Source organism: Vulpes vulpes, chromosome 7, assembly GCF_048418805.1.
Source record: "Vulpes vulpes isolate BD-2025 chromosome 7, VulVul3, whole genome shotgun sequence".
Classification (NCBI taxonomy): Eukaryota; Metazoa; Chordata; class Mammalia; order Carnivora; family Canidae; genus Vulpes; species Vulpes vulpes.
The window spans coordinates 66,109,672-66,226,574 of NC_132786.1; the positions used below are offsets into that span (position 1 = coordinate 66,109,672).

Consider the following 116,903-nt stretch of genomic DNA (forward strand, 5'->3'; position numbering starts at 1 on the left):
TAGCCCCTCGTCGGGAGGAGCCCCGCCTCCATCCAGGAGCCCCATCCCCGCACCACCAGGTAGGAGCCCCCGCCCCCATCCGGGGAGCAGCCCGCCCGCATCCAAGAGCTCCGCCCCCGCCCTATCCGGGAGGAGCCCCCGCCCTCATCCAGGGAGGAGCCTGCATCCATCCGGAGCCCCGCCCCTGACCCATCAGGGAGGAGCCTCCGCCCCCCGTCCAGTGAGAAGCCCCGTCCAGTGAGGAGCCCCGCCCCCATCCAGGAACCCCGCCCCCGCCCCATCAGGGAGGAGCCCCGCCCCCATCCAGGAGCCCCGCCCCACCTAATCAAGGGAGGAGCCCGGCCCCCAGCCCAGCCGCCCGCCGGCGGGGTCGCGCTACTTGCAGGTGTGCACGTCGTAGACGCGCGCGCACTCCTGGCAGCTCACGTAGCAGCACCAGTGGAAGACGCAGTGGCACTTCTCTCGGCGCTGCTCGGTGCGCGCGTTGTGGCCGCGGCCACAGCACAGCAGGTCGCAGCCGTCGATGCCATGCGAGCTCACGTTGCACGTGCGGTCGCGGGTGCCGAACGAGCCGGTCTCGGGGTTGGGCTCGCAGAAGTTGGGCGAGGCCTCGTAGTACACAAGGTCGCGCTCCGTGGGCACCTTGAAGTAGCTGTAGCGGGGCCGCAGCGTCTCCACCCAGCCGCGCGACTCGCGGTGCTTCTCCACCACCATCTCGGAGGCGCTGTCGTACTTGTCCTTGAGGAAGTCTCCGATGGAGCGGAAGTCGGGCTGTGACCACCAGCAGGTCTTCACCTCGCAACTGCCCGACAGCCCGTGGCACTTGCACTTGAGATGCATGTGGCTGGCGATGGCCTGCAGGAACGCACCCCGGGGCGTCAGGGCTGGCCCTCGGCACCCCCTGCCCGGGTTGGCTCGCCTGTGCGGTCCGTCTTCCCCGGGGTGAGGTCCTGGCCGGCGGCTCCCCTCCTCCTGTTGTGCTGGCTGACCCAGTAAGACCTGTCCCTTCTCACGGGGGTCACCGGCGCCGCCTCTTCCGTGCACTGCAGGGGGCATCCTGGCTGACCCAAGGTCCACGGAGGGCAGGGCCTGGGAGGAGAGAGGTCTCCTCGGCTGGGGTCAGGTCTATTTCTACATCCTCTAGGACCAAGCGAAGGAAGGGAAGGGACTGTGAGGTGATGATGCGTTTCGGGCATGCAGGAGGGAGGATGTGGGCTGGAACAGTAGCCCAGAGGATCTGTGCATGGTGGCGAGGTGATGGGGGTGGCTGCACCCCCCCCCCGGAAGCTGGCTTCAGAGGTATGTAAGGGAATTGGAAGAGGTGTGCAGCACCAGGCTGGGGGACTCTGGGTCCTGAGGGTCAACAGCCACAGGGCCTGACTGAGGAATGCATTTCTTCCTTTCTCTCTTTGAGGGAAGGGACAGGGTTGGGGGCTAAGGGGTGTCTGACTCAATCAGGTTAATGTTGCATTGACCGCTGGGGTGCACACCTGCCACCCATGAGCCCTAGAGATGGGGCTGGTCCAGGGGGCCATGGGCTGTCTGCTGGCTGGCGCAGACCCCCCCCAGACCTCACGCAAGAGGAGGACTATAACATTTCATTCGCTGTTTTACTATTGTGACTGTCATTGCAATGATAACACATTGGTTGATATATCGGCCACAATAAAATTCAACATTAAAATGAATGCCAGCTGCTTCCTTTTTAAAATGCAGTTACAAGAATATCTGCAGCTGCATATGCGAGTCTCATTATTCCCCTACTGGTCAGTGTGAGGTGGGCTGTGCATCCAGACACAGCCCCAAGTGCATCCCCACCCTGTCCCCTCCCTGCTGTGTCTTCCACACTTCTCTCCTACTGGCTATTGGCTCTTTCCCAGGGCATCTGCAATGACTGCACCCCACCCCACAGTTAATTTCTGTCTTATGTCTGTCCTCTTCTCTTTTCCAGAGGAGACCTTTTCAATGTCTTTAGGTTTACTTTTATAAAAGTTATATATGCATGTACTTTAAGGAGTCCAAGAGTACCTGAGACTTGCTCCCACACCCAGGCCCACACGGCACCTCCTGACCAGCCAGAGCAACACATGGCCCTCTTGCATCTCAATAGAATGTTTGACTTGCTGCATCTTGAGTGTTGAGGGGCCCAGCAATGTCTCCCCTGTCCCCATGGAGGGCAGGAATTCAGCTCTTTTATCATCACCCCGCCACTCCAAATGCACACCTGCCCAGCCCCCTCCACCCTAAAAACTGAAGCATACTCCAGTTAGATCAATAGTGAGTGCTGGCAGTATTGGCATTGTGTTAGATGCCATACCCAGCTGAGCCCCATGATCACTCCTTTTCTTTTCCTACAAAACTTTGTGGTTGCTGTTTTTAATGTACCTATTATGGATTCAGGCTCAGGCTTTGCCCGAATTGTCTTTGAGATGTTTAAACACACCACATATTTTAAGATTTCAGCTTCTCGGGGACATCTTTTTCAGAAGCTGTCTGGCAGATTTGGGGAAATATGCATGTCCCAAAACGCAGCTTTTCTACCTAAAAAGTTGGAGATGGTTTAGCTGGGTATAAAAGTCTTGGCTTAGAAACTCATTTCCCTTTAGCACAGCTCCATTTTTCTTCCAGCTTCCATTGTTGTTCTTGGGAACCATTTGGATCCCAGATCCTCTGCATGAAACCCACAGAGTGGACGGCTTCCCTGTGTTGTAGGCTGTGAATTTCAGGGTGATGGGTCTTGACGTGGGTCTCCTCTCTCATGCGCCAGTGCATACGGTCTGTTCGGTCTGAACCTTGTGATTCTGGGTACCTTCCTGCCTTCTTAGCTGACTTCCTCTACATCATATCTGTCATTGTCTCTTGGACAGATCCTTTGTATTCTCCATTCTTTTCCTCTTTTCCATCTCTGCCTTGTCTCAGACAACCTTTGTGCTGGGAATTTGGTTTCTTCTATTCTACCTTTATTTTCTAGCAGTTTCTCCCACCTTCCCTGAAAGTTCTTTTGATTCAACATCCTATCCCACTTTTTGGAGAGAGTATTTTCTCTCTCTGGGTATTGTGGCAGGGTTTTTTTTCTTTAACTTTTTTCAATCTTTTTTTTTTAAATTAAAAAAGTAATCTCAATGTCCAATGTGGGACTCAAACTCATGACCCTGAGCTCAGGAGTCATACACTCTACCAATAGAGCCAGCCAGGTGCCTGGAAGACTGGTGGAGTTTGAAGTTTTCACCTCTCTTTACAATGTTTTATTCCTGTTTGTTTTTATCTTTACCTCTGTGGTTGTGAGAGGCCTTCCTCAGATGTCCTGTGATCCCGGGCTGTCTGCTGATACTTAAAAGGAGGACCTGACCTGTCATGTTGGAAGCTCAGCTCCTTGGTGGGGGCTAATCTGCATGGGCCCCTCATTGTAGAGTGACCTGGCTCCATTATTTCTTGGGGAACCCCAGGTCAGTATCTTTGAGTTTCCTCTTGGGTTGGTTCCATCCCCCTTCCTGGAGGGTCATCATGGTCAGTGTGGAATACCGACAATAGGAAGGTAAATGTGTGTGTAGATGGGGATTTCACTCAGGGAAACCTCACCTTCACCCAGGCTGTGCTTGCTGTCCTTCTGTCTGGACACACAGTGCTTTGTCTTTCCTGGGGAACACACCTGCAGATTTCTGCCTTGGTAAAGGGTGGGGGCATTTGCCTGGGTACAAGCTATTGGACAAAGGCCTGGTGGGTTCTAAAGTACTCTTACTGTAAATTATCAATCTATCTTCCCATTTTTAAGCTGCACTTTTCAAGACACCTGATACTAGTACGTCCCGAGTTGGTTCTCAGAGTTCTCTACTCATTTAGGATTCTACTTGCTTCTAAGACCGGAGTATTCATGCATCTGCTTCTTAGTTTACAAACTTTTGCTGCCATGCTCAGCTCCTGGCTTCCATGTTGTCGGGAGCATCCCTGTGTTGATGTGTTGTAAGATTCATTCACTGTCATTTTAGTGGGGTTCTGAGGGGCTGCAGACGGAAATGCTTGTATTCACTGTGATTCCTCACAGGTCTTTCCACTCTACAGTTGCTATGGGATTCTTTCCAAAGGATATTATATGATCTGTATAGTTTCCAGTTCCCCGCTGAGACATTCAGACTCGCATTTTGGCTTTGTAAACCTAAGTAAGCATATTTCTTTTCCACAGTCTGTGTCTCATAATTCCAGTATCAGAGTCCCTGTGGACTTGTTTCTGCGAGTTTTGCTGACAATCACTCATTGTGTCACCAGCTCATGTGACAGGTTATCCTTTGATTCTGTGCTGGATGCTGTGTTTGGAAAATTATTTGTAGAAACATTTTTTGACCTTGAATATGGTTATCACCCTTCAAAGGGGGATTTGCCTGCCTTTTCCAGGTATGTGGGAAAACGAGCAATTGGGATCACCATAATCTGTTCCCAGATCTTGAGATTTTTCTAGCCTGCACTTGTATACAAGAGCTGGTCTCCTTCTGGTTTTCCTTTACTCCTCAGAGCTCCGGCCTAAACCAGGGGGAGGTTTCCTGGAGATGGCGAGGCTGCCGGAAGTGTATGCACTGTGGCCCAGTTCAGGATGAAAGCTGATTCAGCTCCTGGGCTCAGAGTTCTGCCTTCTCCTGGCCCTTGGGCCACTAATTTCTCACTATTCAAGGTTACATATTTGACACCTAAAATAACTTCATAGGAGCATAATATACATACAAAAGTATATATGTCATAAATGCAAAACCTGACAAAATTTCACAAATTGCCAGCCACTGGACATCAGCTCCCCAGAAACTCCTGTCATGTTCCCTTCCAGTTGTCTCTTTGGCCTCTTTTAATATGTCCACGTTATTACAGTTTTCTTTCATTGCAAGTGCTTTTATCAGTCTGTTTACAAAATCTCTGCCTACTCCAAGGTCATAGAAACATTCCATGTTTTCTGCCTAACATTTCTGTTCATTTGTTTTACCTTTTCCATTTGGGTTTGGCATTAACTGTATATATGGCGTGAGGTAGGGGTCAGCGTCTTTTCCCCACCATGTCATTGTCTGATTGACTAGGCACCATTCATTGAAGGGACCATTTCTTGTCTGTGCTGCCCTGTTGTCCTGTGGTAGGTAGGGTGACTGTACACAGGTGGGCTTCCTCTGTGTCTAATGGGGCCCCTTTCCCATTTCGTCCTGCATTTGTATTTGTCTTGGACAGGAAGATGAGTCGGTTTCTTTGTTCTCTTTTGATGGCAGCCCAACGCTTCAGGCCTCTGCGATGCCCTGGTTCCCAGGCCAGCACCATCCTGGTGTTGCTGAAACTACTAGAGCATCACCTCCCATGACTGACCGGTCCCCTGTGGGCTCTCCACGACCATCAGACCCAGTCCACTCCAACATATATAGCCCTTCACAGCATGGTCCTGATTGTCCTCTTCCTCTGCTTTCTACATGCTGTCTTCCAGACAGCCTCACTCCTGGTCACAGGCTTTGGGTGGCCCCAGGGCTCTCCTGGCTTTCCTCTACCTAGATAGCTGTTAGCTATTTTGCATGCACTGCTCCCAGTACCAGCAGAAAGCATTTGTTTTAAGATGCCAGCCCGGGGTGTGGCCCCTGCGAGGTGCCCGGGTCACCCTGTGTGTGCATTTCTTTATCACACAATGTCCCAAACTGTGCTGCAGGGGCTTCACTTTTTCCTCCCTGGACTGCAGGCAGGCCAACAAGGCAGCCCTGTATCCCACCTGCCACCCTGTGGGAATGCCCTCAGCCCTTGTGCAGTGAATGGACTGGCTGTTTCAGAGAGCCCCAGGCAGTAGGTGAGCAGATTTCTAGCCTGGCCACCAAGGATGGCCCATCCACCCAGCCACACCCTCCAGGGAACTGAGGCACATGTCCTGCTCAGAAATCTTCCATGGAGGCGGGGCTGGATGGCAGAAGAGTAGGGTCCCCAAGTAACCTGTCCCCACCTGTCCCCCTAATTAGGTGGGGGGGTTATGATTTGATAACCTTCAAATCATCCTGAAAACCTATGAATTCGGCTTGAGATTTAAAGAGAGAACAGCTGGAATGCTACAGTGAGAAGAATTAATGCCTCTATCAAGTACGACTTGCTTTTGGCCACTCCGCACTGAGCAAAATGACTAGAAGGAAAAACCTCAAAGGAAAGAATCAGAAACTGTCCTATCTCCCACAGAGTTACAAAATTTGGATTACAATTCAATGTCAGAAAGCCAATTCAGAAGCCCATTTATAAAGCTACTGGTGGCTCTAGAAAAAAGCATGAAGGAGTCAAGAGACTACATGACTGCAGAATTTAAATCTATCAGGCAGAAATTAAAAATCAATTAAATGAGATGCAATCCAAACTAGAGGTCCTAACGACGAGGGTTAACAAGGTAGAACCAGTGAGTGACAGAGAAGACAAGTTGATGGCAAAGAGGGAAACTGAGGAAAAAAGAGACAAACAATTAAAAGATCATGAGGATAGATTAAGGGAAATAAATGACAGCCTGAGGAAGAAAAATCTGCGTTTAATTGGGGTACCTGAGGGTGCTGAAAGGTACAGAGGTCCAGAATATGTATTTGAACAAGTCATAGCTGAAAACTTTCCTAATCTGGGAAGGGAAACAGGGATTCAGATACAGGAAATAGAGAGATTCCCGCCCCCCCCCCAAAATCAATAAAAACCGCTCAACACCTCGACATTTAATAGTGAAGCTTGCAAATTCCAAAGATAAAGAGAAGATCCTTAAAGCAGCAAGAGACAAGAAATCGCTAAGTTTTATGCGGAGAAATATTAGGGTGACAGCAGACCTCTCCACAGAGACCTGGCAGGCCAGAAAAGGCTGGCAGGATATATTCAGGGTCCTAAATGAGAAGAACATACAGCGAAGAATACTGTATCCAGCAAGGCTCTCATTCAGAATAGGAGAGATAAAGACTTCCAAGATAGGCAGGAACTGAAAGAATATGTGACCACCAAACTAGCTCTGCAAGAAATTTTAAGGGGGACTCTTAAAATTCCTCTTTAAGAGGAAGTCCAATGGAACAATCCACAAAAACAGGGACTGAATAGGTATCATGGTGACACTAAACTCATATCTTTCAATAGTAACTCTGAACGTGAACGGGCTTAATGACCCCATCAAAAGGCGCAGGGTTTCAGACTGGATAAAAAAGCAGGACCCATCTATTTGCTGTCTACAGGAGACTCATTTTAGACAGAAGGACACCTACAGCCTGAAAATAAAAGGTTGGAGAACCATGTACCATTCAAATGGTCCTCAAAAGAAAGCAGGGGTAGCCATCCTTATATCAGATAAACTAAAGTTTATCCCGAAGCCTGTAGTAACAGATTAAGAGGGACACTATATCATACTTAAAGGATCTATCTATACTGATGATAGGACACAATCACTAATATTTATGCCCTGAATGTGGGAGCTGCCAAATATATCAATCAATTAATAACCAAAGTTAATACATACTTAGATAATAATACACTTATACTTGGTGACTTCAATCTAGCACTTTCTACACTCAATAGGTCTTCTAAGCACAACATCCCCAAAGAAAGAAGAGCTTTAAATGATACAGTGGACCGATGGATTTCACAGATATATATATAGAACTTTACATACAAATGCAACTGAATACACATTCTTCTCAAGTGCACATGGAACTTTCTCCAGAATAGACCACATACTGGGTCACAAATCAGGTCTTGACCAATACCAAAAGATTGGGATCGTCCCCTGCGTATTCTCAGACCATAATGCTTTGAAATTAGAACTAAATCACAACAAGAAGTTTGGAAGGATTTCAAACACATGGAGATTAAGGACCATCCTGCTAAAAGATGAAAGGGTCAACAAGGAAATGAGGGAAGTATTAAAAAGATTCATGGAAACTAATGAGAATGAAGATACAACCATTCAAAATCTTTGGGATACAGCAAAAGCAGTCCTGAGGGGGGAAATACATCGCAATACAAGCAGCCATCCAAATACTGGAAAGAACTCAAATACAAAAGCTAACCTTACACCTAAAGGAGCTAGAGAAAAAACAGCAAATAGATCCTACACCCAGCAGAAGAAGAGAGTCGAGCAGAACTCAATGAAATCAAGACCAGAAGAACTGTGGAACAGATCAACAAAGCCAGGAGTTGGTTCTTTGAAAGAATTAATAAGATAGATAAACCATTAGCCAGCCTTATTAAAAAGAAGAGAGAGAAGACTCAAACTAATAAAATCATGAATGAGAAAGGAGAGATCACTACCAACACCAAGGAAATACAAACGATTTTAAAAACATATTATGAACAGCTATACGCCAATAAATTAGGCAATCTAGAAGAAATGGACGCATTTCTGGAAAACTACAAACTACCAAAACTGGAACAGGAAGAAATAGAAAACCTGAACAGGCCAATAACCAGGGAGGAAATGGAAGCAGTTATCAAAAACCTCCCAAGACACAAAAGTCTAGGGCCAGATGGCTTCCCAGGGGAATTCTATCAAACGTTTAAAGAAGAAATCATACCTATTCTACTAAAGCTGTTCGGAAAGATAGAAAGAGATGGAGTACTTCCAAACTCCTTCTATGAGGCCAGAATCACCTTAATTCCAAAACCAGACAAAGACCCCACAAAAAAGGAGAATTATAGACCAATATCCCTGATGAACATGGATGCAAAAAATTCTCAGTAAGATACTAGCCAATAGGATCCAACAATACATTAAAAAGATTATTCACCATGACCAAGTAGGATTTATCCCCGGGATGCAAGCTTGTTCAACACTCATAAAACAATCAATGTGATTCATCATATCAGCAAGAGAAAAACCAAGAACCATAGGATCCTCTCAATAGATGCAGAGAAAGCGTTGGACAAAATACAGCATCCATTCCTGATCAAAACTCTTCAGAGTATAGGGATAGAGGGAACATTCCTCAACATCTTAAAAGCCATCTACGAAAAGCCCACAGCAAATATAATTCTCAATGGGGAAGCACTGGGAGCCTTTCCCCTAAGATCAGGAACAAGACAGGGATGTCCACTCTCACCACTGCTATTCAACATAGTACTGGAAGTCCTAGCCTCAGCAATCAGACAACAAAAAGACATTAAAGGGCATTCAAATTGGCAAAGAAGAAGTCAAACTCTCCCCCTTCGCAGATTACATGATACTCTACATAGACTCCACCCCAAGATTGCTAGAATTCATACAGCAATTTGTCAGTGTGGCAGGATACAAAATCAATGCCCAGAAGTCAGTGGCATTTCTAGACACTAACATTGAGACTGAAGAAAGAAAAATTAAGGAGTCGATCCCATTTACCATTGCATCCAAAAGCATAAGATACCTAGGAATAAACCTAAGCAAGGAGGTAAAGGATCTGTACCCTAAAAAACTACAGAACACTTCTGAAAGAAATTGAGGAAGGCACAAAGAGATGGAAAAATATTCCATGCTCATGGATTGGCAGAATTAATATTGTGAAAATGTCAACGTTACCCAGGGCAATTTACACGTTTAATGCAATCCCTATCAAAATACCATGGACTTTCTTCAGAGAGTTTGAACAAATTATTTTAAGATTTGTGTGGAATCAGAAAAGACCCCAAATAGCCAGGGGAATCTTAAAAAAGAAAACCATATCTGGGGGCATCACAATGCCAGATTTCAGGTTGTACTACAAAGCTGTGGTCAGCAAAACAGTGTGGTACTGGCACAAAAACAGACACATAGATCAATGGAACAGGATAGAGAATCCAGAAATGGACCCTCAACTTTATGGTCAACTAATATTCAGCAAAGCAGGAAAGACTATCCACGGGATAAAAGACAGTTTCTTCAATAAATGGTGCTGCGAAAATTGGACATCTACGTGCAGAAGAATGAAACTAGACCACTCTCTTGCACCATACACAAAGATAAAGTCAAAATGGATGAAAGATCTAAATGTGAGACAAGATTCCATCAAAATCCTAGAGGAGAACACAGGCAACAGCCTTTTTGAACTTGGCCACAGTAACTTCTTGCAAAATACATTCATGAAGACAAGAGAAACAAAAGCAAAAACGAACTATTGGGACTTCATCAAGATAAGAAGCTTTTGCAGAGCAAAAGATACCATCAAGATAACTCAAAGACAACCTACAGAATGGGAGAAGATATTTGCAAATGACGTATCAGATAAAGGGCTAGTATCTGAGATCTATAAACAACTTATGAAACTCAACAGCAAAGAAACAAACAATCCAATCATGAAATGGGCAAAAGACATGAACAGAAATTTCACAGAGGAAGACATGGACATGGCCAACATGCACATGAGGAAATGCTCCACATCACTGGCCATCAGGGAAATACAAATCAAAACCACAATGAGATACCATCTCACACCAGTGAGAATGGGGAAAATTAACAAGGCAGGAAACCACAAATGTTGGAGAGGATGCGGAGAAAAGGGAACCCTCTTACACTGTTGGTGGGAATGTGAACTGGTGCAGCCACTCTGGAAAACTGTGTGGAGGTTCCTCAAAGAGTTAAAAATAGACCTGCCCTACGACCCAGCAATTGCACTGTTGGGGATTTACCCCAAAGACTCAGATGCAATGAAACGCTGGGACACCTGCACCCCGATGTTTCTAGCAGCAATGTCCACAATAGCCAAACTGTGGAAGGAGCCTCGGTGTCCATCGAAAGATGATGGATAAAGAAGATGTGGTCTATGTATACAATGGAATATTCCTCAGCCATTAGAAACGACAAATACCCACCATTTGCTTCAACATGGATGGAACTGGAGGGTATTATGCTGAGTGAAGTCAATTGGAGAAGGACAAACATTATATGTTCTCATTCATTTGGGGAATATAAATAATAGTGAAAGGGAATATAAGGGAATGGAGAAGAAATGTGTGGGAAATATCAGAAAGGGAGACAGAACATAAAGACTCCTAACTCTGGGAAATGAACTAGGGGTGATGGAAGGGGAGGAGGGCGGGGGGTGGGGGCGAATGGGTGACGGGCCCTGAGGGGGGCACTTGACGGGATGAGCACTGGGTGTTATTCTATATGTTGGCAAATCGAACACCAATAAAAAATAAATTTATATGTAAAAAAAAAATCTTCCATGTCTCCAGGACCCTCAAGAATGTGGTCAGAGAGTGCATCCCCCAGCCCCCACAAGGCCGTACAATGGCCCCCTTCCCAACCCCCTGGGGGCACACGGCCTGGATGGACAACTCCCCGTGCACCTCCAGGACCAGCCAAGGGCCGACAACATACCTGGCGTCCGGCCTCATTGTTGTGGCGGTTCATGGCGGAGCGGGCGTCTGGCCGGTTCTCCCGTGCGTCAGCGAATTCCCGGGACACCATGCCACCAAACTCGATGTCCTCGCTGCAGCCTCCCCACTTCCAGCCCTCACCTGGTGAGCCCTGGTGGCGGCTGCTGCAGCCACAGATGGCAGCGGAGCCCTCCGCACATGAGCGTGTCACAGCGAAGGCCACGCCGGCCGAGGCGATGGCGTGCACAAAGGCAGACTCCCGGGTGGCTGCGGAGAGAGGCAACCCAGTTGGCAGGACCCAGCAGGGCTGCGGGGGTGGCACCTGGCCCCAGGGTATCTTGGCCCCTTGCTGGGCTGGGCCTGGGTCCCTGGGGTGGTTGTGGGTGCTGGACTTACAGTCTCCCCAGTGGCCAGGCAGGGCCAACGAGCCCCAGGAGGGGGACTGGGTATCAGTCTCTATGAGGAAACACAGGGACCCCTGCAATCCAAGGGTCAGATCAGAGCCAGCACTGGCCAGGACGTGCAAAACCTGAACCCCCTACACTGCTGGGGGCAAGGAAATTGGTGCTGCCCCTTGGAAAGCAGTTTGACAGCTTCTTGAAGCCAGACCCCTACCATGTGACTGGCCATTCAGCTAGGTATTCACCCCCGAGGAAGCTCAGGTGCTTCAGGGGCCAGGAAGCAGAGGGCTTGGCTGGGGGCTCCCAAATGTACATCAGCAGGTGAACGGATAAAAATCTGTGGCATGAAATCAGTCAGCTCTGCCGATGTGATGCAGAAGCTCCCACTGCGAGAAAAATTATTGTAAGCACATGGTGGGAGGGGTACTAACCCGACTTACTGTAGTGGTCATCCTGCAATATGTGCGTGTATCGAATCAGTATGTGGTACGCCTGAAACTGAATGTTCTGTGTCAGTTTTACCTCAGTTAAACCAGTAAAGTGGTATTCTGTCTAATTGGGGACAAAATGAGGGGCATGGATGAATCTCAAAATCATCCACTGAGAAAAGGCAGATTTAAAGACCCCTTCCTCTTGGGCCCAAACAACCCGTGGTAGAAACCCCCAACCCAGACGTCCAGGATGAAAGTGTCCAGCAGCCTGGTGGCCTGCTTGGGGGCAGCTCCTGGCCCGCACACTGCCCACTTGTGCCTCTCATTCTGCCCGCACACTTTCCCATCTTCCACCCCTAATTCCAGGGACCTGCATGGTCCAGCTGAAGGGCCACTTTTTCTGGAACCTCCTCGAGGTCAGTGCTTCCACTGGACCCTTTGCCTCATGCTAGTTCCATGCTCCTGGACCTGGAGATTCTGAGAGCTGTAGCATCCAGGCTGCTGCTGACCCTGGGGGCTGGTCTGGAGGCTGCTGGGGCCCCCAGATGCAGCCTCCTCCCTCCACATGAGGGGAAACTGAGTGTGGGGACATGGTTTTGCCGAAGGGCCATGCAGGAGGGGTGGGGCTTGGGAAGCAGGAGCTGGTGAGGCTGACCAGGAGCAGACAGAGTCCACTGGGGAGGCTGTGAGGGCTCTGCAGAGGCTACGTCTGCAGCTGGGCTTCCCCTGACTACACGAGTGCACGTGCGTCCTGGGTCTGCGTGAGCCTTCCAGCAAGGGGACCCAGCAATGACCCCCTCTGGGGGGAAGGTGAGGATGGGGCTACCCTGCGTGAGTGGATGGGCCTCCCTCACTCCTTCATATGCACATATGGAGCCTGCTCTTTGCCAAGTTCTGCAGAGGGGAACATGGAAGCCTCAGGGAGCTTACCTGCTGGCGAGCAGGAATTTAAAAATCTAGATAAAAAGCCACGGGCTCTGGAGTTCAGCAGGCCTGGGGCTGAACCTGGGCTTGGTGTCCGGTGTCCGGTGCACCTGTGGGCATCTCTGCTGCTGTCCTGATGGGGACCTGCATCCCACCTCTCCTGCGCCAGCAGGAGGGAGAAGGGAGCAGGACAGGTGTGAGGATGGGCCCCTCCAGGCCTTCCATGCTGGGCATGGGCTGGGTGCCCTGCTGTGTCCCCACGTCCCTCCTGGGCAGCAGGTCTGGATGGTGCTGGGGCCCCCAGTGGCTCCCATTGTGGGGTGCCGCTGTGTCCCTGCCCACATCAGTGCCTGGTGGCTTTGGTCTTGGCTGGGGGATGGGCAGGTGGGCTTCATCTTGGGGAGTGAGCAGAGACTGCCAGCAGAGGCTGTGGGCTATTCCCCTGGCTTCCTCAAGCTCGCTCACCCCCGACACCAGGCAGGTAGAGGCAGAGGAATGGCGAGACAGTTCCAGCCAGCAGCACACACACTCAGACTCATCCAAGAGCCGCCATACCTGTCACTGAAAAACGCACAAGTACTGTCCCCTCCCTCCTCCCCTCCCCTGCCCTTGAGTCCAGCCCTCAGCGTCTGTCACCTGTACCATCACAGGCTCCTGGATGTGACCTGCACACCTGCCTCCAGCTTTCCCCCATGCACATGTGTGTGTCATGCGTCTCAAACACACGGGCACAGTGCGTGCACAAGCATGCACGCACACACAAACACATGGGCACACATGCACACAACACACGTTTGCACACATGCAATGCACACATGCATACACACACGTGGACACATGCAAACACACAGACATGCAAACACATGTAACACGTGCACACAAACATGTATATGCAGAACACATGCACAAACACGCATGCGTGCAAGCACGCATGCACAGACCTATGCACACACGCAAGCACACGTGCACATACACATCACACAAGGCTGAGGGCACAGCCCTTTGCTTCATGCCCAGTGCATCTTGCCTGGTCCCTCTGAGCTCCTGGGGCTGTGTCCTTGCCTGACCTACGCATAGCGCCCCCCCAACCTGCTGCCCCCCCAGCTCTGGCAGCTGCTCCCTGGCCTCCAGCCACAGTCAGCCTTTGTCACTCCCCTAGGGAGACTTCCAGTTGCTCCTCTGGTCATGTGCACCTGCCGTTTCCTCCGTGTGCTCTTCAGCCGGGGTCTGGCCATGCTGTCCAAGTGTGGTCACTGACTAGCCGGGGAAGCTCTCACCTGCGCCCTCTCCTGATTCGTCCCCTCCTTGGCCTGGAAGCTCCCTGAGGTGGGGACTGTGTCTTGTTCATTCTGCGTTTCCAGGAGCCCTGGGTTGGGACAGAGAGGCCCAGCAGGATCTGAGCCTGTGGGGCTGGCTCTCCACCCCTCCCCACTCAGCAACCTTCACTGTCCCTTCCCCGAAGGCCAGCAGACAGCTGCTCCCCCAGATGTTGGATGCCCTGCCTTACTCTCCTCTGTAGCACAGCCCATCAGTTCTCAGGCCCGGAACTGCCTTCTGCAGGTCTGAGGTCTCTGTGCATAAATGCCAGCGTGGCCTGGACCCAGGCACCTTGTCCTGCTGTCCCTCCCCTCCAGCAGAGCCACACCTTTATTTTGTCTTCCTCCTTGGAGCCAGACTGGGCTCCCTGCTGGCACTGGCCTGGGGTCTCTCCTGCAGCCGGTGTTCTAGGCACTCGGGGAGCCCAGTGCACACAGCCCAGCGCTGCTTCAAGCTGCCTGAGGCCCCTGGTGGCCAGAAACACTCCTCTTGGGGGAAGACTGCCTCGGCCTCTGCCCACCACACTCCTGTGACGTTGGGGGAGAGCCAGCGAGCCTGGGGCCTTGCCCCTTACCCGAACAAGGGCTTGCTGCTTATCAGGCTCAGGCAGACAGGCCAGGCCACCAGACACACTCGAGGGGAAGGGCGTGATTGCGGCGGTGGGGGAGGCCTTCAACTTGGGAGGAAGAACTCAGTCCAGCCCTGCTCACAGCTTGCCCCAGTTGGCTCCCCTGTGGGCCCCAATCTCCCCTCCTGCCCTGAGCAGAAGGGGCTCATCACACACCAGGTCCGAAGGCTGAGGACACCGTGTAGCCTTCAACTTGCTCTGAAGGAAAAGAAGCGTCTGAGGAAACGCCACAAGGCCTGTGGCCAGAAAAGTGTGAGATGGGTTGTGCTGGCAAAGAAAGTCCACGTGGAAGTGGAAGATACGGCCTCCACGCAGTTTGGGAAGCTGAGACCTGGCATAGCAGATGCCCTGCCTGGCCCACCTAGCCGGCGGGCCCCACAGTGGGCAGGCGGCAGGTGCCTCTAGCAGGTGTTCCAGGGACACCCATGGAGGCCTTCCCAGCAGAGTCAAGGAATGTCAGGCAAACCCCAAAGGCCTGACGCATCTCCTCCTGGTCTCGAGGGCACAAGGGGCAAGGGCCAGGCAGACACACCTAGAGGGGACCCTGAACAGGTGGAAAATAGGTGAAATCGGGGTGAAGTCTGGAATTAACACCCAGGGATCTCTGCTTCAATGGATGCAGCTGGATCTGTGGGTTCTTAGCCTTGCGGGAGGTCTGGGAGGGGAAACGGAGTCAGCATCACTCCTGCAGTGCCTCTGTATGTCCACGGTTCTTTCCAGAGAAAAAGTAAAAGTGCATGCTGAGGTCGTGCAGGAGGAAGACCCCCTGCATGCCCGGGTGACACCTGCAGGACTGGGGCTTTCCATCCAGGGATCTTGGGGTAGCGTCACTCCAAGCAGGAATCACAGGCCATGTCAGAAAGCTTGTGAGTGGGGGGTTGTGTTGTTTTTGGATAGAGAACCTGTTGCTTTTATCAGATTTCCACCGGTGTTGGAAAGAAGAAGGTCATTATCTGACCGGCTAGAGTAGCCTCAGGCTTTGGGGGAGGTAGGATGGGGCTCCCCTGAGGCAGTGGGCGGGGAGGGCACAGCAAGGATCAGACTGGGGTCTGGAGCCCTGGCAGCCGCCCCAGTCACAGCAAAGTTCTTAGCCACCGACAGCAGCTTTGTCAGGTTTCTGCTTCTGTTTACACAACAGAGGCAGCTAGGGAACCAGAGGGGATCCATCCCACCGTGGGAAGGGAACCGTGTCTTGGGAATGAGATTGGAAACACCTTTGTCACTGTCACTGGCCATGGGCTACAGCAGGTCAGGAGAGGAGGAGGGGACACAGGTCTGGGATGGTGGCCAAAGGGCCTGTGCTGCCAGTGTGCCAAGTCCCTGGCACACCACCTGCCTGAGCCCTTGGAGCTGCTCAGACTGCCCTGCTGGCCCCAGGACTCTCCTCCACACCCGTGAGATGGGCTTTGCCTCCCGGGGTCTCAGAGCTCTGGAACAGGACCGATCTTGTTTCCAGACTTGGATTTCATGGGCTTGTCAAGTACCAGGGATCATTTGAGGACTGAATTAGGACTGCCAGGTGTTCTCACTTTCCTGTGAGAGGATAAGGCAAATGGAAAATGTCACAGTTTCAGAACTGAGGTCGGGGCTGGGAAAAGGAAGGAGAAAGGAAATTTGGTGACAAAGTCGTTCTGTGAGTTAAGCCTTCTCCACGGGGAAAGCCATCTTTGCCAGGAACTTGACATTGTTTCATTACCAATTATTTATTGAGTTCCTGTGAAATGTCAATGATCTATCCTTCTTGCCATTCATCTACCATCTATTCATTTATTCATCTATCCATCTACCCATCCACCATCCATTTATCCATCCACCATCCATCCATCCGGGATCTAAGAGTCTGTAAAGAGCTATATACTAGGCTCAAAACTAGGAATATGAGGTGGGTAAGATGTAAGGTGCCCATTCTCAAGAACCAAGCTAATAAATCTGCAAGAAAGGGGATTGCTGCTCTATCTGATGAAATTTCTAACAACCCAGGCTTTCAAAAGGTGAAGGAACTACCCACCCAATTGTTAATTAAGGAGAACCTAGATGATCCACTCTTAGGTGGAAAGAATCCTTGCATGGAGGGATGCCTAGGTGGCTCAGTGGTTTGGCTCAGGTCATGACCCTGGGGTCCTGGGATCGAGTCCCACATCAGGCTCCCCACAGGGAGCCTGCTTCTTCCTCTGCTTATGTCTCTGTCTCTCTGTGTCTCTCATGAATAAATAAATACATCTTAAAAAAAAAAAAAAAGAATTCCTGCACTGGAAAGAAAGAGGGTGAACCAGGGGAATCCTGTCTTTAGTAAGAGGCTCCGCTGTTGTGGATCAAGTTCGTGGCTTTGGGCTGTGCTAAGTCACCTGCCTTACAGTTCATGAGAGATAGAGTAGGAGAAATAGTAACATATAATGAAGCTTGGCAATGTGAACTCTGGGGCAGGATTGGGATGGATGGATGAGTAGATGAATGAGTGGGTGAGTGGCTGCTGGATGAATGAGTAGGTGGGTGGATGGGTGGGTAGATGGTTGGATGTATGGATGGGGGGATAGATGAGTGGATGGATGGATGTGTGGATAAGTGGATACATTGGATGGATGGATGGATGGATGGATGGATGGATGGATGGATGATAGATGAATGTGTAGGTGGATTGATGGATGAGTGGGTGGATGGGTGGGTGGGGATATATGATGGATGGATGGATGGATGGATGGATGGATGGACTTATGGATGGATGGATAGATGGTAGATGGGTGGATGAGTAAAGTCTGGAGCAGCTGAGGGAGTCCCGTGTGGTGAGAGCTGGGTGTATGGCAGAAGGCAGGGAGAGCACCCCACAGTGCTCCATCACAGTTAGGCTAGTGGAGCCTTAGGTGTCACCCATGAGATGGGCTTCCGCAGTAACTTTGCCTCCTTGGGTTTCAAAAACATTTGAGGGATCTTAACAAATTCTTGTTTCCAGATTTGAATTCCACAGACTTGTCAAGTAGGAGAGATCATTTGAAGACTGAATTAGGATCACCACTTGTTGTTACTTTTACTTTTTTGTGGGAGGATGACATTAAAAATAGCATAATTTTAGAGAAAAAACTTTTTACATGCAAAAAGAATGTTTTGAAGAAAGTTCACCTTCTCACATTTCACCATGAAGTTGGCGATCAGCAACTGCTAATTGAGCACTGACCGTGTTCTTAGTGGACAAGAAGCCTGCAGCCTCTGCTCTGGAGCTGACCTTCTTGCAGGGAGGCCATCCAGGAGGCTGTTGCAGCAGAGACCGAGAGGACACACTGCCTTGAGTCTGGGGAATTCTTTTAATGCTGCTGAGAGAACCGGCCCAGGAAGGAGAAGGGCACTCCTCTCTCTCTCCCATTGCCATGGGTCCTGTAGGCCCCCTCACCCCAGCATGCACTGGCCCACAGCAGTAATGCTGAGCCCAGACAGGGCCCAGGGAGAGGCTCCTACACGCCCAGCAAAGGGTCCTGAGATTCCACCAAGCTGGTTTTGGTGGCTGCAGCCTTGAGGTGGCTGGGCCCCATCTTCTCCTGGGGGAAGACTGTGAGGGCCAACACTGAATGAGAAGGATAGGGACATTTACATAAGCTCCTGGGATGAGACTATCTGTCTAGGGGGCTGCTGCAGTGGCCTTTCCGAGAAACACAGTGACCTCTGGCAGGAGAAGTTCCTGGAAGGGGCTGTGGTTCAGATGTGAGCACTGATTGATGTGATGGAATTCCTGTCTGCCCAGGTGGGCCCCTCAGGAAGCTGTGCGGGGAAGAAGGCCTAGGGGCTGCCCCAGCAGCAGACACCCCGGGCAGCATGTCACATCAGACACATGTTGGGCCCACGGCCATAGTTCTTGGAAGGATACCTATTTCTCTAAAGGGTCTCCAGGTGATTCTGATGCAACCCTGGACTGAACCCCCAGGCTCTACCATAGCCCAGAGCACCATGACTCACAGGCCCATCCCCCTCCTCAATAGTGGCCAGATCCAGGAGGCCTGTAGAAGGAGGCCACAAATGATACCCACTCAGGAGAGGGGGAGGGGGTTTCTGATACCACCTCTTTAAGAGGGATGTGAGGGGTGACTACGGGATCTAACACGGGGGGCTCTGACACCTGCCCAATCAGAGGAACATGGGGGGCTAACACGGGAGGTACTGACAGCCGCTTCCATCAGAAGGACATGGGGGCTAACATGGGGGCTCTGACACCTGCCCCATCAGAGAGACATGGGGGCTAACATGGGGGGCTCTGACACCCGCTCCACCAGAGGGACATGGGGGCTAACATGAGGCATACTGACACCCGCTCCACCAGAGGGACATGGGGGGCTAACACAGGGCCTCTGACACCCGCTCCATCAGAGGGACATGGGGGGCTAATATGGTGGGCTCTGACACCTCCTCTGTCAGAGGAATGTAGTGGGCACAGAGGAATGGGGGGGTTTCTGACCTCTCCTCATCAGGAACATCAGGGGGCTAGTATGAGGGCTGACACCTTCCCCATCAGAAGCACGTGGGAGGGCTAATATGGGGGACTTTGACACCTCCTTCATCAGAGTACTTGGGGGAGCTAATATGGGGGGCTCAGTTTCCTCTCCCTATCAGAAGGAGGTGGTGGGGGCTAACATGCGGGCTCTGATCTTTGCACATCAGAAGGCCTTTGCACATCTGATGGGGAACCATCTTGGGGGGTCTCTGACATCTCCTCCCTCCTGCCATGGGTTGTAGACCTTTCGTCTGGCCCCTATATGAAGCCTGGGCCCTGGCCACCTGCCTTTAGGACTCAGGGGCCTGTCTCCTGTCAGCTGGTGGCAGGCAGGGACTTAGACCAAGACAGGGTAGGGTGTGAGCTCTCCTGGGAGCCACAGGTCCTGCCTATCGGAACCTTTCCTTGGCTGACCAGTGGCAGAGGACCTGCTCTCCCTCAGCTGAGGCACCTTGGGACCCCAGGCTGTCTGTCCTCTGGACAGTGCTGACCTTGGGGAATGATCTGGCGCTGAGGTGGGTGCGCCTACATGTCTGCAGAGGGGGTGCTGTGTGGGGGCATGCTGTCCTGCCTCTGTGGAGCCCCCCTGGCAGGGGTTCCTGGTGTGCAGCCCATCACCGCAGTACCTAGTGAGGATGCTGGCTGAGAGGGCAAGCTGCGGCTCTGTCAGGCTTCTCTCTGCCTCCCCTGGCCCTCCTGTTCCCAGAGCATCGCTGGTGGCCCTAGGAGAGAACTGAGGTGCTCTCACCATGTGGCGCCCCCAGTACACAGCAGGCCCAGCCGACAACCAAGGTGGTGCCTCCCTGTCTGGACTCCCGGGGGCTCTACCCACCTGGCAGGTGAGGGGTGGAGTGGGGGGCTGTCCCTCTGCTGGAGCAGATGCACCCCTCTCCCTCTCTGGCCAGGAAGACCTGCAAGGCTCCTCTAGAACATTCGGGAAGGGGATGCCTCTTCGCCCCCCCCCACGCCCCAACACGGAGCGTGTGGCCCCACGGGGCGGAGGAGCCCGGGCCCGCTCCGCCCCTGCGCCCAGCACATCCACCTTCCGGGCCCTGCGGCGGGCGGGCCCTGCGGCGGCATTTGTTAACCCCCGGCCGCGCCGGCACAAAGGAGGAGCCACCTGACCGCGGAATGCGGCCCGCGCCCCACAGCGGCCGCGGCCCCTGACACCGCCCGGCCGGCGGCGCGGCCGGCGTCCTGATTACCTGCTGGGGCTAATGAATCTGGCTTTGTGAGCCACTGTCACGCCGCGTTAGGCCCACAATGGGCCGTGATATTTTATATGAATTTCCCCCTGGTCGGCGATTAGGCCATAGCCAGCCAGTCATAGCAACCGGGAGGTATGCGCGGCCCGGGGCCCGAGGCGCGCGGGGAGCGCGCTATTCACACGCTGCAGCACAGCACTCCCGAGGGCGTGTGAATCGCCCGCAGCATTTCACTTTCTCTTGTGCTTAATCTTGTCCTCGTCGTGGGGACATTGTGTTCTGAGCCGGGCGCGGCGGGGAGGCGCCGGGGTCCCTCCTGGCCCCTCTACACCCCCCCCCCTGCCGGGCAGAGTTAATGATATACAGGGGAGGCCATGGAGACCGGCAAGCCCCCCAGCCACGGAGAACCGAAACACTTTCCGATGGGGGTCAGGGGTCGCAACCTGGATTCGGGAGGCCACCTCCCCCTGGGGCCTGGCCGGCCTCCCCAGCCCCATGCCTGCGTGCCTGCGTGCGCTCCGGACACCCAGGGCAGCCGTCGGACCACCCCCTGGAGTCCTGGACCCTGGGGCGGGGGGAGAGGCTCTTCCAGGAGGGGGCCACCTATGTGACCCTTGCACCTCCTCTCCCGGCCCAGGCCCCCAAGGAGACCGGTAAGAAGGAGGGCAAGCTGACCAAGGAGGAGGCAGGGGACTGCAGAGGAAGGACACCGTTGGGGGGGGGGGGGCACAGTCTTGCTGAGAAACGTGACTGACACCGGTAGACCCTGCCAAGAGCTTGGGGAGTCTGACCAGGAGAACTGAGCAGGCCTGATGCTGAGAGGGTCAGTCTAGGCCCCTAGAGGGTGAGCTAGTAGATTCCCAGGCCACGCCTGCCCCCACCTCTCCCAGCAGTACGTGGGGACACCTGCTCCCTGGTGTGGAGGGGCAGGCCAGCATCCCTCCAGCCCTGAGACCCCGGGGTAGCCTGGGGAATACGGCCCTGTTGCACCCGGGCTCTGACTGGACAAGGCAGGCTGGGGTGCAGGTGGAGAGGCCCCAAAGCCCTCCCTCCCCTCTTCCTGAAGTTATAGGCTGCCCCAAAGCTCCCTGGCCTGGGCCTGGGCCCCTGGAGCTCAAGCTCCTGCAGGGGCTTGTCTTGCCTGGGCCTCCTCTAGGCTGGCAGCGGGCGTCTGCTGGGGGCACTGAGCCTCGGGACCAGCTTTGCTTGCCCCACATCTTCCCCACCCCCTCACCTCCCTGAGGGTCAAGAGGAGGTGTTGGCCAGCTCTCAGGCAGGCTGGCCCTTCAGGTGCCTGGGGGCCCGGGGACCTGCCTGGAGGAACAGATAGCTACCTTGCACTCAAAATTCTTCAAATGCTTTCTGCCCTATGACGGGAGTTACATGGGGTGGTGGCCTTCCGGAGCACGGGCAGAGGGCAGCTCTTCCCAGCCCCATGCTCTGCAGGGGCAGCTTCCAGGGGTCGGGCTGGACGACCCCGCCTCTGGCACACACACGTGCTCACACACACATGCACACGCTTGCACACGTCCACACAGGGCCGGGCCCCTCTCTTCGGCTGGCCAGGCAGCATTAAGCTCTGTTCAAGAGGCCGCCTCAGCAGGGGTGGCCAGGCGCCCCGTGGACCCTGCCACAAAGCTGGGGTGACCTCTGACACGATTAGGGTCGCCCTGACCCTAATCCAATCAGATTGATTACCACAGGCGAGGCCAGGCGGGCAGGCAGGGGCCTCCACAATGGCCTCCCAGAGCTGGCTTCTCCCTGGGGCACCTGGCAGCTCCTTCCTAGAGGGCCTTTCAGCTCTCTGGCCACAATGAATTCCGCCATTTCTCAGCCCTGCGGCGGGCGAGGGGGAGAGGGGGTGAAGGGGCTTTCTTTTTCCCTGAAAGCCAAGTGGTGAGGGCCTGGGGGCTGAGATGATTTTCATCTGGCAGAAATGGTAGAAGGGGACAGACAGGAGTGGACACAGGGAGCACAGGGCAGAGAAAGGATCCTGGACACGAAGAGGGGACATGGGGGTCATGGAAGTTATGCGGAGTGGACGTGCGGAGGGGACATGGGGAGGGGACATGGAGGACATAGGTATATGTGCAGGAAAGGGGCCAGGACACGGATTTTCAAGGAACAAGGGGGTGCATAGGGAGGAAGGGAGCTCCCTGGGACCACAGCCCAGGAGCCAGAGGCTTGTCTACTCCTTGGGTCCCTGCTCACTGGGCTCCCCTGCTCCTCTCTTCTCATCCCAGACCCCTGTCAGGTGTTCCCAGCACAGGCCGGGGTGGACCCAGGAGTCCTGGCCTGGCCCTTGCACTGCTTCTCCATGTCCTCACTTGCAACCAGAGCAGCAGTTCATCGGAGGGGTGTTAGGTAGGATTCAAGTTCCTGTCGTGTGCAAAACACTTAGCACATCCAGAAAGCACTGTGAACATGTTCCAAAGAAAGAGAAAAACTTTTAAGATCCAGCTCAGAGGCCACCTCCCTTGGGAAGCCCTCATCTCCTCAGCACCTCCTTCTGGAGCACCAGCTATGTGCCAGGGCACTCATTGGCACTGCCCTAGCACCTGCCTTGCGTGTGTGACAGAGGACCCACAACAGACGTGAAGATGCCCTGCAGGGCCTGGTGTATGTCCTGGGACAGTGACAGTAGGGAAGGACTCAAGAATCTCGGAGCAGCCCCAGGGCCTGGCAGAGGGCTAAAGGGTAAGATGGAGCTGGAGAGAAGGAGGCTTTCAGGGACTGAGGTGGTTTCAGACTGTGGGGGGCAGTGAGGACAGGGTGCAGAGGCAGGCAGCTCTGGATGGGCAGGGAAGTCTGTGTGCCACAGCCATGTCTGAAGCAGTGGGGAGTGGCAGAGGCCCCCCGGAGAGGGCCTGGGCAGCGGGTGGTGGTAATGCAGGAGAGCAGAACAGCAGGGAGTGGGTGCAGAGGCCAAGGGCCCTCAGAGGCCACCCTGATTGAGGAACTTGCAGGCATGTCTGAGCATAACTGCAGGGCTGTGGTTTTGGCTCTCAGATGATGTAACCTGATGTATGAACTTGTGGGAAAAGGATGGAGCATGTGGCAGAGGGGGCAGTGCTGCATCCCAGTGGGAACTATGGCTCACCCTAGGGGTCTCCAAGGGAGGGGGGTGCGTAGAAATGGGCCAGGATCTTTGGACAGCATACATGGTTCCAAGGCATTCTCCCTTCCTCTCTGCCTGTACCCCTACAACCACCATATCCCACTTGTCCCAGGAGGGGATTCCTAGGCTTCCGGGCCATGTTGATAACAACGAGGCCATGGAGCTCTGTGGCGCTCTGTGCAAATTGGGTACCTCATCCAGCTCTTTGTTTTCCAGAGTGAAAGGAGGACCCAACCAAGCCACGAGCTGACATATTTTTTAAATGTTTTGTTAATAGATCACTATGTGACTTTTGTCACTTACAATTCAGAAAAAAAAAAAAAAACTCAAAGAATTGAGAGACACATTATATTAAAACTCTCCAAAATCAAAAACAAACAAACAAAAACTCTCCCATGTGTTTCATTGATGTGAGTGAGGATCTTCATACCTGGATTTTTAAAAGTTAAGAACAGGATACCCAGTGATGAAAGATGGAAAGCCACTCCTGACATCAGGAGGAAATCAGGGGTGCCTGTTTTGCTCACTGCCACCCAATAATGTCCCAGAGGCTCTGACCAGGGCAAGGAGCAAGAAAAGAAAGGGTATCTAGATTGGAGGGAAGAAGGAAAACTGTTCCCATTAGCCAAGGATATGAAAATCCTATGGAATACACAGAACATCCATCAGAACTGCTAAACCTTCTGCAACGTTACAGACCATGAGGCCGAGATCCAAAACCAATTATGCTTTTCTATGCACCAGCAATAAACAATCCAAAAATAAGATTAAGGAAACAATTCCACTGACAACAGCATCAAAAAGAGTAAAATACTTTGGCCTAAATTTAGCAAAAGAAGGTTTTGTACACTGGAAATTGCCCACTGTCATTGAAAGAAACTGAAGAAAGCCTCACTACGTGGAAAGACATCCCGCATTCATGGATTGGGTGGCTTAATATCAAGATGGCAAAATTCCGGGATCCCTGGGTGGCGCAGCGGTTTGGCGCCTGCCTTTGACCCAGGGCGCGATCCTGGAGACCCGGGATCGAATCCCACGTCAGGCTCCCGGTGCATGGAGCCTGTTTCTCCCTCTGCCTGTGTCTCTGCCTCTCTCTCTCTCTCTCTGTGACTATCATAAATAAATAAAAATTAAAAAAAAAAAAAAAAAGATGGCAAAATTCCCCAAGGTGATCTGCAGATTCAACGCACTCTGTAATGATGTGAGCTTTTGTTTTGACAGAAACTGACACGCTGATCCTAAAATCCATACGGGAAGGTAAGGGGTTGTGGACAGTCATGACAGTCTTGAAAAAGTGGAGCAAAGTTGGAGGACTCACACTTCCTGATTTCCAACTGTACCGCTGACCAGGCAGAGAACAGACCATGGGGTAGAAGAGAGCTCTGAAGGAAACCCACCTTCCTTCCCTACCTCCTAGGTGGACTGCCTTCCTCACCACCCAGTTGGCAGCTGCTGCAGGTAGGTCAGCTTCCTGTCTGCTTCCTGAAATCCCTGACATTCTTTTCTATCTCAGGGAGCAGGGGTGTCCAGGGGCCTACTGGACATGCATCCTCGGGCCACAACTCCACTGGCCACAGCACAGCAGTGGGTGTGGCAAGCATACCACACATATATGTTCACATGTGCACAGGCACCTACACACACATACACACACGTGTGTAGATTCATTCATGTACCTGTGTGCTCACAGATGCACATATGCATGCCCACATATGCATATACCACACATGTACACCCACCCACCACACAAATGCACACACACACACATAGGCCCTCATACAGCTGGCATATCACAGTGTCTTGTGACCCTAACTCCTCCACACATGGCAGCCGCTGTCCCTGTGAGGACGACCATGTAATTACCTCAACCAGCAACAACTCTGTGAAGTCAGCTGAGTGGCAATTAGTCTCCCATTTTATAGACAGGGACGCTGACACTCCAGGAAGCTGGCTGACTCACCAGTCAAAGTCACATAGTGTGATCCCCCTCTCTTCCCTGCATGGCCCCTGGGCATGGCCATGACCACCTGAAGTAAGGGAGCCTCAGGACCTTGAACAAATGCAATCTGGCACCACCAACCCTCCATGCAATGCTTGGTTGCCTGCTCAGGGCCCCCCTCAGCTATCCTCCCCTCCACGCACACCAGTGGTTTCTGGGCCCAGTGTAGCTTCCTCCCAGCATTGCTTGTCCTTCCTTCCTCTTCATTCCAGAGGCAACTACACCACTGCATGTTCCATCCTTCATTCTTATCTCCCTAGGGACCTCTATATGCCACTGAGGCGTGGGTCTCGGTCTCCGACCTCAGAACCCAAGTGGACCTTCATAAGTGCCTCCACTAACAGAACGTGGCACTGTATGGTCTCTGAGGCCAGTTTGGAAAAGGGGGTATGGAATGGCATCAGCAAAACATCAGAGTGAGGAGCTCCAAGGGCCCCTCCCTCCACAGAAATATGGAAAGAATGGAGCAGAAACTGTCAGAGCCCTGGAAAGGAGTTCAAGGTTTTTAGCAATCAAGCAAATGCTGAATCAAGACAAAAGTGTCTCTGACAATGTGAGATAGCTTTCAGGCACTTTCAGTTGGTCACAGCACCACCCTCCCTGGCACAGGGAACACTGGAGGCAGCAGTGTGCATTGTTCCCACATGGGTGGCTGGTTCCAGAAGAAGCAGAGTGGATGTTGCTCCTCAAGAATTTTGTCTATTTGGCCTGTCTGGGGGTTCCCTGAAAAACTGATGCCTACCTTAGAATTCTCTCAGGTGGAACAGTGGCCAAGCAGTACTCCTGGAAAACACTGAAAATCAGATTGATGAGCTCCTGCCATGTGGGGCAAAAAATTACAGTTGGGGTGGACAACAGACATAGTGACCACCTGGGGGGAAAGTGCTGGGGATAGCTGCCTTGGGGAAGGAAGTGTTTGAAGAGCTCCTGTGTACCAAGAGAGCTAAAGCTATGTGCACACCAAGGGTATAACATGGGGTTAAGGAGGGACCATAAACTTTCACTCACAGCTGATCTTCAGCTCAGTGCAGGCAGGCAGCGAGGGCTAAGACGGGGCTCTGAGCAGATGAGCTCATGTCGAAAGCCAGCACAACACAGCCAATCTGCAAAAACCAGAGGAGTCTTCTTCCTTTGCTTTGTTTTCTTTTCTTTTTTCCTCCAAGACATTAAGGAAAATTTTTTGCCAAACCACTAGCTGACCACAAAGTAAAGACAAGTCACTGAATAAACAAGCAACTACAATCCACAGTAAGCACACCAAACTCCAAGGAGGGGAAAGAATTTGATTCTTTGAGTAACCATCTTATAATAATCAAAAGGTGCAGATTCCAACAAAAAATTACAAGGCATGCAAAGACACAAGAAAGTGTGGGCCATTCACAGAAAAGGGAAATTAACAGCAAGTATCCCAAGGAAGCACAAATATTGGATATACCAGACAAAGACTCTGAATCAATGTCCTAAATATGCCCAAAGGGATAAAAGAAACCAGGAGAACAAAGTCTCAACAAAGAGAGAATATTGGTAAAGAGATAGAAATTACAAAAACAACCAAATAGAAATTGTGGCACTGACAAGTATGGTTACTTGAAGCAGGATATTTGCTAGAGGTTTTCAACAGCATAGCTGAGTAGGCAGGGGAAAGAATCAGTGACCTTGAAGACAGTTCTATTGCAATTATGCAATCCGAGGAGCAGAAAGAAAAAAGGATGAAGAAAATTGAACAGACCTGTTGGACACTATCCACTGTAGCAACAAACAGTGTATTGCAGGAGTCCCAGGGGAGGATAGAGAGAAAGGGACAGAAAAAATATTTGAAGAGACAACAGCCAAGAAGTCCCAAATTTGATGAAGGACTTGAACCAGTATTTCCAGGAAGCTCAATGAACTTCAAGTTGGATCAACATAGAGAGATCCACACTGAGATATATTTTAATTGACTATCAAAATACAGAGACAAAGAGAACCTCTAAAGCAGCAAGAGAGGAGCATCTTGTCACATATGAAGGGTTCTGCATGAGATTAACCACCAATTTCTCATCAGAAACTAGAGTCAGAAGGCAGTGGGATGATATGTTTCACATACTGAAGGAAAACACTGTCAACCAGGAATTCTACCTCTGGCAAGACTATCCTTCCAAAGTGAACCATTGACTTGGATGAGATGGATACCTTCCTGGACACACATACATACCAGAACTGACTTAAGAAGAAATAGAACATCTGAGCAGACCTATAACCAGGAATGAGATTGGATCAGTAATGTAAAGCCTTCCAAGAAAGCAAAGCTTCGCTGGTGAATTCCACCAAACAATTAAAAAGAATCCACACCGACACTTCTCAAGCTCTTACAAAAAGCAGGAAAGCAGGGGACATTTCCTAACTCATTCCCTGAGGCCTGTGTTGCCCTGATCCCAGAGCCAGACAAAGATACTACTGCAGGGAAAGAGAACCGCAGACCCATGCCCCTTGTAAATATTGACACAGAAATCCCTAACAAAATACTCACACACCAAATCCTCCAGCATGTTAAAGGGATTATTGACCATGACCAATGGGGATTTATCCCAAGAATGCACGGGTGCTTCAGTGGAGGAAAATCAACCAATAACACCACATCACATTAAGAGAACGAAGGAACAAAACCTCATGGGCATCTTAATTGGGGCAGAAAAAGCATTTGGTATAATCCAACACCGTTTTGTGATACAAAAACTCAACAGATGAAGACTAGAAGTGAATTTCCTCAACCTGATAAAGGGCAGTTATGGAAAACCCACAGCTGACCTCTCACTTGATGGTGAAAGACTGAAGTGTTTCTCCCTGAGACCCGGAACAAGGATGCCCACTCTCACCCCTTCTGTGCAGCATGGTGCTGGAAGGGGTAGAGCAAGTAGGCAAAAAGAAATCAAAGGTAGGCTAACTGCACAGGAAGAAGTAGAACTGTCACCATTCATAGGTTACATGGTCCTATACATGGAAAATCCTAAGAAACTTGCAAGAAACCCTCTCAGAGCTACCAAAATATTAACCAAAGTTGCAGGATTCATGATAAAAACACAGACATTAGTCATATTTTATACAGTAGCAATGGACAGTCCAAAATGGAAAATAAGATAACAGTTTCATTTATAATAACATCAAAAAGGGTAAAAAAAAAAACAACTTAGGAACGTGTCCACGAGGGAAGTGCAAGTCTTATGCACTGAAAAAATGTAGCTGGAAGAAACCAGGGAAGACCTAAATAAAGAGAATGTTATCTCATGTTCAGAGATTAGGAGGCTTAATAGTCTTAAAAAGGCAATACCCCCCCCCCCCCCAATAATCTACAGGCCGGAAGTAGTGCCCATGAAAGTCTCAAAGCCTTTTTCACAGACCTGGAGAAGTTGACCCTAAAATTCAAGGGACCCCAGATGATCCTGTAAAAGAAAAACAGAATGGAGGATTTGATTTGCATTTCCTGACTTCATAACATACTACAGACCTACGTCCATCAAACCAGTGTGGAAATGGCAAGAGGACAGGCATGTAGACCAAAGGAATGAATGAAACGGAGAGTCAAGAAATAAATCCACACATCCACAGCCAGCTGATTTTTGACAAGGGGGCCAGGACCATGCCAGGAGGGGGAAACTATCTGTCCAACAACAGATGGCCCTGGAATAACCGGATTTCCACATGCAAAAGAACAAAGTTGGATCCCTCCCTCACACCATACACAAGTATTTATACGCCATGGACCAAGGATTAAAGGTGAAAGGTCAAATTATAAAACTCGTAAAGGATAACATAGGTGTAAATCTTTGTAACAGATGAGACAATGCTTACTTTAAAATGACATTTCAATAGATAAATTGGACTTCACCAAAATCTAAGGCTCTTGTGCATTCCGGGACACTGTCACAATAAGGAAAAGACCACCATAAGAAAATATTTGCAGATCACGGAGCTGATAAGAACTCACTGTCTAGAATATATAAAGAGCTTTGAGAACTCAACAACAAAAAGACAAGCATCCCAATTAGGAACTGGCCAAGAGTGCCTGCATAGAGCAGTTGATGGGGCATCTGACTCCTGGTCTTGGCTCAGATCATGACCTCAGGGTCCTGGGATAGAGCTCAAGTCAGGCTTGGTGCTCAGTGACTCTGCTTGACATTCTCTCCAACTCTGCCTCTCCCCTGTCCCCTCCCCATATATGCGCGCTCTCGCTCTCTCTCTCTCTCATAAATAAATAAATAAATAAATAAATAAATAAATAAATAAGTATTTTTTAAAAAATTGGGCAAAGACCTTGAATAGACGCTTCTCCAAAGAAGAAGTACGGATGACCAGCCAGCTCAGGAAAAGGCACTTGACATCACGAGCCATTGGGGACACGTGAATAAGAACCACAATGAGGTACCATTTAGTGCCCACTGGGGTGAGAAGGAAAGAGGCAGAAGTAAGGTGATGGTGAGGGTGTGGAGAGCCGGGAACCCTTGGGATTGCTGTCAGGGCATAAGATGGTGCCAGCCATGCGCGGCAGAGTGGGGTTCCCAAAATCTTATATGGAACAATTCACCATGAAGAATATACCCCAAGGATATGAAAACAGGTATTCAGGTGAGAATCGTTTGCCAAGGGCCACAGCAGCACAGCACCGCTGACCACAGCCGCCAGGTGGGAATGACCCAGTGCCCACTGACACTCCATGCCAGCCGCTGGTGGTCCAAGCACACCCTGGAATATTATTCAGGTGTGTGTGGAGGGGTGCGAGGTGCTGACGATGCTGCACATGCATTAATTGACCTTGAAGGCATCGGGCTGGGTGAAAGGGGCTGTGCTCCCTCAGCGCCCTCGGTGGGGCCCAGCCACCAGAGTGCATAGCCCACATCCCCGCATTCTCGCTGAGCACAGCATCTGTGGCCAGACCTGTGGGGCGCGGAGCCGGCTGCCCTCTGATTTGCACACGTTGGGATACCAGCACATGGTCATTATGGTGCAAAGCACTATCTTTGGTGAAAATGTGCTCGTCACCAAAAGTGAACCGACGCCCAGCCCTGTCTTCTACTCCTTCCTAAGATAAGCCCCTGCCCCAGGGCCCTGGGTGACTTCCCCAGAGGGCTTCTGCCCTCCCCTCTCCTCCTCCCCTCCCTGTGTTTAAAAAACATTATTTTTTGTATTTCCTCTCTGAGACGCCCCGAAGGCCCAGCCCCTGTGGGTGCTCTGAGATGGTTACTCTCGTCCCTCATCCCTTGGACGGTACCATGTCCCCTCCGTGAAGGGGAAACAGGAGGAATGTGTGCATGGAGCTGTCTCGCTGGCGCCCCAGGAGACCCCAGAACAGTGGGCGTGGAGACGTCCCAAGAATGAGCTCTTTGCGCCCTGCCCACGGCTGCACAGGCCACTCCCAGGCTGAGCGCAGGGGACACACTGAGCTGGATGGAGACAGGCAGCTCCTGCCTTAGAGTGGGGAGCCCCTGGGCTGCAGCACCTGCCCCCGCTCCCCATGTGCACTGAGGGCCGAGCAGGGTGTCTCGCGTACCTTTGTCCAGCACAGGGCCGAAGATGGCCAGGCTGTTGTTGACTGTGGTGCAGTTCCAGCGGCGCCCGCGGAACTGGTGCTGGCACTCCTGGATGCTGATCTTCATGCCGTCCGCCACGCTGGGCATGATCTCCACGTAGTTCCGGCAGAAGCGCAGCTGCTTGGGTACCAGGCCTGGGATGCTGGCGCACAGGATGGGCTGAGTGCCCAGGGATGAGTACTGGGGCCCGACGGCCAGGGACCTGGGGTGGGGGGAGGCCCAGTGAGGGGGCGGCCCTGCGCCCGCCCTCCTCAGAGTGCCCGCGGCTCTTTCCTTTGCGGACGCTACTGCAATCCTGACCCCCTGGAAGGAAGCGGGTCCCTGCTTGATGCCAGGACAGCACCGAACTTGGAGATGCGCCCGGGGAAGGGGCGTGAAACCAGCCAGGGAAACGGTGGGTATAGGGTGGAGCTTCGGAAACGCAGGGAACAGAACCTGCAGGCTCGGGATGGATGGGTTAGCCAGGGGGCTGCTTGGAGGAAGATGAGGTGCCTGCCACGGGCCAGACAGGGCACAGCAGGGCTGATCCACAGGGTGAAAATCGCCCTGAGCTCTCAGCTGCCATCAGCTGTTCAAGCAACAGAGAGCCACACGCCCACCGTCTGGGTGCCCACGGACATTCCCAGCTCTGCCGTCAGGCCACAGCCACCTGAGGCTGCACCCAGGAGCACAGGTGAGGAGCTGGTGCTTGCACCTGCTGGGGAATGAGGGCACCACGCTGCTGGGGGGGCAGGTGCACCTCAGCCTCGCGCAGTCATGGGGGGACACAGCACGGTGGGGGCTCCTCCTGAATTGTGTTGGAAGACCTGCTGTGCGAAGGCACTGAGGGAACACCCGTCCCCCCCCCCCCCCCCCCCCGCAGCCACGGCTCCCACTCCCCACAAGCCTGGGACACTTCAATTAGGTGAAAAAACAAAACAAGAGAAATTTGATTTTCCGGTGTCACCTGCCAAGACGGCCGTGGCTACCGAGCCAGATGGTTAGATGTGGGACCTTCCCATCCCCGTGGGAAGTTCTCCTGGACTCCTCTGGTCTGGGGTGACCAACATGGTCCCTGATGGAGGTGGAGTTGGCCACACACACATGTACGTGTCCACACCCACCAAACCGCATCTATTTTACTGATGTGATCACACTTTGATTTCAGAGAAAGACCTGCCAGTTCCCGTTGGGGACAGGCAGCAACGAGCTTCTACAACCAGGTAGTGACACTCTGTAACACCCGCTGGGTCCCCAGGTGACAGTGGGTCCTGCCCCCCCCATGGATGCCCCCACCTGGTGCCCAGGGTGACAGTGGGTCCTGCCCCCCTCCATGGACGCCCCGCCCAGTGCACGCGTGCTCAGTCTCACACATGTTCCCCCTTCCAACCCAGGAGCCCGTCTCTCTCCATCCTGGGGCTGCTGGGTGTGCTGTGTCTGGGGCCTGGGGTGCAGATCCAGAGCAGCCCACACCCACCAGGATAGTTCCTGCTCACTTGGGGGCCTTGTCTGGGAAACTTCAGGCAAGAGGGCCTGTGTCTCTTTTGTTTGGGGGGAAAAACTGAGTCCAGGCGGCTTTGTGGACACCTCAGTGGAGCCCCAGAGGCTCTTCGGCTTGCCCTGGGCGGCTGAGCACCTGGGGGAAGACGGGACAGAGGCCTCCATGTCCCTCAGCAGCCCACACACCTGCATTAGGACAGCGACCTTAGGTAAGTCCTTCCTGGAGTCTGACCCAGTTTCGTGGGGCTGTGCTGGGACCATGGGAATGGGGAACCACTGTCAACCTGCCCTTTGGAAGCGCACAGCAGATGCTCACCCCCCCCCCCTCCCGCCAAGATCTTCCAGGCTGCCCTGCCCTGAGGCTGGAGGCCCAGCCCTTCAGCACCAGATCTGCTTCCTTGTTGCTGGGCCGAGAGCACCTGGACTGTGTGCTCTCCCCGCACATGCCACAGCCCTGAGTGGCTGCCCCAGTCCCCTGCATGCCCACACCCCCGGCTGTCTCCCCATGGACACAGCCTTCGTCGGCCTGCACCACAGCTCCATGGCCCTGGGGCCCTTCCTGGGCAGGGCACTGTGTCCACCCCTCCCCTCCTGCTCTGTTTCATCGGGAACATCAATGAGCAATTAAAGCCTGTGTGTCTGCCACAGCATCAGTGCCTTACAGGTGGAAGCCCGAGCCTTGCTGCCTTGCCGTGCGCAGGCCCTGCATCCCTGACCCTGCACACCTGCACACCATGTGCCGTGCCTGGGGCTCCCACTTTCAAGCACCACCATCTGAATCCTTACTTGGTACGCTGCCCTTAGGTAATGTCTGTTGTCACCCAGGTGCCACGATGAGCCTGGCATCACATACCGGAGGCCTCCCCAGTCCCGCGTGACCTGCGAGGGGGTGCTGGCTCACTCCTGTGGGCTCACCCCTTGTGGACCCTACTAAGTGCCAGGCGCTGGGCCAGGCCTGAGCCTCCCCACACTTCCCCACCCACTCTGCAGTCCATGAGCCCCAAAGTTTCCAGAAAGGCCACCCCCTTCCCCACCTCCCTGTGTAGTCTTGCTCTCTAGGGTGTGTTCTGTGCTCTGGGCCTAGAGCTCCTCCCCGGGCCTTCATGGACAACTCTGAGTGAAGAGCACGGGGCTGCCCCCATGGGGACCCAGGCACTGACCATGGCCATGAGCTTTGCAGTGGACAGAACAGGCAGGCAGGGCGGGAGGGATGCTGGGCCTGTGGGTTACATGGGCTGAGGGGTACATGCAGACCCACACCAGGGTTCTCTGGCTTTAGGGGCCGCACAGCCAGTGTGTAGAAGTGAGGCGTCCAGGCTGAGGAGATGGGCCTGGCTGGGAGGGGGCAGAGAGGACGGGGGAGGCAGTCGGGCCATGTGGGGGGACGGGCTGCATCCACCCCCTGTGCCCCCAATAGGATTCCAGCTGGAGCTTGCACAGAGGACCCATGAACCTGGGCTGTCCTTCACAATGTCGTCACCTGTGCTGCCTGTGCATCCTCCTCCTGCCAGTCCAGGTGGCCTGCCCACCGACGCAGCCTGGAATTGGCAGCAGAACAGGCTGGGGTGACTCCAACACGCTAATGAGCGGAGGGACCCAGTGGCAGGGTCCCTGAGAAGCAAGTAGCCAGGGGGCCAGGTGAGAACACGGCTGGGCAGATCACAGAGCAGGAGCTGCGGCAGGGTGGATGCTGGTTCCAGATCTTTCTGCAGCTTTTGTGGCCTCCCTGTACAGGAGTTTGCCCCTGCTTCCCCCTGGGTGGCCTGGCTGGTCATTCACCAGGCCCCTTTCTGCCTCCCGAGAAAGGGCTGATGTGGCCAGTCCTGGAGGCCACACTAGGTCAGTGAGGCAACTGTGGGGACCAGGCTGGTTGGGGTCTGTGCACCTCCCAGCACCCAGGAGCCCCAGGAGAGGTGCCTTGGAGGCCGTGGGTGGGGCGAGGCTGGGGACCCGCAGTTAGCAGGTCACCACAGGTGTGGCTGCATGGGGCTCGGGCTCCTCCACCCCAGGAGCCAGGACACCCACTGATGCTTGGACCACGGGAGACGTGCTTTCAAGCAAGCATGGGGCTCTGGTTCCTGACGCACCAGCCCCGGGGCTCAGTGCAGTGACACCTGAGATGAGATGAGAGGATGAGGTGGGCGCTGCTGGGCTGTGGGACAGCCATGCACGGTGGATAAACTGAGGGCAAACAATGTTCCCGCCAGGGGGCTTGCATCCATGCCAATGGCGAGACTCCCTCTGGGGGAAACACGGGGTGGGGGTCCCATCAGGGCCCTGGGGGTGAGCACTGCTGGAGGTTCCCGGCTCCTGGGGGTGGGCAGCAGGGGTGAGGGTTGGGGGCTCCCTTCAAGGTGCTTCCCAGGGGCCTGCCTCCTGGTGACCCCGGGGGTGGAGGAGTCCCTCCAGTGCCCTCCAGTGCCCCTGGTGTCACAGCCCTGCTCTAGCACGGGGGCGGGGGGGGGGGCTGTTTATCACAAGGGCCTTGACCCCTTCTTCCTGGTTCAGTATGCTTGTTCCCTTGGAGACTCGGGATGAGCAGAAAAGAAAGGCAGCACTTGATTCAGACACAGGTCGGGCAACCTGAGGGACTCACTGCGGGGGCGGATGGGGGAGGGCAAAGGAGGACAAGGGGCCCCCTAGAGCCCCTGCACTGCCCCGGAGGCCCACCCCCCTCCTCCTTCACAGGTCAGAGGGGGAACAGCAGCTGCCCCCCAGGCCGCGCTTGGCTGTGGGGAAGCAGAGCGGGGACTTCCACACTCACCGATTCTGGCAGCCCCTGGTTCCGGGGAGCTGAGTCAGCTCCTGCCCGCCCGCCCCAGCCCTCCACCTGGGCAAGCCCTGGCGCGCTGTACCCTGGGGCCAGGGAGCCAGCCCAGATGCCGGTCCAGCTGTTCTGGCCTCCACCAACCCTGGCTGGGTTCCCCTAACCCTGTCCTGACCCCACGCCCATGCCCACGCCCATGCCCATGCCCCCGGAGCTGCTTCCACAGACCTGTGTCCCAGAGCCGAGGGTGCTGCAGACCCTGTTTGAGGATGGTGGCCCACCAGGGCTTCCCATCCCACAGGGCAGGGGCCAGCATGACGCGTGAGGACAGGGTGAGGGGGCTTGTGGGGGCATGGGGTGGGGCTTGGCCGCAAAGGTAAGAAGGGCTCGTGAAAAAAGTAATCGCACGAAGTAGTTCAGTGGGCGCTTACTAAGCAGATTGAGGTGTTGTGTGGTGGTATGTCGGTGTATGGAATCGCTGCGGTATAACCTCACGCTGGGGGAACCCTAATGGGCCGTGCATGACTCCCCCACACGCCCAGGACTCAAATTCCTAAAGAGAAGGTAGACATCCCAATCTATCAGCACTCAGGAAACACAGCCTTCTGGGAGGAAGTGGGGGCGCAGGGTGAGGCCAGGGCCACATCCAGGGTGGGAGGAGCTGCAGGCCGAGCAGTGGCTGCAAAAGGCCTGTGGCTGCCTCCAGGGACTGGGGAATGAGGTTGCCCTGGCCTGTCCCAGGGTCTCCCTGGGAACTGGAGGCAGTGCCCAGGGGGGGACGGCACCATCATCTCCATGTCCTGCGTCGCCCCAAGCACTCCAAACACATAAAAAGCAAGAGCATGTAGTACAGGGCGGGCTCCTGGTCCTCCGGGAAGATGGCGACATCAGGCTGCTTGTGGTGCGAGGTCAGCGTGGTCTGCATGTAGGACGTGAGTGTGACAGGTGGGTGCTGTGGCGCGGAGGGCGTTAGTAGGTATGTCCTCACCAGCAAAGAAGGATGGCAGTGGGTGCAGAGTGCAAACCAGGAGCCGCAGCGGTGGTGATGGGTGCCTGGCTGCCATCTGACAAGAGGGCACCCTCCCTGGGACATGGACTCAGAAACCTGACTGCTGCCATGCCCCAGGTGCCTGGCTCCACTGCTGTCCACGGTCGGTACAAATGATGGGGTGGGGGGTGCCCGGTGCATCCAGGCTGCTCAGAAGCTTCCAAAGGGGACATGTGCCTCTGTGCCTGGGGAAGGCAGCATCCCTGCCAGGCCCTGATGGTGACCGCCCCAGGAGGCCCGATGACAGGCCCTGCGTGCATCAGGGTCACCGATGCCTGCCAACTGCCCGTCCAACTGCCCGTTCACCTTCGAAGCATGGCCTCCGCCTGGGAGCAAACATGGGACACGTGGGGCGTCCGGAGCTGCTGCTGGTCCTGTGCGGGGATGCTGTGCTCCCCCAGGAGCAGAGCACCACCCTGCCGGCCACCGTCGGCACAGCATGAATGAGAGGACTGGGTCCCCCATGGGCAAGGACCCAGACCTGACCGTGGAAGAGGTCGAACTCTGTACCCCAGGCTGGCAATTGCAGACCTGAGGGGCCCTGGAGAGCCACCCAGACCTGCAGCCTGCTGGGCCTGAGCTAACAGGTTGGAGCCGTCTGAGGCAGTGCAGTCAGGCCATGTGGGAAGCAGGAAAGACAGATATGTTGTCTGTGCTGGCCGGCCAGGCCTCTGGGTCTCAGGGACAGAGCCTTGCCCTGCAGTGGTGGGTCGAGCAGGGTGCCCCCATCATCCAACCACCTGGGCATTTGTTCCCTCCTGTCTCTCTCTGTGCCCCATGCCAGTTGTCCCCTGATCCCAGGCTGGCCGCTTCTCCTGCCCAGGCCCAGTCACCTGGGCGGCCCCGGGCTCAACTGGCCCTACAGGACTCCTGCAGACTCGCACAACCTTGGGGATGGTGCCCTGAACGCCTGGAACAGGACCCCCGCTCTGATGAAGACACCTGGCTGGTGTCCATGTGTTCTTATGCCAGAAGGGCCTCTGGCTTGCCCCCTCCTATACTCTCCTGCTCTTTACACGTAGGGAGTAGTGTGCGTACAACATAGCATGGGGACAGGCGTCTCAGCCAGCGTGCACCGCCCCAGCAGGCCCCATGGCACAGGTGCCGCGGGTGGTCTGCACAGCACATCGTTGTTTCTCACTGGTCTGGAGGCTGGACGCCCCATGATCGAGGTGCTGGTGAATGTGCGGTCCAGTGAGTCCCCTGGCAGGCAGGCAGCCACCGCCTCGAGACCCTCACGGATTAGGGACACAGAGAGGGCACTGGCCTCCTGTTTTTCCTACGGGGACCCCATGTCCACCATGGGACCACCTTCCCACCCTGTCCCCATGCAGGTCAGGACTCCCACACGAATTGGGGGCTCCAACGCCTGTCTGTGAGGGTCACATGGCCCACACTCGGGATCCTGAGTGTCAAAGATGTCCCGGGCCCCATACAGCTCCATGTCCATTGCTGGACAGTCATGGACGACAGGGAGCGGGGTGGTCTGCATCTGCCCCTGGCCAGCTGCACTAAGGCCCTTGCACCACACATTCTCCCTGCAGACACCCCAAGGGGGAGGGAAGAGTGATGCTGCATGGGGCCGCCCACTCCCTAACCTGTGAGAGGGTGCCTGGAGGGACCACGTGGACCAGGCCTCATGGACACTCAGAAGCCCATGCCGTGTGGTGGCCACGGGGCTTGCGTTGGGGTTGACTTCCGGTTGTCCCCTCAGCCTCACAGGTGACAGGTGTGCACACAGGGACAAGTGGGATGCTTCCTCCCGCAGTGCTGGGCCCATGGTGCCCATCTGTCTGGGTCAGGGTGAGGCTGTGACCCTGCTGGCTCCAGGGAAGGCTGATGGGCCTGCGGGTCTGGGGGGGCACAGGCCGCCGCACTCCTGCTGCACCCACTTCCGTTACCTTGCACCTGGCGCTGTGATTCACCCCTCGAGGAATTCACTGTATTTCCGCAGGCAGGGTGCCATCCCAGAGGGCGCCCACACCCTGCTGCCCAGCTGGATGTCATGCCCGCGACCTGAAGGGCCCTCAAAGCTAGGGCGTCCCTCATGAATGCACCCTGACCCAGCACCCTGTCTCGCTCTGAGCCTGTACCCAGACCCAGCTCCAAGACCCCTGCTGGCTGACCACACGGCAGAGGGGCCAACGTCCAGGAGCAGGTGATGGTGGTCTCCCCGGGTCTGAGAGACAGCCCCCAACTTCTAGAAGACGTGCTGTGGAGGTAAAGTGCAAGCACAACATGACACCTCTGCATGGCACCTCTGTGACCCCTGGGAAGGTGGGTGACATGATCCATGGGGAGGGGATCGTGCTGTGTGGACAGTGGCCCTGGACTCTGGTCCCGGCCTGTGGCTGAGGCCAGTGAGCCCTGCCCATCGCCCGCCAGCGCTAATGGTTTTCCCCTCCCAGGGAGTGCATGGTGTCAGTGGGCGGGCACCTGGCCAGGCCATCCTGCTCAGGGTGGAGCGGGCGCTGGCTGGGACACGCAGGGAGGAAGGCCCAGGCCCCAGCCTGGGCTGGCGGCCGTCATCCGCCGGGGCTTCACCATGATGGCGCGATGGGGCAGAGGGCAGAACAAATCTCAGGATATGTGGGGCGCCCGCCCATGGGCTGTGGGCACCATACTGCCTTCACTGGGGCCCCTGTGTCGGGGGCAGGTGTCAGAGAGAGGGGTTCTTGGGGGGGTTGGCTGGGCCTGGGAGACTCCATGCTTTACCTCCTTGCTGGCCTCCACCTCCCCAGCCTCCAGCCACCCTGTACCGAGGCTCCCGGGGCTGGGGGAGCTGAGTGCTGGCTGAGTGGGTCCACGTGTACCTGGCCTTCACCTGCAGCCACCACTCCAGCCCTGCTAGCCGCCTCCTCTGGGCCATGCAGAAGCCTGGCTCTACTCCTGCTTGTCCTTTCACATCTAGACCACTGGTGAGGGCGAGGCCAAGGGGCAAGGCCACCTCCTGTCATCTGAGGGCACAGAGTGAGCATAGCGCTCAGCTGGGTGTCTGCAGAGGAGGGCTTGCTGGGCCCCTGGCTCTCCCCCTGGGGACCATGTACCGGGTGTCACTGAGACACCCAGTTCCATCCACAGGCCGGATCCATGGTTATGTGGCTGGTCGGTGGTCCTGGGAGCTGAGGGCTGCCCAGCAGACGGAGGCTCTGTCCTCCCTGGGGGCCCACCTGCCGGGGCCTCCGGGGTTGCTTTTCTCTCTGCTTTCTCTCTCTCCATGGGGTGGGGTCCGGGGAGGGCCCGGGGCCCCCTGGCCCCTGCCCCTGCTGGGCCATCCCTCCCTGCCCGCAGCACACCCCCCTGCACCCCTGCTGCCCCGCCGGCTGAGCCAGGATTACTGACACATACTTTGAGCAAGTCCTGGCAGGCGGGCAGAGGCTCCTATGCCCGCGGCCATGCATTTGCCCGCTTCCCTGGGCGGCAGCAGCACGTTTTGTCAGGGAAGGAATGTGGAAGCACCAAAGTGCGAGACACCTTCAGGGTGTCACCTGGGGAGGCCGGGAGGGAGACCGAGGCAGCGCTGCCCAGTATGTCCTGGGGACTGGGGCCCAGAGCTGGGAGCTCAGCTAGCGGGTACGGGAACGCCTGGCAGTGTCCTCTTGTCCCCCGGGGGGTTTCTGTTTCTCACGGGAAAGATTCCATCACTCACTCACTCATTCATTCATTCATTCGCTGGGTCCAGGACGGGAATCTTCCTGGGCAGCTGAGGGCTGAAGGGTGGAGCAGGGGAAGGACAGAGCCCAGAGACTGTGTGGGGCTTCACAGCGGGTATGTGGGCACCGCCCTTCTGCTGGCTCTGCAAACAGGGGCTCAGGGCCCTGGGGCCTCTGCATCCTGTGCCTTCTGGGGCCTGCGCACCTGCTTCCCGTGACGGGCAGCTCATCCCCTCTCGGCATCATGTGGGCACTACTGTCATCTCTGGGAAGCTGGCCCAGGACCCACCCTGCCTCCTGAGGCTTCTCGATCCTTTGACCAGGCTTGGGGGTCAGCTGGGGGGGGGGCAGCTGCAGAGTGTACACCTGCTGGTGTGGGCAGTCACTTGTGGAGGGGTGCCAGTCCAGGGAGATGTCCCTCACTTGGGCTTCCTGGTCGATGAAGGTGCAGCTTGACCTAACAACTTGGGTTTTGGGGTTTTTTAAATTTTCCTATCCCTTATTACAGAGTACATAAAATCCTGCATAAAAAGTAGAGCGAAAGAAAGCACAACTGGCATGTTGTCCCCAAGTGGCCTTTCAACTTCTGTCATTTCCTCACGGACAACCATCTGGATGGCTCTGGCCTGGAGGCTACTGTGACTGGTCCTGGGTTGCACCCGCAGAATGGTGGCAGCGCCCCCAGGGACCCCTGCAGCCAGCAGCGGGAGGCCTGCACACAGGACCCACCTCAGGAAATGTGGCTTTACAGCTCTAAGACCATTTCCGCCCCCATTGTGTTGCCGCCCAGTCCTTCGGCCACCACAAGGGATGCTAGCAGGTTTATGCAAATACGACAGAAAATCATCTAATAAGAGCCCAGTGAGGTGTGGAGACACAGCCTGGGAGAGCCGGTCCTGAGTGGGGGGCAGCCAGGTTGGGGGTGCTGGAGGCTGGGGAGACACATGTGTGGTGCCCTGCAGGAGCAGGAGGTGAAGTGTGCCCACACAGTGGCTCTCTAGAACAGGTGCTCTGACCATGTATCTTTGACCCATGGCCCTGGATACGAGGATGCTACTGGTGGCCGTGTGGGGGGACACTGCCCCCAGCACCCTGAGATCCTACAACACCAGAGGGGTCAACCTGCTGTCTGGAGTCCTCTGGTCTTAGGGCCTTGCTACTGTCCTTAGCAGCCTTGGGGCAGCAGATGGAGACTGAGAGGCAGGCAGAAGGAGCAGGGAGACTGGAGCAGTGATGGGCAGGGCCGCCCTGGGGAGGGGGTGCAGGGGTGCAGATTCACCAGAGACAGGGCAGCTCAGGAGGGGCGTCTTGTCCATGGGCCCTGCTGCATGCGAAGTTCAGCCCTCAGGTCCCACTCACCTGACACAGGTAACCCCTCACCCCTCCTCTTTGCCCCGTTGAGGCTGGTGCCTCAGGGGCACCCCCAGAATGCCCCTGGCCAGCCACCTACTCTGAACTTGAGGTGAACCTGCACCCCACAAACAGCGGGCACAAGGAGACCTAGGTGGGGGCCAGAGGGGCGGTATGGGGGGAGGGCCAGGCAGAGAGAAGGCTCTGGAAGGTGGAGGCATTGGCTGCTGAGCAGGCCCTCCTGGGGCCAGAGCTCCTTCCAGTTGGGAGTCTGCATGGGGGATGTTGGTAGGTGGAGCGAGAAGGCCCTCTGAGGGAGAACCTGGGGGGGCCTCACTGGGGTACATTTTGGGCCAGTCCCCGTGTTGTCTGCTCCAGGGCCCAGCCTCTGTGCTGGAGAGCTTGCTGTGCTGGGGAGAACTAGGCGGTCGCTGGCCACTGGGGCTATAACTCCAGGGCAGAGAGGGTGTGGGGTTAGCAGCAAGGGCAGGCTGGGCCCAGGGGGTTACAAGACACCCTCTGCCCAGACTCGGGGACACAGGCTGAGGGAGCCCAGAGTGCACCATGGGGCACTGGCACCTACTGAGTAGCAGAACTCTGCGCGTCCCCTCGACCCTGAAGCCTTCCAGCATCTGCAGGGCCCTCCTGCAGTTCTAACTCTGAGCATCCTGGTGTCCCAGGGAAGGGGGAGCCTGCAGTGTGCAGCTCTGTCAAGGCTCTGCTCCCTTCTCTGCAGTCCCCCTGGTCCCGCCCAGAGGAGCCCAGAGACACACTCTCAGCATCAGGTGTTGGGACTGTGTCTGCATGTCCCTGAGGCTGGGCTGGGACCTGCCCCGGCACCGCGGGTGAGGGATGTTTCCGTGAGTGCTGGGGAGCGGGTGGCCCTTGGGATTCCTGCAGGGCAGCTGCCAGGAGCGCTGGCTCCTCCTCCCCCTCCACCCTCCCACCAGGAGCCACACCAACTTCAAAAGCCTAATTACTCCCGATTTGGGCTGTTTCCTCATCCTTCCCGCAGGTGAGAAAGCCCCCGTTACTTTCACTTTTATATGCAAGGTGTGCCGAGGGGGGGCATAGCTTCGTGGGGGAGAGAGGATGAAACCACAACCAATTAGGGAGGCTGGGCATGAAGGTGAGAAGTTATAAAGATGAGACCCTCAGCGCCACGGGGAGGAGGGCAGAGAAAGGAGGAGCCTCCAGGGTAAGCTCCGCCAGGTAGGATGTGAACACAGGAAGGCTTTCCCTTGCTGGATGCTGTTGAAGTGGAGCCTTTCCATGTGTGCCCTCCTCACCATTCTGCCTGCAGTTGGTGCAGAGATGGCTCCCTCCTGTCCAGCTGGTCTGCGGCCAGACAGGAGGCCAAACCAGCCGCCCCCAGGGCACCCTGAGCTGGTGTGTGCCACAGGGGCCTCTCCTTAGGAAGCAGAATCACTGAGGGGGGTTTCCATGGCACCCCTTCTCTCTGGGGCCAAACAGGAATTGGGTGAATTGCTGAGTGCAAGGGCTCCTCCCCACCTGCCTGGAAAATGCGGGGCTGCACCCGGTCCACTGGAGCATGTGCCGGCCCATTCAGATGGAACACACCTAGCCCAGGTGCGAAGAGGAGCACACCTGTGTGTGTATGCGTGGGGGGGGGTGTCAAGGCCAGGAGCCTCAGGGCCAACAGGACACAGATCCCAAGGTGTGGGGAAGGTCGCGCAGGCTGGTCGCAGGGCTCTTCCCTTTGGGAGCAGCGGCAGGGGCGAAGGGAGCTTCCTCCTGCGCCCAGGAATGTGGCGGCGGCAGAGTCTAATTAGAAGCCTGCGCTGGAGCGCGGCCGGGGCTCTCTCGGACTGTACCCCCCCCCCCTCAGCCGCAGGCTCCGCCGCCCCAGCCCACGCTCCGAGCGACGGGGCGCTGCAGGTGCGGTGTGCGCCGTGAGGCCGCCGGGGTCCCCGAAGGGCCTCGCCCAGGTCCCTGGGCCGGCCTGTGCCGCCCCTCCCGCCCCGCCCCGCCCAGCTGCGTTGGGACCCGCGGCGCCCCTGCTCCCGAACCATCTCGGAGAGAAAAATTATTATCGGATTAGATGTACTTCAGCTGGCTCGGATCCCCCCTTCCCCTCGGTGTAATTATTATAATACCAGGCAAGCCGTCGGAGCCGGTTCCTGTGTGTGTGTGTGTGTGTGTGTGTGTGTGTGTGTGTGCACATGTGTGCGCGCACTCCCCAGCAGGCATGTGTAGGGGAACCTTCTCTCCAGCTCCAGGCATCCCCTCAGCCACCACCGTCCGGTCTCCGGACTCTCCCAGCGCAACCCAGCACCCCGCTGCTGCCTGACCTTCGCTGGCCGGCCTCTGCCTAATCAGATACCCGGGGGGGAGGGTGGCCCTGACTCCCCCTCGCCCCACTCCCACCCCGTCTGTGTGCAGCAGACCCTGCGGACCTGCCCTTGGTTGGTCTGCACCTTCACCTCGGTTTTGCTAGGGTCTCCCTGCAGTGTGCGAGCTCTGGGCGGAGGGCGCGGCCCCCAGCCTCCTCGATTGCCTGGCCTCACTTCGGAGCCTCCTCGCCCTCCCTCCGGGTCCAAGGCCGCGAGCAGAGGCCCCTCGGGACACCCCCCCTGCGCGCACACACAGAGCCGGGAGGCGGCAGGGCTGGCGCTGGCCCCAGTGGCCGCCACTCCCGGCGGGTCCTGCTGTCTTTACGTAACCGCGCCGCCGCCAGCGGCTGGGGCTGGTCTCACCCACTTTGTCTCGAGGTGTGCGCGTGTGTGCGTGCGACACGGTCCTTGGGGAGGTGCACCCGCTCGCCCTCCTGGCTTCTGGCCTCAGGCTGCCTGGCTGTTGATGCCGTCTCTGCGGACAGCGTTCCCGCCTCTGCCCAGGCGCTGCGCCCCTTCCGACGCCGGCGGGCCCCACCAAGCCCGGGACGCCAAAGTCCCCGGAAGCTCCGACACCCGCGTCCCAGCCCCGGCCCCAACAGGTCGAAAGTGGCCGCCAAGAAAACAAGCCGCCCGCGCCCGCGGAGCCGGAGGGGCAGGGCGCGGGCTCCGGGCCACCGCGGGGCCCTGCCCGAGGGGACCTCCGAGACCCAGGCGGACGCACAGGAGACTCACTCACCACCAGATCGGGTAGCTGCCCAGCGCCTGCTTCAGGCCGTAGAGGAATAAGAAGTACCCGAGCAGGGCCATCGCCGGGCGGGAGAACGCGAGGTCCGGGAGTCCACCCCGAGAGCACCGGCGCCGGACCCGGCCAGGCCCTGGGAGCTGGCGGGCGGCGGCGCTGGGCCCTCCTGCGGCCGCGAGGTGCGCGGGGTGCGCGGGTGTGCGCCGGTGCGCGGACTCCGAGGGCGGCGCTGCGCCAGGTGGGCCGGCGGCCGGGCGGCGGGCCGGGGCCCGGGGCGGCGCGGGACGGCGGGGGCGGGGCAGCGCCGCGGGGGGCGCCCGCCGGGGCTGGGGCTGGGGCCAGGGCCGGGGCGGGGCGGGCAGGGGGCGGGCAGGGGGCGGGCGGGGCCCTGGAGCTGGGGCGGGGGCGGCGGCTGCGGCCCTTCCAGTGGCTGCGGGGAGCGCGGGGTGCGCGTGGTGCGCCAGCTCCCAGGGCCGCGCTGTGCCAGATGGGCGGCCGCTTGGGCGGCCGGCGGAGGCCGGGGCCGGGGTGGTCCGCAGGCGTCCCCTCCGGGCTCCAGGACCGCGCCGTGGCGGGGAACCCCGCGCGCCCCGCGCTCGCCGCGGGACGCGCTGTCTGGCTCCGGCTCGCGCTCCCACTGCGGCTCTGCCGTGCGCGCCCTCCTGCTCTCAGAGTGGCGGGGCTGCACTCCCTTTCTTCCGTCTCCTTGGCACGGGGACCCGTTCCTCCGAGGCCAGGTCGGCGCGAGCTGCTCTCGGCTGGTCCACCGGGAACCGAGCTGCCCGCGCCGCTCGCTGCGGACCGCGGCGGTGCTGAAGGCGGCCTGCCCTGGGGACGGTGGCTGGGTGGGCGGCCAGGGTGCAGCCCCTTATCTGAAGGCTGGGATGGGGACCTGGGCTGTCTGGAGCGCAGGTGTTGACGCCTCCAACTTGTCCCCCACACCCCACCAGGAGAGAGGACGCCCAGTGCGTGGCGCCTCCGGGGAGGGCAGCGCAGCCACGGGTCCCCGCTCTGAGACCTCCAATCCCGGGGTCTACCCAGCTCTGCTAGTCTCCCCAGCCAGAGGGATTTCGGACAATTTAGGTAAGCCTTACGCTTTAGTGTGGGGGAAGGGCGAACCAGAGAAGGAACGTGACTTACCCAAAGTCTCAAAGAGTGGTAGCAGTAGCCAACCCCCTCCCCGCCCCCCGCCGGCAGTCCCGGGAGCCCTGCTTGCACATTCTGGGGTAGGTCGAGGGACCCCAGGGGGACTTTCATTGGGGAAGGGAAGACCCAAATCCTGAACTCTCCCAGCTTCCCCTGGGCACAGGTGAGAGGGTCTGAGCCCGCCCTGCCTGTGGTGGGAGGCGACCCGTCAGTCTCCACGAAGCACAGAAGGAATTCATGTCACCACGATGGGGTAAAGGAAGCAGAACTACAGCTTGAAATCCCAACTCCATACTCTTCTCTGGTGTCTCTTGTCCTGTGGACCCCTGCCCCCCATGAGTCCCCTCAAGCCGGGCCTTATTGCCTGGTCCACCGTGGGAGCCCCATGGAGAGGCCATGGTTTGGGCATGTGGCCGCTTCTCCAGGCAGGGGTGGCTTAGCGAGCTTCCAGGTTTGGCGCTGAGAACCAGGGGCAGGTCACACCCACTGCATGCTGCCCCCACTCACTGTGGTTTCCCCATCTGCCAAGAGAGGCAGTCCCAGGGTCGGTCACCTGGGTGACAATGTCAGGAGTCCCTTCCCAGATACAGAGCTAGAGCCCTTCTCTTTCTTTCTTTCTTTTTTTTTTTTTTAAATAAATTTATTTTTATTGGAGTTCAATTTGCCAACATACAGAATAACACCCAGTGCTCATCCCATCAAGTGCCCCCCTCAGTGCCCGTCACCCATTCACCCCCACCCCCCGCCCTCCTCCCCTTCCACCACCCCTAGTTCATTTCCCAGAGTTAGAGTCCTTCTCTTTCAAGGAAACCTTCCTCCACACCGCCTTTGGGATCCAGTTAAGTCTATGCATGCCCGGACCCTCTACCTGCCCCCCCTTTTCTCCGTCACTGCAAGCCCCCCACCTGCAGCGCGAAGGAGAGAAGATTCTGGAATGAAACAAGGTGGGCGGGAGGGGAGCTGGCTCACCCTCCTCTGGACTTTCCCTCTCTCTCAGCGAAAATCCCACCCAATTATCGCATTACCGGAGACCTGGGCTGTGTGAGTGGAGTGGGGGCTGCGCTGAGGCGGCAGGCTCCCACACCCGCCCTGGCTCTGGGGCCAGGGAATTAGAGCCATTATGGGGAGCCCCCAGTGGCTGCTGGCTCTGCACACACAACGGGGAAGCTATCCAAGCCCAGGGGGGCTTTACTCAGAATGGAGCTGATGGGCAGTTGCCCCACCTGCCAGGTCCCTTGGGGCTCGGTGTGCTGCTGGCTTCTCCCTCCTTCGTCCCTGCCTTGCTGTGCAGGTGACAGGGAGGGGAGCATGAGCTGAGCAGCCCCTGTGGTGCAGGGGGAGACAGTGGAGTTCCCTGAGGATGTGCATCTTGCATGTCTTTGGTGGTGGCCTTGGGCTGGGGGCTCCCAGAGCCCTTCATTCCCCTGCTGCGGTCTCAGTCAGAGCCTCCGCCCCTGCCTTTGAGCACAGCGATAAGGGGATCAGGACCCTGGAGGGCAGGTTGGCCTGGTGGGGGCTCACATGGAGGGGGGGTGGAGGGGGTTCTGCTTTATTGTCTGGGTGTCCTCAAGGCTCCGGAGTCTGTTTCCTGAGACCCCAGAAGCATGGGGTTGGGATGGTGTTCCTTCCAGCTTCCTGACTTCCAGCTGGGAATTCTTCAGGAGGGTAAAGGGCAGCTGGGTAAGTGTTTGCTGGGCGCCCTGCTCCAGAGGTGCCTGCCTCGGCCTTGGCACCCTTCCTCCTGCAGTGCCCCCTGCTGTCTCACAGAGGACAGATTGGCCTGAGGACTCCCCGTGAATGGGTGACCTGGGTGGAAGAGTCCCAGAGGCCCCCAGGGGAAGAAGTCACGTCCCAGGAGCTCTGGAAGCCCAGATGGGGGGCACTTTGCTTTGTGAGAGAGGCAGCCCCATCTGTGGCCGAGTGTCCGGGGTCAGTTCTTACTGTTTACTCACTTGCTTCCTGGCAGGGAGGATCTGGGCAGCCAGGGGAAGGGTCACGGGCAGGGTGAGAGGAGGGCCTGGGATCCTGGGGATCACCCAGGGACAGCCACTCGTCAGGGCGGGTGCTCACACCCAGAGCTGGACTTGCTTTCCTGCCTCACCTCTCGTGGAACCCAGTCCCAGAGACCCTGCCCAACTCAGCAGCCACTTGGTCCAATACTGAACATAGGACTCAGGAGGTCTCTGAAAGAAATACAATGTGTAACCCGTTCTCCTGTGTCTGCCGCAGCGCCTCATGTCACTGCTGCTGGCTTTTCATCGTGGAAGCAGCCAGGGCCCAGCAGAGATCATAGGCATCTCTTCCATGGATAATGCCCCAGCTCTGGGTCTGCAGTGCCCTGGGGACTTGCTGGGGTGCCCTGGTGTGCCTTGGCACACCATTTGGGAACCATGGTTCTGATAAGCAGGACCAGCAGGGGCTGGGGGAGGGGAGGTCTGCTGTCACACTGGCCCACGTTCCCTCTCATCTTGTGCTCTAAGAGCCTCCTCTCCAGCCCAGATTTGGGTCAATTTTTACTTGCTCTTGATTTCCAGAACATTCTCCTTGTAGTTGCAGGCTATCCCATCAGACAACTTCTCTGAGACCCTCTGAGCACAGTGATGATGCCATGTGCCCTGGGGTCCTAGCCCTGCCTGGCATCCTGGGAAGCCACGTTCAAGGAAGTTCAGAGCAGCTCACTGCCAACTTTCCTCACACCCCAGACAGACTCCAGGCAGGATGAGGGTGGTGGTGGTGGTGTCTCTGGATTACGTTAGCCTCAGAAGTAAGTCCCTCCAGGTCTGAATGCCAGTGATGGGGCTCTGGGCCTCAAGGTGAGGCAGAGAGGGTGTGTGTGGAGCATGTTCCCACAGGGAGCACGTATGATCCATGTGGTTTCTCCCCATGCACTGGAGTTCCCCAGGACTGGGAGCTTGCCGAAGTGTGGGGCAGTCCTTCTGGGAACCAACCTGTCCATCTCAAGTTATCCTCCACAATGGGCGCTCCCCCAGCCTGGGCCAAGACCAAACCCCGGATCGGCCTCTCCTTGCACAGGGGAACTGCATTTGGGGGTGTCTGGAACCTCCTCCAGCGCCCACCATGCCTTCGTGCTGGGGAATCAGCAGCCACCCAGCCTGCCCCTTTGGGTGTCCCATGGGGGACTGCCCTCAGAGGCTTGGTGAGTTAATGTCGCCCGAAGCTGGACTCCTGTGTGCATTCTGGGCTGTACAACCCTGGCTCCTGTGTCTCACTGCCCAGCCTCCTGCCCCTGGCTCTGGTTAGGACAGGGCTACCTTGCAGGTCCCTGGCAGACCCTGTGCCCCTTACAGTTTGCATTGTACTTGAGCCTGCTGTCCCTGGTCACTCGGATGGACGGAAGTGGGTCATGTGGGAATCCCAGTGTCATGGAAGAGGGGCAGCAGGCTGTAGCTCCCCAAGTAGCCACACACTGCATTGTCCCTGAAGGAGCGTTTGCTCTGGACATGCTGGCATCACCCAGCCACAGGGGCAGGAGACCCAGAGCAGTTGGAAAGTAGAACCACTGGATCTCGGCATCAACTGCTTCCCAAAGCAGGGAGCCACAGGGAGAGTCTTAGGATAGTGAAGAAACAGAGAATGGGGTAAAAATCAGAGTGGTCTTGCAGTCCTGCCAGCAGCACAGTGTAAGTCAGCTGTCCTGGAGGCCAGGAAGGTGCAGGGGAGGGGCGGGGGGGGGGGCGGCCCTTGAATGCTGGCACCAGGGCCTCGCTCACCCACTTGCAAGAGGAGAACGTGAGTCAGCTGGACTGACCACGACAGCTGCTTCTGGGCCGACAGCACCACCATGTGGAGATGCTGAGGGAGGTGTGGTGGCGGCGCTGCCAGAGTCACAAAGGGCCTGCAGGCCTGGGGCTCAGCTGTAGATGGAGCAGGCTCAGCACCCTTCTGCCCCCTGGTGGCACACTCTCCTCCTGGCAACAGTGGTGCCCACATTAGGTGTGGCTTGCGAACTACTTGATGCTGAAATGGCTCTAGACGTGGTGTCACTACCTCCAGGGCAGGAGTCACAGCTCAGGCCACCCCGCGGTCAAGATTGAGGTTCGTGAGGTGAGTATTCAGAGCATCCAATGAGGACACGGCCTGGGCGGTGGTGTCCTCCCTGTGCTGCCCATGACTTGCCCACAATGTCTGACTCCCCCTACCCAAGACTGTTGTGTGCACCCCTAGTGCCACCTTGGGGCTCCCTGGGCTGAGGAAGCAGGATCACCTCCCCACACCTCAACTTTGGGCTCAGTGGGTCAGGAGGGGTGGGCAGGTCAGGGCCCAGGGCTGGGACTGACAGTGTCTCCATGGGCCACTCCCTCAACCTTGCTCTTCTCCAGCTGAAATGGGATCTGGTGACATGTGTCCTGAAAAGCTCTACCCCACCCCACACACACACCTGCTCTGCAGGTCCTCTTGCCCAGCTTCCCCATCAGCTCCTCCTCTGCCCAAGAAGACAGTGTTTCCAGCTGCCAGGCTGGTCCAAGAGAGTCAGGAAAGCATGTGTTCCTGCCTCCCACTCAGCAACCACCCCCTGTCTCTAATTTTCCACCTGTTCGCAGCTCCCCACTCTCAATCTAGAGGCTAGGTGCTACTTTAAGTGGTATCATTTCTTCCCATTTCCAGTTCCATTATTTGTTGCTACTATGTAGAAATACCACTGATTTTAGGACATTGAACTTGTGTCCTTCTTAAACTCACTTGTTAGTTCTACTGTTTTTTTTTTTTTTCATAAGTTCTGGAGGATTTTCTACACAGACATGGTGTCATCTGTGAATAGAGACACTTCTATCTCACTTTCAATTTGGGATACCTTTTATTTCTTTTTCTTGCCTTATTACATTAGCTGGAAATGCCAGGATAGGGTCAATAACCAGACCCTCTTCTTGATTTAGGGGCAGATTCTGAACAGGCATGCACTGTTTCATTTAGATATGATGCCAGTGGAAGATTTTGTATAGATGCTCTTTATCAGGTTGAGGAAGTTCCCTTGTATTCCTCATGAGCTGAGTTTTTATCCAAATGTCAGAATTTGCCCACTGATTTTCTTCATCTATTGAGACAATTGATGGTTTTTATTTTTTAGTCTGTTAATATACATAATGGTATTAACTGATGTTTAAATATCAAGCCAACCTTGCATTCCTGGGATAAATCCTGTTTGGTCATGATGTACTGTCCTCTTTATATACTGTTCAATTGGAAATGCTAAAGCTTAGTTAAGAATTTTTGCATCTATGTTCATGAGGGATATTGGTCTGGTATCTTCTTTCCTTATAATATCTGTCTGATTGGGGCATCAGGATAATCCTGGTCCACACGGACTCCTTAGGAATATCACAACCTCTTTAATGTCCTAGGAGAGTTTGTGGAGAATTGTTAGTATTTTTCTTGTATGATTAGTAGAACATGTGCTGGTCAGCACCCAGGGATGACTTGAGGAGCACTCTGCAGGTCCTGGGAGTGCTGTCCATATGGTCTTGTCCTCTCTGGTGCTCTGTTTTATGAGCTCCAGCCAATCTGGATTCATAGACCCCCAACTCTCTCCTTATCCAGGAGGGCTGGGTCCTCCTCCCTGTGGCAGGGGGGACTTTCCCCCATTGGTCTGGCAATTCCTACCTTGCTTTTTACCCGTCTTTTAAGGATGACTGTCCTACAATGGCTGACACTCATTCCCTGTGGTTTCGTGTATTTTCCCCATTACTTTTCTGTTGTTCGTTGTTGTTGTTTTATATAAGAAGGTAAATCCATTCCCCATTACTCTGCCTGGGATGGAAGCAGAAGTCTTGATGTCAGTCACATTGATTTTAGTTCTGCTATTGGGTGCAAAGTGGTGGCTCACTGCAGTTTTGATTTGCACTTTTTCTCATAACATCTGTGTATCTTCTTACTTTGAAGTATCTGTTTGAGTGTTTTACTCATTGTTTTATTGAGATTTTTGCCTATATTTTTATTTGTAGGAGTTCCTTATACATCCTGGATGCAAGTCCTGTGAGTGTGGTTTCATGAAAATTCACCACATGTGTAGAACCACTACCCCGATCTTGTGAACCTCCTCCGTCACCTCAAAAGCCTCCCTATGTGGCTCCTTTCATCCACCACTGGTGTGTCCTCCATTCTCAGTAATGTCCTTTTGAGAATGTCATATCAAGGAATCATGTGTTAGGCGACACTTTGAGACTGTCTTTCACTTGGCAGAATGCCTTTGAGCTTCATTGAATCACTGTGTTTATTAATAGTTCATTCCTTCTTGTTGCCCTCACCGCAGGGGGGCACTATGTTTGTTACTCATTTGCCCTTTCTCCTGTTGAAGGCCATGTGAGTCTTTACCAGTGTTTGGCAATTGTGAGTAGAGCTGCTCTCTAAACTTCAGTGTGCATGTTTTTTTGTCTGAACCAAAGTTTTATTTTTCTCAGGAGTAAATACCTAGGAGTAGGATGAAAGGTCACATGGCAAACATGTGTTTGACTTTATAAGAAGCTACCAAACTGTTTTCCAGACTGGCTGCACCGTTTTGCATTCCCACTAGCAACATATACATTCCAGTTGTTTTTGCTTCCTGGTTAATACTTTGCATTTCATCGTCAGGGCTGTTTTTTTCTTTTTTAAATCTTAGCTGTTTTAATAGATATGTAGTCATTGCTCATCATGGTCTTCACATACATTTCCCAATGGCTAATGTGGGTAAGCACCCTTTCATGGACCACTTTGCCTTCTGGGTATCCTCTTTGGTGACATATCTTTTCAAATCTCTTATGCATTAAAAAACCTTTTTTATTTAAAAATAACCATAGATCTGGGGTACCCAGTGTCTCAGCCAGTTAAAATGTCCAACACATTGGTTTCAGCTCAAGTGCTGATCTCAGGGTCATGGGATCGAGCCCCAAGGCAGGCTTTGCATTCAATGGGGAGTCTGCTTCTGTTCACTCTCTCCTTCTGCTTTTCCCCCAGTCTCTCTCTCTCTCTCACACACACACACATTACCTCTCTCAGATAAATAAATAAATAAATAAATAAATAAATAAATAAATAAATAAATATTTTTTAATAAATTTGTTTTTTATTGGTGTTCAATTTGCCAACATACAGAATAACACCCAGTGCTCATCCCATCAAGTGCCCCCCTCAGTGCCCGTCACCCAGTCACCCCCACCCCTACTCACCTCCCTTTCCATCACCCCTAGTTCGTTTCCCAGAGTTAGGAGTCTTTCATGTTCTGTCTCCCTTTCTGATATTTCCCACTCATTTTTTCTCCTTTCCCCTTTATTCCCTTTCACTATTTTTTATATTCCCCAAATGAATGAGACCATATAATGTTTGTCCTTCTCCGATTGACTTATTTCACTCAGCATAATACCCTCCAGTTCCATCCATGTCAAAGCAAATGGTGGGTAATAAATAAATCTTTAAAACTAACTAACTAAATAAAAATAACCATAGATCCACAAACAGTAGTACATAGAGTTTCCATAGGCTCTTCATTTACTTTCCCTCCAGGGCTACATTTTATGTCATTATAGTACAGTTGTCAAAAGTGGGGAACTGGCATTGGTATAATGTCTGTTAGCATTTCTCATTTCATCTGCAATTTGTCACCACCATCACAATCAAGGTAGGGACCTCTTGCACCACCACACTGCTCCCCTTCAGGTTACCCATTTACAGACCCACTCACTACTCCCCCCAAATCCCTACCCTGGCACCACAAATCTGCTTGTCATCTCTATAATTCACATATATAATTTCACAAAGGCTGTACACATGGAATCACACAGCATGTGACCAGATTGTCTTCTTCATTAGCACAATGTCCTTGAGATCCATTTAGGTTGTGTGGATCAATAGTTATTTTTTTATATTGGTAAATATGACATTGAATGGATATCCTAGAGTTTGATGAGCCATTCACCTACTCAGGGATTTTGGTTGTTTGCATTGTTTTAGCCATTACAAATAAAGTAGACCTTTTACATTTAATGTAATTGTTGATATGTCGTGGCTTATGTCTGCCATTTTCTTTGTTTTCTGTTTGTTCCCTCTTTCTCTGTTGTCTCTCTCCTACATTCCTGTGGTTTACTTGAACATTTTCTAAAATTCCATTTTAACTACTATGCTTGTGAATGTATGACTTTGTAAAGCTTTTTTACTGGTTGGTCTAGGTGTGTATATAACATCACAGGCTACTGGAGTAGACATCTTGCCAGTTTGAGTACTGTGTAGAAAGCTTACATTCCTTTACGAGACATTGTATTGGTTCCAGAGCATCCTTCTGCCATCCCTCATTTAAAATATAATCATCCTAGGGGATCCCTGGGTGGCTCAGTGGTTTAGCGTCTGCCTTTGGCTCAGGGCATGATCCTGGAGTCCTGGGATCGAGTCCACATCAGGCTCCCTACTTGGAGCCTGTGTCTTTCTCTGCCTGCGCCTCTCTCTCTCTTTGTCTCTCATGAATAAATAAATAAAATCTTAAAAATATATAATCATCCTAAACATTTTCTCCCCAAACTTTGAGAACCACACCACACAATCTTCTAATTTTTGCTCAAATCATCAAACACATTTTAGAAAACTCTAGTGGGGGAGGAGATCTTATTGTATTTATCTACGTTTTTATTCCTTCTTTCATAATATTCCTTGATTCCATCCACTACTTCCTTTCTGCTCCATGAACTTCTCTTCATCATCTTCTCAGACTGGGTCTACTGGGGACACATTCTTTTCATTTTCCTTCTTCTGCAATGTCTTCACTTTCTCTTCATTACAGAAGGATTTTTTTTTTTTTTGACTGGCTATAGAAGTCTAGGTTGACAATTCTTTTCTCTCAGTGCTTGAAACATATACCACTTCCTTGGCCTCTGTGGTTTATGATGAGAAAAACACCACAATTCAAGTGGTTTTCTAGGTTGGTAAGGTGTCTCTTTCCTCTTGATGCTTTCAAGATTCTTTCTTTGTCTTAGCTTTCCCAGGTTTGACTTTGATGAGTCCTGGTGGGCATTGTAACCATGGATCTGGTCAGGGTTTGCTCAGCTTCTCCAGTCTGTAGGTTTATGTTTTTCACCAACTCTCTCAGTGCAGCCCTCTTTCTCCTGTCTTTCCAGGATCCCGGTGACACAGGAGACGTTCTGTTGTCCTCGGGTCCCTTGGGGCTCTGTTCTTTTCTTTCTGCTTTCTTTCCACTATTCAGATTGGGTGGTTTCAATTGTTTTGTCTTCACATTCCCTGATTCTTTCCTCTGTCCTCTTTGTTCAGCTGACAAGCCTGTGCTTTGAGATATTTATTTAGTTGCATTTTTCAATTCTAAAATTTCTGGTTTGGTTCTCGTTTATTTTTCCTATTTCCTGACTGACAATTTCCCCCCATTTATTTCAAGTCCATTTGTAATTGCCTGTGAAACACTTTTCTGGTGGCTTTGTGAAATTCTTTGTCAGATAAGGTCAATATCTGAGTCATTTTGGTGTCTACTGATTGTCATTCAGGGTGAGGACTTCCTGGTTCTTAATGGCATGAGCGTCTGTCCTACATTCAAATCTGTATTGCAGGCCTGTTGTGACACCAGCCCCTGGGGCCAGGGAGATGCTGCCTCAATGCTGCCTCACTGCTGCCCGCCGGGGGGCGGGGGGGAGACACAGCTCCTACCATACCCCCCTGCTCCTCACATAGCCTCTGCCTGCACTGAAGGGCACTGGTCTCTTGCTCATGTTCTGTGTCATCTCCTTAAACTGTGTGTCATGCTACGTCTGCTTCAGATGATGATGATGTCTGTTGGCTTATGTTTGGGTATGGCTGACATTTCAGGTCTGTGCTCTTCTGAGGGCTCCAGCTCCCTGCCAAGTAGACTGAGTGAGGAAGGCCAGAACCAGCCCTGGTCTGGGTCAATCCATGAGCCTAAGAAGATGGCACAGGTGGAGCCCAGAGCCTCGGGCATAAGGCCTGCACAGAGCTGTCACTCCATGCTCTGCTGTGACAGGAACAGACACTCAGGGACACACAAACCAGGAGCTGCTGTCTCCACCTGCTGAGGGCCATGGGCGGCCCACACCTGTTGTGTCCTCCCCACCTAGAGCCTTCAGAAAGCCCTAAGATTAGTTCATCTATGTACCCCAGAACAGGGGTCGGGATTCATGACTGCTGTCTCTGCCCAAAAGGCAGGTTTAGACAATGGGAAAAGCCAAGATCAGACACTGGACATGTTCTTCCTGCCTGATGATGAAGTCTAATAGATAAGACCATAAGAGGCAACCTCAGGGAGACCTCAGTGAGTTCATTGGCTTACTGCTGCAGAGGGAGCCAGGGCGCCTGCTGCTGTGCTGGGTGATCCTGAGAGCATCTGTGAGATAGAGGTCAGCTCTGGGTCATGGGCTGTCAGTAACTGAGGTCTTGGCAGTCTTCATGGGGGTGGGTGGGTGGGGGCCCTGGAGGGAAGGACTAGTCAGTGCAGCCTGGGGAGAAATGCTGCTCCCATGGCCTCTGCCTGTGGGAATCTTAAGAAGAAATCATCATGGGGTGTCAAGTGTGGAGCCCCTTGACCGAAGCTCAGCACTGGTGTGTCCCTTTCCCTTTGACACACAGTGAATCGGCACAAGACCAGCACAAACAACCTTACTTATCACATCAGTCTGTAGATGGAGTCTGGGCACGGTGTGGCCAGGTCCTCTCCTCTGGGCCTCACCTGGTGAAACCGAAGGGGTGGGCAAGCTGTGTCCTCTTCTGGGGCTGGACTGAGGAAGTGGCTGCCCCAAGTCTCCCTGTGTCCCTGGCAAAACTAATGTCTTGTGGTTCAGGGTCTCAGTGCTATTGACCGGGGCCTAGCCTCTGCAGCTAAGAGCCATCCTCATGTCCTGATCTCCTGGCCTCTCACATGTCCAGGCTCTGTGACCTCTAGAAGGACTGGTCCCAGCTACAGGATCACCTGATTACATGAGGGCTTCTGAAACCTAACTGGTCAGTAACTTGACCCCATTACACTCACAGGTTTACCCCCACTCAAGGGTTGGGGCCCCTGCAAGGTGTGCACACCTGCAGTTGGGAATCTTGGGGACACCCTGGGTTGCTGCCTGCCACACCGGGTTTGGAAACCAATGCTGCTTGTCTATGTCAGAGTAACGCACGGGGCTTTGATTCTTCAGGCAAGAATGGGTTGTGCCCCTCTCAACGGATGTTTTTATTTATTTATTTATTTATTTATTTATTTATTTATTTATTTTTCAACGGATGTTTTTAGACAGCGAGGTCCCCGGTTCTGGGAGACTGGGGACAAGGCTCCTTGGAGCAGGTGTCTCTGCCCATGGACATGCAGGTCCACAGGTCACATGGCCTCTGCCACCTTGGGGTTGCTGCATCCAGGCATCAGGGTGCTGCCTGGGTTGTGTGGCTATGGTGTGGTGTCTGTCCTGTTACAGGTGTCCTGGTTTCTGGAATCCAGGGCTGAATTTGTGACACGGGGCCGCAACTTGTTTTAATTCACCACGTCAATGACCATCTTTCCTCATTTCTAGCCTTGATGTTTGTGACCAACGCAACACCTCACATGTTGCATTACTGGTGCTTCCATCTGAGCCAAGCAAGGGCAGCCCAGCCTAGGGCTACCTGGCTCTAGGCCTTGCATATGTGCAGGTGTCAGGAGGCCTGCCCTCTGTCCCTGTGGAGCTGGCTGGAGCCTCCTTGGGTTCCCACTCCTGTGCTGGCTCTGCCTGGTGTGACTTGCCCCTTGCCCACGCCTCGCTCACTGCCCCACTGACCTCCAACACCCCATGTGCCCACCACAGGGCTGCTCAGAGCATGCCCCTCACTGCCACAGGGCTAGAACAGGTGTCACGGTCCCAAGAAGCTCATTCTGACCCCTGACCACTCTTCCCTGGTTTAAGTTGCCTGTGCCGTGTGTCACCACAGGCGGCTGCCTGTCACCTATCTATCGTCCGTGATCTAGCTGTCATCTATCAATCTGTTTGTCTACCCGTCCATCTGACTGATTGTCTATCTCCCTGCAGTGATAGATGAGAGGGCCATATTTTGCTCTCCTGTTCCCTGCAGGCCACAGAAAAACCTCACAGTCCTAGGAAACGACCAGTACTTGTTGATCAAGTGAGCAAACGTGTCTGAAGCAGCACTGAGCAGCAGGACTTCCTGACAGACTTGTTCTGTCCGCCACGGTAGCCACTGGCCACATTTGCTTCCATGCACCCAAGAGGTGGCCGAGGCCATCGAGGACCTCAGCGTTTAGTTTTAGCTTATTTTAACTTACATTTAAGTGGCCACATGCAGCATCTGCCGAAGATCCGCTGTCTCACCATGAAGGATACAGCCAACACTTTGTTTGCAGTGACCCCTTGAGATTCAGTCTTTGTGGGAGCCCCACCATGGGCTGCTGGGGCTCCTCCCAGGAGGGGAAGGGCCCTTTGTCTACTGTGTTCTCCCGTGCATGCCTGAGACAAACCCCCGGCCTCGCAGGCACTTGCTGGGGCCCAAGCGTGACTTGTGACAAGTGCACAGGGAGCTGCTGTGCAGGGTTGTACACCTCTTCCTGTGGGGGAAGGCCCTGCCCTGAGTATTCTCTGCCTGAGGCCCCATATCTAAGCATAGTCACCGTCCGCTGGCTTTGCCCACACAGGACAGCCACAGCGTGGCTCAGCAGGACCGTGGTCTCAGGGACCTTTCTGCCAGGGGATGGGCTTAGAGAGCAGTGGTCTCCACCCACTGCTGATGCTGCCAGGGGTGAGGAAGACACATGCCTGGTCCATGCCATGGCAGGGTCTTACTCCCTGGGCTGCCAGGTAATAAGGAACCACAGCCTGTCAGCTCAGACACCTGCAGGGGGCAGGGCACCTGAGGCCTCCATGCTTGTGGATCGATACAGAAGTGTGTGGCCTGGACTGTGCCCCTCCTCTTTCCTCCCTTGGATCAAGGCCCTCCATGGCCTCAGTTTACCCAAATCACGTCTTTACAGGCTGTGCCTCCGTATGCAGTCACACTCTGATGTCCTCCAGGCAGGGGCACCCACATGTGAATTTTGGGGGGCCACCGTCCAGCCCACAGGTACCTCTGGGCTCCAGCTGTCCCCTCAGCTGGGGGGTCTGCTGGACTCCACTTCACTGTTGTCTGGAAGCCCTGGATCCCCCATCTGGTTTCTTTCTTCTGAAAGTCTGCTGTAATCTCTGCCCAGCTTCTTCTGATGATTCTGCTCCACAGGCCTTGTATCTTCTCATTCCTTGGTGACCATTTTTGTGAGGCCTGGGGCTGAGGAAGACATCGATGTGTGAGCTCCACAGCCATTCTCAACCAGAAGTTTTCTATCTTTAAACAGTTGAATTTTCCTGGAAACATTATGTGAAAACAGATCTCCTCTGGGGGACATTTATAATGCTTGTAATTTTGTGCTATTACAAATAATGCTTTGGTTATGATCCCTGTCCTGGGGAACGTGTGTGCATCTCTGCTATTTTTCTAGCATATAAATGCCTAGAAACTGGGCCAGTGCTTTGACGAGACTGAACCTTCTGTGCTATGTGGCCAGATGCCCTACAAAACACATGCAGCCTTCTGCCCTCTGCCACCACCACCATTTCCTTCTTATGCTTTAGAAGGGCTTTCTCATCCTGATGTCAACAGAAAGTTCTGTATTTTATTTTCATTTCTTTTCTTTTAAAGGTTTTATTTATTTATTCATGAGAGACACAGAGTGAGGCAGAGACACAGGCAGAGGGACTTCTCCCTCTGTAGGGAGCTGGATGTGGGACTCGATCCCAGGACCACAGGATCATGCCCTGAGCTGAAGGCAGACACTAAACCACTGAGCCACCCAGGTGCCCCAGATCCATGGATTATTTACAAGTGTGCTGTTTATTTTACAAACATTTAGAGAATGCCCTGGTGTCTTTGGGGTATTGATTTCCAGTTTGACCCCACTGAGGTTAGAGAACACACCCTGTATGATCTCAATTCTTTCACGTTTGGTGAATTTTACTTCATGCCCCAAAGTATGGTTTCTCTTGGCAGATGTTCCAAGGCATTTGCAAAAGATGCATGTTCTGCTGCTGTTGGGTGGTATTGATCAGACCCTTGGTCAAGGGTGGTGTTGGTTCCTCAGTCACCTTGCTGATTTTCTGTCTAGTACTTCAGGCACCTGCTGACCAAGGCTGAAGTCCCCAGCAACAATTGTGGATTATATACACCCCTTGTCAGCTGTGACAATGTTTACCTTGTGGGTTTTGAGGCTCTGTTGTAATGTGTATAAACATTTGGAAGATAAGAGGAAAATAAAATATATTAAAACATGTGGGGTGCAGCAAAACCTGTACTGAGAAGGAAATTCATAGCACTCACATCAGAAAGGGGGCAAAATTCTGAGTTCCTGCTTCAAGAAACTAGTAAAGGAAGAGCAAAGAAGTTCAGTATGAAATAGGAGCCATCACTACAGATCCCAGGACATCGCCAGGAGCATCAGATAATGTTAGGAACAACTTCACGGTAAAAAATTCAAATTACAAAAAACGGACCAATTCCTTTCAAACTATAGATGACTGAAATTCAACAAGGATGAAGGAAGCCACCAGGATACTCCTATAACCATTCAAATGATTTGTGTAAATAACAAGCTTCCAAAAAAAAAAAAAAAAAAAAAAAAAAAAGAAAGAAAGAAAGAAAGAAAAGAAAAGAAAAGAAAAGAAAAGAAAAGAAAGAAATCTTCAAACCCAGTGGTTTCACTGAAGATTTCTTCTTATTTTTTAAAGTATATTTTTTATTGGAGTTCGATTTCCCAACATATAGTATAACACCCAGTGCTCATCCCGCCTAGTGCCCCTATCAGTGCTCGTCACCCAGTCACCCCATCCTCCCCACCCACCTTCCCTTCCACTACCCCTTGTTAGTTTCCCAGAGTTAGGAGTCTCTCATGTTTTGTCACCCTCACTGATATTTCCCACTCATTTTCTCTCCTTTCCCCTATAATTCCTTTAGCTATTTTTAATATTTCCCATATGAATGAAACCATATAATGATTGTCCTTCTCTGACTGACTTACTTCACTCAGTATAATACCCTCCAGTTCCATCCACGTTGAAGCAAATGGTGGGTATTTGTCATTTCTAATGGCTGAGTAATATCCCATTGTATATAGACCATATCTTCTTTATCCATTCATCTTTCGACGGATACCGAGGCTCCTTGCACAGTTTGGCGATTTTGGACATTGATGCTATAAACATTGGGGTGCAGGTGTCTCGGCCTTCCACTGCATCTGTATCTTTGGGGTAAATCCCCAGAAGTGCATTTCCTGGGTCGTAGAGCAGGTCTATTTTTAACTCTCTGAGGAACCTCCACACAGTTTTCCAGAGTGGCTGCACCAGTTCACATTCCCACCAACAGTGTAAGAGAGTTCCCTTTTCTCCGCATCCTCTCCAACATTTGTTGTTTCCTGTCTTGTTAATTTTCCCCATTCTCACTGGTGTGAGGTGGGATCTCATTGTGGTTTTGATTTGTATTTCCCTGATGGCAAGTGATGCAGAGCATTTTCTCATATACTTGTTGGCCATGTGTATGTCTTCCTCTGTGAGATTTTCTCTTCATGTCTTTTGCCCATTTCATGATTGGATTCTTTGTTTCTTGGGTGTTGAGTTTAATAAGTTTTTAGTATATCTTGGATACTAGCCCTTTATCTGATAGGTCATTTGCAAATACCTTCTCGCATTCTGTAGGTTGTCTTTGAGTTTTGTTGACTGTTTCTTTTGCTGTGCAGAAGCTATTAATCTTGATGAAGTCCCAATAGTTCATTTTTGCTTTTGTTTCCCTTACCTTCATAGATGTATCCTGCAAGAAGTTCAAAAGGGTGTTGACTGTGTTCTTATTTAGGATTTTGATGGATTCTTGTCTCATATTTAGATCTTTCATCCATTTTGAGTTTATCTTTGTGTATGGTGTTAGAAAACGGTCCAGTTTTATTCGTGGCTGTCCAAGTTTCCCAGCACCATTTATTGAAGAGACAGTCCTTTTTCAAGTGATAGTCTTTCCTGCTTTGCCGAATATTAGTTAACCATAGAGTTGAGGGCCCATTTCTGGGTTCTCTATTCTGTTCCATTGATCTATGTGTCTGTTTTTGTGCTGGTACCACACTGTCCTGATGACCACAGCTTTGTAGTACAACTTGAAATCCAGCATTGTGGTGCCCCTGGCTCTGGTTTTCTTTTTCAATATTCCCATGGGCTATTCAGGATCTTTTCTGATTTCACACAAATCTTAAGATGATTTTTTCCAACTTTCTGAAGAAAATCCATGGTATTTTGATAGGAATTGCATTAAATGTGTAAATTGCCCTGGTATCATTGACATTTTCACAATTTTAATTCTTCCAATCCATGAGCATGGAATGTTTTACCATCTCTTTGTGTCTTCCTCAATTTCTTTCAGAAGTGTTCTGTAGTTTTTAGGGTATAGATCTTTTACCTCTTTGGTTAGGTTTATTCCTAGGTATCTTATGCTTTTGGTGCAATTGTAAATGGGATTGACTCCTTAATTTCTCTTTCTTCAGTCTCATTGTCAGTGTTAGAAATGCCACTGATTTCTGGGCATTGATTTTGTATCCTGCCACACTGACAAATTGCTGTATGTGTTCTCACAATCTTGGGGTGGAGTCTTTTGGGTTTTCAAGCTACAGTATCATGTCATCGGCGAAGAGGGAGAGTTTGACTTCTTCTTTGCCAATTTGAATGCCTTTAATGTCTTTTTGTTGTCTGATTGCAGAGGCTAGGACTTCCAGTACTATGTTGAATAGCAGTGGTGAGAGTGGACATCCCTGTCGTGTCCCTGATCTTAGGGCAAAGGCTCCCAGTGTTTCCCCATTGAAAATGAGATTTGCTGTGAGCATCTCATAGACGGCTTAAGTTGCTGAGGAATGTTCCCTCTATCCCTACACTCTGAAGAGTTTTAATCAGAAATGGATGCTGTATTTTGTCAAATGTTTTCTCTGCATCTACTGAGAGGATCCTATGCTTCTTGTTTTTTCTCTTGCTGATAAGATCTATCACAATGATTGCTTTATGAGTGTTGAACTAGCCTTGCATCCCAGGGATAAATCCCATTTGGTCCTGATGAATAATCTTCTTAATGTATTGTTGGATCTTATTGTCTAGTATCTTGGTGAGAATTTTTGCATCTGTGTTCATCAGGGATATTGGTCTATAATTCTCCTTTTCGGTGGAGTCTTTGTCTGATTTTGGAATTAAGGTGATGCTGGCCTCATAAAATTAGTTTAGAAGTATTCCATCCCTTTCTATCTTTCAGAACAGCTTTAGTAGAATAGGTATTATTTCTTCTTTAAACGTTTGATAGAATTCCCCTGGGAAGCCATGTGGCTCTGGATTTTTGTGTCTTGGGAAGTTTTTGATGACTGCTTCAATTTCCTCCCTGGTTTTTGGCCTGTTCAGGTTTCTATTTCTTCCTGTTCCAGTTTTGGTAGTTTGTGGTTTTCCAGAAATGCATCCATTTCTTCTAGATTGCCTAATTTGTTGGCATATAGCTGCTCATAATATGTTTTTTAGATTGCTTGTATTTCCTTGGTATTGGTTGTGATCTCTCCTCTTTCATTCATGATTTTATTAATTTGAGTCTTTTCTCTTTTGTTTTTAATGCAGCTGGCTAATGGTTTATCTATCTTATTAATCTTTCAAATAACCAACTCCCTGTTTTGTTGATCTGTTCTACAGTTCTCCTGGTCTCTATTTCATTGAGTTATGCTTGAATCTTTATTATCTTTCTTCTCCTTTGTAGGTTTTATTTGCTGTTCTTTCTCCAGTTCCTTTAGGTGTGAGGTTAGCTTGTGTATTTGAGTTTTTTTCCAATATTTTGAGGGATGCTTGTATTGCGATGTATTTCCCTCTTAGGACTGCTTTTGCCATACCCCAAGGATTTTGAATGGTTGTACCGTCATATTCATTAGTTTCCATGAATATTTTTCATTCTTCTCTAATTTCCTGGTTGACCCTTTCATCTTTTAGCAGGATGCTTTTTAACCTCCATGTGTTTGAGTTTCTTCCAGATTCTTCTTGTGATTGAGTTCTAGTTTCAAAGCATTGTGGTCTGAAAATATGCAGGAAAGAATCCCAATATTTTGGTATCAGTTGAGACCTGATTTGTGACCCAGTAGGTGATCTATTCTGGATAAAGTTCCATGTGCACTTGAGAAGAGTGTGTATTCAATTGCATTTGGATGTAAAGTTTTGTAAATATCTGTGAAACCCATCTGGTCCAGTGTATCATTTAAGGTCTTTGTTTCTTTGGTGATGTTGTGCTTAGAAGATCTGTCATTTGCAGAAAGTGCCATGTTGGTCTCCTACCACTAGTGTATTATTACATAAGTATGTCTTTACTTTGGTTATTAATTGATTTATGTACTTGACAGCTCCCACATTAAAGGCATGAATATTCACGATTGTTAGGTCCTCTCGTTAGACAGACCCTTTAAATATGATACAGTGTCTCTTCATCTCTTACTACAGTCTTTGGGGTAAACTTTAATGTGTCTGATATGAACATTGTTACCCTAGCTTTCTTTTGATGACCATTTAAATGGTAAATGGTTCTCCACCCTATCATTTTTAGGCTAGAGGTGTCCTTAGGTCTAAAGTGAGTCTCCTGTACACAGCATATAGATGGTCTCGCTTTTTTATCCAGTCTGCAACCCTGCATCTTTTGATGGGATCATAGGCCATTCACATTCAGAGTAACTATTGAAAGATATGAATTCAATGTCATCATAATACCTATTCAGTCCCTGTATTGTGGATTATTTTTGGGCTTCCTCTTTCTTTTGCAGGGTCCCCCTTAATATTTCTTTCAGAGTTGGTTTGGTGGTCACAGATTCTTTCAGTTTCTCCCTATCTTGGAAGATCTTTATCTCTCCTTCTATTTTGTTTTGTTTTGTTTTGTTTTTTATGATAGTCACAGAGAGAGAGAGAGAGAGAGAGAGGCAGAGACACAGGCGGAGGGAGAAGCAGGCTCCATGCACCAGGAGCCCGATGTGGGACTCGATCCCGGGTCTCCGGGATCGCGCCCTGGGCCAAAGGCAGGCGCCAAACCGCTGCGCCACCCAGGGATCCCTCTCCTTCTATTTTGAATGAGAGTCTTGCTGGATAAAGTATTCTTGGCTGCAGGTTCTTCTCATTTAGGACCCTGAATATATCCTGCCAGCCCTTTCTGAACTGCCAGGTTTCTGTGGAGAGGTCTGCTGTTAATCTGATATTTTCCCCCATATATTTTAGGAATCTCTTGTGTCTCTCTGCTTAAAGGATTTTCTCTTTATCTTTGGAATTTGCGGGAACCCTGGGTGGTGCAGCGGTTTAGCACCTGCCTTTGGCCCAGGGCATGATCCTGGAGACCCGGTATCGAATCCCACATCGGGCTCCTGGTGCATGGAGCCTGCTTCTCCCTCTGCCTATGTCTCTGCCTCTCTCTCTCTCTCTGTCTCTCTCTCTCTCTCTCTCTCTCTGTGACTATCATAAATAAATAAAAATTAAAAACAACAACAACAACAATATATCTTTGGAATTTGCAAGTTTCACTATTAAATGTTGAGGTGTTGAATGGTTTTTATCGATTTTGGGGCAGGATCTATCTCCTGGATCTAAATGCCTGTTTTGTTCTCAGATTAAGGAAGTTCTCAAGTATGATTTGTTCAAATATGCTTTCTGGCCCTCTGTCCCTCTCGGTGTTTTCTGGAACCCCAATTATATGTAGATTTTTCCTTCTGAGGCTATCATTTATTTCCCTTAACCATTCCTCATGGTCTTTTAGTTGTTTTTCTCTTTTTTCCTCAGCTAACTTACTTGCCATCAACCTGTCTTCTATGTTGCTCACTCTTCCACTTCATTAACTCCTGTGGTTAGGACCTTCAGTTTGGATTGTATCTCATTTAATTGATTTTTAATTTCGGCCTGATTAGATCTAAATTCTGCAGTCATGAAGTCTCTTGATTCATTTATGCTTTTTTCCAGAGCCACCAGTAGGTTTATAATTATGCTTCTGAATTGGCTTTCTGACATAGAATTGTGATCCAAATTCTGTAACTCTGTGGCAGACAGCACCGTGTCTGAATCTTCCTTTTGTGGTGAGTTCTTCCTTTTAGTCATTTTGCTCAGTGTAGAGTGGCTTTATGAGTGGTCTATGTCAAGAATATCAACCAGGAACTAAGTAAATTTCACCCTAGATGATTCTTGATAGAATATAGAACCCTTCTCTCTGTAGCTTCCGGCTGCTCTTTCTTTAAATCTCAGGGCGAATTTGTAGGTGTTCAGGATTATTTGAAAGTTACCCAGGTAAGTTGGTGAGACCAGGTGAGTTGAGGATCCCTACTCCTACACCATATTGCCCCCTAGCTCCTCATTGAATATTTCTATCAAATGTTTAAGGAAAAAAAAAAACCACCTATTTTTTTTTTTTTTTTACAATTTCTCCTAGGAAATAGAATAGATGGAAATAGATTCCAACTTGTGTTAAGATGTTAACATTACCTACCATTCTAATGTCCAAACAAGGCAAAGACAGTGGAGAGAGCGAGAGAGCGAGAAAAAGTGACAGACTAATATTCCTTATGAACTTAGAAGCAAAATTCTCAGCAAAATATTTGCAAACTGAATCTAGCAATGTGTAAAAGGAATTGTACACTATACCAAGTGGGATTCTCTTGAGATGTGGAAATCTCCATCCACACTTGAAAACCAACCACTGCAATCCACCACAGCCATAGGCTAAGGGGGAAAAATCATGTGATTGTATTTATTGATGAAGTAAAAGCATTTGAAAAAACCCAACACTCATTCATGATGGAATCTCTCAGAAAACTAGGAATTGAAGAGAACTTGTACTGATAAAGACCATTAAAAAAAAAAGGAAACTAAACCCTGTAGGTAGCATACTAAATGGTGAAAAATAAAAGCTTTCCCACCAAGATGGAGCACAGGGCAAGGGTATCTGTTCTCTTATTGAACACAGAATTGGAAGTTCTGGTCACTGTGTTAAGATAGGAAAAAGATTATTGGCAGATGACGTGATTATCCACACAGGAATTCCTGATGAATCTTGAAAACAAAATAGAACAACTCACCAGAATTTCTAGAACTGAGTGAATTCTGTAAGGTTTTGTAGGACACAAGATCAACACACAAAATTAACCTCATGTCTGTATACTTAAAATGAATATGAGAAAATGAAATATGATTTTAGGGGCATTTGGGTGTCTCAGTCCGTGGAGCAACTGCCTTAAGCTCAGGTATGACCTCAAGATCCCAGGATCAAGTCCTGCATTGGGCTCCCTACTCACTGGGTTGTCTGCTTCTCCTTAAAAAATTTAATCATTTATTTGAGAGAGCATGTGTGTGTATGAGAGAGAGACAGACAGACAAAGAGAGAGAGAGAAAGAGAGAGAGAGACATAGCAGGAACAGAGGGAGAGAGAGAAGCAGACCCCTGGAGCAGAGAGCCCAATGCAGGGCTGGATACCAGGACCCTGGGTCATGACCTGAGCTGAAGGCAGATGCTTCACGGACTTAGCTGCCCAGGGACCCCAAGGAATATGATTTTAATCACTCCAAGGAAAGGAAACACTCATTGATAAACTTAACAGATACCAGATCTGTGTGCTGAAACGACAGAACAATGAGAAAAGAATTAAAAGAAAACTCAGTAGAGACATGTTCGTATTGAGGGGTTGGAAGACTCAGTAAGAAAGGTGCCAGGTCTCCCCCACATTGATCTATAGGCTTAATCCCTATAAAAGTCTCAGCAAGGTTTTTTTCCCTCCCCCCATCAGGCACAGACAAGCTTATTCTAAAATTTATGCGGAAAGGCACAGATCTTAAACTACCCCAAAAGTCTTGAAATAGAAGAATGAAGTGGAAGAACCAGGCTTCTCGATGTTAATGCTTACCATACAGCTGCTGAAAGGAAGATGGTGTGGTATCCATGGAGACACACTGCAGACCCTGGGATGTTACAGATGCAAACCGGGCGACTGAAAAGAGAATCATACCTACAATTTATTAAGAGCTTTTATAATTCAGCATTAAAAAAAGCCAATCCAATTAGAAAACCGGCAAAAGATGAACAGATCTTTCACCAAAGAGGAGACACAGATGGCAAATAAAAATCATCAATGTTCAACATCATTAGCCACTAGGGAGATGCAAGTAAAAACCACAATGAGACACAAGCACATGCCTATAAAAACATCTAGAATAAAAATACAGTGACAAACTCATATATTGGCAGGGATGTGGAGAAACTGGATCTCTTATACACTGCTGGTTGGAGTGCACAATGGTGCGGCCACTCTGGAAAACCGTTTGGCAGTTTCCCACAAAACTCGACCTGCAGCCATCATATGACCCAGCTGTGGCTCTCGTGGGCATGCATCCCAGAGAAATAAAACTTTTGTTCACACAATACTTTTACACAAATGTTTACAGTGGTTTTTTAAAAAAAGATTTTATTTATTCATAGACACACACACACACACACACACACACACACAGAGAGAGAGAGAGAGAGAGAGAGAGGCAGAGGCACAGGCAGAGGGAGAAGCAGGCTCCATGCAGGGAGCCCGACGTGGGACCCGATCCAGGGTCCCCAGGATCAAATCCCGGGCTGCAGGCGGCGCTAAACCGCTGCGCCACCGGGGCTGTCCTACAGCGTTTTTTTTTTTTTTTTTTTTTTTTAACTCATAATGCCCAGAAACTAGACGCAGCTCAGGTGTCATTCAACAGGAGAATGCTTAACAGACCACGGTCCATCTCTAGAGTGGAATCTTATAAGACATAAAAAGGAAGGAATGTGCAACCTGGATGGATCCCTAGGGAATTAGGCTCAGGGCAAAAGCCAATTCCCAAAAGCTAGTCACTGTATGACTCTATGCATGTGGCTTTCCTGAAGTAACAAAGCGGTGGGTAGAGAATAGGTTAGCAGATGCAGGGGAAGGGAGCAGGGTGGGTGTGGCTCTAATAGGGAAGCGAGGGGACCTTGTGGGGATGCAGATGCTCCATACCTGGCTGTGGTGGTGCACACATGAGCCCCCATGTGTGATGACAGCCCATGGAACTGAACACATGGGCACATGGATGAGTGCACGCACCAAGGTGGACAGATTGTGTCAGTTTCCTGAGTGTCATATTGTCCTAGATTTTGTAACAGTTTTTCCGCCAGGGGAAGCCAGGGGAAGAGTACAAGGGCCACCTTTATTATTTCTTACAATTATATGTGAATCTACAGTTCTTTTAAAATAACACATTTTAAAAACTTTGAAACATGTTAAGAAATGTTTATTATGCACCCAGGTTTTCCAACGCACCTCATAGAGGGCGAGGTGGTGTGAACAGATGGTATGGCACCATGTGGAAAAAGTTCCATGTCCATTGGCATGTCTCAGGACAGGTCCTGTGCTGGGCACTGCCCAGAGGGTGGGTGCACAGGCTGGGATGCTGGCCTGGATCCTGGACCAGGATGCTTGGCTGGGATGCTGGACTGGGTGCTGGCCCAGATGCCGGCCCAGGATGCTGGCTGGGATACTGGACCAGGATGCTGCTGGGATATTGGACCAGGAGGCTGACTGGGATGCTGGACCAGGATGCTGGCTGGGATACTGGAAATGGATGCTGGCTGGGATCCTGGAAAGGATGCTGACTAGGATACTGGACAAGGATGCTGACTGGGTTACTGGACCAGGATGCTTGGCTGGGATACTGGACTGGGCACTGGCTGGGACGTTGGGCCAGCTGACCTGCAGGGGGCAGCCTGGCCACATAGGGATAGGCCATGGTGGAAGCTTCACTGGGCTCAGCTTCCCAGTCCCAGCTGTGAGAGAATTAGCTTCTCTTCCTTCCTCTGCCCCTCATGAGTGTGCGCACCCACACAGGCACATGAGCACACACACACACACACACACACACACACACACACACACACGTGTCCCACAGCCCATGAGCTCATTCTGCCCACGGCTGGCAGGCTGGGTGGGATCCTTTCTGCTTGAGCTCTTTGTCCAGCTCAGTTTCAAATGACTCATGAGTGGCTTTCAGCATTGCCCCCAGGGGGACCCCCCCGCTTGGCCCCATAAACCTTCCCAATTAGGCAATATTTCCTGATAAGCGCTGCTCGCCTGCGCCTTCCAGACCACCCGGAGAACTGCACCCCCACCCTGTCCTGGCAGTAGCTGGCAAAACTTCCCCAGGCTGGCCTCCCCGAGTCTCCCAGAACTCCACCTTCATTGCCTTTGACTAGGAAACTGAGGGTTCCAGTGGGGGTATGGGTTGGGTGGATGCCAGCAGGGAAGGCTGGCTTCCTCCTGTCCTCTTCCCCTCCGTCTGTCTGTGTGTCTGCCTGACCTCCCCCTGGGGAGGAGAGGACCAAGACCGTCAGCCACCGTATCCACAGGGGGCTTTGGAGACAACCAGTAGTCCTGCCCTTGCCCTGCCTGGGGACATGGTGACACCTTGACTCTAGGTTGAGTCCTGGCAGCCCCCATGCATGGCTAGGGACCCGCTCAGGGCCCGTTGTGGGGCAAGACTGCAGCCATTCACGGACTGGGCTCTGCATGAAGGTAGGCATCTGCAAAAGCATCAGGTCTAGTGAACACTGAGGCCCATCGCCTTCATTTCCTCTTCCCAGGGTAGGCTTCTTTTCGGGACATAAGTCCCTCTGTGGCACTGATGCAACCCTCTTGGGCCTGCGCTCCTCCCCACTTGGACAGCTCCACGGTGTTTCCCAATCCTGACCCAAGTTAGGGATGCGAGGATGCGAGCAGAGATGAAATCCAGCCTGGTCTGGGCCATTCCTCAGCCTCACAGGGCAGCTGCAGTCCTTGGACCAGTGGCGGAAGCTTGTCTTGCCCCTGGCTCTGGATATCCTCCCCTGCAAGCTGACCTGTGCCCAGACAGGCCTAGGTGGCCATAGGGGTGTCAAAGTGCTTCCAGCCAGGGATGCCCCAAGCCCAGGCTTCTTCAGCAGAGACATGGGGCCACTTTGCTATTGCCCAGATGCCACTGGCCATTGCCAAGGGTGCCAACGAGAAAAGTCTGCCCTCCCTGGATAGCATCCTCTCCTCTCGCTGTGCAGAGGCATGCGGGATTGTCTGCTGGGAGACCAGGATCAGGCATCTGTGTCCCTAGCCTACTGTGCATCCTTTCCTGGGGTTCTCTGGGCCTCAGTTAACCCCCCAGAGTCAAATTAGCCATGCGGGTCTGCTGATAGCTGCTCCACGCAGAGTGGCTGGTCTTGAGGATGGGCCAGGGCAAGTGTTCCAGCTGGACAAGGGTCTGGAGAGCTGGTCTGGGGCTGAGTGTGGGTAGAGGCAGGCACGTAGGCACAGAGGTGGGGAGTGCCCAGGTTTGTGAAGGCCCATCAGTGATGGCGGGGAGAGGGGTACATGGGTCAAGGCAGGGTGGAGTCTGCGGCTGGGGAGACAAAACCTGACTGCAGGATCTCACTGGGGTCACTGGTGGCACCCTGTGCATCTGCTGCTGTCTCCCCAGGGTGTAGGGGCTGGGGGCTGGCACAGCCAAACTGCAGGGCCCCTGGGCCCTCCTGCTCTGTGGCCGGCAAAGACTGCTGGTCCTGCCACTTGACTCCTCAGACCTGAGGGGTCTCTCAGAGCCCCTCCCCTGCCAATAGCTGGGGCGGCTTCCTTATGGCTTCAAATGGGGCGCGGTGGGGCAGCTCGGGCTGGCCTGGGCTCCCTCAAGCTGCTGTGAGCTGACAGCCCCCAGCCCACCTTTCCCCCCTAAGTCCACAGACAGTTCTCAGCCTTTCTAGCCTCCCTCTGCCAGCTGTGGCCCCGCCACCCTCACAGGTCCTGGCTTGGGACCGCCACTGCCACCTCTGGCCTCAGGACTCACTGGATAACCAAGAGGAGAGCCCTCCGCTCCCTGCAGGAGAGAGCTCCGTAATGCATGCAGCGCCTTCCAGACATACATTTACAATCTCACACTTCATTTTTCTTGGATGCAATCTCTGTGCCTTTAAACATGTCATCACTCTCTGTACCCCCCATTACCCCTTCCCAGCACTTCCCGGGTGTGGGAGGCAGGCTTCAGGTGGAGGCCCTGCAGGCTGCACCCGGCTGCAGTCGCTGGTGGGGGCTGCGACCCCCCCCCCCCCGCCCCAGGTGGCCCTGCAGCCTGGGTGGGCTGGGGCTGCCTTTGGTCGGCCTTCTTTTTGCGGAGCCAGCCCTGCCACTGGGGAGGTGGCCAAGCAGGGTGTGAGCAGATGAAGGCTAGGGAGAACACCCCCCCCCCAGGAGGGGTCCCTGACAAGGGAATGGTGTGAGGGTGGGGGTGTCTGCAACATGACATCACGACTCAGAAAGAGCCACAGCTCCCTGGAGTTACATGGGCCTCCGATGGGGAAACTGAGTTCCCTGAGAGGTGGTGACTTCTCCAGGTCAGGCCCCGTGTCCTCCCCACCCATCCCTCCCTCCCTAGGCAAGACTGGACATGCCCCCCAGGGTGGCATGTCCTAGACAGGCAGGAGCCCAAGAGCCATTGGCTCCCAGTGGTCACGGTGAGGTACGGTGCCCACATTCCCACCCCCCACCGGCTTTGCCTCCGCTCAATTCCAAGACAGCTCAGTGAGTGGCAGATTCTAGAGCCCCCAGCCCAACCTCTGGAGGTGCTCAGACCCCCAGATCCAGGCTCACCGCGCCCAGAGGCTGGTCCTCCAAGGAGAGACAGGCTGATGGGGAGTAGGCTCAAGAGCAGCCGCCCGGCGTAGGGCCTGGCTAGTCCAAGGGGGTCTCTAACGTGATCGGGAGGGTGCGTTTCCTGGGAACCTACAGCGCCGCCCAGACCCCACAGCTGTGCAGTGCTCTCTTCATTGGTATATGCGCTGCTGACACTGAGAACCCGGGGGCGGGGGGGGGGGGTGCTTCTAGGGGGTCCTCCTTGAACCCAATCTGGCGTCTGTTTAATTTGGACTCTGGGGTCTCTGACGCTGCTTCGTTTCAGCAGTGTCTCCGCCACGTCCACTGGGGTTCCTCTCGCCTCTGGCCGCGCCAGACCCCTTTGATCCCCGAGCTCTCTGCTGCGGGCTGTCGCTGGACAGAGGCTGTGGGAACGGGGTCGCCCGCGCACCGACTCTGGCAGCGACCTCAAGCCTCCGTCTCTTTAATAAGGACGAGGAGACAGAGGTCCCAAAGGTTAAGCGACTCGCTGGGCCTTTGCCCCTCCGCTGGCCAGGTCGCCTCATTCCCAGGGAGCAGCGCCCCTGCGGCCTCACTCCCGGAGCGATCCGGCCTCGCAGAGCGCGGGCATCCCCTGTCGCGGGGGCTCCTCGTCCACGCGAATTCCCAGGGAAGCAGGCGCGCGCCCTCCGGTCGGGGCTGACCCTGGGTCCTCCACCACCCACCCCACCGCCCGCGCCGCAGCCTCGGGCTCCGCCCCGCCCCCGGGCCCCACGCGCCTCCCGGCCCCGCCTCGCGGCCGCCCTGGATACCCCCTGCCCGGCCGGCCGCCAAGAGCCAGCGCTCTGCCCCGCCCCGCCCGGGCCCTCCGCGCGCCCCCGCCCCGCCCCAGCCCCGCCCCCGCGGCCGCCCCACGGCCCTCCCACCCCCGCCGCCCCAGCGCGGCGCCCGCGCTCTGCCCCGGCCCCCGCCCCCGCACTGCTCTTCACACACCCCCCCCCCGCGCTCCGCCCCCGCCCCCCCCCCGCACTGCTCCCACTGCCCCCCCGCGCCCCGCCCCCCCGCACTGCTCCGCACTGTCCCTCCGCCCCCCGCCCCCCGTCCCCCCCGCACTGCTCCGCACTGCCCCCCCGCCCCCCGCCCCCCGCACTGCTCCGCACTGCCCCCCCGCCCCCCGCCCCCCCCGCACTGCTCCTCACACCCCCCCCCCGCACCGCTCCGCACTGCCCCCCCGCCCCCCCGCACTGCTCCGCACTCCCCCCCACCGCACTGCTCCTCACACACCCCCCCCCCCGCACCGCTCCGCACTGCCCCCCCGCCCCCCCGCACTGCTCCGCACTCCCCCCCCTCGCGCTCCTCCCCGGCCCCCGCTCCCCCCGCACTGCTCCGCACTCACCCCCCTCGCGCTCCTCCCCGGCCCCCGCCCCCCCGCACTGCTCTGCACTCACCCCCCCCCCCCCCGCGCTCCGCCACGGCCCCCGCCCCCCCCCGCACTGCTCCGCACTCCCCCCCCCCCGCGCTCCGCCCCGGCCCCCGCCGCCCCGCACCGCTCCGCACTGCCCCCCCGCCCCCCCGCACTGCTCCTCACACCCCCCCCCCCCCGCGCTCCTCCCCGGCCCCTGGCCTCCGCACTGCTCCGCACTCCCCCCCTCGCGCTCCTCCCCGGCCCCCGCCCCCCGCACTGCTCCGCACTCCCCCCCTCGCGCTCCGCCCCGGCCCCCGCCCCCCCGCACTGCTCCTCACACCCCCCCCGCGCTCCTCCCCCGCCCCCGCCCCCCCGCACTGCTCCGCACTCCCCCCCATCGCGCTCCGCCCCGGCCCCCGCCCCCCCGCACTGCTCCGCACTCCCCCCCTCGCGCCCCACCCCGGCCCCCGCCCCCCCGCACTGCTCCGCACTCCCCCCCCTCGCGCTCCGCCCCGGCCCCCGCCCCCCCGCACTGCTCCTCACACCCCCCCCGCGCTCCTCCCCGGCCCCCGCCCCCCCCGCACTGCTCCGCACTCCCCCCCCCGCGCCCCGCCCCGGCCCCCGCCCCCCCCGCACCGCTCCGCACTGCCCCCCCGCCCCCCTGCACTGCTCCGCACTCTCCCCCCGCCCCCCGCGCTCCGCCTCCACGCGCGGGGCGCGCCCCGACACCCGAAGGCCGGGCGGCGGCGCGGCGGGGCGGTGCACTCGGCTCGGGTTTCGGCCCGCCCCCGGCGCCGGCGTGACCCCTCCTTGGGCGCGGGCGGGCCGGGCCCAGCTGGCCGGCGCCCCGCCCCCGGCCCGGCGCTCCGGGCGCTATAAGAGGGCGGCGGCCGTGGGGCGCCCTGCGCGGGGCCGGGAGCGCGATGGTCAGCCGCCGAGGCGCGGCAAGATGCTGGATGGGCCCCTGCTGGCGCGCTGGCTGGCCGCGGCCTTCGCGCTGACGCTGCTGCTCGCCGCGCTGCGCCCCTCGGCCGCCTACTTCGGGTAGGTGCCTCGGCGGCCCGGCGGGCAGGCAGGCGGGCGGGCGCGCGGGGACGGGGACGCGGCGCGGGCGCGAGGCGGGGGGCCCAGGTGCGCGGGCCGGGCGGCTGGCGGGGGCCAACGCGTGGCCGGCGCTGTTTGTTGGCGGCGTGCGCGTTGCTCGGTCAGCGAGTCAGTGTCCTCGCGGCGCTGCGTGGGGAGATGGGCCGGCGTGCCCTACGGGCTGGCACGGGGCCGCGGTCCTGCGTGACCCCGGAGTCGTCGTCGCCGCGACGCACCCGTGCGCCGGCCTCCCTGGAGCACGGGGACCAAGCCTGGTCCTGGCTTCGCGTTAGGCCGCCGGGTTCTGGTGGAAGGGCTGTAGCCTCTCCTGGCCCCTGCCCATCCACCCCCCTTGCAGCTTCCCCCTCCTTTCTCTCCTCGAGAAGTTAATTTAACAACAACAAAAAAATACGTACAAAATCCAGATGTTCCTTGCACGGAGCCCCAAAGGGGAAAAAAAATCCCTCCAAGCTGGAGGAATTTATTTTTCTTGCGCTTTGCTTCTTAGGCCCGCTCGGCCCGGCCCGCGGGAGCGCTTCTGTGGGACTGGCCGGGTGCGCAGGGCTGGGCGGTGACGCCGCCCCCGCTGTCTCAGGGGTCGCTGCCCCACGCTGCCCCGCAGCAGCGCTGTGCGTGGTCTCGGCGCGCCGCCCTCCGCCGGTCTTTCCTGCCCTACCTCGCCTCCGTCTCCCACATCTGGGATGCCCAGCCCGGAGACCTGGGGGGGACCCTCCCTCGCTGTGCCACGCAGATGGGCACCCCGAGGTCTGGGCTGGCACCGCACGAACAGCCCTCTGGGGCCCTCAGCCTCCGCTCCTGCCGCCCGGCGCTGCCCCGGAGCCTCGGCCCACCCTCGCGCCCTGGCCCCTGCCCAGGGCGCCCCTTGGCGGCTCCTGGCTGCCGCCCTCTGCCCGTCACCTGTTCCCTAGCCCAGGGCCCGGGCGCCGTCGCGCGGCCGCTGGCCAGCAGAGGGCCCCGTTGGTCCAGAAATGTGGCACGGCCAGGGCGGGGAGAGGCCACTGGGCGAGGAGCCCTGCAGGTGTATCCTGTTCTCAAAGAAAATAAAATATTTTCATGGGAAACTTTCCCTTTGTGTTTTTCTTTCCCCCCTTTCTCCTTCTGTTCCTTTCTCTTGGGTCATCTTCCAGGGTCAGCTCCGTGTCTCCTTCCCCTGGAGACCCCACCCGCCAGCCCTCTGCTGGCTGCGGCAGTGGGCCCGGCCCTGCTTAGGGCCTGGGCTGTGCAGAGGCTGGCACGCCCCTGCACGCCATCTGTGCAGCCTTGCCTCGCCCTCGCGGGCAGAGGGAGGGTCAGAGGATGGCCGTCTGGCCGCAGGTCCACGGTGAGTCACGGCAGCCCGGCAGCCAGCTGTGCCTTCCCGCTCTGCCGCCGGCCCAGCCTCGGGTCTGCTTACTAGGCTTCAGACACACCCTACGCTTGTCTGCAGCATGTCTGCTGCCAGCCCTGCTGCTGTGTGGAGGGTAGGTGGGGGTCTTGGGTCCTGGGTCCTGGCTTCTGGCCCCCAACCCCCACCCCCACCGCAGGCAGCACGGGCATTCTGCACCTCTGGGGAACTCGCTGAGCTCTGTGGGTGTGTGGGGGGCACGCAGGGAGGGCTTGCTGTCCCTGGGCCTTCTCTGGCTGGTCCCCTTGCCCAGCACCTTGTCTCCAGGGGGCGGTCCCATGGAGATCATGGGTGGCAGACGTGCTGCTCTGGGGACAGCTGGCTCTGCTGGGGCCCCTGCCATCCCCCGGGCTCCTGGCAGGAGAGCTGGGTTCTGTGTGATGGACAGACGTCCTGGAGCAGGGGCAGACCTGGTGCCAGCTGGAGGCAGAGGAGGAAAGGGTGCTGGTGCTAGAGGGGTCTTTACCCCTGGGCTCCTTGGGAGGTGATTCCCTGGTTCCTGAGGAGGGGGCGAGACATGCTGTGGTCTATTCCATACATGGAGGCCCAGGCTTTCTGGTCAGCAGTGACTTGCTGGGCCCCAGTCTGGGGCCTGTGGTCGGCCCAGTGATGTGGCAGGAGCTGGAAGACTGGGGGGAGCAGAGGCCCAAGGTGGGCAGGGCAGGGGCTTCCCCCCAGCCTGGTGTGGAGACAGAGCAGGAGGAAGGAGCAGGGATTCAGGCTTTCCTCCTCCCTTCCCCCTCTCTGAAAGCTCTGCCTGGCACGAAGGCTTGCAAGCAGGCAGGGCAGCTCCAGTTACAGCCCAGAAACCGAGAGAGGCTGGCCTGGGGTGGGGTGGGGGGTGTCACGTGGGCAGCAAGAGCCCTCCCTGCCCCCTCCCCGAGGCTGCAACCCAAGCCACCCTGCTCCTGTTGCCCTGTCCGCCTCTGGCTGCTAGGCAGGACCTGCCAGGCTGCTGCCTGGCCATGGGGACGGGGCTCTTCTCTCTTCCTCCGTGGCCTGGCCCTGCTTCTTGGTGGTGTGATTAGCAGGTGGCATTTCCATCTGGTTCTCCAGGGGCCTAGACAGCCTGGTCCGGTGCCCTCCTGGAAGGGGGTGTGTGCCTGGCTCCAAGCAGAAAGGGGCCAGTCCCGGGTCTCCTGGTGAGTTTGGGAAACAGGCTCAGAGTCCCACCTCCCCATCCCTGTGGACCTGGGTGGGCTGAAAGCTCCGCCTGCACCCAGCCCTGCCCCTGGTGTTACGGATAAGAGGATGGAGCTGAGGAGTGTCCTGTGTCTGCTGAAGATCCATGCAGGAAGGGATGCCCTCTGACCCAGGCTGAGGCGCTCTGCTGTCCCTGACTAGCATGGAGCCAGGGGCTGGGTCCAGCAGAGAGGGTGCCATGCTGCCCTTTCTTAGAGATCCCTAGGGTGCCAAGCCTGCACCTGTGGAGATCCCTTGCATCTGGGAGCTGCCTCGGGCTTCTACGGTGGGTAATTGTCAGGGAACTAATAAAGGCTCCCATGGACCCTCTCAGGGTTGGTCCTGGTACCCTGCATTCTATGAGACACCTTGGCTGGCTGGCTTGGGGCAGCAGGACCCCACTGGGAGGTCTGTGCAGAGGAGGACGAGCGAGGCATGGTCCTGGGGGTTCTCACGCTGGCCGGCCGTTGGTGTGTAGGGGTGCTCAGAGCCTGTCTGAAAGGCAGTTGAGGGGCTCGGGGGCCAGCCGGGGTTTCTGCGATGGAAACACAGCTCACATCCTGTAAACCCACCCCGTGAGAGCATGCAGCTCGGTGGTTTCTGGTACATCTACAAGGCTGTGCGGCCGGCACCTCTATCTAATTCCAGAGTGTTCCATCACCCCAGAAACCTCATATCCTGTCCCCGCCTCTGCCCCCCACCCCTGGCAACCGCTAATCCACGTTCTGTCTCTGGATTTGCCTGTTCTGGACATTTTACATAAGTGGAATCATACAGCATGTGGCCTTTGTGTCTGGCTTATTTCACCAATCCATTCTCAGGATTCATCCACGCTGTGGTGTAAACTTGTGCTTGGTTCCCTCTGTGGCCAGATTATTATCGGTCGTGTGGACGCTCCACAGTCTTGTTCTTCCGTGCTCCTGTTGTGGGCACCCGGGGGGCTGGCCCCTTTCTGCTCTCATCCCGCTGCCGTGAGAGGCTTGCAGTTCTGCCGGGTGTGTGCTTCGAGGTGGGAGTGCGGATCCGGGGTGACTGTTTGGAGGAGCTGCTCTACTGGTTTGGCTGTGCCATCTTGTGCTCCCAGTAGCAATGCAGAGGAGGGCCAGTATCTCCACACACTCGCCAGTTCTAGTTATTTCTGTTATTTTTGTTGTTCTGTTTTGCTTTTTATTCTAGTCATCCCAGGGGACGTGGGGTGGTATCTTTGGTTTGTACGTTTGGTTTGGTTTGGGGCTTTGGTTTGTATGTCCCTGATGTCTGGCACCATGAGCATCCTTCATGGGCATGCGGGTCGTCTGTATGTCCTCTTTGGAGGAATCTCAACTTACTTCCTTTGCCCCGCTCTAGGCAAGGTTGTGGATCTTTGTTGTTGATTTTTAAGAACTCTTTATATATCTGCATATATTATTGAGCAGAGAACAACCTGAACCAGGAGCTGGCACGCCGTCTCTCACCCATGTGTGCAGAAGCTGCTCGCGTGGGCCTCCACCAGGGATCATTATTCTGCTTGGCCGCCAGCGTGGCTGGGTGGTGCACATGACCATCTGTTTGCTATAGCCTGGTCTGGGGGCCCAGCCAAGGGTTCTGGGGATGTGCCCAAGAGGCTGCCCTGGTCCTGCTCTCCAGCACTGCTGTGAATGTGGGGTCAGCACCAGGGGACAGGGGGCAGGGGCCAGGGGGCAGGGGCACCCCTCTGCAGGAGCCTGGGGCCCAGCTGGGAATCCTGTGTGGTCAATGCCTGCTGCCTCCCTGGAGACGGTGTGTGCAGCAGGTCCCTGGAGGAGGGAGGAGAGGGAAGGGCTCGGGGCAGGAGGAGGGAGCCCCCTGTAGAGCTAAGAGGCTGCTCACTAGGCCTGTGGTGGGCCAGGTGCTCGGGGTCACCTGTGGGGGGAGCCAGCCTCCCGTGGTGGAGAAGGGCGGTGGGCAGCCGGGGAGGTGTCCCGGTTATCTCAGGCGGTGTAAGCAGCAGGCAGGACAGGTGTGCCCAGAGCAGCTGTGCAAGGCCTCAGGTCTAGCGTCGGTGGGGAGGTCCTGCAGAGGGGGGCCCGCAGAGGGGGGTGTGCAGAAGGGGGTCTGAGGTGGGAGCTGAGTAGGGGCCCACACAAGGGGCCACAGGGAATGTGTGAGGACCCTCGGGAGTGGCCCTGTGGGTGAGGGGGACGTGGGGAGGGGATGTGGCTCTGGGGAAGAGGGGATGCAGGGCAGTGGGAGGGTGGGACCTTGGGGCAGGAGCAGGCGTGGGGAGGCACGTGGATGGAGCAAGTGGGCAGGGGTGGGGATGCAGCCCCGGATCCTCTCTGTTCTCCACAGTCTGTCCCTTCCTGTCTTGTCCCGGCCAGTCTGCTCTGCGGGCTCTGTGCCCCCACCCCCCGCCCCAGCACAGAGGCAGTAGAGGCAGGTGCTGAGCGCCAGCCCAGGCCTTGTGGCGAGCCTGAGGTGAGAAGGAAGCCATGGCCACCTGGCCCCCCGCAGCTGTGGGAGCAGATGTCCTGCCACAGCCGGCAGCCGTCTGGACGGGGGGACAGCTGGCCTAATCTCACCCCCATCCTTGCCACTGTGTTGGGGGCACTTGTGGGACCCTGCCTGGGCTCCCAGGGTGGCCCTAACTCAGGGTGCTGCCCATTGCTGCCCTGGAGCCCCTGTGTCAAGGACAGTCAGAGAAGTGAGTGGGTAGTTTCACTCCTGGGAAGAATGCACACCTACGATTGCCCTGAGGCCATCGGACCTGGATGGATGCAGGAGATGAGCTGATCAGGGGCCTGGGTTGGTTTCCTGGACGCAGAAAGAGGACACCTGTCAGCAGAGCCGGCCCCCATCCCCGTCCAGGCCTGCAGGGCTGCAGGCTCCTTTGTGTATTGTGCCCTGGGCGGTGGGGCTGCCCCCACCATACCCGCCCTGCCCCCGGGGGGGCCGAGAGGGCGAGAGGCCTGGGCCCCCCTGCAAGTGTCCTCTGGCAGCGGGTGGCCTCCGCTGCTCCAGGGTCGGCCTTAGCTGTCGCATCCTCCAGGAATCCAGCCAGAGCCTGGCAGGGTCGCCCCTGGCCGGTGGGGCTGTCCTCTGGGCTGCCCTGGAGAGCAGGGCTCTGTGCTCAGAGCCCCAGCCCCCCCCCCGGCCCTGTGTCCCCCGCGGCACCCACACTACCCTCCCTCTGGCGCCGCAGACCCAGACACAGCCGTCAGATGCGGGCATCATGGGCCCCTGGAGCTCCGGGGGGGGGGGGGGGGCGGAGTGTATGTGTCTTGGGGCCCAGGGTATCCCCTGGGCTGGGTGGGAGGTGGGGGCCAAGCTGCGCGGCAGGGGCCTCCACGGGAGGGCAGCGCCGACCTGGGTGGCGGGGGGCCGCCCGGCTCCGTGACCCGTGGGCCCGGCCCGCCGTCCTCCGCTGCCCCTCCCGGCGCGGTTCCTGGCTGGCCCAGCGCCTCTGGCCGCAGGAGGAAACCCGGCCGCCCAGCTGGCAGGCCCAGCATCTCGAGGCCGGCAGCCGGACGAGAGAATGGAAAAACGCAAGCCTCAAGCTGCGTTTGTTTTTCTTAGCGATACCTGAGGTAGACGAGGCCAGGGAAGTGGTCTGGCTGGGGAGGGGGGAGGCCCCCAGGGGCGCCCAGACCTGAGCGCGTCACGGCTGGCCCCCTCCTGGACTGCGGAGCCGCAGCAGCCACCCAGCACCACCACCAGCCCCCAGGGCAGGACATCCCTCGGGGCTGCCCCAGTGTCCCCCTCGGGGCTGGGCACGTGAGAGGTCAGCTCTGGGCAGCAAGGGGGTCGCGGAGGTGACACTATGGAGGCGACACCACTGGCAGCTTTCCCAGGATCTGCATCAGGTCCTGCCTGTCCCTTCTGTCACAGCTCGTTGGGCTCCTGTTGTTGTGAGGCCTGGGCTGGGGTGATGGAGGTGTCCTGGCTGCTTCCCACCTCTGCCCTCTGCTGTCCTGGGGGTGCTGCTGGCCCCAGGGGTGCCAAGCGTGTGCAGGGACGTTTCTGTGGGGCTCAGGGGCAGCAGGCCTTGTGCAGTGCTGTTTGCCAGGTGTGACCGAGGCCTGTGTCTGCCAGCCGACCCCCAGCCCAACCCAAGCGAGGAGCTACCCTGGAGCATCCATGCTGCCCGCCCAGGATGCCTGCATGGATGCGGGGCCCTGGAATGTGGGGCCCTGCAGCTCTCGCAGCTGACGGTGGTGACAGCTGTCACAGACACAAGGGTGCTTGGCCTGTCCTCCCAGAGCGCACGAGTGGCCTGTCGGCCAGGGCCATCCTCCTGCCCTGCTTGCCGTGGCCGGTGTCCTCTGCTACCTCCTTGTCTGTCAGTGCCCCAGATGGCAGTGGAGCCTGCCGGGAGCACCCAGGGTCCAGGGATGTCTGCACCCACCCCGCCCCACCCCCTCGACCTACGTGCTTGGGCAGGAAACTGGGCAGGACGGCGTCACGCAGCAGGCCTCAGGAGGACGGAGGGTTAATCTCAGAACCAGTTTCTCAGCATTGGAATTTGTTTTGAATTTGATTCGCACAGAAATTAAACGCCGTCTGGTGGGGCTGAGGTTTCCTTGGCAGGGTGCTGTGGCTTCTGGAACTCCAGCCTCTTCTCCCTCCGCCCAGCCCAGGGAGCTGGGTTTGTGGGCAGGGTGGCCCTTGGGGTGGCTTGGCCTGTTGGCAGGAGGAAGGGCCGTTGAAATCCGCTCCCACTGTGGAGTGGGAAGGAGCAAGCGCTTTGGGGACCAGGCTCCTAGGCTCCTGCCTGAGGACGAGGGCCTCCCAGCCCCTCACCAGCACTGCCAGTCCAGCCACCTCACTGCCCTTGGGGGCAGATTTGGGACAGTATGTGACCAGTTAGGTGCTTGGAGGGGTGGCCCCATCCCTAGGCCACTGAACAGTCTGAGGCCTGGCCTGTGGAGGGGGATGGGCCCCAGACTTGGCTGTATCTGTCCTGGGTTCTTTTCACTCCTGGTGGGACTGGGCTAGGCTGGGTGTTCCTCTGAGCTGCTCTGGGCTGGTCAGGAGGATGGGCCTTCAGCAGCACAGAACCTTGTCCAGCGTGACCTTCTCTCAAGAGCCTTTTCTCAGTTACATCCACAGAGGTCCTTGTTCCAAACGGTACATTCCAAGCTTCCAGAGGGTGTGAATGTGGGGACCTGTCTTCTGCTGCTGGCATATGGTCGGCCGCATATGGTGACCAACATGGGTCGGGGTAGCTGGGCGTGCATGCATGGAGAAGCCTCTGTGCGCCCCACGAAGTGTGGCAGCAGACCTGTGAGCCTGGCCTCACAGGCCCGGTGGACGCTCTCCATGTGCTTTGAGTGAGATAAGCTTGGAATTTCTTTCTTTTTTCTTTTTTCTTTTTTCTTTTTTCTTTTCTTTTCTTTTCTTTTCTTTTCTTTTCTTTTCTTTTCTTTTCTTTCTTTTCCTTTCTTTTCCTTTCTTTTCTTTTCTTTTCTTTTTTCTTTTTTTTCTTTTCTTTTTTAAGCTTGGAATTTCTATAAGGAATAAGAGACCACAAAAACTAACCCTGCAGGTTTGGAAAACCAAATGGAATTGGGGGGTGGGGGAGATGTGATCTGTCGATTGGTTTGAAAGCAGATTAGAAATAGCTGAAGGAAATTAGCGAGGTTGGAAGGTGGGGCAAGAGAGGTTGCACCCAGTATGGCCTGTGAAGGTTGGGAGGGGCCATGGCCCAGGGGGTCCCCTCAGTGTCCCTGCAGGCCAGTGCCAGGCTCTGGGGCTGGTGGACAGAGGTCCTGTCCGAAGAGAATGGCCTGGGATTTTCCAAAATTCTCAGAATTTGTTAGGGTCACTACAGGATTCAGGAGGCCCCAAGGAGTCTCAAGCAGAAAATGCAAAAATCATACCAGAACATAAGGAACTGGAAATGCAAAATTCCCAAGATGAAGAGCTACCTGGGAAAACAGATGCAGACAAGGTCTCACGAGCTGCGGAGGGGAAGGTACACAGGGGCTCTGCGAACTGCTACCTCCTGGGGCATCCAAGGGAGGTGTTTTCGAACAAGTGCAAGCTACCCTGGGGACGAGGATGCTGTACAGGAGCAAGGATGCCCAGGACTGGGTATGTGGGTGCTGAATAGCATCTCGTCAGGTCCCAACAGTGGAGTGCATGATGGCACACACTTTGGGGAGCCTGCTGGCCTGTGTCCTCAGGCCTGGAGTTGCCGCCAGATGTGGGTGAGCCACAGACGGGTGTCCATGTGCAGCAGCCATGAAAGTAATGGGAATGTGAAACTTCAGATAGCGGGGGCAGATGGACTGAAACACCACAGGGCAGGCAGAAAGAGAAACAATAGGTGTGGCCAGTGGAAAAGGTAAGCTACAGCCCCAGCACCCAGTACAGGACATGCCCCAGCTGCAAGGAGAAAGGATCGGGGTTGTAGCGGGCTCCTCAGTCTTATCGTGGGCTCGTGGGTGACACAGATGTAAGCACAGGGCACTTGGGAGGATGGAGAGAGAACACACAAACTCAGTGGACCTTAGGGAGAGAGTGGAACTATAGGAGGGACAGAGAAGCAGTGAGCGCCACAATCCAGGCTCTACATGGTGACCTAGACTCTGCACAATGACTGGGGCTGTGACCCAGGCTCTGCATGGTAACCCAAGCTCTGCACAGTGACTGGAGCTGTGACTCAGGCTCTGCATGGTTACCCAAGCTGTGACCCAGGCTCTGCAAGGTGACTCGGGCTATTGTTTATGATCTGTAAAGTGACCCAGGCTGTGACCTAGGCTCTGCATGGTGACCCATGTTGTCACCCAGGTTCTATACAGTGACCTGAGCTGTGACCTACGCTCTGCATGGTGACCTGAGTTGTGATTGAGGCTAAACTATCTCCAGGCTGTGGCCCAGGCTCACACAGTGACTTGGGCTGTGACCCAGGTTCTGCACAATGGCCCAGGTTGTGACCCAGGCTCTGCATGGTGACCTGAGGTGTGACTCAGCCTCTGCATGGTGACCTGAGTTGTGATTGAGGCTGAACACTATCTCCAAGCTGTGGCCCAGGCTCAAATGGTGACTCGGGCTATGACCCAGGCTCTGCACAATGACCCAGGTTGTAACCCAGGCTCTGCACAGTGACCTGAGGTGTGAGTCAGTCTCTGCATGGTGACCTGAGCTGTGATTGAGGCTCTACACACTTTCCAGGCTGTGACCCAGGCTCTACAGGGTGGTCTGATTGTGATGCAGGTGTAGTAGTTGTTGAAATGCATATTTGAGAAGTGGAGAAGCCTGGAAACACTCAGCAAGCATCGGTCCCGGATTTAAGGAAAGGAACAGTAAGCTACACCTGAAGAACGCAGACGCAGTGCAGAAATGCACACGTGACACCTGTGCATCTGAGATGAGGAAATCACTCTCTGGGAAGATGTGATGAGTCAGATGCAGCGGAGACACTCAGAGCACTTCTCTACCAGGAAGTCCCCCAGATTCTGCAGACAGAAGAGGGATGCTGGACACTTAGATGCCAGTGCGGCTGCAGGTTCTGAGGAAATGCAGAAAACTGGGGACAAAACGTCTGGACAGGCAAACCCACCAAGTGGATTAGTGGGGGGCAGGGGTGGGGGCCGCAGCAGTGCCTTTCTTTGTGAGACTGTGAAATACCCTGCAGTCGACCTGGAGGTGTTTGCACACATCTGGGAATGTGTGCAAGACCCTGATTCCGAGACCTCAGGTGAGTGATTTTATGGCATGTGAATCATACCTCCGCAAAGCTGATTGGAAAAGAGAAAAGTACTTGGATCAGAAGGAAGATCTTTTCATCCAGCAGAGGTCAGGCCACAGGGCTTCGCAGCAAGTCCTACCAAACAGGACAACATGATGCTAGTCTGACCTGTCTTCCGGCAAAGTTATAGAGCGAATTCTTGCTGAGGTGCGGAAACCTGGAAACCTGGCAGGATGATTGTGGAAGAGAAAATTAGAAATGCAGATGTAGGGGCCTAGACACAACATCCTGGGGCAGCAGCTAGGGTGTGAGGGAGGCCAAGGCACCCCGTTGTCACTCTGGGAGAGCAGGGAGTGGCTGGTTTAAACAGATGACAGCACAGGAGTCACATGCCTGCAGGGGCAGGGGCTACCTCTGATGACCCTTAACATCCGTTGGTGAGTTTTGAAAAGCTTGGAGCAGACGTAAAGTGGGGGGAACTTCTTTAGCCTAGAGGCAGCCTCGAACCACATGCTCGTGGCTGCTGAATCGGCCAGAGCTTCCCATGAGGACCAGGACTCAGGCAAGGATGCTGTGGCTGCCCGTGACGTGTCTCAGACCCTCGGGCAGGATGGTGGTGTGTCTGCAGCGATGGTGTTCTGGCCAGGTGAGCACTGTGATGCTCCGGCTCTGGCCTCTGGTGCTCCGCCCACCTGCAGGGCCTCTGCACCTCCCGAGGGTTGGGTCTGGGTGGCAGGGACGCAGGTTTCGGCATGTGGTACAGGTGAGCAAGGGCGAGGTTCCCTGCATCCTGGCCCCGGAGCCCATGTCTCTCTCTCACGCAGGGCACACCTCCCTGCCAGCACGAGGAACCATCGAGGCGCTGGGCCCCACGGAGCAGTGGGCAGATTGTGCACCGTGGTGCTCAAAGCCCTCATGGAGCAGGAAGACAGCAAGGGTCCCTGCGATGGAAAGAGAAAGCCAACAGCCTTGTCTGTCTGCAGACCACATGATAGGACACAGCCTCTGGATGCTGTCGGAGGCGAATCCCCACACGGTGGGCACACAGGAGGCCAGCTAACGTCGGATCAGCTGCATGTCCCTGCTCCTGGTCAGGAACTGACCAGCACAGGGCCCGTACCTGTCACATGGTGTGGGGCTGCTGCTCAGCCTCCTGGCCCAGCACGGGCAGAGGGCAGCCCGCTGGGGTGGGGTCAGGGTGGGCAGCTGGGCAGGGCCTGAGCTGTGCCAGGGGCCTGGGGCACCATTGGGGCTGGACCAAGCAGCATCAGATCACAGGCCCTGTAGCTGGAAGCTGGCCTGCGGGGCTGCATGTGAAGCATTGCTGGTTTGCATGGGCCCCCGCCATCCCATGCACATGTGACAAGCTCTAGGGGATGGAAGCGAGCTGCTGCTGCCCGGGGCCTCCTGTGTTTTGGGCCGACTTCTGCCCTGGGCCCCCTGGTGCAGCAGGTTGTGGCTTCCTGGTACCTACCAAGCTCCACGGTACGGATAGCCCCATTGTTCAGCCAGCTGCGGGCCTCGTGGTATAACACGGCGCTCCCAGGGTCGTGTCACGGCAGGCGTGGGTTTCGAGTATGTGACATGAGTGTGCATGCTTTTTCGACCTACATCTGGAGCCTGTAATTCTGGAGACAGACCTGGGGGGCCTGCGTCCAGACTCCCAGCCTGCAGGACTGCCCCCCCCCCCCCCCCACCGTGTCCCAACTGTCCTGATCTCTGTACCTCCAAGGATGCATCTGTGGTGTTTCTGAGTCAGGTGGAGCCTCTTGTAAGTTTTACGAGATGTGTTCCCTCCCTTTAAGCTCTGTGCTTCTATCTCATGTCCACTCGCCACCGGCTCCTTTTGTTGCTGCTCCACAGACAAGTCCGCATGCACCTGCACACACGGAGGACGCTGGCTCCTGTGCCCATGTGTCCCCTGAGACATGTCTTCTGGTTTTTGGACTCTACAGCCCTTTGCTGGGCACAGGTTCCTGTCCTTTTGGAGGCACAGGAACTCACTGCATTTTTAAGGGCCATGTGGATGCAGGCCAGCCCCAGGGGAGCCCTGCCCTCAGCCCTGTGGGCCATGTGGACACAGCACTTCCAGGCGGGCTGGGGGTGGTGTCACCCACCATCTCACTGCCTCTCCTCATCCACACCCACAGCTGCCCTTCCCAACACAGCCCCAGGTACTCCGGGGATGGCCTTGCCATAGTTGGTCCGTTTGGACCCAGGATGTCTTGGCACCAGCCTGGAGCTGGTTAATCTTGAAGAATCCAGTCTGGGGGACATGCAGGTTGCAGGCCACAGCTCTCTGATGTGTGGTGGTGTGCCGTCCTGGGCACAGCTGTTGACATTCCTGTCTGGGGACCAGTCGCCGCTGTGTGAGCTGCCTTTGTGTGGGGAGTGGCCCTTCCAGCCCCTGGCGTGGCGTCATCAGGCTCCTGCATGCCCCTGGCCCAGCTTGGCAGCTGTCCTTGTGTTTGGGGCTGTCTGAGCTTCGGCATGAGGCCTGGGAGTGTAGGAGCCGTCCAATGTCCACCCCTACACATACCCATGTCTTTGGGCGTGAAGCCCTAACCCAGGATGTGTCGCTGCCTCCTCCCTGTCCTGTGGCTCATCCAGCACGGTGTCCTAGCTCCGGGCTCACACGTGCCTTCTCCCCAAAGGCCTTGCTGCCCATGTGAGGCCTGTCTGTGCTCTGGGATCCTGTTGGGCTTCTCATTGGCTCACACCCACACTGGTCACTGTGCACCAGTGGGCCCTCCTGGGATGGCATGTGCCCTGCAGCATCTGTATGGACTCAAGCTTGTAGGAACATGCTTTGGGTTCTGCTCGGCAGCACCCTTGTCCATGGGGCCAGTTGGAACTCTCCGCTCATGCCCACGAGCTCTCTGGTGCTGGCTGGCTTGGAGCACCATGGGGAAGAGGGCCAAAGTCTGGGGTGGCTGTTCTCAGGGAGCCGCTAGCCACCAGTGTGAAGAGGGTGGTGGGGTTGGTTCTTTCCCCTCCGGGTGCATCACTGGCCTCAGGCCCTGCCTTCGTAGCTTCACCCTGCAGGCTGTGTGCGCAGAGCTGCCTATCTGCCACCTGACCGCCTGCTCCCCTCTGCACCCCAGGCCCAGACCATCTGCAGTGGCATCCCCACAGCCTTGCCCTGCTCCTGCCTGGGCTTTAGCACCCTGGCCTCCTGTCCACAGGGAGCTGACCAGAAAGGCAAGACAGGTGCTGCTCCTTCAGGGGCCTGGGTCCAGGACCCTTGGAGCAGGGATGGGCTCTACCCTGCATAAGCCCTGCCCTTGGCAGAGTAGGTGTGGATCCACCTCAACACACACACACCCCAGGCCCCCGCAGCAGGCAGGGCCGAGGAGAGGCCACACAGGGGGATGTGAAGGGCAGGGGGAAGGCTGGGGCTTTGGAAGCCAGGACCTTAGGCTGTTCCCAGGGAGCCTGGCCTCCAGTATCAATGCTGGGGTCTGCTACAAGGCCTGCCCAGATCCCTTCCCTGCAGAAAGCTGCTGGGAGCCAGCCCAGTGGCCACCATGCCCTTGAGGGGGCTTTCGAATGGCAGCAGGAAGAGGGATGGAGCAAAGTGTCGGATTAAGTGTCTGGGGATGCCTGGCATCCCTGGCTCCTCTGGGCTGGTTGGCTGGGGTGGGGAGGCTTGTTTCCTGTGATGTGCATGTGAGGAGGGTCTAAGCCCCACCCACATCTGGTTGGGCACTCCCCCCCCCACCTTGTCCTGAGGGCTAAGGGTCTGGCAGATGCTGGGCAAGGGTGTGTGAGGACACAAACCTCTGGGTCGGAGCCCAGAGCAGGCAGGAGGTCCGAACTGGTCCTTCCCTGGGTGAAGCATATGAAATGGGGGTTGGGGAAAGCCTAAGAACTGGTGGTTGACCCTCAAGGTCTGGACCTTAGCTCAGATGAGAGATGTGGAGCTGCAGGAGAACCAGGAACCGGCCTGGGTTCTGCCGGGAGGTTCTCTGTGCCCAGGAGTTCGGGAGACCCCACTGGGCCCTGCAGGGCCATCTGCAGAGGTGGCAAGTGGGCAGGGAGTAGCCCAGGGCCCTCTCCCAGAGGCTGCAGGCCGAGGGGTTGGGCCACCCCAGCTGGGGTCCTGGAGGAGTGCCTGCTCTGGCTGGGTAAGCACAGGAGCAGGTGGGTGCGTCCGTGTGGTCCCCCCTGGGCTCTGACACCCCTCCCTGCCCTGACCAGCTGTGCCCTTGGCACACATGCTGCGCTGGGCTGCCCTCTCCAGGTGTGGGTGTGTGTGGTGGTGCTCACCTCCAGAGCGGCCCTCACCCCGGCCCCTCTGCACCCAGGCTGACTGGCAGCGAGCCCCTGACCATCCTCCCGCTGACCCTGGAGCCCGAGGCTGCAGCGCAGGCACACTACAAGGCCTGCGACCGACTGAAGCTGGAGCGCAAGCAGAGGCGCATGTGCCGCCGAGACCCAGGTGTGGCCGAGACGCTGGTGGAGGCGGTCAGCATGAGCGCCCTGGAGTGCCAGTACCAGTTCCGGTTCGAGCGCTGGAACTGTACTCTGGAGGGTCGCTACCGGGCCAGCCTGCTCAAGCGAGGTGAGTGCACCATAGTGCCTGGCAGGCCTTCCAGCTGGGTCTGTGCCCCCGGGGCACCACTCCTTCACCTGGTCCTAAGTGGCTTAGGGAGCCTGGGCGCTTCACTTCCTCCCCACCGCTCACTCCCTCATGGCTCAGTCTTCACTTGATCACCCTTCCCTTCTGGCCCATCCGTCCATCCACCTGCAGTTCCTCCCTCCTTCTGAACTGCCAGTCTAGTCTCCAGCCCTGCCACCTGGTCCTGTCCCTGTCCCTTCCTTCCCACCTGCCTCTAACTCCTACCCTGCTCTCTTCCCACTCAGACCCTTGACTTGCCTTTCCTCTTGCCTTGCCCCTCCTTGGGGAAAACATGCTGGCCCCAGGAGGCATATTTGGGTGCTTTGATGCGGCCTAAGGCAGCTCTGATGGCTCTGGCCACATGGTGGTGACCGGGGCCCAGCGGCTGGGCATGAGGTCCAGCTGGTGCCCTGAGTAGAGAGCCTTCTTCCTTACGTCTCCCTTGGACTCTGATCTGAGCTTCTCAACAGCCTCCTTTAAAAACTGGGGACCTGAGACCCAGGGTAGGGTGGGGCTCGCCGCCAGTCTGGTGGGTGGGTGACCTTGAAGGACGAAATTTCTGATCCCTGGGCAGAGCTGGGTCTCCAGGTGCTGTGAACTCTCTGTGCCCTCTTCCATCATACCCCGGGGCAGAAGGAGCACGCCTCCTCCCTGCGGGCCTCCACGGCAGCCCAGGCAGGTACGCCCCTATCCAAGGCGATCATCAGCCAGGGTCCTTCCCATGGACCCTACCTGTGGCCAGGAGTCAGGGCTCCGGCCGGACTGCCCCGGCTTGGCCGTGCCTGGGCCACATGGGGGGTGCTCCCGCCGGCTCACCGGCCCGATCGTCCCTGCGCCACCCCCCACACCCCACAGGCTTCAAGGAGACTGCCTTCCTCTACGCCATCTCATCTGCGGGCCTGACCCATGCGCTGGCCAAGGCGTGCAGCGCGGGCCGCATGGAGCGCTGCACCTGCGACGAGGCCCCAGACCTGGAGAACCGGGAGGCCTGGCAGTGGGGTGGCTGCGGGGACAACCTCAAGTACAGCAGCAAGTTCGTCAAGGAGTTCCTGGGCCGGAGGTCGAGCAAGGACCTGCGAGCACGCGTGGACTTCCACAACAACCTCGTGGGTGTGAAGGCAAGCGGGGCGGGGCACCGCAGGGTGGGGCGGGGAGTCCACAGGACAGGGCGTCTGTGGGCAGGCTGTCTGGGGCGGGTAGGGTGGGGGATCTGTCGGCAGGACATCACTCGGGGCTGGGCATCTGTGGGGTGGGGCATCTCTGGGGGCAGGGTGTCTGCCGGGCGTGGGGGCGGGGTGGGGCTGCTGCTTGGGGGTCAGTGCCAGCCTTGAGCTGCCAGCTGGGCCCTGGAGCCTCCTTGCCTGTCAGGCTCACTGTCTTCCGGGGGTGCTAGGTGCCGCTGTGACCTCTCATGAGGTGGGGGGTCTGGGGGTGTTCTGGGGGCCGCTGGCTGCAGGCGGGTTGGACCTGGGGCTGCCTGGCTCAGCACCATCCTCCACCCTCCTTGCAGCCCCTCAGTGCCAGAGGAGGCCTGGGGCCCATCACGAGGGCCATCCCCCCCCCATGTGGACAGAGCACCCCATCCCCATAGTCCTCACACACCTGGGACCACCAGACACCCCCTGAGGCTCTGTGGGGCTGTGGGATGGTCAGGGCTCTGCGTGCTCGGCAGGCTGCCCCGGGGATGTGGAGCTCAGCCTTGGGGGGGGGGGGCGCTGTAATTAGAGCCAGCCCTGCTCTGAGCCCTCTTTATTGAGAAACAAGAGTTCTGAGTCCTGTGCTTATTAAAGAATCAATTTCCCCTTTTCTCTTTGGAGCTGTGCCCCTCTTTGTGCCCTCCCGGGAGGGGCGGGAACAGATTAAATCCCTAAGGCGAGGAGGCTCCTTTTCTTTTGCATTCACTCTTTTGTAAGCTATTAATGAAAAGTCAGAATATGGAAAGTGCTCTATTAGCTCTGCTGGGCCAGGGAAGCAGCACTTTAATTAAATTTGTCCGAGTTTCTCAGCAAAGTGTCATTAAATGTGACTCTTCTATTGCCTGGCCAGAGGGCAGCTACGTTTCCTAATCCCCCTCAAGCCAGTGGGCCCTCCCTGGGGGCAGCGTGGGAGCTCTGGCCTGGCTTGGGGATGGGGTGCCCTGGGGAGTGCCTCCCCTCTCTGCTGTCAGGTATCCCCGTGTGGGTGGTCAGACAGGAGGCCCCTCCGTGCAGCCCTGTGTGTGTGTACATGCGGGTGCCGCTCCTCCTCTCTGGAGGATCTGATGGCCAGTCCTGCCAACTGGGCAAGTAACTCACTTGTCCTCCCTCTCTCCAGGAAGCAGGATGCTGAGACCAGACTGGGAGGTCCTGGTGGGGCGTTGGCTGTGAGGCTCCCCCAGGTGGCATGCTCAGCCCCTGTGGCCGGGCAGCCCTGGATGCAGGGAGGGACTGTCCCCACCAAAGGCCTCCACTGTGGGGCCAGGTCCTGGATGTAAGGCATCTGTCCTAGGCCATCAGAAGCTTGGAGAGGGGAGGGATAGGCACATGAGCCAGGAGCCTGGGTGATGGGTAGTGATAATCCGCCAGGTTGGGCTGGGACCTGGGGGGCCTGGGGGTCAGCTGTAGGGGCTGTTCCCAGCCTCACAGTGTGGCCCTCATGCCCAGCTCCCCTCCCCCCCCACCAGGTAATCAAAGCCGGGGTGGAGACCACGTGTAAGTGCCATGGTGTGTCAGGCTCCTGCACCGTGCGGACATGCTGGCGGCAGCTGGCACCCTTCCATGAGGTGGGCAAGCGCCTGAAACACAAGTATGAGACGGCGCTCAAGGTGGGCAGCACCACCAACGAGGCCACTGGTGAGGCCGGTGCCATCTCGCCACCTCGGGGCCGGGCTACAGGGACAAGCGGCAGTGACCCGTTGCCCCGCACACCAGAGCTCGTGCACCTGGATGACTCGCCGAGCTTCTGCTTGGCCAGCCGCTTTTCCCCAGGCACTGCTGGCCGCAGGTGCCACCGGGAGAAGAACTGTGAGAGCATCTGCTGTGGGCGTGGCCACAACACGCAGAGCCGGGTGGTGACACGGCCGTGCCAGTGCCAGGTGCGCTGGTGCTGCTATGTGGAGTGCAGGCAGTGTACCCAGCGTGAGGAGGTCTACACCTGCAAGAGCTGAGCCCCCCGGGTTGGGGCCCCCGGTACACCTGGCACATGGCGACAGGAGCCTGGGGATGGGCTGGGTGGGCTGTCTCTGCCCTCTGTCCCCCTTCTCCAAGACTGAGGGTGGGAGGTGGCCCTGGTGTGGCCCCGCATCCCTGTCCGCCCCCACCTCATGACCTGAGAGCGCTATACCATGCTTTCTAAGCTATGTCCGTCCCTAAGAGGCCAGTTCCTGCAGAGTGGTGCCCCTCCCTGCTCTGGGCTCCCTCTGCCGAGCGAGCGGCAGGCACATCTTTGTGATCACATAGGTCCCCTGTGTGGCCGCCTGTGGGCTGTCCTGCTCCAGCACTGGCTTAGAGAGTCAAACCACTAGGAGAGAGACAGCCCAGCTGCCCGGGTGTGGGGGTCACTGCCATCCCCTCTGACATGGACCGCTTCTTTCGGGAGTGATACCGGTGACTTTTAAATTATTTTTATTTAATATATAATAATTATTCTTCCACCCCCACTCTGTCTCAGGCCTCAGCTTCCTCTACTCTGGAGGGAGCCTAGTCTGGAGGGTTCCTTCCCTCCCTCCCCCCATGCCCCTTCTAACCTCTTTGCCTGATCTGCTTTGTCATTTGAAACCACTAAATTGAGAGGGATGTTGCTGTGTGTTTAAAGTAGTAAAGCAGGTTGTATCCAGTAGCCCAAGCCAGCTGTCCCCAGGGACCCTACTCTGGGCAACTTTGGGCATGCATTCCTGCACTCCAGGCTCTTCTTCGTGGGGTTGGAGGCTGCAGGGGGCTGGGCAAAAGGGAAGGGGCCATTTCATAGCTTGCTTCGTGTTAGTGTTACCGTGGGAGGAGGAGGAGGTAAGGACGGGTGTGGACAGTGAGAATCTGGGGCTAGGATTTGGCAGAGGGTGGGCTGCTCTCCTTGGCCAGGCTGTTGTCTTTGCAGGGAAGGAAAGTGGATGGGCGACACTGACCTGGTTTGGTTTGAGTGTGTGTGCATGTGTGTGTGTGTATGCCTGCACGAGTGTGCATGAGCACACGCGTGTGGGAAGCACGTGTGCATGAATGCGCCTGCATGTTTGTGCATGAGCACCTGCATGTGTCTGTGTGTTGCGTGTGTGCGTCTGAGCACGCATTATGTGTGTACACACATGAGAATGTGTGAGCCTATGTGTATATCTGTGTGAGTGTACATGGGAGTACATGGGGGCTTGTATGAGTACACATATATGTGCCGTGTACATGTGTGAGAGCATGTGTGGTTGTGTGTCCATGTGCACATGTGATACGCATGCGTGCATGTGGGTGAACACGTGCCTACGTGTATCTGTGGTGTGTGCCTGTGAGCGCTGTGTTGGCACGGTCAGTGGTCAGCTGGGGTGGCCTCACCTGCAGTCCTTCCTTAGGGTGGAGTGGCCCTTCCCCTGTTGGCATGAACTGCAGCCCTGGCTCCCAGGTCCTCCAGCTGTGGCTGTTTGGTGGCAGGGTGCAGTGTCCCCCCACCCCCAGCTGAGTGGCTGTGTCCCCGGGGGGACACAGTGTGAGGGTGTGGTGCAGACTTGGGAACTACTGAGTGAGGGGGTTCCCTGGAGTCCCATGGGCTCCGGGAACCCTGGGGACTGTGTTTTTAAAAGGAAACCTATTTATGTGGCTGTGGGGCTCCGTCCCTGGTCATAGTGTAAATAGTAAAGTCTATTCTGTGGTTCAGAGAAGCTCCCCGTGAATACGTGCATCCTGAGGGGGGACATCATGAGGGGGGCTGGGGCCCAGTGCAGGTGCAGCCAGCCACGCCCATGACAAGACTGTAGCTCAGTCACTTCTGGGTCTGCAAAGGCAGCATGCCAGAGGAAGGAGATCGTTTTAACCAGATACCACATTTAGCTCTATGTCATAAATATAAAGTATTTTTTTAAACAAGGCAGGCTGGAAACGTCTGCTGGCTGGTGTGTTTATGTATAAATATATATCAGAATATCTTGCTAAACAAGCAACTCCTCCCGATGGAGCCTCCCAGCTCACTTCTCTTTGGTGCAGGAGGGATCCTCTAGAAGAAGCTGTATTCTGGGGCCAGGCCTGGGCCCCTGGGTCAGCCTCTCTGGGAAGGGGAGCGGGCCACAGGCGGGAGCCATGCGGAGGGCCAGGCGGGTCCCGGCCACCTGCTCCCCGCTGGCCACTCAGACGGGGTCGCACCGGGTGCGGGCATTCACACGCGAGCTCTCATCTCTGCACCGAGTGCGTCTCTCTCTTGCGAGCCTAGCATTTCTCTACCTCATCTGTACAGCGATAGCATGTACTCGAGTGACTTGGAGAATGTATTTATTTAACGCTTTGTGTAATGGAACAGAAACCAAATGGACACTAAATAAATGTATTTTAAATTATAGCCCCATCTGAGTCTGCTCCCTTCAGAGGGGTTCTGGAAGGCCTGAGGGAGGAATGTGTGAGGGAGGGGGGATGGGGAGGAGGGCCTGGGGAGGAAGAGGATCTGAGGGGGGAAGGAGAGCCAGAGAGCTGGAGAGGGAGGAGGGTCTGAGTGGGGAGGAGGGCCCCAGGGGGGAGGAAGGCCTGAGGGGAAGGAGGGTCTAACAGAGGAGGAGGGTCTGAGGGGGCAGGAGGGTCTGATGAGGGAAGAGGGTCTCATGGAGGAGGAGTGTGTGTGTGGGGAGGAGGTACAGGCTTAGGAGCAGGAGTTCCCTTGTGGGCAAGCAGCACCCAGCGGGCTGGGCTGCAGAGGTGGAGGTGTGCTGCACTGTCCTCAATGCAGAGGCTGCACCTCCCCTGTGCAGAGGTCCCAGCAGGGTCGGAGGTCCGTGCACCTGCTTACAGGCCAACCGTGGTGCTGGGGCACCTGGGGCTGTCCAGCTTGACCCCTGTCCTGGCACCCAGCCTCGCCTTCCAGGACTTTCAGGGAGGGCCATGTGAGCCTGGCCGGCCTTGTCGGCAGCCGTGGGCCTGGCCTGGCCATGTCAGCTTGTCTCCCCGGAGCCACTGTGTCCATGTCCGAGAGGGCTGTTGGCAACGGGCCTTCCTCTTGCACTCCTGGAGGCCCAAATACCAGACTGTGGGCTGGGTGTCACCCCTGGGGGCTCGTCCTTCCCGCTCGCCCCAGCCTCTACTTACCCCTTCTCGCCTTACATCTGTTACGGGACACAGGACCTCGCTGACTATCCAGCATCCTTCCGTCTGGGGACCCTTGATCACATCTGCGAAGTCCCCCATTTCAAAAAAAGATCACGTCCTGAGGTTAAAGTGGGTGATAGCTTGGTGGGTGGGGCAGCTCCACTGTGGGTACTGTGCTCTCCGCCAGGGTGGGGCTGGGCTGGGCTGGACAGAGCGTGTGTCTTCCTCCTGGAACAGCCCTTTCCTCCTCACCTCAAGGCGTGTGTCCTTTGGGGGGTGATGAGGAGAGCCCTTGGGCTGTGGGGGGCAGCAGAAGGGTCGTGGCACCTCCCCCCACCCCCGTGGACGCCACCGCTGAGACAAAGGACACTTCTGGGGTCAGACCTCTGCCAGGCTGTGGCTGAGGCCCCTCTGCAGGGTGCTGGGCTCTGTAGGTGAGGTACGGGGTGATTGTTTAGCAGGGGGAGCTGGGGAACCCACAGGGCAGCAGGTGGTGGAAACCCAGGCCTCTCCCCACGCACTGACACTGGGATGCAGGAAGGGGGCTCAGGCCTCTGCCCGTGGGCGGGAGGGGATGGTGGGTGGCCCAGCCACGGAGCAGAAGGCCCAAATGGGGTTGTTCTTCCTGCAGCTGATAACAGCTCTGGTGCAGGCTGTGGGGGGGTGGGCTGGACAGTCAGAGGAAGGGTTCGCTGGGCTGGGTGGCCTAGACAGGCCTCAGAGGAAGGGGGCACTGGGCTGGGGGCTGGACAGTCAGAGGAAAGGAGGTGCTGGGGTGGGTGGGCTGGACAGGGCCACATAGCCTCCCGCACGGCTGACCTTCCTGTTGCCTGGGGACCCCAGGGCTTCCCGTCTGTCCGTGGCTCTGTGTACAGTGGATATGTGGATATGCTCCGTGTGTGTCTGTGTCTGCATGTGTGTCTGTGTGTTAGCACCCTGAGGATAGGGCGGCTGTCCCTCTCCTCTAGCACCTGCCCTGCCTGCTGACTGGTGGCTGTGGTCTCCCCCACCCCGTGTCTGGCCTCCTCCAGCTGCCAAGCTCCTAACGTCCAGCGCAGAGCCTGAGGTAGAAGACCTGGCCATCCCAGCACACTGGCAGGTGCACAGACACCCCAGAAGCTGCAGGGTGCTTCTTGCCCACCTGGGACAGCAAGGAGGCCCAGGAAATTCCAGAGGATGTGGCATCCCCGCAGGCTTGCTGGCACACATTGGGTGAGGGGGCCAGAGCAGAGGAGCCCCAGGGCAGGCTGGAGGCTGCTCAGAGCCCCTGGCCTCCCCTGCCATGCACAGGTGCCCAGGCAGCTCCGGACACACAGGTGGCCTGGCCCTGGTTGGGGGCCGTCTGGGGGATTAAGTAAGGCCAGTTAGGTAATGTCTCAGACGGGAAGGTGATCAGCTGGAGCGCCTGCTTTCCCTGGTGACTTCAGAGATGGAGGATGAGTGTAGAAGCATGGGGGAGGAGGGAAGGAGGAGGGAGGAAGGAGGGAGGGGGTAAGAGGGGGGAGGGGAGGGGAGGGGAAGGGGAAGACCAGGCAAGGCAACTAGTGCCTGGACAGGCCCAAGCAGGGCCCCAGGTCACCTTGCTGTGGGACCCAGGGGGGCTGCCCCCGGGACCACTGGGAGCGTGGCCAGGGAGGCTTGAGGGGACCCAGTCAGGCAGCAGGAAGCAGGTGCCCCAGAAGCAGCCCCTGAGGGGTGCAAGGAGCCCACCACCCAGGAGTCGGGGGCCCAGAGCTTGGAGGGACTGTCCAGTCAGAAGCCGTGAGCAGGTTGAGGTCACTGTGGCCCCCTCCCAGTGGGTACACGGCCCCTGTCAGGGAACCTGCTCTGGGTGGGGGTTCTCTGAGTCAACCCCACCCCTCCTGAGATGGCCGTGGGAGGATGGACAGCTTGGCGGGCTGGACCTGCCCCTGCTCCTGGGCTCCTCCTCCGCCTCCCCTTCCTCTTCACCCCCACCTGTGATGCACCTGCCCCCTGGGTGGCTGTGTCCCCACCTCCTGCCTGGCTACTGAGCTCCCCCTGGAAGCAGCTGTGCCCTCTGAGTGCTCTCTGCTCCCTGCCCAGGACCTTCTCTTGCCCACTGTGCAGTACACAGGTTGGGGAGCTAACCACCCCCCTAGGCGGGACAGACCTGAGCAGGGCAGCATGAAGTTCTGTGCATGGGTACCCCTGCTGTCTGAGCTCCTAGGCAAGGGGGTCCCCAGTCTGAGGACAAGTGCTCTGGTGCTGCATGCTCTTGCCTCTGCCTGCTACCTGGGCCTCAGTTTCCCTATGCATGGCTTGGAGGTGGGACGGAGGTCACAGCTGCTTCCTGACAGCCTGGGATTCTGCAAGTGTGAGGCAGAGCTGGGGGTTCAGGGCACAGGACTTGCCCCTTGGACAGAGTGGAGGAGGGTCTAGCAGGTTGCCACAGAAACAAGACCAAACAAATAGTGCCCCCCCAGGCCTAGAGGGCCCCTGAGGCCATGACCTCATCTGCCCACCAACCCTGGGCTGTGGGGGGTCGGGGGCTGGCAGGGGAGCTGCTGCATCCCATCTTGTGTTTGTGTTGGGCCCTCATCCATGGAAACAGGCTGGAGCTGGGGGGGAGGAGGGAGCCCAGAGCCCAGAGGCTCCTGCTGTGGTTATTAGCTGGGTAGGGAGGGGGGGGAGGAGGGAAGGAGGAAGAGGGGCAGAAAGGAGAGGGAGGAGGATGGGAGAGGGAGGGAGAGGGGAGGAGAAGGAGAGGAAGAGGGAGAGAGACCTGGGGAAGGAAATGGAGAGGGGAGGACAAGGGGAGGGCAAAGGAGGGGGAGGGAGAAGGGGAAGGGAGGGCAGAGAAGAGAGGGGGAGAGGAAGAGGGTGGAGGGCAGAGGAGGGAGGGGGAGGGGAGAAGCCCCGTACACCCCGCCGCCCCCCATGCCCCAGCACCAGATGTACCAGGTGATGAGGCAGTCCCGTGGGCTCTGTCCTCCCTGCGAGAACATAGGCATCTGTGTGGACCCTTGAGAACTAGTGGCGCCATTGCAGCTGTCACCTGGGCAGGACTCAGGGGGTGTCCCAGGGCAGTGGGCGCTCACCCACAAGACCGCTCCAGGCTGCCTGCCACGAGCTGTCACTTTGTAACCCGGGTCTGGACCTTGGACGTGGCCCTTGGACGTGGCCGTTGGCCCCCAGGGGATGGTCGGGTGCTGTGCAGGCATGTCCCTGCCGCCAGTGGTAACCGCAGGGGACTGTGCGCTTCCTGATCCCTCGCTGCCCACATCCAGTGAAGAACACAGTGTCTCTGGCTTCCCGTGTGCTTCCTACAATGCCGTGGCTGCGCAGGACAGAGTGACAGGGCCATCCTCTCCCCCAGTGCCTCCTTTCTCCGGACTGGGTGGGGAGGGCGTCTGGGCCGTCCTGGATGTTGGGAGCGACCCTGGAAGAGGCAGAAAGGCACTCCAAGCAGAGCAGAGTGGAGTGTGGCTGGGGATGGCCTTCAGGAGGGGGCAGCGCGGCCCAGAGGCCCCCCTCCCCGCCTAGACCAGACTCTGCTCAGAGCCCCCACAAGGCCCTTGGAGCTCCAGCGGAACAGGCCATCCCAGGATCCTGCATGCTCTCCCGCCCTGTGGGTGCCTGTGACTTAGAGCAGGTGAGCTGTGTGTGTGCCCTCCCTCTGCCCTGGCACTCCTGTGGGCAGGCCCAGCCCAGGACCAGGCGACAGTGTCAGCAGCCAAGTCCCAGCCCCACAGGACAGTGTCCTCCCGCCCCTCCAGGAGCCAGAACAGAGGCATTTGGGGCAGGCGGGTCCTCAGAAAGTTCACTTTGGGCTCCTTGCCCTTTCTAGTAGGTGGTCTGAAGTGCTGCACAGAGCAATTCAGGGATGGGGAGTGGACGGTGGACAGGGAGGGGACTTTGGGGACGGGGAGAGGAACCCAGGGGATAGGGAGGGGACAGGGGTTAGGGAGGAGGGAGGCGCTGTAGACACACAGCATGTGTGGGTCCTCCTGCAAGCCAGACATGCCTCCTGCTGATCAGATGAATGAAAATACAGAGCCAGGAGGGGGGATCTTGGGGTCCACCGCCTGGGGGTGGGCTGGGCCCTGAGCCCATTGATGCACAGAGAGGGGCTACACTTTTGGGGAGCCAGGGGCCAGTCCTCTGACACCCCTGCTGGCTGCTCCAACCACCGAACCTGCTTGTGGTTGGGGTCACAGGCTTGCTGTCTGTCACCTCCTGACTCTCAGAAAGCCACCTCTCACTTGTTGGAATGTTAGTCCCAAGTGCGGCAAGTAAATCCCTGGCTTCCCTCTCACTCCTCCCTTCCTGCTCCTGGGTTCCCCTCCAGTCCCCCTCCTCCCCACCCCCCCTCCCCATTCCCATTCCCCTCCCCCTCCCTCCCTCCTCCTTCCTTCCCCCTTCCCTCCTTCCCCTACACAGTTCCAGATATCATTCTCAAGGTAATACCGTGGGTGTAAAGCAGCCCTGTAATCAGACTCCAGATAGTTCTGATCCCTGGGAACCCTGGATGCTGTGTGGCCTGGGCCAGGCCAGGAGGAAACTCCCCGCTGACGGGGCTGGGGGGCTTGCTAGACTCAAGTCTACTTGTCAGTCCTGATTAAGTTTAATTCCATTTCATCTCTTGAACTCATCATTCTGCATGTGAAGGAAGCTTGGCGGTCCCACCTGTGACACAGCCGGTCCCAGAGGGAGGGTGGGTGCAGATGCCCAGGAGAGAGGAGGCCACAGGGTGTGCCGCCTGGACCCTTTCCCTCGGGGGCTGGTCTCTCACTGAGAGATGGAAACCCGCCAGCTTCAGGGGTCAATGTACTTGGGAGAAGCTGTGAAACCAGAAGCCACAAGGAGATAACAGGCCTGGGGCCCAGTTGTAGCAGGGAGCACTTCTGGAGTGGCCAGAGTGCCCACCTGACCAGGACCCTGCCTCACAGACGGCGGCTGCGCCCCTGAGTGCCAGGCACACTCGTGCACCCCCAGAGGTCCTCATGGGCTGGACTTGCACAGTTTGCCGGCTGCCGCCCTCCCAGACCCTGACCTGGGGATGGCCGGGGAATGTGCACACAGCACTGCAGGTGTGTCTGGAGCAGGACTTGGATGACCAGGCTGGTGCAGAATGAGATCTGAGGGCAACACTGCTCAGGTGAGTTACAACTGGGCGAGGACCATGCCTGCCCATGTCCCAAACAGACCCAGCAGAAGTGCCCCTGAAGCAGGAGTGGGGGACGGGTGCCCCAGCCATCCACACAGTGCTGAGGGTGAATGGGAGCAGTAATGGGACAGCAGGAAGGACCCCCAACCCCACCTCAGGGAGCCACGCAGGCCCGGGAAGGAGCATCACCAGGGGCGGGTGGCGGGCGCCTGGCTGTCCAGGTACACACAGAGGAGGTATGCTGTGACCCAGCAAGAACGTCAAGGGCAGGGCAGCAGGCTGTGCACAGAGAGGCCTGCGGGCAGATGGGTGGAGGAAGGATGTGACTCTGGTAGGCAGGGAGGCAAAGGGCTATAGGCAGTGCACCTGGGCCTCTCAGAGGGACAGCCTCAGGGGTGGCCAAGTGGAGGTGGGCAGCAGAGGCCAGGGTTGGGCGAGGGCTTTTTCCCAGTGCAGGGTCTTTCTCTAAGGCAGTCCCCCAAGATGCATCCCTGGTGCACCCACCCAGAGCACAGCCAAGCCAGGCTGCAGGGAAGGCTGTCCCTTTCAGGCCAGAGCCACACCACCTGACCCCCAACCTGGAGCAGGGGCAGCTGGGTGGGGGGCTGCTCAAAGGGGAAGGCTGCTGGTTGCCCTCCCCACGTGGAGCATTCAGCCCACAGGGACCCTGTGGGCTGGAGAGCTCACGTGACTAGGAGGTGTTCTCTGAGCCTGGACGTGACCAGAGGGACCCACAGCTGTGCTCCAGAAGCCACCCCCTCATCTCCAGGTTAGAGATAAGAAGAGTGGGAGTTCTCTCCGTGAGGCTGGGGGCATAGGTACCCAACCACAGGTAGGCCTGCTAGGTGAGGGAGCCGGTCCAGGTGGATCAAGGGCTGTCTGTAAGGCAGCGGGTAGAAGGGCATTGGGACATCCGAGCTGACCGAAGGAGCAGCTGGGGTGGGGGGAGGTGATCATGTGTGAGTGTGTGTGAGCCTGTGTGATAGTGTGAGCGTCAGGGAGCTGAGGTCTCTTGGAGGGACACAGGACCTGGGATACGGGACCTGGGGACACAGGCCTGGGACATGAAGACCTGGGACTTGGGACCTGGGACCTGGGACCTGGGACTTGGGGACATGGGACCTGGAGGTGCTGGTAGGCCAGTGGGTCACTCAGGTTCTGGAAATCTGCGTGTCCTGGACAGCCAGAGTGGGATCTGGGAAGTGGAGCTGGGGCCACGCCTGTGGGCTACCCAAGGACCAGGTGGTGCGGGCCACTTTTGGGAGCTCCATGAGCTCAGGGGTCCCACGCAGGCCTGAGCATCCCCTCAAGAGAGGGACAGTGATCCGGGGGGGATGGGTGGGGTGTCTAGGTGTCACCCGGGACTGTTTTCCTAAGTGACTGAGAGTCTGTACCCAGACCTACAGATTTAGTGCCCTGAGCACCCATCCCTCCAGCGCTCTCGACCCCAACCCCAGAGAGTGGGCTGACCTGGTCTCTGCAGGCTGGTGGCTCATCTCTGGGGGGCCACCCAGAGGGGGCTGGAGTTCCCCAGAGGTCACACAGTAGGTGGCAGGGGGGGAGGTGCTCCTGGGGGGTGGGAATGTGGGTTGCTGTCGCTGGGGATAGCCAGTGATATTTATGTTGCCCCATGTGTGCAGGGGGGCTGGTTTCCACACCAAATAGCTCACCAGGGCCACATATGACGAACATACAAACTTGAGGTTGGCACGGGGGTTGTAAAGGTTTTCTTACAGGGTGTCTGGGCCCATGCACCTCCCCCTGGCTGCCGCTAGGGATCTGATTTCTGCCAAGTATGTGACTCGTCATGCTGGGGAATGTCTCCGTGGCTGGGGTTGGGCTGGATTCCTGTGTCCCTGTAGGGCAGGGAAGGGGCTGGGCCGAGAGGCAGCTGACTTGATGGGGTACACAGTGGTGCTCAATGCAGGCTTCGAGGTGGGGTGGACTCGGAGAAGACAGGCCAGGCCTGTGGAGCTAGACCTCCCAGAGGTGGGGTCCCCCGGGCCCTTGTGTTGGGGGGCAGCTATGTGAGCGGCCTACCCCCTCACCCCTGCCTCGTGTTGGGAAGGGAGTGTAGTGGGGGCAGTGATGCCCCCAGGCTGGCTGTGTGTAGGGGGGCCAGCTGGGCCTGTCTCTGCAGTCCCTCGTTCCTGCTGTGGGCCCACCCTGAAGCCACTGTGGTCTTGGGTGTAAGGAGGGCCATTCCCAGCCTTGGGCGGAAGGTTCCCAAGCAGCTGGGGCTTGGCCTGGATGGGGGACATGCTCCAGTGGGCGCTGGGAATGCAGGGCCTGCCTATTGCACGCTGGCTGAGACCTGCTCCTCCTCAGGCCCCCAGGGGGGAGCTGCCCAGCAGCCTGCCAAGGTCACAGCCTGTAGAAGGCTCGGTTCCTGGGTCAGGAGGTATCTGGATGAGGCAGCCCTTCTGATCACAGCCAGAATGCATGACCAGAGCCCAGGACAGCGCCATGACCCTTGGTCAAAGCCCAGGATGGGGTCATGACCCCTACGCCTAATCCCAGGGCTGGTTTGTGACCCTCAGACCATAACCCAGGATACCTCTGAACAGGTCCCAGGGCAGCATCGTGAATCCCAGACCAGACCCCAGGGCAGGACCATGACTCCCAGACCAGACTCCGGGGCAGGGCTGTGACCCCCAGGCCAGACCCAGGGCAGAGCCGTGACTCCTAGGCCAGACCCCAGGGCAGGGTTGTGACCCCAGGCCATGTCCCAGGTTATATCCATGATCCTTGGACCTGAACGCCCAACTGACATAAGGACAGGTAGGAAATTCTCTGAATCCCTACCCTCTGTCCCCCTTCCAAGCAGAGCCTGAGACCTAGATGCTTTGGGAGGCAGGAGGGGCAGGGCAGGAAGTGTGCTGTCCCCGCACAATATCTCAGGTCTGCTTGGTGCCCCCGTGGGTGTGGGGAGCTCCTTCTTGTTTTCCTGGGGCAGCCCTGGTCCCCTCTGGGTGCCTGTCCCTGTCTCAACCCAGGCAGCGAGGCAGAGGCCTGGGTGGGGTCCTCACTGGCCCCCCCATTGGCCACGAGCACCAGTTGAGCCACCTTGCTCCTGTCTGGGGTGGACAGGCGGTGTCAGACAGAGGGAGCAACTGCAGAATGGGGAGCCTCCTCCTGCCGACTTCTTCCCCTTCTTGTGGATGTTGGAGTGCAGGGAGTAGCAGCTTGGCCCCAAGGCATCTGGGTGCTGTCTGCAGCCCCTGCTGGGCCTGCCCCAGGCACCCCTTCCGTACCAGTCCCTCACTGGTCTCCACAAGCTCTCCCCACCCAGTCTTCCCTCTGAGGAGGGCTGCCCTTCTGCAGTGCCTGCCACACCTGGCTGGAACCTGAGGCCTGCCCCAATGCTCTGGCCCCCCTGGCCAGCGGCCCCTCCTTTCCCATGGCCCACACCCCCTGCAAAGGCTCTGAACTCCTTGTGGACTGTTGTGAATCTCTCATCTGCCTGGGGAAACCCATCACTCAGGACTCAAGGTTGCCTCCTGTGGGCAGCCATCCCAGGTTGCTTCTCCCAACGGAGGGGCACATCTGAGTTCTCTGCAGGGCAGGTCTATCCTGCCCCCCGGGGGTTGGGGGGGGTGCCTTGCTGGGGTCAGGTGAGCTGGCCGTAGAGACCTGGGAAATGAGTTCCTGGCATTGTGCCTATTGGGGCGCCTCCCCAGCTGGGCCTGCACACGAGGGAGGCCTAATTGGCTGTGTGTGCACCTGAAAAGCAGCCCCAGAGACAGACAGTGGTCTGGGGATCTGGGCTGGTTGCCTGGAACCAGGGGGTGGGGGTGAGCAGCCCCACAAAGCGGCCCCTTCTGCCTTTCCGCACTCCACCTCCAGGGGCAACAGGCGCAGTGTGTGCTGCTGGTTCTGGATTCTGCAGGGGTGAAGTCATGCTCCTCTTGCTGGGGGAACAGAGCCTGCCCAGCCTGAAAGTGCTAGCTAGGGAAGAAGTGGTGCCTGCAGGGGGGAACCCACTCAGCCTGGGGGCACATCCTGGGGGTGGGGGGCCCTGCCCATCCTGCACCCCGCCAGGCTCCTGTGTGACCTGGGCCTTTGCCGAGAGGCTGTGGGCCCGGAGGGATGGGCCTGTACACCATCGGCACTCCATAATGGCACAGCCAAGTGGAGACCCAGTCCTGACTCCCAGAGGGCAGGGCGTGGGTGGGTGCAGGACGTGTCCTGAGTGTTCCTTGCCAGGCCCGCGTTAGCCTCCGGGACCCCAGGTGCCCGGAGCAGCAGATGCTACTGCGTCCCTTCCTTGTCTAGGTGGCTGTGAGGCCTGACATGGAGCCTCTTGGTGCAGCTGTGCAGGGGCTGCTGGGCCCTGGCAGAGGGCGGGTCTGCTCACACCTGAGGCCTACCCTACAAGGGGACACCAGGACCACTGGCTGCTCTCCTGGAGCCGTGGGGCCTACAGGGATCTGTGGGGCGGGGCCGGGGGGGCAGCTGGACGCAGAGCCCCAGGCCAGGCCCCACAGCCTGGTCCATCCACGCGCCCCCACCCCAGGGCCCCTCACCCCCAGCACGGGGAAGGACGGGGTTTCCCACCACACAGCAGGTACTGTGCAGCCTGTGAGTGGGTGCCATCTGTGAGTAGCTGGGGCCATGGTGGAGCAGCCTCTGGAGGGTGGCCTGCAGGGCAGGGGGCTATCTATGGGGGGTCTGTAGGGCAGGGGGAGGCCTCTGGAGGGCAGGGGGCCCTCAGGGCAGGGGGATGTTTTTGGCGGGGTCTGTAGGGCAGGGGGAGGCCTGGGGGGTCCTGCACGCCCTGTGGAGGTGGCTTTGCTGGGTCAGCTCTGCAGAAGGACATCCCACACTCGGGCCCCATCTGCTCCTGGCTGTTCCCAGGTTCTGGCTGCAGCCGCCCAGACTGGCATGGGGTGGCGTCGTGGGTGCTGTGGTGGGCAGTGGGTAAGGAAGTCTTGCTGTGCCCAAGTGGTGGCCCCACCTGCCAGTCCCACCACAACCACTCCCCATGGCTATCTAATGAAGCCCCCGCTCTGTCCCCTGCTGCTGCCTGGGGCTCTGTGGGCTCTGCCAGCTGCAGGCCCAGAGAACCCCAAGGACATTACCGATGCCCCTCAGCACTGACGTGGTACCTCATCAAGGTCACGTCATGCGGCGTCCCTGAGTCCCATCCCGTTCACCTCTCCTGGGACCCTGGGGGACCCGGGGGGGAGCTCCCTTGGCCCAAAGAGATGCTGGCAGGGGCTGGGGGGCTGCCCTCCTGCCTGCGTGCAGCATCCGCTCCGAGGCCACTGTAGCTTCCCCGTCCCCCTCCTCTGGCCCGGAGTAGGGATGCAGTGGTGGTGGCCCTCCGCCCCGCGGGAATGGGGCTGCCATCATTCCATGGCGGGGGCCCTGCTGCCACACATGGTGGTCACAGAGAGCTCTGCACCTGGGAGTTCCCAGCCCAAGAGGTGGGAGCTCTTCTGGAACCCCCCACCCCCTGGCTCCATGCTGCATGCAGAGGGTTCCCAAACCCAGCCCCACAGGTTCTGAGGACAAATGTTAATCGCTGGGAACGGGCAGTTCCACTCCTAGCAGCAACATAAGTCCAGAGGGTGTAGACGGAGAAAACGCGAACTCAGGACTGCTTCTTCTGGGCCTAGAGTCAGTAAGCTGTAGGGAAGGGGGCAGCCCCCAGGGTGCGGACCCCATGAGGCTGACGGGGTCCCCGGGGATGCCGGGCAGGTGGGGCCGACTCTGCTTGGCCTCCCGTGTGGGTGGGTAGTGGGATCTGCAGGAGCGGCTGAGACTTGGAGGGTGCTCTGGCCCTTGGTGGTCCCCAGAAGATCTGCTCCCAAGCAGGGGGCCCCCCTCCTCTTGAAGAGGCGCTGGGCTGGGACCACTGGGCCAGGGTCCTGGGCGTGGTCTCTTGCCCCCGGGGGCTGTGGTGAGACCTGGTCCTTGTAGGTGTGGCCGGCAGACAGGGACTACAGCCTTGCAGGTGCAGGAGGGGAGGGGTGCAGGAGAGGGGGCCTCCCTAATTGGGCCCCCACGGGCCTACCCTGCCCTTCTTGCCGTCCTTGGGAGCTGCCTGGGCCTGATGGGCCCTCATACTACCTAGCCTGTTTGGGACTCAGGTTGCAGAGTCCCCGGCCCCTCAGCACAGCTCCTTCAGGGCCTGAGCACCCTTCCTGCTCTGCAAACTCGTATCCACACCTCAATGCCTGTGTCCAGTGCCCCTTTGCATGGGCTACCTGCCCGGACGACACTCCCTGGTGGAAGCTTAGACGCTTGCCCCTGGATGCTAACAGGTCCCTGGACATTGCTGTGTCCCCAACCTGCCTGAGTGACTGTGGGCCCTCCAGTGTAGGCTGGAGTCCTGTGAACGAGCCACTTAGTAAATGAACCGATGACTGAGCGTGTAAGTGGCCGAAGGACAGACAGATGGGGATACCGAGGCTTGGGGAGGGAGGGAGCTGGCTGAGGCTGTGCAGATGTGCTTTGTCCTCTCCCTGTGCCAGCTGACAGCCCAGGCCCTGCTCCTGGGGTCATGGCCGGGGGCTGCTGGACGCCAGGGGCCTCTGCGCAGTGAGACTCCCTGCGAGGCGGGTGCGGGCGGCTGGCCCTGCACACTCAGGAGAAGAATCCTGCCTATGGGATCTGGCCCTCAGACAGAATGTGAAAAGTGAGGCCCCGGGGACAGAGCTGGGCCGGGCCTCTCTGGCAGGCCAGGCGCTGGGGCGGAGACTGCCCGGGCACCAGAGGCCCTCTGAGGGGCTCTGTCTGACTGGGGATAGCACTTGCAGGCCTGGACACAGGTCAGCAGCTGGCCCCTGGGCCTCTGGGCCATGCAGCACCTGGACCTCGTCTGAGCACAGGAATGTGTCCCCCTCCCACTTGGCGAGCACAGAGAAGCGCCCCAGGTGTACCCACAGAGGGTGGGCTCTGCACCTGTGTAGTGTACATGGGCGTCCTGAGTGAGTCGTGGGCACTGCGTCCTGGCTGGGTGATAGGTGCCGTGCTCCCTGGGTGCGTCCTGAGTGTGTTGTGGGTGCCATGTGCCCTGGGTCGTCCCTGGGTGTGTCCTGGGCACTAGGGCCCCTGGCTTGGGCCTTGTTCTGTGCCCCAGGTGGCGCTGCCCAGCACCACTTGCTTCCCTTCTTAAGGAGGACTTCCCCTTCCCAAGCTGTGTTTGAGGCACAGGGCATAGCTCCAAGGTTTGGGAGACACTCGGGAGATGAGACGCTCCTTCCTACTTGGTTTTGTGCTTTATCCCTACTGTTTACAGAGGCAGCTGTTTGAGAGCTGGGGTGGCTGGGCCAGTAGGTGGAGGTGCTGGAGGGAGCCGATGCTGGCCGCCCACCCTGGGAGGCACTGCTCAGGAGGGAGGGGGCAGGTGGTTCCTGCAGGAGGAGCTGCTGCTTGGACCTGGACGATGCCCACTGGGTGGGGAGGTCCATGTGGCCAAGGAGACGGAGCCCCAGAGAGCTCCTAGTGCCAGGCAGGGGCACTCCGGGCCCAGTCCCCTGTGTTACCTTTTCACGCCCTCCCAGTGCTCCCTGGCTGGCAGCACCCCTGCTCTCTCTGGAGGCTTCTGTGCTGAAGTGGTGCATTCACTCCAGCCTTGGGTCAGGCTCACCTGTGTTCCCAGGGGGCTTGCTGGGTTGGGGGTTAGTGGGGCCAGAATGCAGCCTCATGGGCTCACCTTCTGACAGGGCTGCAGCCAAACTGCTGGGCACCCACCTGGGAGGATGAGAGACCACGGGGAGGCAGCAGTGGCCTAAGGCATGGAGGGCTGGCGATGCCACCTTGCCTGTCCTTTCAGGCTGGGAGCTCGCTCTGCACGGCCACCCCTTGTCCTGACCTGGGACCCGAAGTGCAAACCTACTGAATGAGGTCACGGCCCTGTAACCAGATGGGCTCTGCAAGAAGGCCCTGGCCCCTCCCTACTCAGGTCCTGGATGTCACCCTGTCCTTGGGCCCTGGGGCTCCCGGGGCTCCTAGGCCACCCAGAAGCCGCCCTCAAGAACCAGGCTTGCAGAGGCACACGGCCCTGAGACCCCCCCGGCTGGCCCCTAGGCTGCTAGCCTCCCGGGCCCTGTGGAGGGGCTTGCTAAGCTGGCCGCGGCGGGGCACCCTCTGCCCTGGTGGAGTGCTGCAGGGCCTTGGCCTGGGAATCTACTCAGGGGCTTGGGGGCCCGGTCCTGCCTCACCCTTGCACTTGGACGCTGGCCTGAGGCTTTCAAGGACCTGGGCAGGGAAAGGGTATCTTGGGATGTGGGGCAGGAAGGCTGCGGCCCCAGGATGGCCTCTGCCTGAGTGCAGGGACATGCCCAGTAAGGGGTTAAGTTGTATCTTCTGGTCAGAGAAGCAGAAGGAAGAAAGGTCGGTACTCCTCCTTCTCCTCCTCCTTTCCTTCCCTTCCTGGTGGATTCCCGGAATTCCTTCTCAATCTTCTTTGGTGCTGGGTGTGACCCAGGCAGTCCTCTCTTCCTCCTTGCCCTGTGGCCTCCAGGCCCTGAATCCCACCCACCTCCACCATGCAAGGCCCAGGTGGGGTGAGGCCCACCCTGAGGGGTGTCTCCTGTGGTTCCCCCTCCCTGCGGCCACAGACCTGGCCTGTCCCCATGACTTCCCTGTGACATCTGGCCCTGAGGGCCACCCTGAGCCATTCCCACGTGTCCCAGGGGTAAAAAAGCCCCAGCTTTGCAGGCGGAGCCCCCATTTCTGGTGGGGAGTATGAGGTTCTGTAGTCTCGCCGCGGCCTTCCTGGACAAAGCGCCATCACCTGTCCTCTCCCAGGTCCGTGGGCTGCTAGACACACCCAGCTCTGCAGGGAGAGCCAGTGTGTTACGTTCCCAGGACCCACAGGCCTGGTGTGAGGTGGGGGTCGGTGAGTAGCAGTGGACAGAGGCCCGAACTGCCCGGTGGGGTCCCTCCCGGACTAGCAGCACCTCGAGTCCACATCCTGACACCCTCTTGCCGTCTCTGCATGTCTGCCTGGCCCATGGCCGCCCACAGTGGGCTCCCCGCAGAGCCGCAGGGAGATACCCACACAAAGCCCTGCTCATGAGGTCCCACGTGGCCTGGCTGGGGCCCATGGCCCTATCTCCCACCTTGGCCTCCTTAATGGTCCCTCCGAGGACCCCTCAGTGGACAGGATTGGGGGGGCACCAGGGGGCTCACACCCATGTCGGGTCCCCCATCAAAGACATGTGCTGCGTGGAGGGCAGGAGGGGGACCTCCAGGTGCCCTGCTCGGTTGCCACCCACGCTGCCTGCTCCCCCCAGGTGGGTGCCATCTGGCTGGCTGTGTCCCTGAGGCACATTGCATTGTCTCCTTCCAGAGCTGTCCCCCACCTGCAATTTCAGCTGCCATCCCCGACTCACCACTGCCTCCGTGTGACGAATGCCGAGGCCCTAACTTCGCATGGGGTCCCGTAGTACGTGGGCTGCTGAGGTGGGCTGCACCCCAGGGCAGGTTCTGTGGGCCAGCAGAGGTTCCGGGCTGTGGCAGGACTGACCAGAGACTCTGCTGGTAGTGATAGCTGCAGAGGCTGAAGCCTGGTGTGTCTCTGGTCAGCTCGGAAGGGTTTCCGAAAAGGGGCCCAGCCTAGGAAATGCAGAAGCAGCCTAGGCGCCCATGTAGGCCTGCAGGCTCTCCCTGCGGAGGGAAGGGCGTCTCTGGCTGGTCGTGGAACCAGGCCCTGGGCTGGCCCCGACCCCACGACACACGGTGCTGTGGCACGGACCAGGTGCTGGCAGGGCTTTACTCAGACTCTGAATCCTCATGCCTCACAGGTGAGAAAATCTTGTGGCAATGCCTCTGCCTTCCCTCTGGGGATGCTTCTCCCTGTGGGGCTAGTCTTCCCCCTGGGGATATTCTTCTTATGGGGATAATCCTCCCCCTGGGGATGCTCTTCCTTGTGGGACAGTCCTCCCCTCTGGGACATCCTCCTTGCGGGGACAGTCATCCCCTTGGGGATGACCCTCCCTGTGGGGATATCCTCTCTGTGGGGACAGCATTCCTCCCTGTGGGGTTGGTCCTGGGTGCGAAGAGCCATGGTGTGACAGAGATGCTGATCCCAGAAGCACCGCTGAGGGACATGTCTTCACTGTCCCACAGAGGAGGCCCCCCCCCACATCCTCCCTCCCTGCTGCAGACTGAGGTGGCCCCAGTGCCAGGGCCTTGCTTCGGGGGACCATTGCTTTGGGCTGTGGCCTGGCAAGCTCTCCTGGCTCTGCCCTCTTCTGCAGCCCACCCGTGGCAGGGCACGTCCTGAGGGGTGAAGGGAAGACCCATCGGGAGGCCCCTACAGAACACACCCTGCGCCACACCGCCCAAGGCCCTGGGCCCCTGGGCTTCAGGGATGGGCCCAATGGGACTCTGTTCTGCCTCCCCACGTGGACCTGGGCCCAGACGCAATGCCCTGGCATGCTCAGCCTCAGCAGATGCTGAGATGTGTGTTATTTCACCTGCGGGGTCCCAGTGTTCCCGAGCCGGGCTGGGGAAGGTTGTAAAAGCTGTGCGGTAACCTATATATTATTTTTATGCTGGTGCTTAACACGACGCCTTTGACACACGTGCGGGAGCCCTGTCGTAAATCAGGCCCCGGGGTTCACCATGCACACACACAGGAGGCTGCCCCTGCTTCACACTTTTGTCCTGGCCCCGGTGGCTACCTCCAGGGAGCCAGTCCTGGGAGCTGGTGCTCGAGACCCTCCAGCCTGGGTCTGGGGTCCAGCTGCTGGCCGGCCCTCCTTGCCTCCCACAAAGTTTCCTTGAGTGCAGGGCAGGGAGGGGGCCAGCCCGTGACAGCTTTCACCAGCTCCAGGCCAGAAGCGCAGGGAACGCCCACGCTGCATTTGGCAGCCACAGTTGCCTGCACGTGCAAGTGCGTGTTCCCCTGGAATGTGTGCATACATGTGCAAGTGTGCATTCTCTGGGTGTATATGTGTGTATGTGTGTTCTCCTGGGACGTGTGCATGCATGTGTAAGTGTGCGTTCTCTGGGTGTATATGTGTGTATGTGTGTTCTCCTGGGACGTGTGCATGCATGTGTAAGTGTGCGTTCTCTGGGTGTGTGTGTGTGTGTGCACATGTTCTCCGGGTCGGCTTGCGTATGTGTGTTCTCCTGGGACATGTGCATTCATGTGCAAGTGTGTGTTCTCTGGGTGTGCCTGTGTGTGTGTGTGTGTGTGTGTGTTCTCCTGGGACTTGTGCATGCACAGGCAAGTGTGTGTTCTCTGGGTGTGTATATGCACACTTTCTCCTAGGTGTGCCTGTTTGTGAGCACGAGTGTGTCTGTGCACAGGTGGCTGCACAGAGGCCTCCAAAGCCCTGCAGCCTCCCTCCTGGCCGCGCCTGTGGCACCTGCACCGGGCTTCCTGCTCCTCTTGCTTGTGGGGGCTGCAAGCTCCCATCATGGGGCAAACGGGTGATGGCAGCTTCCCAAAGCTCTGAGGTGACTTCTGGTATCTCTCCTCACCAGGCCTGTGCGCTGCAGCTTCACCTGCACACAGGGCTGGCTGTGGCGTGGGGTTGTGGTGAGGGGAGGGGCCTGTTTCTGAGCCAGGAACGAGGGGTGCCATCCTGGGGAGGGGACAGGGATGGCCGGCTGTGCAGCTTCAGCAGGGAGGGCCCTTGAGGATGAGCCAGGCTACCTCCAGGGCGCTGTGCGTGGTGGTGCACCCCGGGCCCCCCACCTGCCGTCACCTGCACACTTTGCAGGCTGTCCTGGTCATGTAGCTGCACTCTGAGTTCCCACAGGGCAGGCCTGTGAGTGCTGTGGTCCTGCCCGTCTCCAGCACCTTCCCTGGGCGCCTGGGGTCAGGAACTGGCCCTTGTCCCGGTGAACATATCCTTGCCCTCCCTCCTCTGCCAGGGAGGCGACTCCAGCACCACATGGGGGCCCCATGCCACAGCCTAGCTGAGACACAGGCGGGCAGACACACATGTGTCGCGTCCCTCCGTGGCTCACTCTGGGACCCAGACGGCAGCTCACAGGGACAGAGCTCTGGAAACGCTCCTGAAAGAGGACTCTAGGAGGATGTTTTCTGATGCATCAGGATCAGCCCCAAGCTGAGTGCACAACACAGCAATCTGCGTTTGCTCGCTGCATGTTCTGGGGGCAGGCTGGCAGCTCGGGCCAGAGTCTCGAGGGTAGCTGGGGTTACACTGTCCTATGAGGAGGCTCCTGAAAGACCACCAGCTGTGAGGGCCACTCAGGGCCAGGTGCGCCACAAGCCCCTGAGGAAGTGTCCTTTCTTCCCTGCCCTGCCCCTGTCCCCAGGCTGAGCCCTGGCCTTAGGCAGGGAGACAGGGCCCCTTCTTGCTAGTGGGCTGGGAGGCTGGGGTGGCGGACCGGCTGGGGTGCCTCCGGCCCAGGGTTCCCCACTCCAGCAGGGTCAGATGGGGTCAGAGGTCTCCCAGAGCAGACCCCCTCCAGCCCCCTGGGGGCCAGCAGAGCAGTTGGGACTGTGGGAAGCATGGGGCAGGCTAGCTGAGCTGAGGTGGCGGAGGCGACTCTCCAAGGGAGACTCAGACCTTGGGGGCAGGGTGGCCATGAGGGGCCTTTCCCGGTGAGGGGAGGTCCTGACAAGATGGGCATGTGGGGGGCTGAGCGTGGCCCCCACAGCCCCAGGCAGGCTGTGGACTGACAGGTGAGCTCTCTGTGCCAAGGGCTACAGAGCAGGCCAGGCAGCCCGGGGAAGGGGAAGCTCCCAGGGAGATGGGTGCGGGTGCAGAGATGACACCTGATAAAAGCCCTCCTGCCCTGCCAGGCTTGGGGATGGAGACCTGGTCCCAGCCTCCCACTGCGGGGCCTCCCATTCTCTGGGCTGTGGACGCCTCTGGCCTGGGACATTGGGGCCCAGGGCGCTGTAATGCCCGTTGGGCTGGTCCGGGTGCCACCCTGACTGGGTGGGGGTGGTGTTTGTCCTGGGCCTGGGAAGGGCTTCCCCATGTGGGGGTGGCCCAGGATGTCTGTGTGGAGGGTGTGGAGGGGCTGCAAAGGTGAGCTCTGTGGGCAAAGCCTGGAATGACAGCCTGGAACGTCATGACACAGGGTGGCTGTACCACAGAGGATGTGTCCGGGTGCTGAGGCTCAGGTGGCATCGCTTGCTCCGAGGGAGGCCTCACAACCCTGCTGAGGTCCACCTCCGCCCCACCCAGTTGGGCCCCTTGCACAGGCCCACGTGCCCCCGTCACCCACAAGTCCAGCTCGGATGTGCGGCATGGGGAGCACCCTCCTCCCTCGAAGTCACTCTCGTGCTCCACGAAAGGTGGGATTACATGGTGCTCCCAATGTCCCCAGCCCTGTTCTGGGTCCCGGGCCACCTGTCCTTCAGTCTACACCAGGTGGGAGGGGGACCCCCATCCGCAGCCTCGACCGCCACACCTGCAAGAGTCTGAGGGTCTCCAAAGCTGGCCCCGAGATCCACGGGGACAGAAGGGAGGGCAACGTGCAGGCCCGTGGCCTGGCTGGGGAGCCACCCGCCCACAGCACACACGTGTGTTTTATAAGGACATAGGAGGTGACTTCTGCTTTCTGCTCCACTGTGTTTTATTTAAAAGGTAGAGGGAAGAAAGTCAAATAAACAGTGGTTCCCACAAGGACCACACATGTGGCACGGGTGGTGGGGGTGGGCCAGCGGCGACCAGCTGGCACGTGACTCACAATGACATCTGCTCTGGACCCCCACCGGGTGGCCGGGGCGAGGATCCTTATCCATGGGTCCTTGGGGCAGGACTCCTGCTGCCCTGGGTTAGGGACTGGGGCCTGGCTCTACCCCTCGGCAGAGTTCTGCTCCAAACTTACCTTGTTTGCTCCGAGCCCCCATACACCCCCAAATGCGACCTGTGCTGATGATGCCCTAGCTCAGGGGCTCTCACAATAGTGGTGTTGGGGTGTGCTGCTCCTGCGGGGACCCGCCCTGCAGGTCAGCCCTGGGCCCCCTCCACCCCCTGACCTCTCACCTATAGGTCAGCTCTGGGCTGACCACTCTGCTCCTGGGCTTCAAGTCTCTCCCACTAGCAGCTCAGACAGACTGTTGTTTGGTTTGCCCCATCATTCATGGGCCGAAGCCCCCCACGGGGACCCCTGAAGCCTCAGGCCCAGGGCAGTGGGTCAGCCACAGCAGGGGGCTGTGGCCTGTGGGCCTGACAGCATCTGGGAAGGGAGGACTTTCCATCACCAGAAGAGGAGGGGATTTGGGATCCTCGGGAGGGGTGGGGGTAGAGGGTGGCGAAAGAGTAGAGGGTCTGGCTTCTGGCTCTTGTCCCAGGGAGTGTCTGCTTTGGGGAGTGGGGTGGGCCCTGCAGAGGGGAGGTGGTGGTAGCCCAGAGGCCCCCTCCCGCCTCCCCCCCTCTTCCTCCCACCCCGACTCCCACCCCCAGGGCCCAGGGCAAGACCCAGGCTGAGGACCTGGAAAAAATGCTCTCACTGCAAGTGTAAACAGGGCTCCTCCTCTGCCAGATGTTCCTGGAAAATGTTTAGGGTCCGCGTCAACATACGAAATTGCCATCAAACTTTTATTAATCAGAGGCATTTGTTGTCAACCCCCGCCTGACCCCTCTGGACACTCCAGGGAGTGGCTTGGGCCTGAGGGGCTGTCCAGCCAGGCCAGGGTCAGCGGGAGGGCGCAGCAGGGCTGGGGAGCAGTTGTCCCTCCCACACCGTCTGAGGCGGGCTGGCTGCGGTGACTGGTGACCAAGGGTGACTGAGGCCGGCAAGCACCGGAGTTCCCACACTCGGAGCAGCCCCTCTCCCAGGCTGCTGGCAGAACTGCAGCTGGCTGTTTCCAGAGGTTCTGGACTGCATAGAGGGGTGGTGATCCTTTATGGGGTGGGAGACTCGTAAAGAACCCAAATCCCCACTTAGGAGCTGAGAGCTGGGCTAGCTCCCCAGCCAGGGAGAGGGAGGGCAGTGTAGGACTCCTGGGGAGGGGGTCTTGCAGAGGGAGTCCTAGGGGGTGTCTGGAGAGGCTCCAGATACCCCCCAAACAGCCCCTCCTCCCCAGGACTAAGCCCAAGGGGTGGGCCTCTCAGACCAGGAGCCCCACTGAGCACCTGTGATCCTGTCATGCTCCCAGCTGCGCACCCCTCTCGTCCTCTTGGTGGGGGGCCGCGGAGGTGGGAAACAGTCCCTTCTCGGGGAGGGAGAGCTGAACCCCCAGCTGTACTGGAGAGCTTCGTAGAGATGGGGTGAGGGGGGTTGGGGGCTGATGCTGTGATTCCACAGAGAATCTGGCGCTTTGATAAAAATGGCAAGTGTGTGCGGCGATGTCCCTGTGGCGGGGCTAGGGAGCCAGCGGGAGAGCAACCTCCCCTCCCTGCTGGGGCTTCCCCTGCTGACCTGCTGGCCCTCTGAGAGGGACCTGGCAGGGAGCACTGCGTGATCGGCTCCTGGGTTCTGTCCTGGCCCCCCCAGGGAGTTTGGCAGCTGCTTGTAAGTGGAGGTGGAGAGTGCAGGGGGCTAGAGTGGGGCGGGGGGGTTGTGTGGGGGGCAGGCAGAGGAGGGGCTGTTTTTGTGGTCAGGGAGGCCTGGGTCACTGGGGAAAAGGAGTCCTGGGTGACTGCGGCCCACCCCCCATGACCCAGGCAGTGTGCGTCCACTCTGTCTCCCTTTGGGCCCTGGGATGGTGGGCCTCGCCTGAAGGTGGACTGTGTGAGCTGAGGAGGGGTCAAGGGCACT

The 116,903-nt window shown here is 56.8% G+C and overlaps 2 protein-coding genes and 1 long non-coding RNA gene across 6 annotated transcripts; 1 reads left to right on the forward strand and 2 right to left on the reverse strand.

Annotated features, from left to right (window-relative positions):
* Window positions 1-357: 357 nt before the first annotated feature.
* Window positions 358-44,942, reverse strand: WNT3A (Wnt family member 3A). Its single transcript, XM_025988690.2, has 4 exons — window positions 44,732-44,942; window positions 31,302-31,543; window positions 11,282-11,547; window positions 358-855 (listed from the first exon to the last, which is right to left on the reverse strand). The coding sequence occupies exons 1-4, from the start codon at window positions 44,800-44,802 to the stop codon at window positions 376-378; spliced, it is 1,059 nt and encodes a 352-aa protein (XP_025844475.1). The 5' UTR covers window positions 44,803-44,942; the 3' UTR covers window positions 358-375.
* An 8,115-nt stretch (window positions 44,943-53,057) lies between these two features.
* Window positions 53,058-75,533, reverse strand: LOC112911977 (uncharacterized). The gene is made up of 3 exons (XR_003233461.2): window positions 75,437-75,533; window positions 67,793-67,876; window positions 53,058-59,116 (listed from the first exon to the last, which is right to left on the reverse strand). It is a non-coding gene; the product is annotated as an uncharacterized lncRNA (long non-coding RNA).
* On the forward strand, window positions 74,706-95,387 carry WNT9A (Wnt family member 9A). 4 transcript variants are annotated; one of them, XM_072763989.1, is made up of 5 exons: window positions 74,708-74,981; window positions 86,083-86,294; window positions 89,566-89,822; window positions 90,735-90,997; window positions 92,542-95,387. In XM_072763989.1, the coding sequence occupies exons 3-5, from the start codon at window positions 89,681-89,683 to the stop codon at window positions 93,022-93,024; spliced, it is 888 nt and encodes a 295-aa protein (XP_072620090.1). In that variant the 5' UTR covers window positions 74,708-74,981; window positions 86,083-86,294; window positions 89,566-89,680; the 3' UTR covers window positions 93,025-95,387. The 4 variants fall into 4 exon arrangements, with proteins under 4 accessions (XP_072620089.1, XP_072620090.1, XP_025844488.1 ...); XM_072763990.1 differs by lacking the exon at window positions 74,708-74,981 and adding an exon at window positions 80,982-85,267; XM_072763988.1 differs by lacking the exon at window positions 86,083-86,294 and having other exon boundaries at window positions 74,706-74,981.
* Window positions 95,388-116,903: the final 21,516 nt, after the last annotated feature.

Coding starts and splice junctions, on each gene's coding strand:
- WNT9A (XM_025988703.2), top strand. CDS start 76,338: ATGGCCGTCTGGCCGCAGGTCCACGGTGAGTCACGGCAGCCCGGCAGC. Junction 89,823..90,734: donor GGCCAGCCTGCTCAAGCGAG/GTGAGTGCACCA, acceptor CACACCCCACAG/GCTTCAAGGAGACTGCCTTC. Junction 90,998..92,541: donor ACAACCTCGTGGGTGTGAAG/GCAAGCGGGGCG, acceptor CCCCCCCACCAG/GTAATCAAAGCCGGGGTGGA.
- WNT3A (XM_025988690.2), bottom strand. CDS start 44,802: ATGGCCCTGCTCGGGTACTTCTTATTCCTCTACGGCCTGAAGCAGGCG. Junction 31,544..44,731: donor GGCAGCTACCCGATCTGGTG/GTGAGTGAGTCT, acceptor CCCCCACCCCAG/GTCCCTGGCCGTCGGGCCCC. Junction 856..11,281: donor ACAATGAGGCCGGACGCCAG/GTATGTTGTCGG, acceptor GCGTTCCTGCAG/GCCATCGCCAGCCACATGCA.